At 40.1% G+C, this 144,179-nt stretch overlaps 3 protein-coding genes across 8 annotated transcripts; 1 reads left to right on the forward strand and 2 right to left on the reverse strand.

Annotated features, from left to right (window-relative positions):
• Window positions 1-3,087: 3,087 nt before the first annotated feature.
• Window positions 3,088-81,638, reverse strand: HTR7 (5-hydroxytryptamine receptor 7). Of its 3 annotated transcripts, none has more exons than XM_014785531.2 (3): window positions 80,884-81,638; window positions 12,561-13,319; window positions 3,088-4,778 (listed from the first exon to the last, which is right to left on the reverse strand). In XM_014785531.2, the coding sequence occupies exons 1-3, from the start codon at window positions 81,426-81,428 to the stop codon at window positions 4,709-4,711; spliced, it is 1,374 nt and encodes a 457-aa protein (XP_014641017.1). In that variant the 5' UTR covers window positions 81,429-81,638; the 3' UTR covers window positions 3,088-4,708. The 3 variants fall into 3 exon arrangements, with proteins under 3 accessions (XP_014641017.1, XP_004427873.1, XP_087288386.1); XM_004427816.2 differs by having other exon boundaries at window positions 12,556-13,319; XM_087432260.1 differs by lacking the exon at window positions 3,088-4,778 and having other exon boundaries at window positions 10,863-13,319.
• Window positions 81,639-94,853: 13,215 nt separating this feature from the next.
• On the forward strand, window positions 94,854-120,866 carry RPP30 (ribonuclease P/MRP subunit p30). 4 transcript variants are annotated; one of them, XM_087432262.1, is made up of 13 exons: window positions 94,867-94,965; window positions 96,441-96,496; window positions 97,145-97,201; window positions 97,614-97,688; window positions 99,440-99,511; window positions 105,259-105,348; window positions 111,052-111,087; window positions 113,886-114,002; window positions 114,878-114,907; window positions 115,301-115,338; window positions 115,952-116,031; window positions 119,411-119,506; window positions 119,725-120,866. In XM_087432262.1, exons 1-12 carry the CDS (start codon window positions 94,884-94,886, stop codon window positions 119,473-119,475), a joined length of 798 nt encoding a protein of 265 aa, XP_087288388.1. In that variant the 5' UTR covers window positions 94,867-94,883; the 3' UTR covers window positions 119,476-119,506; window positions 119,725-120,866. The 4 variants fall into 4 exon arrangements, with proteins under 4 accessions (XP_004427874.1, XP_087288388.1, XP_087288387.1 ...); XM_087432261.1 differs by lacking the exon at window positions 119,411-119,506; XM_004427817.3 differs by lacking the exons at window positions 111,052-111,087; window positions 119,411-119,506 and having other exon boundaries at window positions 94,854-94,965.
• Window positions 120,867-126,884: 6,018 nt separating this feature from the next.
• On the reverse strand, window positions 126,885-136,173 carry ANKRD1 (ankyrin repeat domain 1). The gene is made up of 9 exons (XM_004427818.3): window positions 136,122-136,173; window positions 135,301-135,480; window positions 134,210-134,347; window positions 133,975-134,082; window positions 132,828-132,926; window positions 131,194-131,292; window positions 130,747-130,845; window positions 130,510-130,608; window positions 126,885-127,746 (listed from the first exon to the last, which is right to left on the reverse strand). The coding sequence occupies exons 1-9, from the start codon at window positions 136,146-136,148 to the stop codon at window positions 127,636-127,638; spliced, it is 960 nt and encodes a 319-aa protein (XP_004427875.1). The 5' UTR covers window positions 136,149-136,173; the 3' UTR covers window positions 126,885-127,635.
• Window positions 136,174-144,179: the final 8,006 nt, after the last annotated feature.

The following is a 144,179-nucleotide window of genomic DNA, read 5'->3' on the forward strand; positions in this document are numbered from 1 at the left end:
CATCTGCCATTTTGGATTATCAGTTCTCTCCTCCACTGAGATTTAACTATTTATATCAATATACTGAAGTATGCATTTCTTTCAGAAGCTCCTTGTACTTGCCTTATCATAATACACATCACATTTATTATAATAATTTGTGTAACATTCAGCTTTCTTACTAGAGTTTTACCTTCACAACGATGGAGAACATTTCTGTCTTACCACTGAGTTCTAGTGTTTAGACAGTCTCCGACATACTAATAAATATTCATTTGAATGGATGAATGAATGAATTTCTTAGAGGAAGAATCATGGATTAGTCCACGATTTTATTTCTTTAGAGTGTCTTGAATATTTCTTGTCCATTACCTTCCTTTTGTTCCTTAATTTCTGAGCATAAATTTTATAGTTGGAATAGAATCTAAGATTTCATGTGTGTCTACCCAGGGAACCATAGCTAAAAGATGTCTTAACTTCCTTCAACTCAGCTTTTTTTAAAATGCCAAATGCCCAACATAACTGTTATCTGCAAATTTGCTTCTAAGAGTTGTCAACCTCTCTCACTCTCTACTTCAGATTAGCCAGACTAAATTTTGCTCTTACATTTTTATTGATGATTACATCGTCTCTGTTGCTTGCACTGCATAAGCAGGGTTTGTTTTGTTTGTTTGGTTGTTTTAGCCAGCAGGAGCTTAAAAAGTAAAGCATTTTAAGTTAAATTCTTTTCTTCTCCAGAGAAAGTGCAGACAAAGCAAGTTTAAAGAGAGATCCAATTAAATAAACTTCTGTCTCCGGAAACTAGATCCCCTGAGTTAGTTCTCAAGGTCTGTACGTTTCACATGGAATATCTAACAAGGGCTTCCTTTTTTGATTTACACCCTTAGAGTAAGTAAGGAATGACATCACAGTACGCATTACTCCCAGTGCTTTCAAAATGCGCTGACCCTCTAAGAGTTCCCAAATGGCTTCTTTGTGTGCTGTTGAGGACCATCTGGCTAGCTGTAGATAAACAAGTTTCAACATATGGGCCACAACACATACACGGCTCTGCTCCACTAGTGCAGAAAATTAAGAAAAGGTTGCTCTCTTGATAATGAGAAACTCACGCAAAAGAAGCAGCACCATGTGGTGGAGGGCCTGCCCTAAGCTGCACTCGGGAGAGCTTCATTCCAGCACCTTCTGTCCCCCTCACTGCGCATGTCACTTGATCACACCAAGTCTCCTTGATTTCCTCATCTGAAAATCACAAAGGGTGCCAAGTCAACTCTGGCCTTCCTCCTTCCCTTCCCCTTCTTCCTGCCCTCCCTCCTTTTTCCTTTCTTTCCCTCCCATTAAGAAATATTAATTATATGCCTACTATATATGCTCCAAGCACGGTGCTAGGTGCTGAGCATAACGGTGAGGAAAACAGACATGGTCCCTGCCCTTGAAGAATTACTAAACAATGATGAAGACATACATTAAATAAATAATTGAGAACAGGAAGAATATTCCAGAGGGGGAGAAAGCATGTGTGAAGGTCCTGAGATGCGGAAGTAGTATAGACTGTTTAAAAACTGCAGGGAGGGGCCGGCCCCATGGCTTAGTGGTTAAGTGCACGCGCTCTGCTACTGGCGGCCCGGGTTCGGATCCCGGGCGCGCACAAATGCAGCGCTTGTCCAGCCATGCTGAGGCCGCATCCCACATACAGCAACTAGAAGGATGTGAAACTATGACATACAACTATCTACTGGGGCTTTAGGGAAAAAAAAAAAAAGGAGGAGGATTGGCAATAGATGATAGCTCAGAGCCAGTCTTCCTCAGCAAAAAGAGGAGGATTAGCATGGGTGTTAGCTCAGGGCTGATCTTCCTCACCAAAAAAAAAAAAAAAAAAAATGCAGGATTTGTAAACGTTTCTATCTGTTAAATTGAGGACTCAGTTGGCAATCAAAATGTGAAAGGAAAATTCCCACCATCTCCAGATGGCAATTCAGACAATTATTATATTAGAACAAACTATTTGAAAAATTGTCTGAGTTTTCTATTCGTATTGTTGGTCTCGTGCCTGCAATCAATGAATCTAATAAAATTGCATGAAAATATGGTCATCAAAAACATCTACAAGCATCTCAAGCACATGACACCATGGTAAATGCTTTAAGAATTATGAAACAGTTTCCAGAAAACCTAGGAACTGTATGGGTGCCTCCTGTTTAATATTTACAGAATAAAACTAAACACTAAGGAAACAGTCATTAAGGTATCTTTTACAAGTACTTTACTTCCCAAAAAGCATTTCCCAATACTCAGTCTTGCCAGAGATGACAGCTGATACCCTAGAGTGAGAAGAGAAATTAGTCATAATAGTTATTCTTGCTGAACAGTCATAAAATATACATAAAATGTTTACTTCAGTGATTTTCCCAACTCTCAGTTAAAACAAAAGCTGTACCTTTGGCATACATATGTTAAATAGTATAAATTGTTTGATCTTTTTCTCATTCTCTGTCAATGTCTCCCTTTTTCTTTCATTTGGCCACCATACTTGTAAAGCACAGTGGCGGTGCCCAGCCCCTGCAGCCAGAACCGGGCAGAGAGTTCAATAATCAGGCGTTCGAGGCAGGCAGGATAAAGAGCCAATTTGAATAACTAAGGTTCTAATAAAAAAGTTAAACAAACACATTTGAAAACCTTCATCAATCTAATTAACCATAACGCCCTGTCTTATACTACAGGAAAGAAAGATGTCACAGCCCGCAAACTGCTATAGCACTTACTCTCCTCTACGGTGACAATCGGAGAAACGCCTGCCTTCTATCTGATGGCACACTCCTTAAAAGTAAGGACTTGCTTTACCCTTTTTTGTTCCCTTGATGTCCACAGTGTTGAATGTGGCAGAAGCCCAGTAAATACTCATTAATCAAATCAAGGAATGAATGGTCATTCTTAAAAAAAAAAATGTTACAAAATGGACGAATCCTCACAGTGAAATGCAATTCATCACAGAACTGTCTCAATTACCTGTTAAGATTTTAGCAAATATATAAAGCTCGCCCTTCTGCTATTCTATATATAGCAACATTTATGACATCAGACCTTCAATTAAAAATCATTACTTAAGTTGCTTTATTAGAGCTATAAATAAACTTTATTTGATGTAATGTAATAAAACACTTTCAAATTTAACAACATTTATCTGACAGAATTAATCACTTAAATTATGAATATAAGTATATACAGTCACTTCAGCAGATCCGCAGTTCGGGAATTTGTACAAGCATCATCTGCAAGGATGGTGCCCACCTCCCCTTTCAGGACAGCAGACCCTTCCCTGTGTCTGGTGAGAAGCAATGTCAGTGGAAGTTGAAGGAAATCCATAATCCACGTTGGAATTCCACATCGTCCTGTGAGAGAACAGCTACCCTTATTGTAGGAAAATAATATCCTCTTTTGCTTCTCTTTTATCAAATGAAGGTTTGCATTCTTTTTTTCCCCCTTAGAGGTATTCTTTTCTGATCTAATATCTTCTGTCATATGTATTACATAGTACCATTTCTTAAAAAAATACTGTCCACAAAGGGACCTTTTCTGTTTCATTACCTGCCCTTAATGTCTACCACTTTGGAGAGGGAGAGGGGGGAAGAACAGAATTGGCCAGGCACACATTTGATTTAAGATACAGAGAACACATAAACAAATCCTCTAGAAGGAACAGGATAGTATTCTGGAGCATTTCCCAATAGAGGCCCAGATGACCTCCAATTCACACAATTCAGTTTAATACAGTGCTGCTCAACGAGAACAAACATGTTGATGCTCTATCTCCAGAAGCCTTGCAACCTTTCATGGAAACTCCATTATTCCCATATTTCCTTCCAAAAAACACATAGTTTTGGACCAGCCCCTAGGCCCGCTGCACCCATGTGTAAATGATAGTTAAAAGTTCTGTACCAGTAACCATGTTAATATACAGTGCAGTTAGGTAGCACTCGCTCTCTACCCAGGTAAAAATCCTCACAGAAGGAATCCTCCTCACCTCTCAGGACCCCTCAGAAGAAGGGTGAGTGCAAGAAAAACGTTTATTCAGGTTTTATGATTCTCTCCATCCTGAGATCTGTTCCTGAGTTATGCCATAACAATAAGTGAGTTAACAAAGAAAGCACGTTGGTGGGGAAATCACAGGGACCCTGCAGAAAAGCCAAACTGTTTGACAGAAGCTTTAAATAGACACTACTCTGGGAAATCATTTGTACTAGCTGATGACAGGAGTCTGTTTTCTAACATGGACATGCAACATATTCAACACTATGCTTACTGCAGTTTGCTTGAAAAACACCCTTCTGTCCTACAACAAAATACATCCTGTCTCGTGAACGATTCCTGAATATTCACCACAATGCCTCCACTCTTAGAAGCACAGGAAGTGTGCACTGGAACTTTCTTCCATTTGCACGGACTCAGACATAAGCAAAGCACCAGAAACTGTTTCCTTTCTGGAACTTAGTTCTGTTGGTGCACTTATGGCTGAGCTGATCTGGCTGTTTTAAACCGAGAACTATTTTCATTTGCACACAATAGCACGGATCCACAGAAAAAAAGGAGAGGTCACCATCTCCCTCATGATATACTTTGTACAACAGATCACCCTGCTCGTCACGTTTTAGCCATCCTGAGAAAGGACAGAAGCCGCACTCCATTCCGCAGTCTCAGCAAATGATTCGTTCTGTTTCCACCTGTCTTGCCTTTTTTATTTCGTCTCCATTATTCCTCTTTTGATCATGTCATGACTTTTTTTTCTACAGTAGTCAGAGTTTTGTCTACAAAGAGAGAGAAAGGAGACAAGAAAATGATTTAGCAGAACCATAAATGTGAATTTTCTTTTTGTGGTGGGTGGATTTAATTTTTACAGCATTCAGTCATTTGAATCATTTGTGGCTTCTAAGGGGTTATGAGCACCTGTAAAGGGAAAGAAAAAGTACTGTGGCTCTTTTCGTAAATTTTACAGCTTCTATAAGTTGCCAGGGCCTTAATATATTTGCAAGCCAGCCCCGGATAATCCATGTAGAAATTCACTTTCGTAATACAGCTGTAGCCAAAAATGGTTCTACTCTCAAAAATCCTTGCAAAATACTACTGCACTTGCCCTACTCAAAAAGAATAATGATCACTACTAATGAGAAGCGTTCTCGCCCTCCAACCTAGGAGGGTGCATTATAGGGAGTCATGTGTGCAGAGACCAGGAAACCCCTCCTCCGTCACTTCCTTCCTCCCAAATTCACAGAAGTGGCGTGAGTCATGGAGAAGTCTTGGCCAATGGCTGAGGAAAAGTCTCTCTCTCCTTGGCACAGAGCCACATTCCCCCTAGATCCACACTCCCCTAACTCTGTACCTTCACAGGACTCGACTTACCAAACTACATCCGTGTGCTTGAGAGCTAGGTCTGTGAGGTTCCAGGGCCTGGCACGGCGCCCCAGCCTTTGCCTCCTCATCCTATTGAGTGCCCCTCTCACTTGGCTATCAAGACTCAATGGATGGGTTTTCCCGGTGACAGGATCAGTTTCTCCATAAGACACCATCACTCACTTTGTCCCTCCCCTCACACGAGGGCACCTAAGGAGAAGCATTGCGCTTCAATGGGCTCTGGGTATCTGGGAGCAGGCACTGGAAACAGGCTGTGTCCCGGCTTGGGCTACACACTTATTCTTAGCCTGGGGCCTCTGCCTCTTCTCAGTACAAAGGAGAGACTGCACTTCCTCTGCAATTCAGGGCTGCTCTGCTCACATCAGTTCAGGAACCATACAGAATTCCTCCAGGCCTCAAGGTGCAGCACCATCTCCACAGTCTCCCTTTCCTCACCACCCATCTGCTAGTCAACTTCCAACTTAGACATCCTTGGCCTCTTTCCTCGTCTCAACGCCGCCACCCTCCCAGCGTGGGCCATCCTGACAGGAGACCTCACTTTCACGCTGGTCTCCTAACCCATCTCCCTTCTTCCATTGTGAGCCCCTATTTATACTGCAGTCCTGGCTTCACTCCTGCTCAAAAGCCTTCACCTCTCCCACCACATTGCCCACTTGGCCCTCCATGCTGACCCCAGTCTACCCGGCTTCCAGGTACTGCTGAAGACATGCCCCGGGTTCCTTATCCACCTCCATCCCCATCTGCCTCTCTGTCCATACTGTCCCCTCTGCTTTGAATAGCCCCACCCCTGCCATCCCTTCTTGTCAAAATCCTACTCTTTGTTCAAGACCACCCAAATATCACCTCCTTCATGATTTCCACCGTGGATATTTTCTCCCTAAGACATCCTCCCAAGGCTTATTTTTCTTGTATACCCATCTGTACTGCTTAATTCTATTTTGTGCTACGTGTATTTACTATCTACTAAGAAAACAAAAAAAAAAAATTAGAAAAAGCAAGAGAGGCCAATCGCCTGCCTGTCCCACTTTAAAGAGACGTTGCAAAGTTAAAATGTAGGCAAATGCAAAGCATGAAGCAAAGCTATTATTATTACTATTCGATGATTTAATAAAAATAAAGTGCTGAATTTCAGCTAGTTAATGATGAGGAAAATACTACTGTAGGGGAAAAAAAATCCATGAATAGTAAACTTTTTGTTTATTTCCATCCTTAAGGCAACATCCCACCGTAGATACCAGGGTTTCAGGGACCTTGATGCCTCTTCCCGACTTCCACCGGGACCCAATTCGTTTTATTTCTTTTTAATCACTGGTTTCTATAAAGAAAAGGTAGAATCACCCTGAACTCCAAAGCTTCCGCAGAAACGCTGGAACAGCATATTGACAGAATTCATGGCAGGAACCCAAGGTTACTCCACTATGCCTCACCACTGTAATCGACAGAGATCCTAAGAGGCTCTTTGAAGCGAAAGACAATAGGATCACCAAAGAGAAGAAGGGAGAGGGAAAGGAAGAGCTACTCCAAAACAATTTCATGAAACTCTTTTCCATGAAAGCATTTTAGAAACTGTTTTTCAATATTGTTCACAATAATGGTGTCAAATAACAAAAGCAGTCAAAATGTGACACTTAAAAGCAATTTATGGCAACTCAAAGCAAATCCATAAACAAGGTCTTCAAATTAAAAAGAAAAAAAGATGAATTCTTATTTATATCACATTGTCACACTTGGTTTTATATTACCAGTATTCGAATACTTGTGAAAAGGTGACAAAGATTATAATTTAGCATAGTGAATTAAAATTAGCAGTGAAGTATGCATAGCCTTTTCTCTCTTTTCACTCCCTACCCCAAGGAAGATTCTGGAGTGCCTGCTGGACTCCAGAACCTCGTTATGTTGATCAAGAAAATGGGAAGAAATAAGTAAATATTTGGAAGTAGCAATACACAGTCTAGTAGACTGTTTACACAGGAATAGAAGAAAACTATTATGTAGGAGGAAAAATAGACCCAAGAAAGCAGAGGGAGGGGCAAAAATATAAAAGACTAGAACCCAAGAAGCCAGAGGGGGAGAAAAGGGCTGGAAAGATTAGTGGGAGGAGCTCTGAGTCTCTAGGCTGGCCCAAGAAGTGTGAGCGTTAGAGAGATAGTAGAGGGAACAAAGGGTTCTAAGGTTTGCTGTGAGCTATGGATTGGACACCAGGTCATTTCTCCAGCGACTCCAGGGAGTTGTGAGTTGTTTTGTGTTATCCAGCTGGTGTTTACTTAAATACAACTGTGCCAAATGAGGACTGTGTGGGGTGTTCTAATTACCAATCTTTTACTAGCCACCACCACCATGTCTACCACCTCCCCAGCCCACTGGACTGTGAGCTTCCAGAGGCAAGGATTGTCACTTATTCATCTTTCCATCTCCTGACATGCCTGGCACTGTGCCTTGTACAGAGTAGGCCCTCAAATGTTTCTGGAGAAAACAAGCCAATAAAGAGACTCCACTTTCAGCCAACATCTTCTAATTCAACCCACATGGTGCCACTGAATCAGTCTTCATCACTTGGATGATTCCATTCTCCTACTTGCAGAGACTCAGTCAATGGTTTACTACTGTCCACTCTACAGTTTCTCAACTTTAACACTATAGACATTTTAGGCTAGGTAATTCTTTGTTGTGGGGGGCTGCCTGTGTATTACAGGATGGTTAGCAGCATCCCTGGCCTCTACCCACTAGATGCCAGTAGGTCCTCCCCTCTCCCAGTTGTGACAACCAAAAATGTCTCCAAACATTGTCAAATGTCTCTTGGGAGCAAAATCACCCTTGGTTGAGAACCACTTGTCTACACTAAAATCTCAAATTCCTGGGGCTGGAATGGAAGATCCATCATAATTTAATCTCATTCTACCTTCCCATTGTTTTTACTAAATCTTCCCCCACACCAATGCTTAGTTTCAGCCAGACTGTCCTTTGCATAACATCCCACACTGGTGCCTCTACAAAAAATGTTACCTTCACCTGGAATGCCATTTCTACACTCCTTTAGTTATAAATGCTTTGACCACCTTCATAATATACTCCAGCCCATATCCTTCAGGAAGTCTTCCCAGATCAGGGTTAGGGTAAGCTCTGAGTTATTTTCCTCTCCTTTGAATCCTATAGCTTTTCCTGTCCCCATCTTTCATTTGTTCTTATTATAAAAAGGGTGAATGTGCATATGTATGTGTTTATGTATGGTCTGCCCCATAGAAATATATGCATTAGGACAGGAAAGACATCATGTATTTTCTGTATCCTCCTCAACACACGGCACATTTATAAACAAGCATTTAAAAAGGAGTCTTCCAAGCAACTAGAAGGATGTGCAGCTATGACATACAACTATCTACTGGGGCTTTGGGGGGAAAAAATAAAATAAATAAAATCTTTAAAAAGGAGTCTTCCCACATTGGAACTCACTAGAAAGCTGCCTGATACAAAATTTAATAGCAGCTATCTTAAGTCTCTCATTAGAAATTTCCTAAAGTTAATGGATATTTAGGCCAATCATCCCAAATGATTTTAATATTCCATAATTATAAATAAAATCAATAATTATAAATTCAAATAAAGAGATTTAATGAGGTAATAGTCATTTTCTTAGATGAGGGGAAAGCAAACTATGACCTGTGGGCCAAATCCAGCTGGCTGTCTGTTTTTGTAAATAAAGTTTTATTGGTACACCACCATACTCATTTGGTTACTTGTGTCTGACTGCTTTCTCAGTACAAAGGCAGAGATGAGCAGTTTCAGTAGAGACCTATGGCTAGGAAAGCCTAAAATATTACTGTCTGGCCCTTCACAGTAAAAGTTCACTGACCCTTGTCTTATAATGGACAGGAAAACAATACCCAAGCACAGAGGCAAATATCCTTGGACATTACGTTAGCTAATTTACTTTTATAAAAGACACAGTATCACGGAAGTTAAAAGCCCTTTTGAACACAGCTTTCCTGGGCTCAAATCCAGCTCTATCACTCTCCATGTGTATGACTTTGGGAAAATTATTTGACCTCCCCAAGCCCTTGTTTTGTCATCCTCAGAATGGAGATGAAGAAAACCATCCTCTCATAAAGTTTTAAGGATGAAGTGATGTAATTCACACAGAGTGCCCAGCATAGTGCTTGGGAGTGAATCTTCAAAAAATGTAGGTTATTATTATTTTAAACTGGAAAACCTGTTTGTGTGACATATGGAAAATGAGCATTTTGTGAATTACCTGAATTATGTGTGAATTATTAGCTAAAATAATCAATAAAATATTCTCCAGTTCTTTGACTGTGTAGGACCCATACAAACACAGTGGTATTTTCTAGTTCAGGACCTCATTTGTTCTTTTCTGGTTTCTGCACTGGCTGCTTAACTGGACCCCCTGCCACCAGCTTTTTATTTTATCTGCCCTTTTCACTGCTGCCAGAGAGACTGTCCTCCAACACCTCTCTCAGTGTATTACTCTGGAGAACTGAAACCAACATGCTTTCCTGTTCCTGTACTAGCCAACTCTGGGACTAGGCAAAATAACCCAGCTACTTGTTCCAGGAAATAGTTGCTTCCAAAAGATAAGACTGCACACCAACTAAAATAGCTTACTTATCAAGACTAGCAGGTTGCTCATTAATACTGGCTTCAAGGCCCCCACTTAGCTGTACCCACCAATCCAAAGCTATAATGTCAAAAACCCTGCCCAGTCCTCACTAGTTCCCCACCTTAACATCACCCAGCCCAAGCCCTAAAACTCTATCAATATCCTTTCTTTCCTCCATCTGAGAAACTACCAAGACTCTGTCAAGGAGATGTCCTCCCGTGCTGTAGTACGTCTAATAAACTTAACTTACTCCTATTAACAGGTTTTTCTAATTGTCTTCTTAGAGCGCTGATGGCTACAATCCCCGGCTCAACAACATTCAGTAGCTCTTCACTGCCTACAGAATGAAATCATCTGACAGGCAGTGTTGCACAATGGTTAAGAGCACATGCATTGGGGTGATTCACACCACATCTACCACTTAGGGGCCATATGATCTTAGGTAAGTTACTTTACGTCCCTGAGTCTCCATTATTCTTCTGAAAATTGAGGATGCTAGAAGCACCTACTTCACAGGTAGAATGGTATATAGCATGCAGTAGGTATTCAATAATTATTAGCAATTACTACTTTTATTTATCATCTATTATGTGTCAGGAACTGAATTAGATTCTGCAAATAGAAATCTGACTAAGACATAGCTCCCTCCCTGAAGGAATTTAGAATCTGGTGGGCAAACCCTAGTGGTCAATTCAATAAGAATCGTATAGTCCTGGAAAGATCCCTGGCGATACAGGTTGCTCATAGTGCATATTCTAGAACCAAAAATTGTATTCTTTTAAAAAAATTTTTCAACTTTTTTATTGTGAACAATTTCATATGTACGAAAGAGTATATATAATAAAAGTGAAAATGAATACCTGTGAAAGCTACACCCAGGTCAAGAATTAGCATATCTATAGTCTTACAACTTTGAGTTCCTAGGACAAGAAATGTTGATCTCTGGCTTCCCACATCCCTATTAGGGGATGTTTCTGCCTGCTTCCTTCTAGTGAAGTTAGAAAATAGGCTGAGTTCCTAGAGATTTCCAGAGTCATTTGGGGAGTATGCGAAGTTTGGAGCCTCTGGAGTCTACTGTAATCCATGAGGGCACTTTGTACCCTCTTTGAGCAGGGCTGTTCCCTGAGATAGCTGGGAGCACAGAGGTGTCCTTTGCCACCTTTATTGCACATAAAGGAGTCTAATATATGAAACATGTATAGAAGTAAGATTCAGATGATGTGGGATCTAGACCTGGTGATGCCACTAGCTCACTGTGGGACATCTCACCCTCCAGGTCTCGGTTGCCTCTTCTGTCAAATGAAGGGCTTGGACAAGATGACCGGGAAGGTGCTTCTCAGCTAAATTGGTCCATGTTCTCTGGTCTATTCCTTCCTGCCAGGTTCAATGAAGAGGAACCCTCCTCCTCTCTCACGTCCAGCACTAATCTGCTCTCTCTCTCACCAGCACCTTCCATCTCCTCATTTCAGTTTCTTTCCCCACAGCTTTCAAACATGAAGATGCCTCCTCTACCACAAATTTAAAGCATTGGACCTGCTGACAGCTCTCATTACCATATTGCCTCCTTCCTGCTTTATAATGCCAAATTCATTAGCACGTGGATTACATGTGAAACATCCATTTCCTTATCAGCATTGGCCCTTTGTAATCCTTTTTCAGATCCCAACACTCTCTTGCAGTTGCTTCTTGCAAAGTCACTAATGCCTCCTAAGCAAACTCACCAACTATCTATCAGTTCTCAACTTCTAAAAAAGAGGGCAGCACTTCCTGAAAGCTCCGTAGTTTTCAAGACTTCGCTTCATCCTGGCATCACCCCATACTAAGCACTCTCCTTTGTCCCAGGCTGCTTCCTTTTGGCCTGTGTGAATTTGCTTCCTTTTCCAAAGAAGAATTTATCAGTGAAGGATGAGGTCATCAAAAATGTTTTACTGGAGGGGGCCAGCCCGGTGGCACAAGCGGTTAAGTGCGCGCGCTCCGCTGCGGCGGCCCGGGGTTCGCAGGTTCCGATCCCAGGCACGCACCAACGCACCACCCATCAAGCCATGCTGTGGCGGAGTCCCATATAAAGTGGAGGAAGATGGGCACGGATGTTAGCCCAGGGCCAGTCTTCCTCAGCAAAAAGAGGAGGATTTGCAGATGTTAGCTCAGGGCCGACCTTCCTCACACACACAAAAATATATATATATAAAAAAAAAAGTTTTACTGGATGTAAGAGTAATATCATTGAAAATGATAATGTTAGAAGAATTGGAGATATAAGGACATAATTTGGATGTTATTTATGGAGAAAGGGTGGGAAACATCACCTTCTTTGTCATCAGTCACATCAACTGCAATTCATCAGCAAATCCGGCTCGGCTTCCAATCTAACTAAGCACCTATCTCTGGCTTTCAGAATTCTACTGGTTGGAGGACTGGAGTCTATAATATTCTGAATCCCAATCTGATATGCTTGGGAGACAGTAAGCTAGCTACTGATTCAGGAAGCTGTCTGTGATGCACTTCAACAAGTTCCACGACAAGGTAGGGGGGAGAAAAGGAAAATAGTGATAAACGACCTTACAGCACAAACTCGGGTCTCTCGGGCCTCTCGGCAAGCTTCAGGGCCTCGTGCATGCCTGCGGCCGAGAGCTTCCGGTTGATGTTCCGGTACTGGCACTGGAGCAGGTTGCGATAGGTGGTCCTCAGGTCCCGGTTGAAGAAGGCATATATAAAAGGGTTAATGAGCGAGTTTGCATAGCCCAGCCACAGAAATGTCCTCTCCACCCACAGCGGGATGCAGCTGCAGGCAGTGCCACAGATGAAGGGTCTGGCTGTCGAGAGGAGGAAAAACGGCAGCCAGCACACGGTGAAGGCCCCGACGATGATCCCCAAGGTGGTGGCCGCTTTCTGTTCCCTCTTAAAGATGGAGATGTTTTTCCTTTCGTGTTTGAGGAGTCTCGAAAGGTTGGCACACTCCTCCACCTCCTTCTGGAGCTTCACCATGCCGTTCAGGGAGATGATGCTGTCCGGCTCCTCCAGGCGAGGGAAGCCGGGGAACTTGTGTTTGGCGGCGCTCTTCCTGGCGGCCTTGTAAATCTGGTAGTACATGAAAAGCATGACGGACATGGGGATGTAAAACGCCACAGCGGTGGAGTAAATCGTGTAGCCAAAGTCCTGGCTGATCAAACACACTTTGTCATCGTTTACATTCTGAGCCCATCCGAAGAGCGGCGGTAAGGTGATGGAGGCGGAAAGGAGCCAGACGGAGAGAATCATCTTCGCCATGCATTTCCCATTCTGCCTCACAGGGTACGTCAGCGGCCTGGTGATGCCAAGGTACCTAGGAGAGAAACGGAAGAACATGGGACTTCTGTGATCACACTGATCAACCAGGAAGTGCCAGCAGCCAGGTGCTAGGCTTTATACCTAGTAGCTCCAGTCCTCGCGACAGCCCTCTAGGTAGGCAGCATTATTCCCATTTTGCACAAAGGTAAACTAAGGCTCTGAGATGTTACCTGTTTTATTCCAGGTCACACACACACAATCAGCTAGAGGCACTGCCAGGATTCAGCCTAAGAGCCCTCTGCCTGTAATGCTAGTCTTTTCATACCTTGTAGCTTCCATATTCTGTGTAGTCAGTGAACTAAAAATTAAACATCTGCCTTCCCCAGCTGACCACTGCCACGGAAATCAGCCAGGAACAAAATGTCAAGCCTGACGTGGGATGCTGTGACACATCCTCACAAATTAACCAAGGTCTACCACACTCTGATATTATTCACCCACTGATCTCGGTTGTCATAATTCAGGCCAGCTTTTAATTCATTTTAACTTCCTGTTTGCCCTGTAGTGAAAGCATTTCTTGAAGACTACAGAGAGTTGTGAGATATTTAGGAAATCCTGAGGTTTGGGAATGGAAAGTAGCAAGTGATGATTTTTTCACCCCCAGAATATTCCCACACAAGAGTAATGTTAGAGGAACAATTTATAAAATAAAAACAATCTACCTCATCTCTCCTATCTTGAGAAGGGTCACAAGAAAGAGCACAATTCTGAAAAATATTAAGTAAACCCATTTTTTCTGTGCTTAGTTCTACACAGAGAATAAATATTTCTCCGTCTGTGTTATCAAGGATTTATAATGCAAAAGAGACTCAGCAAACAGAGAAAACATATACAGCAAGATGTTTTGCCAAATGCTTAGTAGTTTTGAGCTTTCCAAATCTGCTTTCTCCTCTGTATTTAACAGTATTAGCTTCTATTTTGGGAAAGATGCGAAGAGCACTTAAGAAGCCAACACAGGTAAAAGCTGGTCATTTTGTTGGTTTTTTTACTTCATTTATGTATATAAAAGATACACTCTTGAAACATGAAAAGGAAAGGTACAGAGAGTCCCCAACTTAACAGGTTATTCTCTGAAAGTCTGTCGGTTGGTAGGTTGGAATTTAAAAAATAATTATTTTTGTGCTAGAAATATCTTCACGTGTTATGCTTAAGTTATCTCTCAAAAGTTGAAAATCATGCTTTCATAATGAAAGTTAGCATCACTGCAACACTTACAACAGGGCAAAATTGAAATATAGTAAAAAGGAATAAGCCAGATTTGCTTATTCATTGAGAATATTTATTCATTCCTTCAACAGATGTTAATAGAGCTCCTTCTATATGCCAGGTACTGATTAAATGTTGGGATATGGCAGTGAATAAAAGAGACAAAAATCTGGAATGCAGGCACCTGGGGATTCATGTAGGGGCTGGACGGGAGCACTGAGCCTCGAAGGGACTCCTGGTCCTGCTTGAGGATTCAGGTGTTGGTAGCACCAGTCCTTTGTTTCACAGTGTCAGCTCTGCCTTTTCCTGGATAAAGCTGACCCACGAGCACTAGCTCCAGGTTTATCAGCTGTATAATTAAGATTATGTTTTGGCTCCCAAATAGAAAGAAGGATGAGAAGGAGGGATGTTTTCCTGAGAACCCAAGAATAAGAGCTGAAAAGGAAGGGAAAAGAGAGAAGGAGGCAGGAAGAAGAGAGGGAAGGAGGGAGAAGGTGGGGGAAGAGGAAAGGGAAAAGAGAACAAGAGAAGGGAAGTGTGACTAGGCTTTGCCTTCTGTGGAATTATCTGAAACTATCTGAGTTTTAAGCTATGAGAAAAAAAATTTAAGAAAATTGAAAAAAAAAAAAGGCAGATGAGGAAACTCATGAAGAAAGGTGTTAGAACTGGCTGGAAGCCCACAACTAAGCTGATCCCTGCCTCAAGGCTGAATGCAGAAGTTCCATTTAAAAAAAAAAAAAGTCTCCCTCTCTTTGCTTTGGTTCAGGAGCTATCTCCAAGTTTTTCCTGCTGGAACTCCTCAGCAGACCTCTCCTTTTGGACCCAGTCTTTGCTCTCTCCCAACTTTGCTCTCTCCCAACTCCTGTGGATGTAGCCTTTTGGCTCCGCCTTGTTTCCCAGCTCCCCCAGGCAGCCTTTGCCAGGACCTGGACTTCCATTATCTTCTCTCTTTCCCTGTAGTCACAGGCATAAACTGCTTATTTCCAAGCCTGGATCTGGCTGCCAAAACCAACCCAGCCCGGAGGTCCTACAGGAGAGAAGTTAGTTCATACAGTTCCCCAGGTGGCCACCAGATGGCAATGTCAGACCATCTTACACCTACTTACTGGGGGGTTGGGATGGTGGGTAGTTAGAGCAATAGGTGTTTGCTGGAAGGACGAAGGAGGATTACTCACAACAAGAAAAGAAGTTATATTTTATTTGTGGGGTTATACAAATATTGGCAAGCCTGAAATTCACAACCTGGTAAACTCCTATTCTTGAAGAAGTCAGTTCCGTTTTCCCTTCCATTCCTTCACATTTTCCTTACTGAAACAGATTTATATTTTCAGGCTTAATTAAATCCAGGCTTTCTCCTGCTCACACAAATATTATAGAAGTCACAAAGATTAATCCAGAGAGATTAATCGAGTACCAAAGTTCATCTCAGAATACTAAATAATCTCATATGAACAGCATGCTTATTCATTCTAATATACTTAGTCTGGCCTATATTACATTTCAATGATGGGGATTGGCCCATATTCGGTCCTTCCTGGATCTACAAATTATATTCCATAAACTGTCCTATTTTAGGCTCCATTCTCTGATGGTCTCAAGTCATGGCCTATAGTAAGGTAGTTATATTTACTTCTTTAGTCTCCCAGGAGAACTTTGAAGGCTAAAATCAATTGAAAGATGATTCGAAAAAGATATGAGTGCTCATTTAAGTATCTGGAAGTAAAATAAAAAAACAAAAGTCAATAGCGTTTTTTAAACAACTAACAGAAAATATTATGGAAGGAAATAATTCCATTCACAGCAAAAATCAAAAAATTAAAATATCTAGAAAAATATTTTGCCATGGCCAGAGCCTAAATGAAGAAAGCATAAAATTCTACTGAGAGACCTAAGAAAATGCTTGAATCCATGGTAGGGGGAAAAAAAAAAACTTTTTTAAATAAGAAAATCAAGTGTTACAAAAGTGCCAATTTTCCTTCAATTAATCTAAAAATATTATACAGCTCCAGTTGAAAACCCTAGCAGGGCTTTTGTTAGTTTGACCAAATGATTTTTAAATTCATCAAGTAAATATGCAAAAATAGACAGAGAATCTGAAAAAGAAGAAAAATGAAGGGATACTTATCCTATAAAAAAATAGTGTAAATCCACGGAAATAAAAACTCAATAATAATTATTCAGAAATAGAGACATCAATAGAACAGATCTCACAAATAGATTCAAATATGTAAGGGAATTTAATACAAGAAAATTTGAGTCATTTTAAATCAGTAGTAAAATGTTGAATATTCATGAAGTTTGACAACTGGCTAGCAATTGGGGTGAAAATAAAACTGGCTTATCTTTCTCCTCATTCAAAAATAAATCCCAAATGGATCAAGGATTATCGTGTAAAAAAATTAAACCCTCGGACCACGATGAGGAGAGATGGGTGAGTATTTCTGCAATCCTGAAATGGCAAAGGCCGTTCTTAACCATGACACAAAAGTCTGACACTACAAAGTGCCATATTGATAAATTTTTGATGAAAATTTAAAAACAAAAACAAATTTAAAAAGGACATTCAGTTTAACTTAAAAATCATCATGTGCAAAGTTAAGAGTCAAATGACAAACTTGGAGTCCAAATAACAATATCCCAATACTTACAGACACTACAGGTTAATGAGAAAAAGACAACCAATCCCAATATAAATATGGAAGCAATCAACCAAAGAAGAAATAAGAATATCCAAAAAGCACTTGGAAATATGTACAACTTCATCAATAATCAAAGGGATGCAAATTTTTAAATAATGACAGAATTTTTGATCATTTGCCAATTTTTAAGAAAGTCAAAATCCAATATTGGGAAAGTGTGAAAAATCAGGCACTCTAACATTTTGCTAGTGGGGGTTTCAGATGAGATAACACTTTTGGAGGACAGTTTGGTAATTAATAAACATCAACATTTACCTTTTGGCTCAGCGATCAGACTTTGACAAATTTGTCCTAAGAAGATAATTGTACAGGTGCAAAATGACTAATGTGCAAGGATGTTAACTAAACACATAACAGAGGGAAAAAAGATGCAATCTAAATATCTATCAATAGGAGACGAGTTAGATAAAGTATAGTATAGTATAAAGTGTAGTAGAGTATAATATATATCATGTAACCATTAAAAATTATGATGTACATATCTATTTATTGACATGAAAACTACAGAAAAGTGGATAGAAAACAATGTCTAGCTCTCAAAGACAAGTAAAAGAGTGTCATTTAATCTATTAGTCTTTACACAGAAAACCAGCTGTTTCTGTGAGTGTGTGTGCGTGTGTGTACACTGAGACATCCAGAAGAATATCTACCAAAATATTAAAAGCAATTTTATCTGAATGGTAGAGATTTAAGTAGTTTTTAAATTTTCCTTTTACTTTTTTATTGCTTTATTTCCTACTGTGAGAATGGAAAAAAAAAATACTGCCATTTTAATTTTAATAAGAAAATGAAAGATTTAAGAGGATTCTTATTCTTAAGTCACCCAAGTGATTTTGGCAATAGAGACTATCTGGTTCATAAAATCTTTAAAAAGCTGATAATTAAATCTCAGATTGTTTTTATCTGATTAGCTTGTCAAAAGTGTTTTATTACATTCATAAATTCACACAAAGGAAACAGAACTCATTGGCATTTAAAATCCCATAATTGCCATATTGGTATTCGGGGAAGTGTTTGTCCAAATTATACATTCATTCTCCCAAATCTTGTAGAGTATAAATCTTACCTTTGAGGGAGAGAAAAGAAAAAAAGCAACCTAGATTGATTCTGAATATTCCCTAATATGCATGGTTAATATTTGTCACACTAACATTTTATGCTCCCTGTTAATTAGAAAGCGGGGTACTTAAAAAGCCTTCAGAATTTAACTTTAAAATGCGTACAAATGTTAAAATATAATAAATCTCAGAGACAAAGGCACCAAAGTACTATATAATTGAGAAATGTATGCAACTCACATTAGGGGTTCCATTAAAGTAGGGGTTTGGAGAAAAAGAGGATTAGGGAGTTACAATCTGCATAGAGAGGGATTGGAAAGCAAATTAACTCTGCTGCCTATCTTCCATTCTAACTGTATAGAAACTGTAGACAATGGTTCTTTAATTAAATGGCTTCTCCTGAGTTTTGCTGCTATAGCACAACAATTTAGAGGGTAAAGGAAACTGAGTAGAATTACTCTGAAATACAGTGGTTTTTGGAGTGTTAGCCTTAAAAAAGGTTTGCAAACTTAGAAAATCTCTTCCAGGAGACTTCCTCCCTTACAGTAGATGAAATCCACTGGAATCTCTAGCCTATGTCAGTGGTTCCCAAAGTTGTCAGATTATCAGAATCACTGAGAAGCTTTTGAAACATACGGATTCCTGGGCCACCATCTAGATTCCCTTCCGAGAAGGTCTGAAGACCCAGGGCTTCGTATTTAGAACTGACTGTTCTGGTTCTTTATCCCCTGTCCCACTGTCAGAGTAGCCTTCCCCCATTCAATTACAAGGACCTTACACTTATCTATGAAGGACTTTACTTTTACTTTATATAGTTCATTTTAATGGTTTGCTTCCAGTTTGGCCTAACAAAATCATCATGAGTCATGTTTCCATTATCTCAGCTATTAGTTCCATCTCCCAGTACTGTGCTAAATGCAAATGAGGTAAGCACGGTTTTTATGTCTTAATCAAGCTGTAGATTTTAAAAAACTGCATGATACACAACAGGGTTTTGCAATCCTTTCTGACAATAAGAAATAAGAATAAATATTTCTCACAATAAGAAATATATTTTCCCCAGTCAGTACAAACACATATATTTATGCATATAAAGAAGAAACTGAGGCATACATATGTGTGTACATACATATGTAGGTATATAGGTATAGATATGTATATATTTATATATATGAAATTGAAACAAAAGTTTCACAATATCTTATTACCATTATAACTTGCAATTAACTCTCTTCTATTGTATGTTATTCTACGTCAGATTTTTCAAATGCTAGTCTTAAAGCACTAAATTGATTTCATGACCCAATAATCGATCATGACCCAAAGTTGGAAAATTACTGGCCTTCAATAAACACATGAAAAGATGTTAAACATCATGAGTCATGAGGGAAATGCAAATTAAAAGCACAACGAGATACCACCAACCCTCATCAGAATGGTTAAAATTAAAAATAATCATGATGATAATAATAATAAAAACTATAATACCAAGTGTTTTGTGAAGATATGGAGCAACTGTAATTCTCATACACTGCTGGTGGGAGTATAAATTGATGCAGTAACTTTGAGGAACTATTTCTTAACATCTACTAAAACTGGATAGAGATAGAGATAGAGATAGAGATAGAGATAGAGATAGAGATAGAGATAGATACAGATATAGACATAGATAGATACAGATTCTATGACCCAGCAATTCTTCTAAGTATACAATGAACATTCACCAAAATACCAAACGTGTACAAAAATGTTCATAGCTGCACCAACGGTAATAGTTCCAGATGAAACCAACCCATTCTACAAGAATAAAATGAGTACAATTCTACAATAGTAGAATGGGTGCATAAATTGTGGTATATTTATACAACGGAATTCTATAAAACAAATAGAATGAACCAGCTCCTGCTTAATGCATCAACATGGATGATTCTTACAAACATAATATTAAGCTAAAGAAGCCAAAAATGAAAGAGAACATACTGTTCAAAAACAGGCAAAACTAACCTATGGTGATAGAAACCAGAAGGGTGGTTACCTTGTAGGGAAAGGAAATGTTAATGGGTAAGAGGGTATATGGGGAAAGTTTGGAGCTCTGGAAATGTTCTATTTCTTTATCTGGGTGCATTACATAGGGAGGTTCACTTTGTAGAAGTTAAATGTGCTGTGCAGTTATGATTTGTGCAGTGTTCTGAATGTACAGAAATAAGCTTGTTTGTTAAAATTACAAGTAAATTTTAGGGGCCAGCCCCGTGGCTTAGCAGTTAAGTGCGCGCGCTCTGCTACTGGCGGCCTAGGTTTGGATCCCAGGCGCGCACCCACGCACCGCTTCTCCGGCCATGCTAAGGCCAAGTCCCACATACAGCAACTAGCAGGGTGTGCAACTATGACATACAACTATCTTCTGGGGCTTTGGGGGAAAAAAAAAAGTGGGGGAGGATTGGCAATAGATGTTAGCTCAGAGCCGGTCTTCCTCAGCAAAAAGAGGAGGATTAGCATGGATGTTAGCTCAGGGCTGATCTTCCTCACACACACACAAAAAAGTAAATTTTAAAAAACACACTGGACTTATCATTTGCCATTAACCTAGATGTTGACCTGTTCTCTAAAACCATTGTAATAATGGGGTTCCACTATGCTTTTAAACCATTTTCATCAGTGTGTCCAAGCTATAATTATGGTCAGGACCAGTAAACAGTCTCAATTCCCCAATCTGACCTCATTATTGAGGAAGAGAATTCGGCTGAAGAGAGAGGGGGCAAAGAAAACAGCAACGAAATTCAACAAAATCTGGAAACAGAATAACAAAAGCCTCCTCTCTGAGAAAATAAATTATAAAACAAGAGAAGAGAGATTCCATTTAGGGAGAGAATCAGACTTAATTAAAAGAAAGAAATCACTTAAATCTAAAAGTACTTTTAAAAAATCCATATACTGTATGAGTTTACTGTTGCTACATAATTAATTACCACAATTTAGTGGCTTGAAATAACACCAATTCTCAAAGTGTCCTCACAGTTCTGTAGGTTAAAAGGCTGGACAGGTTCTTTACTCAGGGTCTCACCAGTCTGAAATCAAGGTGTTGGCCTGGGCTGAGGCGTCATATGAGGCTCAGAGTACTCTTCCAAGCACATGTGGTTGTTGGCAGAATTCATTTCTTCGTAGCTGTAGAATTCATGAAGTTTGCATCTTCAAGGCCAGCAGGAGAGCATCTGCTGCAGCTCTCAATCTCTCAGATATTTAGACCCTCTTTGAAAAGGGCTCACCTAATTAGATCAGACCCACTGACATTCAAGGAGAAGGAATTACATATGCCTTCCTTGTGTATTGAATCTCGGGGCCATCTTAGAATTCTGCATACCACAGATACTTGGTGATGATAACAGAAGCTGAGGATACAGACAATTTTCCACCAAGGGAGCTCTACTTGCTACCTGCTCAAGTTGAGACAAGCCTTCTAGTAAGACTAATCTTGTCTATACTCTATCATAAGGCACTTGTTTTCTGCTGAATTTTTCTGTCATTCAATACAAAAACATAAGGTTTCTCTTAATGTCAACTCGGTTTTTTACCCACCTAATATGTAAAATTCTTTATGTCTATCAAAAACTATCACAGGATTTTTTTAGATAATTACAGAAAGCCATGAAAATGAATAATGTAGGAGATTAATAATGACCCCTGAATTATTTTTGGTGTTAATCACTTCCATTGTACCTGAATTTACAGTAAACTCTGAATTTTCCCACCAAACAATTTTATTCCTCAGAGAAAGAGAGAAATGGAAAGGCAAAGGGTGAGCTAAAAACTTACCAACAACAATAAAACATAGGAATGGCATAAAACCTTAGCTAAAAACTTTAAAAGGTTACAGGCAGGGAAAAAAAGAATATATTTTGTTTTATGATAGCACTAAGTGGCTTCTTATCTCACCCCACTCCATAGAAGCATCACTGAAGAAAAAGGGTGAGTAAACACAATCCCTAAAATTCTAACTAGTGTCCTCTTATCTGGGGAGAAGCAAACTGAGGTGGTGAGAAGCCAGCCTAAGGAAAAGTAATGGAAAACCATCAGGAACAGAAGCCCCAAACAAAACATTTCAGCAAAGGTAAGAAGGGTCACCAGATGTTGTTATATTTCAGGACACTGGGCTGAACTGGGAGATACACCAAGGTCCAGAATGTGGGTAACCCTTAGTTTAGTGGAATGTGCTCTGGTGTAGGACATTTAATAAGAATTCAGAATAAAGAACAGTCCTCCATTAAGGGCATCACTCAGCTGCCGTGGAGTCTACTCCCTTCCCTTCCCCACACTCTACACCTTCAGGCTACAGAAAAGTGGATACAATAAATAGTAGCAGCCTAAAGGGAGAAAATTAACTGACATCAAATAAGGCAGAAGATCAAGGAGAATTCAACCACACCGTCAGAACAAACATTAAGATTTAAATAAACCACCCATGTTAAGAATGAGCAAGATGAAAAAAATGTTATAGCAACTATACTAACATGCTATAATAACAACCACAATGAAAGAAGAAAGCAACAGAACATGCGTAAGACTGTTGAAGAACAAAGTCAAGAAGAAAACACAACCCTCAGAATAGAAGCAGTTTTCTTACAAATATTTTTCACTGTAAAGGACCTTAACAAGTGTATGTAATCACTAAAGCAGAAGCTCAAAGGTGAGATGTTAAAACAGCAGAATGAGATAGAAAAAGAGACTATAGAGATAAGGAAATGAATTGAGGCCAAAACACCACCAGTGCAGAACTAACAGATAAATAAGAAGCAGCTGGAAATAGAATAGACACACCTGAAAAAGCAAGGCAATGGCATGAAGGAAAGGATTGAGGTAATAATAAACAATGCAGAGGGAACAATTTATTCAAGCAATCAGAAGATGATAGACAGGGAGGACACAACAGATAATACGACATAAGGATAATTGGTGCTTCTGAAGAAAAGAAAGAACCCAACAAATCGAACAACAACAAAAAAATGTAAATAGAGGTGCAATATGTAAAAAGTATACAGAGATATAATATAGGACATTTTCCTGAAATCAATGAAAGAGCTGAATGTTATGATCAAAGGGACACATAACATAGTTGGAAAAAATGACGTTGAATTATTATCAACAAGACCTATCCAGGTAAAGTTATTGAACTTCCAGACATGGAAAGATGTATGCAGGCATCTGGAATGAAAAAAGAAATCAAGAAATATGCAAGGAGAAAAAAAATCGGGCTGATTCTCAACAGCATCATTCCATAACAGAGCATAATACAAAAATGTCTAGAAAGATGTGAGTGTGCAATAACATTATACCTGTGACTGAAGGTTATGAAGTCAACAAGTAGACATTCTCAAACATGAAAGAATTTGGGGAATATAGTACCCATAAACCCCTTTTTTGGGGGAAAAAAACAAAATTCATTCAATCAAAAGATGAATCAAAATGAAGAATTTAGAACCAGAGAAACCATGTTTATCATTGAATCTGTTTAAATGTAGAACTAACACCTGCGGGCATTATATTAGAAAAACAGCATGCAAATTTTACAAAGTAAAAATTATAAGCCACAGAATCAGGAGCTGAGGGCAGTGGGGTAGGACACAGTGTTAGAGTACTAATCACTTCAACTTTCATAGTAGGGAACAACTGATGCTGTCTAAAATTGTAAAATGTAGTTTATATAAATCCAACTTCTTGATGGTTTTTATATTTCCCCCATAATCTTCATACAATCTTTTAAGAATTATAGCCCTAAAATTAATAGCTTTTACTTAAAAGTTTTACTTCTTTCTTTTTCATTTTATTTTTCTTCTTTTAAATTCAATTAGTTTTAATATTTTGTTAAAATAACATGTGTAGTGTGATCTCATTCTGATAATTTTTTATCTATCAATTTTCTATCTACCTGTTTGTTGAGTCAGCAAACCAGATAGCCAGCCATCCTCCCAAGTGAAAATTCGTATAAAGAGACATCTAAAATGATACTTACCAAATGTTAACACTGGCTTTTTTCCTGCATAGGGAGAGTTGAGATAATTTGTTGCTTTCTGATTTGTATTTTTTATAACTGCTTGAAATTTCTATAATGACGCATACAATTTTCACAAAAATTAAATTATTTCTCTAAAATATTGCAAGGCCTTTTTTAAAATAATGATTTGAGCTAGTAATTTCATTCACCTGCCAATTGGTCCTTCTTTACAAATCTTTCCATAAACTTGGGAGGTTTGCAATTAACTGTTGGTTTAACCATACACACATTCTCAGAAATTTTTGCAAATTATCTTTGCACTCTGTGTTCTCATTAACTTCTGGATTGTGAAGTAAATCTTGAGAGGAAGACAGTTCTATGCACCCTAATTGTATAATCTCCTAATGAACTGTGGTGGACTAAAGATGGCTATATATTCTTTGCCACCCCTCTCTTTGAGAGGTAAACTCTTCCTCTCTCCTTTATTTTGGGCTAGCCTTGGGACCTGTCTTTACCGAAAGAGAGTGGGGTAAGTGGTGCTGTGTAACTTCTGAGGCTGAGCCTTAAGCAATCTGCAGCTTCTGCCTTCACTGTTCGGAAAACTCCCTTTTGGAAGTCCACCACGCTGCGAGGAAGCCAAGCTAAACGTGTTAAGACAGAGGGCACCATGTGGAGGAGCAGGGAGGAGTCAGACGCAGGAGTGAAGCCTTCTTGGACCTTCCAGTCCAGCCCAGACCCCAGCTGAGCGCAGCCAAGTGAGTAATCCCACATGATGCCATCTGGACTCGAAGAACCACCCACACGAACTCTGCCCAAATTCTGACCCACAGAATTAGGAGCAAGAATAAATAAAAATAAAGTTACAGGATATTAACTATGCAACAATAGATAACTGAGACAGCATACCAATGCCGTATTCACTTAACTAGCACACTATCTTAGAAGTTGAATTTACCGACAAGCACCTCACCTCATTATTAGGAATGAGTCTGTCCAATCGTACTGCTTTAACCTAGGACCTGCAGCCCCTTCAGGTGAGCCACAAACACTTACTGGTGTTTGAAGCAGCTCCAAAGTTCATTCTATGCCTGCTTTCACTCTGATTCCATCTTGATTCATTTATTCATTCAAAGAATATATCCTGAGTATCTACAATACACCAGGTACTGTTTTAAGGACTGGGGACACAGTAGTGAACGAAACAGACAAAAATCCGTGAAGCTTACAGTCTGAGGTGGGGTGGAGAAACAGATCATAAATAAACAAGTAAAAATACATAGTGGGTCGGAGAATTATAATGCAGAGGAGAAAAACAGAGCAGGGGAGGGGAGTAGAGAGGTCAGGGTGGGGTTGGGGGCGGCTGCAGTACACATTTGCATTGTGATCACAACCTCGAAGCCCTTTCATCTTGACCTCCCAGGCTAGGTGTTGGAACCTCAGCTTTTCCTTCAAACCGGAGCTTGGCTGGTCCCTCTAGGTTGAAGATCCCCATTATCTCAAGCAGGAGTTCCCCAACTCAGTCTTATTCAACTGAACCCAAACCCTCCCCCTGCAAGGGCATAGTTAAAGAGCACTGACTATGGGCCTATGCTGTCTTCCCTCCTCTAGGGCCTGGCTTCTAAATTATTTCTCTCTCTCTAACTTTTCGAGGTCACAGATTTGTTCTGTTCCACTCATAGATATAAATGTCTGTGTGGCTGCATGTGTATATACCGCATGTATATAGTATACTCCACTCCATAGTGCTCACCCCCTTTCACCCCAAATTAATTGAACACATCATCCCTCAGCTGCTTGTATTTCCTACCCACCCACTCCCTTCTGATTCTCCCAGTAATCCGGCTTCCACCCCCCTCACCCAAAAGCAGTTTACTCTAGAAAGCCACCTCCATTTTAGCCAATTCTAATTGTTTTTTCTCATTTCTGATAATTCTCTATTTCTCTTCTCCCTGAAATGTGATTGCAGACTGCCCGGTCTTGCTTGAAATGCCCTCCACTCTCAACTTCTGTGCATTGCTTTCACCCGCTTCTTTATCCTAGGCTGCAGAGAGAAGTACCATCTCCACGTAGTGGCTAGACGATATTCAACATCAAGAAAAAAAGAAAACAGTTTAAACCTGGCACCAGGCAAACCTGGTTTGAATTCTGGCTCTGTCCTCTTTAACTAGCTGAAGTATTCTGAAAAAGTACTAAGCTTTCACTGCCTCACATGGAAGAAAGGAGAAAAGTATACCTATCTCCTGGGTCACTGTGATGATTACACATCACATCACTGTGATGATCAAATGGGAACATGTATGTAAGGCTTTCACTCCACCCACTACCTAACAGACACCTAAAAAATATAGCTGACCTCCTTCCCTCAGAGCCCCATTTTAAAGAAAGGAACTGGCAAATAAGGCTGCAACCTGAGTTGATCCAATAGGAGAGTAAGAGGGCTATAATACAAAGCATGTGAGAAAGGAAGCAAGAATAGAGGGTGGTTATGCCCTACAAACAACAGAGCATAGCAGCCTAGAGTAGGTGTTTGTGGAATTCCTTGGTGTGAGAGCTGGCTGGACCTGAATCGGTGAAGTGGCAGTATGAATGGAGAAAAGAAGACAGGAGCAAAAGATACTGTTGAAACAGTAGAGAGAACTTGGAAATGGTTTAGCGAGGATGTCGGAAAGGGATCAAGACAAAGGAGAAGTTGAAGAAGCTCATCAGCTTTCAAGCCAGGGTGACTGGAGGATGGTGGGGCCATTATCTGAAATAAGCTGTCCTCGATATACCATAATCCACCTTCCCCCTCAAGAGGCCTCTGAGACAGATCTCACCTAGATTACTGATGACCTCTCTAGATCCAGTGGACATTTATCCACCTTCATCAGGCCTGAGAGCTCTGCAGCCCTCAGTATGCACTCACCGCCCTCCTTCTTGAAACTCGTTCCTTGGTTCAATACTGCCACATTCTCCCAGTCTTCCCAGCCCTCTGCCACTCTTGCCCCATCTTCTTTGCTGCATTGTCCTCTTGTGGGGCCTTCATGTTTTGGAATTCCTCAAGGCTGGGTCCCGACCCCATTTTTCTTCTAACTTTATATTCCCAGTTGATCAACTCCATTGCCAGTGCTTCAAAAACCTCTATTAGCTGATAATCCCAAAATTTGAATTCCCAATACAGATTTCCCCTTGGAGCTCCAGATCCACAAATCCAACTGCCTCCTTCACATCTCTACTTTGATATCTCTGAAGCATCTTATTCACTCTTTTGTTAAACAGACTTTTCTTAAACACCTTCTATGGGCCTGGCACCATCTCAACACGTCAAAATATATCATTATCTGCACAAACTGAGCCTCCTTCTATTTCCCCAACTAGGTGAATCCATCTATGGGTATGGTCCAGAAACCTGGTAGTCATCCTTGACTCCTCCTTCTCGTTCATCATTCCCCTCCCAGTTATTAACCCAGTCCTGCCTATTTTACCTCCTCAGTATCTCTAAAACCTATCCACTTCTCTCTATCTCCATTGCCACCAATCTAGAATCATGATCTCTTCATGGATTACTGCAACGGCCTCTAAACTGGCCCTCCACAACTATTCTTGTCTTTCCTAGTCCACTCTCCTTATGCATCCAGGGTGATCTTTTCTTTTTTATTTTTTAATGTTAATTTATTTCATTGAATAAGTAATATCCTCACATACCTCAAAATTTAAAATCGAATAAGGTGTATATTGAGAAGCCTTGCTTCAAATCCTGTTTCTACCCTCCTCATCTCCCACCTCCTATATGTATCACTTTTATTAGAATCATGTGTACTCTTCCAGTTTTTCTTTGTACAAATGCAAGCAAATAGGAATATATGTTTTTATCTCCCACTTTCTTACATATAAGACAGCATACTGGAAACACTCTTTTGCACATTGCTTTTTTCACTTAACAATATATCCTCGAGATACTGTCACACTGGAGCATCAAGAGCTCCCTCATGCTTTTTTATAGCTGCACAGCATTCCGTTGTAGGGCTTTGCCATCATTTATTTATCCAGTAATAAACAAATAATAGGGTAAATAAATTCAAATGGTATCCACAACATTCTTACCCTCCCGTCCACCAATCAAGGACAAAAAGAAATCCACACTTCAGAGGCGAACACCCAGGCATATAAAGAATGAAAGAACTCCAACATCTTCCTTGGTGATGTGAACTCTAAAACTTAGTGGCTACCTGCCCCTCGGTTGGCCTTTGAAGAAAAGGAAGGATGGTGTTAGCCAAGGCTGGTGTTCAGCTACTGAAGGTGCCACTCACACACGGCCCAGAACTGATGTTTCTTCCCATTAGCCAAGAACACTCCCGTCACCTGGAGCCCAGGGTCTTATTCACAACAATCCTGCAGTTGCTGAGGGTGTGTGTTCCCGAGCACCCTTGCAGACAAGACATGAAGACAAGCTTCCTCAGTGTACCTCAAGTTGAGGTACTATTTGAATGTAAACATTATATTACTCCTACTTTAAGAATATCATTCACGGGCCGGCCCTGTGGCTTGGTGGTTAAGTGCGCACGCTGCAATGCTGGTGGCCCGGGTTCAGATCCCGGGTGCGCATCGAGGCACCACTTCTCTGTCCATCCTGAGGCCGAGTCCCACATACAGCAACTAGAAGGATGTGCAGCTATGACGTACAACTATCTACTGGGGCTTTGGGGGGAAAAAATAAAATAAATTAAAAAAAAAAATCTTTAAAAAAAAAAAAAAAAAAGAATATCATTCACAGCAGTCTAAACCCATCAATATTCAAGTTTTTAAAAAGCATATAAAATATGATACCTATAGCTTTGGGTAAGACATTTGTCTCTGTATTTAACACTTTGATAAAAACATTTCTTAAGTGAACTGTATGGAAAGTTACAAATTAAATTTACTCTATACTCTCTTTTCTATTCATTGCTGTTGATAATTGTTAATTAATTTGCCCATTTCCATTAATCTTCCCCCAAAGCAATCAACTAGCAAATGTATTTAATCTTGAAATACATATTATGTATGCATATGTATGCATAACTTCAATGTGTTTTCCTTCTGAACTAAATTGCTTATCTGATCTAGGCCTATTAAAGATGTTCATATATTTCCACTGAAATAGAGTAGAATATAAATCAGCATATACTCACCAAAATGCATTTTATGCTTTAAAGTTTTAAATATAACAAACTTTAGACCTTACAGCTAACTATAACCAAATACATACTTTAAAATAATTATGAGATCAAATGAACAAAAGAATGTTTAGAGTGAGAACATCAATGATATACTGTATTCCAACTGAGAATAGGAATTTTAAACATTAGATTCTAAGAACCAAAACAACAATAAAACAGTAACAGCAGCATCAGTTGGCAAAGTAACAAACACCAAGATTTAGTTCTTTGAAAAAAATTAATAAAATTGAAAATTCCCTTTATAGACTGTGAAATGAGAAAGAGATTAAAACAGAAAAAAAGAGAGAGAAAGAAAATATCATGTAAAAGTATCAATAACTTTCAAAGTAAATTAAAACATAAAACAGAATTAAAAGCTTTTTGTAAGAACTATAAATCGTTATATGCATAAAAAACAATATTTAGGAAGGCATCTCAGTTGAAAACTGATGAAAAAATTACCATAAAATAATTCCATAACCTCCTAAATTCAGAGAGTATTAAAACAAATTTTGAAAAACAAAGCCCCACATCATAGCAGCATAATTTTTATTCTTACCTACTTAATACTTTAAAAAAAGGAAATAGGTATCAGGTACTTGGTTGGTTGTTTATTCTCTTCTTTCATTCTAATCCTTTATTCTCATAGCCTTTTAATATTTTTCCTTAAAATGGCCTTATTCTATAGTTTGAAATAATATTCAGTAGTCGTAGCCTACATGAACCATTTGTTATACAGTCTAATAACTTAGACGTCTTCCTCTTCTTCTAGGAAACACGAAATGTAGAGTGGGAGAATTTTCTTCTCCTCTTCCTTCCCCCTTTAGCACATTAGCCATTAAAAAAACCACAGCTTCAGTCCAGAGGCTTTCTGTTCTTTTCTCCTTCCCCTTATCCCTTTTATATGACATATCTTTACACTAAAGCAAAATTTTCTAGACTAAACAACTATAGCTGATAAAATTTCTACTTGTCTGGGGAAAAAATTATATTCCTTTTAAACATGTGTCTACCCAGAAACCCAACCTGCTTTGTGTAAGTTTAATGAAATATGGCATATAGTTTTTCCTTTTACTCCAGAATGATTATTCTAAAAGAACAAGAAGAGCAAAAATAATTCTGTCTCATGTTTTCGTGGCATTTGAATAATACCAGCTAACATTTACTGAGCACACAGCATGCCAGGCTCTGTGATAAATGCTTATAAACAGCATTGGATTCAGTTCTACAACCCTATGTGGTAGGTATTAGCCCCATTTCACAAATGAGGAAATTGAGGCTCAGAGAGGTTAACTTACTCTCCCAATGTCACATAGCTAATAAATCTCAAAACTGGGCTTCAAACATGGGTTTTTCTGACACCAGAGCCTCCTCTTAACCAATGCACACTTTTCTCCTTAATCATTTACAAAGCACATCCATATACATGCTCTCGTATAATCCCTGTTTTCCATTTATGTGGGAGAATCATTGAAAGTCTAACTGGAAAGATCTTAGAAGCCCTGACTCCAACTCAATATAGAAATTCCCACTTAGAGCACCCCTAGCTTTTGGTCACACACTGACAGAGAAGTCATAGCTGCTTGAAGCAAACAGCTACACCGTTGCATAGTTGCAGGTGTTTCAAGTTCTACACTAAATTGAGGACAAATGCACCTTTTAATGGATTCCACTCCATGGATGTCATTCTTTTAGGGCAACTGAGAATAATTCTCAATCTTTTTCCATATGACAACTATTCAAATGGCAGCAGACATTTATGATCCTTTCACATCTTCTGTTCAGTCAGGTTCTTTCCATTGTAGATGACAGAACCCTGAGCTCAAACAAGAGTAGGCAAGAAGGCAAATGTAATGGATCACAAATAAAAAAAGTTGAGGTTATGATTCAGGCATGTCTTGATCCAGGAACTCAAATGATGTCAACAGAATCTAGGTTATCTCCAACTCGCATCTCATATTTTCTGGCTTCATTCTCAAGTTCAGTGTATGGCAGTATGGCTGCCAGCAGCTCCACAGTTATATTTTGCTAGGTTCAATCTGATTCAAAAGTATGTGCTCTCTCCCAGCAAAGCCAGAAAAGGTCTTATTGCATTACATTGGCTCTGATTGGTTCACACACCCATCCCTGAACCAATCATGCAGGCCATGAAAAGACAATGTCCTTCCTACCCAATACCCTAGACTGGAGTGGCATCCATCCCACCCAAAACACAGGGAGTAAGAATAGGAATAGGGAGAGTTCCCTAGATGCAAATCAAGTCACTGGGGAATCATAGGCAGCAAAAATAATAGTTATTCCAGGCATCTTCCTTGTTTTCAGTAGAATTTGTCAGTGATCTTACAACGTGACTACAGAATTGAACTCCAAATGTGTCTGAATCGGCATAGAATACATGAAAAGGAGAGTTAGTCTTTCTACTTTTCTGTGTTATATTTATAATTCAAGTTCATATAATTATATTGATAATTCAAGGTATTTCTTCTTTGGGTGAGTTGTTCTTCCCTTAAGTACTGAGCACTCATTTTGTGCTAATTGTGTCCCTAAACTATTCCCTGGGGAGATACTCTTCTACAATAGTACCTCTTATTACGACTTCTGTACGTTAGTCTGACAGGTTTATAATTTGGAGGCTGCTTCACTTGAATTTTGTTATAACACAGTATCAGTTAGATACATTTGGCTGGGAGAAAAAATTCAGAAAACCCAGCTCAAAATGGCCTAAGCAATGAGATGATTTATTATCTCCCAAAACAGGAGTCACATAGTGGGACAACTCCGAGATAGTCAATTTGTCAGCCCAACAACATCATCAGAGACCCAGTTTTCTTCCATCTTTTTACTCTGCCAACCCCAGTGTTTGGATTTAGCGGCTCCATGGACATAATATGGCTGCTGCCACTCCAAGCATCACACACAAACCACAACCAGGAGGCCACGGACAAACCATTTCCTCATAAGCATCTCTTTAAGCAATGAAATCTTTCCCAGATGGCCTTCTCAGCAGCCCTCTGCTCACAGCTCACCAGCAAGAAATACATCACACACCTATTCCTAAACCAATCACAGATAGAAATATGAGACCATCAAGAGTGGTTTTGTGGAACATGACCACATGTAGAAGAGGGAGTGCCTGAAAGAAATAAGGTTCTTTTAACAGGAAAGAAGAGGGGACGTGCTTGGGCAGGGAGCAGAAAGAAGTTAAAATCATTCATACTCTCCTCACTCAGAAATAGATCTTGTTAACATTTTGGTGTATTTCCTCCCAAACTTTTTTTTTTTCCTTTTTTGGTTGCTTCACTTAAAATTATTTCATTTATTCATTTGCTTGACAAATATTTATTGAGGACCTACTACTTTCTACCACTATTCTAGGCAATGGAAATATGGTGGTGATAAAGGCAAGGAAACAAATAATTACATATGGCTTTTTCAGGCAGTGTTAAGTGCTATGTTGATGAACTAAAAAGGGTACCGGGATAGAGAGTAGCAGGGTGCGGTGGGGTAAGATGAGATAGCGAGCTGAGAGGAGGCCTATCTGAGCAGAGTCCTGAGACTGGTGAGAGAGTGGACCACAGGAGAATCCAGACAGAGTGAATCCTACATGCAAAGGCCCTGAGAGAGGCCGGCCCCGTGGCTTAGCAGTTAAGTGCATGCGCTCCGCTGCTGGCGGCCCGGGTTCCGATCCCGGGCGCGCACCGACGCACCGCTTCTCTGGCCATGCTGAGGCGGCGTCCCACATACAGCAGCTAGAAGGATGTGCAACTATGACGTACAACTATCTACTAGGACTTTGGGGAGAAAAACAAGGGGGAAAAAAAAAAAGGAGGAGGATTGGCAATAGGTGTTAGCTCAGGGCCGGTCTTCCTCAGCAAAAAGAGGAGGATTGGCATCGATGATAGCTCAGGGCTGATTTCCTCACAGAAAGGCCCTGAGAGCAGCACATGGCCATGTCCAAAAGTGAGCAAAAGGACCAGAGTAGCTAGAGCGGAGTGAGCGACAAGGAGAGATGTAAGTGATAAATTTGCCGAGTGGTCAGGAGCCAAACATGACGGGGCCTGGCGGGCTCTTCTAAGGCCTTCGATTTTATTCTACATAAGATGAGAAGCCCCTGGAGGGCTGAGCAGGGGACACAGGGCCTAATTTATGCTTTGTAATACTCACTCGGGCTGCTCTGTGGAGATGAGACTGTGCAGACAAGATTCCAGGAAGCAGATTTTTCAAGAATCTCTGATAGCGTTTTAACTTCATTTTTTCCTCATTTACAAGAACAATGCTGTCTGTTTACTAGCTTTCTTCTATATCTCTGAGATCCTGTTTCAATTACCTGTTCTAGACCAGCACTGTCCAAGAGAAATATAATGTGAGCCACATACGTAAAGTTTCCAGTAAAAAGAAACGTGAGCTTAAATTTAACAATACATTTTATTTAATTCATGTATCCTAAATATTATTTCCACATATAACCAATATAAAAATTTTAATGAGATATTTTGCTGTCTTTTCCTTGTATAAAGTCTTTAAAATCTAATGTATATTTTACACGTACAGGACATAATTCTCACCAACCACACATCAAGTACTCAAGAGCCATGTGTGGCTATCGGCTACCATATTGGACCTGGAAGTTGAGAAAATAGTGTGCACCTGTTCTGTATTCCTTCTAATGTGTCCCTTATGCTATTTCATGCCTTTAATATTTGAGGACTTAATTTCATAAATATTTTAATTATCAAAGGTCTGGCTAACTTTAATATCCAGTATCACTCTGGATGTCCATCTGTTGGATGGACATTGTCTTATTCTATTGCTTTCTTAGATTAACTTTTTATTTTCAAATACTTTAATTCAAATGCACACTCACATATATGTATGCTTGCTAGCTCTAGTCGAGGATGTTTATTTGAAAAAGCAGTATGTTGGCAATCTTTATATTCTTTAATTAACTGGATAAATTCTATTAACCTTAGAAAAGATGTGAAGCTTAACTATTTTTTCTTTAACTTTATGACCTAAATTTGATTTTGATAAGCAGTTTTATAAACTTCACACTTCATACTTCTCATAGGTTGAAAGAACGTAATATATATTTTTTTAATTTTAAAATCAACATTTAAGCAGAGTAAAATAAAATTACCAGGTGTAAAAATGCTGATTAACCAGAATACTTAGGGAATAAGATGGTTTTGTTAATTGAATTCTAAAGTTAATGTTTGTTCCTTATTGTGAAAAATCTTCCTAAAATACATTAGGCAGATTTCCACTTAAATAAGTATAGTCTACTGACTATAACAGAATTTTCTGGATGATTCCAGAAGTTGTACAGCCTCATTGTTATCATTCTGAATAACAGCCATCCATGTACAAAGATACAAAGGAAGGAAAATCCAATTATTTAAGGTCTTAGTTTAGCTGAGGTCTGGCCAGAATTCCCTATAGCATGATGGGATGAGAACAATTATTATGTTATAGAGTAAGTGAGGGTGTACCAGTTAAGAAGGCTTTTGGCTGAATATAATAACCTCTCCAAAGTGGGGTTTGTTTTCCTCTGGAGGTCAGGAGTCCCAAACGGGTATGGTGACTCTACAATGCCATCAGGGACCTAGCCTTCTAAATTCCCATCTTTAACAGACTTATCTCGTGGCCTTAAGATAGCCGCTACAAAAAGCGGCACGGCATCCATGTTCCAGGCAAGAAGACAGGAGAAAAGCCAAAAGGCAAAAGATAAAGCCAACCAAGTCTGTCCATTTTTAAGGACTTTTCCAAGAGCCACCCGCAATAACTTTCATCTCAGTTTCATTGGCCAAGATTGTGTAACCTGACCACCATAGCACCGAGAGAGGCTGGGAGGTGAGTATTTCAACTGGAAGCATTGCCATCTTAAACAAAACCAGAGCCTCGTTAATAAAGAAAAATGAAAGTATGGATTTGGAAAAGGCAACCAGCAGTTGCACACAAAGGAATTATAATACAATTATGGGAAACAGAGTTGGCTCCTGAATTCCCTATGTGTCATGGCAGCTAAATGGGAAGTGAGAAGCAGATGTGATCAGTACAAGAGAACACAGCTTGTGTCAACAACAATGCCATCTTCCCACCCACCACCCCAAATCACACATGACTCTTCATCTCTTCCTCCTTGGTCAATGTTGGAAATTCCTCTATGAATACTTCCAAGTGTAAAATTTCCTACTGCTCTTTCCTCCTCCATTTCCCCTGAAGTTGATTCTAACTAGCTGAACCATGGGTCCCAAATGATAAAGACAATGACATGACTCTCTCCACGCCAGTCATTTTAGCTAGCAGGGTAGACCACTGGACATGCTAAGGCTTATGATTATCCTAAACAGAGACTGTAATAACTGAAAGAAAGTCTCACTGCTTTGGCTGCTCAAACATGGCTCCTTTAAATGAACTGGGGTGCCCCACAGAAACATGCACTGGATACTCGCCCTCTACCTCTGTAATTAATCCAGGCCACTTCCCACTTGCCCGCACCCACTGCCTCTCACACTGGGCTTTCCTGTTTTTTCCACTGTCCAGATGTGGCTCCATACCTGGACAGCCATTGTCCACATGGTCCTCTTCTACCTGCCTCCCTCCACTCAATTCTGAACTTGATTTTTCAGCTTTGACTGCAACATCACTCCAGACTTCAAAACATTCTCCCTCCCGCCTCAGGCACCCTGACCTTTGCATTGTTCCTGGGTGACCCCCAAGCTGGTATCGTCTCAGCTATCAGAGAGGAGATCAGGCACCCCTAACGTTCCACACGGTGTGCTGACTGGAGGAGTCACCCACTCGGAAGCGAGCGAGCTGCTGCCCTGATCCTGGCTGGGGACACTGGTGAAGTGCCAGCGGCAGGGAGGATTTTAAACAGGCCGCTTCATGGAGCTGTTTTCTTGAATAGGCCCCAAGCATAGTCCCTGAGGAAATATGTGTGCCTCTTGAAGATTTTTAAAAAGAATTCCAGCACAAGTAAGCTCTCTTCTGCCTCCTTCCCCTTTGAAGCAGAGAATGCTGGGACAGAGAAGTTAGGACAGACAGAAGAAGAGGGACCAACATCATCAGGAATGACAAAAAAAAACTTGCTCAGTTTCTAAGTCTGCTAAGAAAATCTGATGTGATTTTGGAAAGCAATCAGTGTTTTATCTCAGCTGGGAAACAGCAAGAAACAGACAAGGCCCTCTGACCCCTGCTCCAACCCCACTGCAGGCCACGCCCTCCCTCGACCTGCTTTTTGTATTGGTTCAAAGAAGCCTGGTTATATTCTGATCAAAAAACAACTTCAAGGTCACAACAATTGTTTATTTTTCACTCATGTCACATCTTCTATGAGTCCAGGCAACGCTTCAGGCCAGCTCTCCTCCTCAGTGATGGCTAAGCAGTACATCTCTCTGTCAAGGCATGCTTCCACAATCCCTGTGGCAGGGAAAGAGCGCTCTGGAGACCCCACACCCACAGATGAATGCTCCCACCCAGAAAGATATGTGCCCCTTCCACTCACATTCAATTGATTATAGCTTATTACATAGTCTTGACTAACCACAGCGGGGAAGTCAATCTGCCATGTGTCTAGCAGAGATGGAAATATTGGTGAGCAACATGAATACCTGCCACACATTCCATGTTATCTTTCACCTCCATGCTTTAACTCCTCAGAGTGGCTCCTCTCCTTAGGATGCTGCACCCCCTAACCCTTATCTTGGTTAACTTCCATTCCCATCAATTTTTCCTCACCCTCCAGCCCTGCACCTAGGCTAAGTTAGAACTATGTTGATATCATTACACTTGTCACATCATGTTATTATTTATCTATCTTACTCACAAAATTACATGCTTCTAAGGTGTATTACTTGTCTTTTTAAAATTCAAGTATGGAGTGCAGTACATAGAGTGGCACATGGTAATGGATTCATAAATGTGTGATAAATGATCAAATGAATAAATACATAGCAGCTCAGAGAGTGCCAAGGAACAGTGAGAGGCACAGTGCCACAGGGAAATGGAAAAGACTCACATTCCGTGTGAAGGTCAGCCATCATCAAGAATGACAGAATCGGGTCGGCCCCGTGGCTTAGCGGTTAAGTGCGCCCACTCCGCTACAGGCGGCCCGGATTCGGATCCCAGGCGCGCACCGACACACCACTTCTCTGGCCATGCTGAGGCCACGACCCACATACAGCAACTAGAAGGATGTGCAACTATGACATACAACTATCTACTGGGGCTTTGGCAGAAAAAAAGGAGGAGGATTGGCAATAGATGTTAGCTCAGAGCCGGTCTTCCTCAGCAAAAAGAGGAGGATTAGCATGGATCTTAGCTCAGGGCTGATCTTCCTCACAAAAAATAAATAAATAAACAAACAAACAAATAAATAAATAAAAATAAAGAATGACAAAATCAAACTCTTTAGATTTATAAATCTGCTAAGAAGCAAAATCCAATGGGATTATGGGAAGTGATCTGTTTTTTCTTTTTTTAGGCTTTTTTTTTTTTTTTTGGTCTCAGGAAAAAACAAACATACCCCAGTGCCAAGAACATTGTAGGATGCCACACATCTTAGTTTCCTATCCTTCCTAAGAGTACTGTTGGTTTGAGGAAGAAAACACAAACGAAATTCCCTTGCAAGGAATAAATATTTATATCTATGACATATGTGGCTTGAAATTTAAAATTTTGAAATCTTTTTCATTTTTTACATCAGAAAGTAGTAGGCACCTGTGTGTGATGATGGATTGTAATTATTATTTGGGTGGTGAACAGGATGTAATCTATGCAGAAATAGAAGTATAATGATGTACACCTGAAATTTATACAATGTTATAAACCAATGTTACCACAATAAAGAAAAACAAAATAAAATATGACAAAGAAAGTAATATACGACCCATGGCAAAATTTTGAATAATCCAAAATGGTATGGATTTAAAAGTGAAAGTCTATTTCTCCATCTCTACCCTAGATCTCCAATACCACTCTCAGAAGTAATCACTATTAACATACATGATGACATGTAATCTTTTCATATAAATGAGATCATACTCTGCATATTCTACAACTTGCCTTTTTCTCTTCACTGTCTATATTGCACATCTCCCCATCAGTACATATAAATATACCTCCTTCATTTTAAAGCTGAATAGTGAGAATGTGAGAATAAGGAATTTAAGCCAAACCCCTAACAAATGACCTGCCACTTTTTGGAGTTTTACTTTTAAATATATCTTTCAAGGAGGAAAAGAGTTTAAGACACTCTCCTCTGGAAACAAAGAGAAAACTGAGCTCATATTCCACAGAAAATCCAGAAGACATCAGAAGGGTAATATATAGTCAACACAATGCAACTATTCATCTTTTAACTGACGATAAGAATCTGGAGAAAGTAAATACTTTACTTTCCCTAGAAGGTATGTGTGATTCTAACAGGAAAAAAAAGAAATCTGATTTCCAATGTCCTTATTTCAAATATTTTGTCTTGTTATATAACAAGGCCTCTTTTATTTTCTCATAAGCCAAGAATCAGAATTAAAGTCCTGTCCCTATCAACTTAAAGAAATATTCATGCATCAGATTTTCTGCATCAAAATCAGGATTGCACTAGGAAAAGCCCTCTCTCTGCTGTTCTTTGCCCACTATAATCTTCCTGGCATAACTCTGCCTGTGGCCACAGTAAGGGCAGGCAGCAGTCAAGCCACAATCCAGTCTTGACTCAAGAATTACTCCCCAGCCCTGCTCCTTGCTCTGGGCATTCTCTCTTATGGCTCTAGACCTTGGCCTTCTCACTCCTCTATGTGAGCTGCATCAGGCTGGACCTCTAGGACCAAGCTCTGCTCTGGTTCCCCGTTGGGAGGCTGATTGCTGTCATTAATGGGACGTCACAAATACAGCAAGGGGTGCTTCATCCCGCATCCTGGAGAGGCTCCTGGATACCACCCCAGCTGGGTCCACGGCACCTCCAATTCCACAGTCACAGGTAAGAGACAATGCACCCAGTGCCCCAGACTCCTAAGGATACCACAATGGTTGCTCTGCTTCTCCAAGAGGGCACCGAGCAGCTTCCAGAGGCAGCACAGTTCAGGAATGTGAGCTCAGAAGTCAGGCTGACTGGGTTCACACCAACTTCCAACTTGTAAGCTTGCTTGTGTGAGCCATTTAATCCCTCTAAGACTTCACTACCTCATCTGTAACATAGGGTTAATGACAACACTTATATAACAAGGTTAAATAAAGTAAAATCTTACTTAATAAGGTTAAATAATCCATGTTATGTGCTCAGCACAATACATGAAGCACAGTATGTGTTTAATAAGTATTCATGGAGATGATGATGATGATGATGATGATGATGATGATGATGATGATGATATGATGATTATGGCAATGATTCCAAACAGTCTTTGGAATTACTGACTTCCTTGAGCAACTAACTCCCTAGATTCATCCCCTTGCACCTTTCCTATATATCAAGGAATGAGATGGCCTGGATCCTTCCAGAGGAAAAGCACTCTGAAAAAGCTATGACAGTGCCCTTAAATGGCCAACTAGACTCAACCAGGATCCTCCAAAACAAGGTAAACCCTTGCCCCATGCCACGTTCCTGAGGCTCCTCAAGAGTTCATTTGAGGCTTGTATAATTTTCTAATATCCACTCTGAAGCCTTTTTTTCTCTTTCCCACAAATCTGCCTGGTCCTTTTTGATAATTTTTGTTCCTTGCTCATACTTTTGATTTCATCTTTTATTTATTTAAACACAGTAAAACTGGGTGTCTTATGTTCGGTATTTGATAATTATATCTACAGTCTGCAGATCCAACTGGGCTGTGTGTAGTTTTTGCTAGTAGTGCCTGGTTTCCTGAGAAGTCTTATGATTTGGTGATTGTGAGCCAATGTTTACTGGAACTTTAGCTGTGGGAGATCTCTCAGGCCTATATGAAGAGTGTGTTTCTCCAGAGACCATCTGCATCCATTTCTGCCAGGCCGGGCAACATTGTCAATCCAGGATCCCTTTAAACTAAATTCTAGTTTGGGGTTTTGGGTTTGTTTTTCCTGCACCTCAGAAGTAGTATGGACTCAAACATAAACCCCATAGTGCCTGCTTATGGTTACAGATTCTGAAGAGAGACTTTGCACTCCCCAGCGCCAGGGTTAAGAAAAGCAAATTTCCCTGCCAACTCCCTTGCAATCCCCCCCAACTCAGGTCACCTTTTCAAGGGTCTTGGATTTGGGTGGCAGCTTCAATCTCACTCCCCACTTTGTAAAACCCCTGAGTTTATTTCTTGCCTCCAGAATGAAGCTTTTATATTCAAGGCTCTAGGTCACCAGAAATCAGCAGCTATCCCCAAGGGAGGCCACCAGCTTCCACACCGGTTTACCTCTCTGACTGCTTACTTTCTTTCCATTTTAGGCCTATAAGGACTCCTCTTACTTTCTTGCCAGCTCAGCCATGCAACTAAAATAACATACATTTTTAAAATTTTATCCAGCATTGTTAGTGTTTTGCCTTAGATAGGTTTCATAAAATATCTTGTTCATCCATAATCTTACCAGAAATAGCCTGGATTTTAAATTGATGTTGAAATTTACTCAGTATTTTCTTCACCCCATTATTTGAATGGTTTATGTTTGCCCTTTCTCATCAGCTGCCTCAATAATCATCATGTTTTTGCTATACTTTGACCCCCCCACTAACTCACCCCTGCCTGAGTTTTCTCTTATTTTCTCCTCTCATTTTCCATTAAGCTATAGCACTTCATCATGAATTTTTCCAAATAGGTCTGCCCATAGGAAAAAGGTTACTATATAATTATTATTTTTCTCCTGTGACTTCAAGCAAGATTTCTAGAAAATTTAGTTCCTGACAGGTACGATACAATTACACAAAGAAATATGGAGATTAATTACATTCTCAGTAAGACAAGTCCTATTAAATAGATGATGTGGAATAGTATGGCATTTTATACATTATCTGTCAGAAAATACACCACATACAAAACTCTCTAATCATGTCGCCAACCACCTCAGGAGAGATAACCATCTACCGCCTATCATCCTTTCATTATCTTAAAATTAATCACAAAGGACTTTGAAAAGATCCATTAATAGCCCCCGCAACGCACACTAACTATCTCCATGTTGTTCTTTCTCTGAAGCTCAAGCCTTGGGCTTCCGCGCCCAGCCTCGGAGACAAACAGCCTGGGTGTGAATCCCTGTCCTAATCCTGAGCAGACGAGAGGCCAAGAGCAGGTCACTTCATCTCTTGGAGCCTCTGGTCCTCACCTGCACAACAGGAACAGCAGCTCCTCCCTCACAGGACCATGTCAGGGTTTAAATAAGAACATCCGTAAGACCCTGGGTCAGTGCCTGGCACATAGGTTGTCTTCAATAAGCAGCAGCTATCAGAACGAATTCTATTAATATCTAGTTTTTTAAAAATATTCACCCAGCATTATCGTAAATGGAGTAGTGAGCACACCTGGCCCAATATCAGTAAAGCGTAAGGAAGCCAGAGGTCTGCTGAAGGAACGGGGATGAATGCGTGCTGACTTGACCACCTCTTCTGTTTGGTCCTCTGTGGAGCCAACCCACTCTCCCGGACTTTTCCAAGTCCTCCAAGATGGTCAGTCAGGAGAAAGTCGATTATTCTCACCTTGATTCAGGACATGTAATAGCTGATTGTATGATTCAGCATCATCAGCACAAGTACAGATAGTTCTATATTACCGCTCAGTTCACTCATCAGCCATGCATGCTCTTAACCACTCTGGGAAAGACTCAAGCTCCTGGTCATTGCACAGGCCGCTCCTCTGCCTGGAACACTCCGTCGTCTTCTCTGGGCTAAGTCCTACTCATTCTTCACATGTCAGCTTGGATGCCACTTCCTCCAGAAAGACTCTCCAGTCTCACTGAGCGCCCTGCTCTGAGTCCCTAGGGCATCTCATCACAGCATCAACTACCCTGGACTACGGTTACCCGCTTATTTGTTTGGATCCTCAGTAATGCAAGATGCATTAGGGCAGAAACCATGTTTTTCCTAGTTCAGCACTAAATCCAAATCCTAGTACACTAGCTGATATGACAGGCATTAAATGAATATTGGTTGGATGAACGAATGACTGAAACATGCAGAGAACTGCAGCAAAAGACTTATTTGTCCCATAGACCTCACTTAGAGGCATTCGAAATATCAAAGGTGTTTGATCACTCAGACCTAAATATCTAATTGAGATAATCAAATTGAAGAAGTGACAGAGACATCCACTTTGAACAGTCTTCTCAGTGAAAGCCAAGTAGAGTCTAGAGGATTTTTAAATACTAGATACAAATTCTTTTTTATGTATGTAATGTCCCCCATGTGTCTGTCTGTTCCTCCCTCCCTCTCCGTCACCCTCCCCCGACACATACACACACTTCTCCATATAGTACATGACTCAGTAAGTACCTGGTACTCAGGCACTAAATAAATATTATCTGAATAATGGCACCCCTGCATTTTCCCCCCATCAACCTAACACTTTGCCTGTGGCGACGGCCACTTCAGCCAAGAACCAGCATTGGACTTCCAGCAATCCACCTCCAGCCTCCATTCTGTGATATATTTTAAACAACACTATGGTTCATTCTTATTCTTTATTTAGTCTTAAAATTGTGTTGATTTTTTCCCCAACATTTCTTAGTGCTCCTCCAACCGCACCATAACACCTGCCGACAGGGATTGAGCCCAGAATGCTGCGATCCACAAAGTCCTGCAGCCCTCAGCACCGCTTCTCAGGAGAGCTAGAAAGCAGTCACCGTGCTGCCTGCTAAGCACTCCAGCACCGGAACGTACCTGCCCCTGGAGTATGCCTTCTCACCTAAATGCCTGTGACCACGGGGACGTGGCCTTTCTGCAAGGTGTTTTCACACCACCTGGCTTCGATCTTAAATACTGCTCATCCCAGGCATTTCTGGGGAGGGAACTTCCTCAGCACATTATGCCCAGGTTTATCTCTGACCAGAACCAACCTGTGTTTTCATTAAATACACATAATTTAGAAAAGCAGATGGGTTAACACCTGATCTTTGCTCAGCGTTTGCCCACACATCCCACAGGCAAGATAACCACCGTGGGGGCATTAACACCCTGTAAATTCCAAGTGGCCAAGGGCAGGCCTCTGCTAAGGATGGTTCATGCACTTCATCAGCAGGAAAATGCTCATGATACTTGCCTGCTGCTGGATATCTGCTCTTGTCTCTCTATGCATCAGAGATTTTTTTTTTTTTTTTACCACACATTCTCTTGGAAACTTTGAAGCTAGTGAGGCAGCCAGATGTGGTGCCTGGGTTAACATTTCCATGTGTGTTTGTTCCTCATATTGGAATGGGCCAAGAAATTCCCAATAGGAATGGGCTAAGAAATGCTTAAACAGCTGGAAAAGCGACGAGACAAGGAAAGAGTGAGAAAACCTGACAGAGTTTAACTTCCCTTATTCTCGTTTATTACCTGAACCTTTATTTTTAAACACAAAGCCTTGAAATTCATGAATAATACAGGAAATCTGTAAAATGCCACTTTTCTGGAATAAGCAGGACATTAAAATGCAAAGTGCCGTTCCACACACAGCTGTACTCGATGTGACAAATTAAGCTCCTCTTATTCCCAGTCTTGACACTTGCCTTCAAGATGTCTGTTTAACGTAGAGAGAAGGAGCAAAGGAGAAGCAGACAAGAGCAACCCCTCGGAGGTCAGCACCCCATAGGATGGCCCCGGGGGGGGAAAGGTCACCCTGGGAGCTCTCCTTCCCCTCTGGCAGAGTACATGGGAAAAACCATCTTCTGCATTATTGCACTTTATCAGGAAGACCTTCTTAAATAAATGGCATTCTTTAATGATAAAGATACCTCTTTAGAATGAGCAGGACAGGAATCTAGAAGAAACTGAGTAAACTAGAAAGCTTATGAGTCCCTATTAGATCCATAGTTCCACACTTTACTCACTCAGCTACACTCGCAAAGCCCATCCTCGAACCCTCCCTTATTATTCAACATATTTATTCAGGAGGAATATGTGCCTGGCACGCTGAGGATCCGTTAGTAAATAATGTAGACAAAGCTCACTGCCTTCATGGGGCTTACATGGGGGCAGCTGGGGTGGGGGATGAATGGCCAGCAATTATATCAGCTGCAGGGCTAAGTGCTTTACATATCTAGCTCACATAAACCCTTTAGCAGCCTATGTAATTATAGTACCTACGAGGGAGGTACCATCATTCTTCATGTTTTACAGATGAGGAAACTGAGGCACAGAGAGGTTAAGTAATTTAGCTAGCAAACTAGTAAGTGGACCGACTGGGATACGAACCTGGCACTCTGGCTCCAGAGTCGGCATGCTTAACCACTTCGTTAGATTGCCTCTCTCTTATGGCTCTTCCACTTGCTACCTTACTATCTGTGTACAACAATGAGGGCACCCTCCCAAGGACGGGCTCCGCACCCTAGTTATCTTCGGAACCCACCACTCAAACCCCTGTAGAGTTTGGTTCATAAGAACTCCATAAATATTTACTGAATAAGCGATTCACCTTTTATTACTAAATTACCCAGGGCTGGAACAGCAAATATTAGCACCATCTAGTGGAGAGCAGCCTGGCACAGGAAAGACTACCGTTATTGAGTGGCTGACAGCACAGTCAAAGGCAGCCAAAGGTTATAGCAATTATCCGGATAATTCAGGTAAATGTATTCACGTAGGTGCTTTGCCATCATTCCACAGATCTCTGACACTTGATCTGATAACCAAAGCTAGTCACCTAGCTTTGGAAAGTTAACAATCCAAACCCAAAACATATCAAGACTTGGTATTGTTAAAGGATCAACAAAGCAGAACATTTTATTTTATTATTTTTTTCTTGAGATAATATCATTATTTTTTTTATTTCAGTAACATTGGTTTATAACATTATATAAATTTCAGGTGTACATCATTATACTTCAATTTCTGCATAGATTACATCATGTTCACCCACAGACTAATTACAATCCATCACCACACACATGTGCCTAACCATTCCTTTCGCCCTCCTCCCTCCTCCCTTCCCCTCTGGTAACTACCAATCCAATCTGTCTCTGTGTGTTTGTTTGTTGTTGTTTTTATCTTCTTCTTATGAGTGAGATCATATGGTATTTGACCTTCTCCCTCTGACTTACTTCACTTAGCTTAATACCCTCAATGTCCATCCATGTTGTCACAAATGGCTGGATTTCATCATTTCTTATGGCTGAGTAGTATTCCATTGTGTAAATATACCACCTCTTCTTTATCCATTCATCTCTTGATGGGCACTTAGGTTGCTTCCAAGTCTTGGCTATTGTGAATAATACTGCAATGAACACAGTGGTGCATGTATCTTTACGCATGCATGTTTTCATGTTCTTTGGATTAAACACCCAGCAGTGGAATAGCTGGATCATATGGTAGTTCTATTCTTAATTTTTTGAGGAATCTCCATACTGTTTTCCATAGTGGCTGCACCAGTTTGCACTCCCACCAGCAGTGTATGAGAGTTCCCTTCTCTCCACATCCTCTCCAGCACTTGTTGTTTCCTGTCCGGTTAATTATACCCACTCTGATGGGAGTGAGGTGATATCTCATTGTAGTTTTGATTTGCATAAAGCAGAACATTTTAAACAGAGCTCTTCCGGAAAATCCATGATCATGGTCACAATATAATAAGGAAGATCTCAAATTCTTACAGGAAAGACCTATAAATATGTATCTACAAATAACCACACTAATCTTGCTAAAGCAGATAAAACCAATCATTCAGAGACAAAGAATTAGATTGGGTCCAGATATAAAGCCTAAAAGAAGATGATTACTCCTGATCTCTACCTGTGCAGGAATTCAACTCTCTTTGCACATTCTTTTACTAAATATTAGCTGTGATGTCAATATATTACCATGAGATAAGAATAAACACTCTATCTATACTTTGTTTAAAGTAAAACAAACCAAATTGAATTTACTTCTTTTTTTAAGACCTCTTATCAAAAATAACATAAAAAATAGAATATTTTATTTTAGTTAGTCATTTTCAGTTGCTTTTCCCCTTTGACATAAAGTGAAGAGAAAGAAAGAGAAGAAGTAGATGAAAAATGCAGGGAAACACAGTAAGAGACCAAAGTGGAAAAGTCAGGAAGAGTCTGCACTTCTAGGCCCTACTTCCTAACCTGACCAACTCCTATTCATCCTTCAAGACCTTGTTCAAGTGTCACCTCCACTGTGAAGTTCTTCCTATCTGTGCCCCCACCCCTACTCACATTATTGAGACCCTACAGTACTTGATACATAACACTATGATATAATATAATATCATATTATAATTGTGCACTGACTTGTCCTTCTCCCAAAGAGACTATGGGCCTTTCTTATGAAGTTTCTCAGCACATCTGCCAGCTAAATGAGTACTGAAACCAGAAGTAAATAACAATCACTTGAAACAAATATCATTTCCTTCTTCCTAAGCTATGCTTTGTATTGTTACACAACAAAAAGCTCTTGAAAGTACCATGAAGACCCAGCAAGTCTCAAGGCCTTTGTTTTGACTCTTCTTTTGTGATTTTTTTTTTTCTATATGGTCTTCAAAACTAGTCCTCCCAAGCTACAAAATCAACAATAATTGAAATGCAAAGTAGAAAAAATAACCAAGGGCTTTGGTTTTTAATGCTATTTTCGTCTGTTCTGCCCACGATAAAACTGTGTCAGGAGGGACGCCCCACACAGATCAGTGCATCTGCCTGAACTGAAAAGAAGGTGGAAAGGCTCCCTGGAACATCAAACCCACTTTATAAATCCAAGTGCCCAGACGTGAACTGCTTCTTCAACTGCCACTGGCAGATGTACTGCTGAAGGTTAACAGACAATTCAGAATCACTGTAGTTCCATGAAAATGATAAATAAAACAGAAAGATCAGCCCTGCATGGTTCCATAAGATCAGCTACAATTAAACAAAAATAAATCACTAGGGAAAGCACTGTACTTGCTAAATGCATCTGTGGGTATAGTGCAGTGGTTAAACATGTGGGCTTGGGGAGATCACAGAGCCAGAATTCAAAGCCATGCTCTACTGTATATAAACTGGGCAACCTTGAATGTGTTATTTAATCTCTTTATGCCTCAGTTTTATCTGCAAAATGAGAACGATAATAGAATAATCCCGGGTTTATTACGAGCACTTAGAGCGTCTGGCATACGGTAAACACTCAATAAATATTAACAGCTATCATTCTCCTTTTTCATTTACTTGTTACTTCAAGAAAATAAATATTTAGTGCACACACTCAATATTGCACTGGAGACTTTCACACACATCATCACAGTTCCCATCTGGAAAAATGAAAGGGTTAGATACAATGGACCTTTCTGACAGCAACATCCTTTTACCCTAGTCATGTGGTAGCCAAACTGGGCTTCCAGGGTTCTGCGAACATTTGATTCAAATTTCATTCTTAAAATATATTAATCATTTTTAAAACTGTAATATCAAGCATCATCCACACTCATGAGTGTTTTCTATCAAATTGAACACAAAGGAGACCCAAAACGACTTAATTTGTCCTGCCTGGTTAACTCTGCTTTTTTCTGGAGCCCTTACAACAATAAAGCTTCTTTGTGGATACATTTGAAGTTCTTGGGAATGTGACGCTGATTAAGAAGATTGCAGGGTTTTGTTTTGTTTTAAATTCAGACTTGCACAAGTCTACTCACATAAATTCTACAAGCAAATACAATCCTACAACATATGTGTGTACCACTCAATTAAATGAGAAGATACATTCATATGGCATTTTCTGCCAAATGGTGACAAATTAAAATGGCTGAGGAACCCATTAATTGACTCTTTAAACTGAACACTTAACAATTAATAACTGTATGTACTTGTTACTTGCTGTGATGTTAATTTGAAACAAGTATTTCCTACTCTTTTGAGCTACTGTATCAGTTAAAATGAGGAGCAAGCCATTATAAAATACTGCCATTTGCAACTACTCATCTGTGTGAGAACCATGCAGAGAGAGAGAGAGTGTGCGTGTGTGTGTATAAGAGAGGGAGAGATACAGAGTGAAAAAGAGAGAAAATTAAATTGGATGCTTAGATTGATGTGACTGGAAGTGTCTTCCATAAACACAAATTTCATTGGAAGTTTATTAAATCAGCCTCATTGCTCTCTTGGATGACTTTAAAATAATCAAATGTCACAAATTTGAACTAACAAATTTATACTAATAAAATAACCCCCTTAATCTCTTCTACATATTTGAATGCTACATGGTATTTCATTTAAACAGCTAGGGGGCAGTTCAGAAAACTTTATGCAAAGCCATTCTCTTTAGTGAGCAATTACCATAGGCCAGTAACTATTACGGTGCCTAGTTGGGACACAATAAACAGTTTCATCAAGTACTTGCCTACAAGAAAGTTTAAGTCTAGAGAAGACAATAAGACAATATGTGGGAAGTGCCATCATAGTAAATGACGTTTATATTTTCCTACAGATGTCATTTTCAGTTACATTTTCTGGTACAACTCTGAACTGAGCGTTCTGATTTTGGTTTCTTTCCCTTCAATCTATTTTGCCTATTTCCATCCTGTTGATTTTTCCCAAAACACTACTTTGATTATTCATTTCCCTGTTGAAAGTGTCACACAAGTTCATCACTCAAGCTCTCAGTGCTAGGAACATAACCATGATATCACGATTCAAACTTTCAAGTTTCTTGAATTCCAATCCAATCTTATCTTCATGCAGGGTACAGTGGGGGATTAAAAACAAAACACCACCAAGTCCCTGGTTCTAAGACTTGAATGTCTAATTGGGGAGATAAAAAATAAAGTCTGTACATAGAAGACTCTTTTTTTGGGGGGGGGCTACAGCCATACCAGATGGAAATAATCATAATTCTTAGTTTATAACACATTATCAACATTGCTCCATGCATGGCCCTCTTTTTACTTATTTTATTTATCTTTAAAAATAATACAGTGAACACCACTAGTGCACTATCCACCACAAGAACCAGAATGCAGACAATCACATCTACCCACTGGTGCCTTCCTTGTCCCTTTCTCTGCCTTCCCTCCCACAGGAAGAAAAGCCCACTTCCTGCTGTGATAATAAGGAAGACTTGATGGAGTTGGTGAGATTTGAGCCAAGGATGATCAGTAGCATTTGGATAGATGGAAAAGAACACCCAAATGTGAATAAAAGCTGGAAGAAAGTTCAAACATAAAAAACTACAAGGCAGGTTTGGGGAGGGAGTAGCGAGAATACAAAGACCCGTTCAGCTGGAATAATAATTTGTGTAAGGGCTTGATGAGAGACAACAGAAGATGCACCTATGGGTACAGAGCCACATAAGGCGTCTTAAATTTATTCTGAAGACAATAGGGAGACTTTCAACAGGGAAATGAATAATCAAAGTAGTGTTTTGGGAAAAATCTACAGGATGGAAATAGGCAAAATAGATTGAAGGGAAAGAAACCAAAATCAGAACGCTCAGTTCAGAGTTGTACCAGAAAATGTAACTGAAAATGACATCTGGCCAACATTCCAGCAGCAGCCACTCTTTGCTTCCCACAAAAGTACCCACCCTCATGAAAAAACAAAGACAAAAAACTTATAAAATCACTTATATGAATAATCTAATTATTTACTTATAATCTAAGGACTCTCAGATTATTTTTAAAAATATTTAACAACATATGGCTTACAATAAACACATCTATTAAAATCACAGAGAGTTGAAGGATAAACAGATTCATTGGGAAAAAACTAATTTTAAAACAGCACAGATGGCGGGGCCAGCCCAACGGAGTAGTGCTTAAGTTCATGTGCTCTGCTTCAGTGGCCCAGGGTTCACAGGTTCAAATCCCGGGCACGGACTGATGCACTGCTCATCAAGCCATGCTGTGGCAGCACCCCACGTACAAAATAGAAGAAGATGGGCACAGGTGTTAGCTCAGAGCCACTCTTCCCCAGCAAAAAGAGGAAGATTGGCAACAGATGTTAGCTCAGGGCCAATCTCCCTCACCAAAAAAAAAAAAAAAAAAAAACCACAGATGGCCACATTAATTTCAGGTAAAGTAGAGTATATTATTCAGCTGACTTAAAACATCTGTAGGAAAATATAAACTCCCCAAACTGACCCCAAAAGAAGTAGTCAACATAAATGGACCAATAATAATGAAGGAGACTGAAAGATTAAAAAAAAAAAGGCTGCAGAATCAGATGTTCTAATGTAGACAAAATGATGCAAATCCACTCAATTCATTTTATGAATCTAATACAATTCTAAATCTGAAAAAACTAGATCCAGATAAGGACAAACTGCCAAAATCAACTATAGACCATTCTTACGTCTTTAATTCTAATAGGTATTATATAGGGCTTGTTATCTACTGGCACTATGCTAAAAACACAAGAGAAAAATAGGGTCTCTGGCTTCCTGGAACTTATAGCCCAGCCATAAAACAAGTAATTATAAGTGTGATAGGGTAGATGTGACATGTGAAAATCACAACAAAATACTGAAAAAACAAGAATTTTAAAATAAATTAAAAGAGGGCCCAGCCTGGTGGTATAGTGGTTAGGTTCAGCACACTCCACCTCAGTGGCCCCAGCTTCACGGCCCAGATCCCAGGTGCAGACCCACACCACTCATCAGCCATGCTGAGGCCACGACCCACATACAAAATAGAGGGAGACTGGCACAGATGTTAGCCCAGGGCGAACCCTCCTCAAGCAAAAAAAGAGGAGGATTGGCAGCGGATGTTAGCTTAGGGTGAATCTTCCTCAGCAGAAATAAAATAAAAGAATCATTCAGGGGCCGGCCCGGTGGCGCAAGCGGTTAAGTGCTCACGCTCTGCTCTGGCAGCCCGGGGTTTGCCGGTTCGGACCCCGGGTACTCACAGACACACCACTTGTCAAGCCATGCTGTGGCAGCATCCCATAAAAAATGGAGGAAGATAGGCGTGGATGTTAGCCCAGGGCCAGTCTTCCTCAGCAAAAAGAGGAGGATTGGCAGATGTTAGCTCAGGGCCGATCTTCCTCAAAAAAAAAAAAAAAAAGAATCATTCATAATGACCACAAAGGAAGTTAGTCCCAGAAATGCAAACAATTTAATGTTAGGAAATTTATTTATATAATATAGTAGTCTCTCATCAATCTAAAAACATATATATATTCACTAATGTATAAATAGTGAAAAGAAATTTAATTATATTAAAAACCAATTTTTTAAAAACTCTTGAAAAAACAAAAAATAAGATCAGCTCAGAATTACAGACCAGTATATACTGTAGCCTTAGCCCATATATACCAAGTCCTTGATGTGTGAAGTGAGTTTTTAAAAAATCCATAACAGTATTAGAAAGCAAGAAGGGTTGACTTCAATGCACCAAAAATCATATGGAATCCCTTAAAGACAGAAGGCAGACTGGATCAGATTAAAAGAGAACCCACGGTCCAAAATGCTCAGAGAAAATGACTGCTGAAACACGTGGCAGAGCGTCTGGGGGCGCCCTAAGCCAGGAAGTGGTGGATGTAGGAGGGGCCTCGAGGGCAATCAATAGTGTGATCTAGGTGGGGATGGTTATCACAGTAGGAACAGACAAACAAACCTGTCACTCTCCACTCTCCCCCATGACTAACACACTAACTAGCAGAACACCCAACCTGGAAATGCACCCGTCTCTCCCTCACAGTTACTGGGGCTGCTGCAGTGAAAGAGACAGGCAAGACCAGCCCATGACCAAGAATCAAAACATTTGGTGACAACCCAAATCACCAAAGTGAAGCACCAAACTCAACAACAAGAACTAACACCAGAGGAAGAAGAATCATTGGAGCAAACAGGGAGAAACTTTAAAATAATTTTTAATAGTAAAATTAACATCCTCAGAAGGATCAGACAAGATATTAAATCCATTAAGAAGTAAAAATTAATATAGAAAATTGTATCTTAGAAATACAATAGGATATTTGTTTTCTTAAAATGAGTCAAGTGATTCTAAAGCTCATCTAGAAGAATATTTAGATGACATCAGTCAAGAAAGTTTGAAAAGGAAATGAATGGTCCTATTAAATAACAAAAAATTAAAACAGCCAGATATTGGTATAAGAATTGATGATTAATCAGACAGGACAATAGCCCGGAAACAGACCCTAGTATGTATTAAACCTTATTTCAACAATGAAAATAACTAAAGAGCTAAAGGTAAAAAAGTCCATGAAAAATCTAAAATAAATTACAAATATTTAAATTGTCAAAGGATAAATAAAGACATCATAAGCAAAAAAGCAATCCAAGAAATAAAAGGAGATAGACTTGACTATATTAAAAATATCTTACAAATTAAAAAGCAAATGATAAACCAGAAAAATATATCTGCAACATATATAAAACGGGAGATTACCTTTCAAATGTAAAGAGTTCTTACAAGTTAATTTTTAATTAATATAGCTATTTATATACAAAGAAGAAAATATTATTAGAATCTTCACCATTTCAATAGTATTTATCTCCAAATGGTAAAATAAGACTTTTATTTCTTTTATACATTTCGTACATCCCAAATTTTCTACAGTAAACATAGTATTTTTATAATCATAAATAAAAGTTATTTCTAAATCAGTAAAATGAAGATGAACACACAAAGACAATTCACAAAGAAATACAAGGCCAGTCAAAATAAAGTTGGACATCTCTAATCAAACATACAAACTAAAATGAAATGTTATTTTTGTTTCTTAAATTGTCAAAATTTAAAAAAAAAATGTTTTCTGATACTATCCAGTGTTGGCAAGAATGCAGTGAAACAGATACTCTCCCACACACTTGGTGGAGGAACATAAATTCATATCACCTTTCTGAAGATCATGGCAATATGTGCCATAAATATGAAAAATACACAAACTCTTATAATTTCCACTTATAAGAAATTATCCTGAGAAAATACAGCAGCAAACAAGTACATTCATCATACTCTTAATAATAGTCAAAAACTAGAGTCAACCTAAATATCAAAATCTAGAGAAATTACTAAATAAATCATGGTAGACCATTAGTCATAATTTTGAAAAATGAGTTAATGGTGTGGCAATTGTTCCCCACATCATTTTAAGTGAAAAACAGCAAGATATAAAATTCTATCTACAGTGGGAATGTAAAATGGTGCAGCTGCTGTGGAAAACAGTATGGTGGTTCCTCAAAAAATTAAAAATAGAATTAGCATATGACCCAGTAATTCTACTTCTGGATATATACCCAAAAGAATAAAAAGCAGGATCTCAAAGACATATTTGCACACCCATGTTCATTGCAGTATTACTCACAATAGACAAAGGTAGAAGCAACCAAGCGTCCATCAACAGAGGAATGGAAAGGCAAGATGTGGTATCTCTATACAATGGAGTATTATTCAGACTTAAAAAGGAAGGAAATTCTGACACATTCTACAACATGGTTGAACCTTAAGGACATTATGCTAAATGAAAAAAGACAAAAATGTTGTATGATTTCCACTCATACGAGGTACCTCGAGTAGTCAAATTCATACAGACAGAAAACAGAATGGTGGTTGCCAGGAGCTGAGGGGAGTGGGGAATGGGGAGTTGTTTAACCGGTACAGAGTTTCAGTTTTGCAAGATGAAAAGAGTTCTGGAGATTGGATGCACAACAATGTGAATGTACTTAACACTAATGAACTATACCTAAAAATGGTTAAGATTGTAAATTTTATGTCATGTATATTTTACCACACATTAAAAAATGGAAAAAAAACTAGGTATGAACCCACTTTGAAAAACATGTATATGTAATGGAAAAAAATTATCACCTCCCTCTACCACTTCGACTGCCACTACCTTCTAGGGAGAACAATGATATGAGCACAAAGGTTTAAATGTTCTCTGAATAATAAATGACAAAGCCATAAGATATTAGAAGTCTAGAAAAGAACTAGGAAGAAGAAGACAGGAGCTAGCAAGGTGGGAGTCCACAAAAGGAAGAGGAAGATTCCAAGAGAAACCCAAAACTCTATTGCCAAAGAAAATATACAGTATGTTATAAATTGCTTCTAAATACTTTTATGCAAGTGGATTCTTCTAGGGAAGCTCAGAGAGGGGGCTGGGTGGCAGCTGACATCTGGGTTATATAAGAAAGGTCTAAAAAAAGACAGGGGGGACCTGCCCCCGTGGTGTAGTGGTTAAGTCCAGAGCACTCTACCTCAGCAGCCCAGGTTCATGGGTTCGGATCTGGGGTGCGGACCTACACCACTCGTCAAGCCATGCTGTGGCAGTGTGCCACATACAAAATAAAGGAAGATTGGCACAGATGTTAGCTCAGGGCTAATCTTCCTTAGGCAGAAAAAAAAAAAAAGAGGAATATTAGCAATGGACTTAGCTCAGAGCATATCTTCCTCACCAAAATAAAAAGACTGGGGGCTGGCCCCATGGCCTAGTGGTTAAGTTTGCCATGCTCTGCTTTGGCGGCCCAGGTTTGGTTCCCAGGCGCAGACCTATGCCACTTGTTAGCAGCTATGTTGTGGTAGCGACCCACATACCAAATAGAGTAAGATTGGTGACAGATGTTAGCTCTGGGCGAATCTTCCTCAGCAAAAAAAGAAAAGAAAAAAGACTGGAAGGATATACCCTAACATGTTAGCAATGGTTATCTCTGGATAGTGGAACTTTTGGTTATCTTTTTTTTCCTTTCCTTTTTTGTAAATTTTCTACAACCAGCACGTGGGGATTTATTTTTCAGTGGTGGTTTTGGAGTGCAGTGAAAAAACAGGGTAGTGGTGATGGGAATGGAAAGAAAGGTAAGCAAGGGGCACTGCCTGTGAAAGACAAATCTACAGGAGTTAGAGACAGGACCACCGAGGAACTTTATTCTTTTGCCGTTCATTCATTCACTGATTCACTGATGAAACACACATGTATGGAGACTCAAAGGACACCAAAATGAAGACGACCCGGTCCTTGCCCTCAAGAAGCCATCAGTCTAACAGACTCATTATCAGCTAACCATAAAACCATGTGAGAAGCAGCAGAAGGCTGTGTACTAAGGATACACGATAAGAAGAACTAGAAATCTTTTAAAGTACTAACTGGAAACCAGGATGGAAAAATGCTTTGAATTAGTATAAAGCAATATACGGATGCAAGATAGTGTCACAACTATCTGAATTATTCCATCAAGGAACAAAACCCCCATAAAACAATGAAGAATGTATCAGGGAAAATGTCCTACTAAGTAAGTTTTCCAAACAGTAGGTGTTTAAGCAGCATATAATTTAATAAGCATTTTTGAATGAAATCTTTCAAAAATAATTTGTATGCTTTTTTGCATTCTGAACCAGCGTCTACAGGACAAAATCTAACGTTTTCCTGACGACTCAGTGTCATCACCAAAAGCATCAAGAATTGCACTGTCTATGATACCGTTAACGCCCTCAGGAGCTACCGAATTCTTTAGGATTATCTCTCCCATGCCAGGTCCAGATTTCTAGGTTTTTTCATTCTTGGTTGTTTTTCTGTGGCTTTTCATAGCTTTTATCTTAAACATATTGAATTTTAGAGCTGGAAGGGACCTCAGAGATTCACCAGTTCAACCCACTCATCTCACTACTTTCCTCCTCCCCTGCGGGGCTCTGGCTCCAACTTTTTGCCGTTTTCATGCCCCTATCCTGAGCAACTCTTCTCCCTTTTCTAATGTTCTGCTTCTTTTTTTTTTTTTTTAATAATTTTATTTATTTATTTATTTTTCCCCCAAAGCCCCAGTAGATAGTTGTATGTCATAGTTGCACATTCTTCTAGTTGCTGTATGTGGGACGCGGCCTCAGCATGGCCGGAGAAGCAGTGCGTCTGTGCGCGCCCGGGATCCGAACCCCGGCTGCCTGCATCGGAGCTCACGCACTTAACCGCTAAGCCACGGGGCTGGCCCATCTGATGTTCCGCTTCTAATCTGACAACTGGGAAACCAGATAAGCAACCTTGTTAGAATTATACCAAAAATAACCATACTCTATATGAAAAACTATTCTAAGAACACAAAGTACGAGTTTTAATGTGGTTCTCCTGGGCCACATATTGTGGTAACTAGGAGGCCTCTTTTTCATTCTCCAGGTTTGGAGGATGTGTCCATAATATAATACTAAACGTTTCCAGGACTGTCACATAAAGAACACAAATCCTCTGAGAAGGAGGAACTCTTCCCCTTATGAACGGCGTCATTTTGAGTAAACTAATCATTCTGAGCCTCAGTGTGCTCACGTGTAAAAAGGGAATGAGGTCTAGCTGGGACAATAATTGAGGGATTAAATAAGGTAATGCGCTTTGAAGAGTGCTCAAAAAATGGGAGTTGATATTGCTGTTTCTCTCCACTTTTCCTCAAGCAGCACAAGAAGGCAGGCTTGCAAAAGCTAACCTAGTACCTTCATATTATGTAGCTCCCTCAGGACTGGGGACAACCCTGCTCAAACCAATGGTGGGTTCTCAAATGTAGATATCATTAGAATCACCAGGAGGCTTTTAAAACTCCAGCTGCCTAAGCCCCACCTGCAGATATTCGGATTTAATCGGCCTAGGTTGGGGCCAAGGTACAGATATTTTTTGAGAGATCCCCAAGTGACTTTCATAGGAACCCAGGTTGCGAGCTAATGCTCTACAGAAATACCTTGAGCCTTGCTGAGCATCCACACCTGTCTGCATCATATCAGGACCCCTAATAGCCCACCGTCCCCTGGTGAGAATCTAGGTTGGTTTCTTCTTGGTGTTTCCACACTGCTACTGCTCTAAATAGGATCCTCCCCTGACTGAACTCCTATTTCCCTCAAACTGCTTGGCAATATCTGGTGAAAGTCTGATCTCACACCAGGTATATACACTGGTGTGACTGTATCAGATGTTACAGTATTATAATACTTCCATACTAGCTGGCAAACAGCTGCTCCCCTAAGCTGCCTGAGTGGCCCCCACTTCTCCATCATCCAGCCCCATGACCCACATCCACTATAATTGGTCAGTGGCAGTATGTTGTTAAATATTTTGAATATCATCCCTAGTCTTCATGACCTAGGGCTTTGTCCCGGAGCACTGAAATTTAGAGGGTGAAACACTTTAAGTAATGATTTTTAAAGATTACGGACGGGGCCCTTTGCGTAGACAGTCACACAGCTGGCATCCTGACTCTATTCAGGTCTTTGTTCAAATGTCCTCATACCAGAGAGAATGTCCCAGACCACTCCATCTAAAGCAGCAGTTCTCTGCCTCACCTTCCAATGTTTTATTTTGCTGCATAGCACAAATTATTTCCTATTACATTTTTTTTTAATTTATGTGTTGTTTTTCCCTCCACTAGATCCAAGGTTCTGTGAGAGCAAGGATTTGATCTGGTTTGTTTGCTCTCTATTCCCAATGTGTTAAACAGTATCCATTCCATAGTAAGTGCTAATAAATATTTATCAACAATAAATAAATAAAATAATTCACACAATGCTATAAAAAAGATCATGGATGGGAGAAAATATCTGTAAATCATGTATCTGATAAAGAACTTGTATCTAGAATACATAAAGAACTCCTACAATTCAATAATAAAACCACAAGCTAATTCAATAGTTAGGGGAAACTTTGAATAGACATCGTACCGAAGAAGATATACAACTGGCTAACAAGATGCTCAACATCATTAGTCAGTAGGCAAACTTAAATGACAGTGAAATTCCACTACATACCCACTAGAGTAGCTATAATCAAAAAGACTGGCAACACCAAGTGCTGTTGTGAATGGGAAGAAACTCCCATACATTGCTTTTGGGAACGTACAAACCACGTTGGAAATCAGTTTGGCAGAATCTTAGAAAGTTAAACATATACTTACTAGCAATACCACTCGCAGTTATCTACCCAAGAAAAATAAAAACAATGTCCACACAAAGACTTGGATACAAATGTACATAACAGAACTTTCATAATAGCCAAAAAAGTGGAAATATTCCAGATGTCCTTCAACTATTAAAAAAATGTGGTATGTTCATACAATAGAATACCATTCACCAAAAAAACAAAAAATAAAAAAAGAATAAGCTACTGATACATACTATAATATGAATGAACCTCAAAAGCATATGCCAAGTAAAAGAAGTGAGACACGAAAAACTACATATTGTATGATTCTTTCTATACGAAATTTCCAAAAAAGGGAAATCTATAGAGACAGAAAGCAGACGAGTGGTTCCTTGGGACTGGGGGATGAAAACAGCTATAGACTAAAGGGCACAGGGAATTTGGGGCGGTATTGGAAATTTCCAGAACTGGACTGTGGTGATAGATACACAACTCTATAATTCACTCAAAATCACTTATCTGTGTATTATAGTGGGTGAATTTTATGGTATGTAAATTATACCTCACTAAAGATGTTAAACAACAAGATAAAGATGAAGTAAAAACCACTGCGGAAATGTAAGTGTTCATTTTCACCCCTTCCCAGAAAATCTCTCCTACTCCCTTTTCACTAACACTGCCTCTTTATCCACAATGGCAAGCAGGGATGCCTAGGGCTGGGGACCCAAAGTCAAGAGGAATCTACTAGGTTTGGGATCTTGTGTTTGAACAACATACCCCATCCCTGCTTAAATTCTCACAAATATCCATTGATTTGTGGATAATTTAGAGTTACAACCCTAAATTGCCCGATGAAGGCTTAACCTGATGCCTGATTTCTACTTCTGGTCCACCCACTCCCAACTGTCCTCTTGGTTCCCAAGCTCACTTTTGTCCTGGACACTGGCTTTAGTTCAGCCTTATTCCTCAATGCATAAATCTGAAACAAAAACCCTAAATACCATCCCAGACCCTGGGTTAAGAACCTCATTTACACTGGCACCAGCTAGCTTCCCACTAGGTCTGGAGAAGCATGGAGTTCAGGCAGTATCTCAAAAGCTAAAAGGTTATTTCCCAGGGATTCACATCCTTCTTGAAAAATGAGGATCCCTTTTAAATGTCAAACATTTTCAAACCCACACTTAGTAGTAATTGTACTTTTAGTATCAGTTGATTGAAAAAACACAGAATGACAAAAAGCTACTTACTATGAAAGCTTAAATACTCTTAAGTACGTTTGCATTTACTAATCATAACCACATCTACATTTATCAGGAAGGAAAATCTGCTATTTTTAAAAAGGGAGAAAAACTTACTCCAGCTGCTCTGCATTCTAGGAGAGTGCAGAATTCACCTCAGGCAGAAAGTCATTCTTTTGCTCAGGATGACACAGCCCTTAGGTTGTGAAAGGGAAGGCTGTTGGCTAATGTGATGAGATAGAGGCTGAAGGGAAAGAAACTGTTCTGCATAATAAAATAATAAAGATCTTTCAAATTGTTCCCAGGCAGCTTAAGAGAGTGATGGCTTTTAGGTTTTGCTTTGTTGCTGTGGGGGAAGAGGGAGTAGGCAAAGAGGGGCAGAAGGACCCCAACACCTTCAAAGACGTGTTGGGGGAGTGGGTCGGGAGTTTTAATGGAGAGAGGAGTTGAACGTGAATTCAGACCATTACTGCTTGGGGCAAGGACCTGGAGGCTGTCAGAACGTCCCAGCCCACAAGATGGGGATATCCGCTATAGGAAATGTGGTTTCTGATCATTTTCTTGAGTTATCTCTTTAGAATCATAAGAACTACAAGTTAGTTTTATAGATCCTGGGAGAAGATCCCAAGCATCTGAACGAGTAGAGCACACGGATCAAAATGTCAACATAGGCCCCACAGTCCTGCCAAGTCTGTCGTTTCAAAGGACAGTTGTAACACCCTAACACTATAGTAAAAGCAATAACCTCCACAACTTACATAAATGCACTCTTGCACACACATTTTTATTTTTACCACCAAGATACCCTATGAGAAAGGTATTATCAATCCAACTTTACAATGTGGAAATCGAGGATTAAAGAGCGTGAAATGATGTTTTACAGTTCATAAGGAAGGCACAGAATAAGAACTAAAAGCAGGGCCTTTAGACTCCAATGCAGTGCTCTTTCTACATCATCACAGGTATGAAAAATCAACAAAAAAAAGAAAGCCAGGGCATCAACAAAATTCTAATTAATTTCATCAGGTTTCAATAGCCAACGGAGAACCCCTCAGAAGTCAAAGAATTAAGCACTGCTCTGGACAGATTAGGTGCTACTGCTAACATTAAACTACTATTTCCCACTCATCGACAATATGAACATTCATTCATTCAATCATTCAAAAATATTTATTGACTGTTTATCTTGTGCCAGTGCATCGGCAAAAGCCAAGTTTCAGTAATTTCAACTTCAATACCATTCAATAACTTATCAATAAACAGTATGACAATATTCTTCTCTTGGTGGTAAGACCCTGATTCACTGCCATTTTGGTTTGTGGGAGTTGTTAAGCTGATGAAAACTCCACATTTCCTAAAGAACAAAAACCATTTACCCTGAAAAATATTCACACACAAACCATCTGCCTGCACTGATTTTCAGTTTGTAACCAGATAAACACAGAATAACATGGCATTTGTTATTCTGGAGCACCCAAGATAAGGCAAAAGTCATAGCTGAGAAGTTGCCTAAGTACAGCTGAGCAATGACGTGGGCCAAAGTCGTTACAGGAAGATGTGACTCAGTGAAGTTGCTCCACAAAAAAGGAAATAAAATAAACAACTGCCCCAACTAATGTTGTCCATTCACTGGTTTTTCCTCACTGAGGTATGTGGGAGAATCATTGGATGAGAAGTCCATCCAGTGGGCCTTCCAAGTTCCGGTCCTGCCACTCAGCAGTCAGTTGCTTCAAGCAGGCGCATACTTTCTCTGTGCTGCAGTTTTCTCTTTATAGAATGTAAAGGTTGCACTACATAATCTCTAGAATTCTATATCAATCAGGGTCTCAGCAGGAAATAGATTGCACACTCAAATTAGGATAATTCAAGGAGACTATTTACAGAGGTCTGGGCAGGAGGTAGGGAAACTACAAAGGACAGTGCGGCACCAGGAGAACAATCACCAGCCCAGGCCCTAAGGGAGGAGGGAGGGAGACAGTTACAGGACCCAGAAGGAAGGAGTCAGGTAGCAAGGGCCACCTTGAGAGGAGCAATGACTTTCGGTCAAGGAGCACAGTCAGTGCAAAGTGACCCTACAGCAAAGGTAGGCTCTCCCTTTGATATCCTTCCCTGGACTTGCCTTTGGCTGAACCCAACCAGGAGCCAGAGAGCATATCAGTTTCCAGGGAAGAGAACAGAATGGAGAAGGGTAGAGAGTAATCCTGTAGATACAAACTGGTGCAGGTCTCTTCCAGTTTTAACATCCTCTGATTCTGTTTGTCTGGCAATCTGCGGGGACAACTTGACCTCACTTGACCTCTAGCATGTCAAACCTGGAACTGCTGGGCAGTTAGGAATGGGTATGGACCAACATCCACACCAAGGTCTGCCCATATCCTATCACTGTACAGAATATTTCAAGGTGCTGATATCATGCCGCTAGGTGAATCTCCAAGGTATGGTATGCTATTTGATTTTCATCTTTAAAAGAGGATACATGATCTACCCAGAATAGACGATATTTTCCATTCTCTTCTCCATGAAGCATAAGAGCGAAGACACCAGCTCTGAAATCAGACACACCCAAGTCTGATTCCAGGTTCTGACCCCGGTAACCTGATTAAATTCTTTAAGCCTTTTCTCATTTGTAAAATGCGGATAATAGAACCTACCCAATGGGGCTGTTGGGAAGATTCAATGAGACGGTCAGAATGTAGCACAGGGTCTGACTGACACAGGGTAACATTTAATCCTTCACTGGGCATTCATTGAACAAAAATTTCTCTGGGAGTTGTTAATGACTTTCACCTGAGTTACCTTCCTTTTCTTTCATTCTGACTCTGAAGGGCTCCTTCACACGACTTTCTAGGGTTCCCAAAATGCCAACAATCAATCAGGGATTTTTATTGAAGCTGCACATTAAATGCACTGGTTTGAAGAATCATCACCTTAGACAAGACGAAATTAATAGCTTTCAGTGGAAAAATTGTTCATTTTGAAAATATGAATCTTATACATGGAAAATGAAATCAAATCTAAGTAAAATAAAAATCAATCATCACATAATGCCATTCGAAAAATATAATTTAGAAAAAGGAAACTTGGATTCTTATCAAAAGGCTTTATTTTGGCTAATGTCTTTTATGACTACGTAATCCTATTTTTAAAAAACTTGGGGGACTTTGCTATTATCTATAGATACACTAAGAAATTATAAGGATGAATAAAAGACCACCATAACTGTAGAAGAGAATGTGAAAATACAAAATGACAAGAGTATAGGAAACATCAGGTTTTGGATACCTTGCTGGGGGGTGGGGAAAAATAAGTAAAAAGGCTGTTGGTGACACAGAAGCCAAGATTCAAAGACATCACAATAGAGCCAGATACATTCATCTGGCCTGTCCACATTTCCAGAGCACATTCTTGGTCCCTGCCACTGAGATATGCCTTAGGCGGCAAATCCTATTAGTCCTCCAGACAGTGCTTCTGCCCTTAGAGCATGCAAGGGCTACTGGGGAGGTGGGCTCACAAACAACCATCCGGGGAACATGATGGATATTGTGCTATAACATGAACAAATTAATATGGGAACATAAATTCAGGGGAGAAGAAGGTCAAATCACTAAAGGCTTATTATCAGTTAGCTTTTGCTGTGTAACAAACTACTCTAAAACCTTGTGGTTTAAACACCAGCCATTTATTCAGTTTGCTATTCTGTGGGTCAGCTAGGCTGTTCTGGTCCAGGCAGGTTCAGTTCATCTCCAGTGGGTTTTCTTATGTCTGTGGTTAGATGATAGATCTGCTGGTGCCTGAGTAATTTATGATAACCTCATTCAACTGACTGGCAACTGGCAGCCACAGAAATAGGAAGACTAAGCCATGGGTCTCTCATCATCCAGCCTGGGTTTCTTCACATGGTAGCAGTCACAGGGTTCCCAAAAGCAGCAAAAGAAGGCAAATTCCAATGCACATGCCCTTTTCAAGCCTCTGCCTATATCGTGTTTGCTAATATCCCATTGGCCAAAGCAAGTTATAAGGCCAAGCCTAGAGTCAACATGGGAAGGGCTGTAAAGTCACACTTGAAAGATGTGTGCATATAGGAATGGGAAGAATTTGGGGCCATTTTTATAATCTATCACAAGGCTACACATAAGTGGTATTTCAGGGGAATGTAACAGTTTTCTAGGAATTTACCAGGGTGGGGGTTATTCCCCAGAAGAAGAATCAAGACAGGAACCAGTGGAAATGTAAAAATGTCTCTGACTCACACAAGATGTAGCAATGAGAGGTTCTGGAGGCAAGGTCAGATTTCATCACATGATTTCCCATTGTGTGCAGGTATATTTGAAATATCTGTGGCTGTAGTGGATCCCATCATAATATTTCCAGTGTCTAGTCTTGCCCCTGGGGCTTGGAAGCTAACCCAATAAGGCTGCTGGGGATGCTCATGTAATGAGCTATGCAAGTAAAAACACTGTTACACTGATCGCCCTTACAGGGAGACCTTAATGACAGAACACCCTGGAAATGAGATCAGTAGTTCATGCGAAGCAGGACTGTGCCTTCAAAGTCACAGAAAAAATGCTCCTGGCAGCTATGATGAGGTTCCCACTCAGGGGAGAAGGAAACAAGGCCCACCAAAGCAGAGCTGGATCATAAATGGTATGGCTTCCATGTGCCTCTCTCATTTTCCCTGCCTACCTGTTTCATACCAAAGACCCAATTAAACAGTCAATTGTTGCTTGCTTCACTCAATCATTCATTCATTCACTTATCCAACAAATATTTATTAAGCACCTTCCACATGCCAATAGAAGCTGAGAGCAAACAGAGATGAATAAGATGCACCTGACCCTAAGGACCTCAGCATTTGGTGTATGGGGGACATAGAAATATAAATAATTACATTTCACCATGTTGGTAATATAGAAGGAAGCTCAGGGTGCTAGGGGAGAGCCGGGGAGGGGCACCTAACCCAGACTGAGGTGTCAGGGACAGCTTCCTGGAGATTGTGAGATGTTAGATGAATCTTGAAAAATGTTTAGGAAATAGGCAGAAAAGGGGAGGGCATTCCAGGCAGAGGAAACAGTATGTACTGGGACATGGAAGTAGGAGAGGACATAGTATATTTGGGAAAACGGAAGCAGCCCCTATACTTCCTGTGACACACAGGAAGTACACAGAGAAAGGGCAAGAGCAGGAGACAGCTAGGATGTTATCTGAGGAGTGACGATGCAGCACAAACCCTTCGCTTCCCATTACCTAAAGCATTCTGGAAGATACCAATTATTTATCCTTCCTCACTGACCCACTGAGCACACCTCAGCATGAAGGAATTCAAGACCCTGGCTGGCCTCAAGCCGCATCTGAATTTAATCACGGAATAGACTTTGGCCCCATATTTCTGGCATCAATGGACAGTTAGGGTAGTTTGGGGCAGGCTGGCATTCCCTGAAGCCTCATCAAGACCCCATATAGACTTTTCCTAAAGGCAAACTTGATTTACTTATTCCTTTTAGGATGAAAGAAAAACAGAAACTCAGAAAGGGCATCAGTGAGCCCTCCCATTCAAACAACTCTCTAATCCCAGAGAGCTGCCGTGACAGGCTGGTAGAACTCAAGTCCCTGGTGCAGCTCAGAGTTGAACAATATTAATAATAGTAATAATAACAATGCTCTCAATCAGTGGGTGTTTTGTATGAGTCAGGCCCTTGGCTAAACTCCTCATGGATGTAATCTTATTTATTCCTCATATTAATTCCACGGAGACATTTCTATCATTATGAGGAATGAGGTTTAGAGACAAGGTAGTGACCTATGAAAGGTCACAGTTAGGAATCACAGAGAGAGAATCTGTATCCTATGCCCTGGCTTCTGCCTCAGCAGAGCTCTCTGTGCCCTTCCCCCATCCTATGGGAAGCCTGGTCTAAATAGCCCCCATCTCTGACCTTTCCTAACCCTAGCTCCCCACTCTACTCCCAGGTTTACCAGACTCATTTATTCATTGAGGAATATTTTTGCATCCTGACTAGTGTACGTGAATCTGCAGAAGGCGAATCAAACACAGTCTCAAGCCTAAAGTGTTTCTACTCTAGTAGGATATTCATTAATCATATTAGTTGAATGAATGGATGGATGAATTAAGTACCTACTGTGTGCCAGAAACTTTGTAAGTGCTAGGAAGTAGAAGGGAAAAATGAAGTCAAAGTCCTTGCCCATTCTAATGGAATTTAAGACATGTACACAAATAATTATCATTTGGGTACAATGCAGCAGATATAGGGCTGGAATCCAGGCTTCCTGACATCCAGGTGAGCAGACATCAGTAAAACTTCTTGAAAGAGCCATTTCTAGTCACTATCTCTATTTCTTTCCTCTCATTCTCTCTTCACCTCATTCCACATGGGCTTCCATTGCACTGCTTCACTGAAACTGTCCTTCTCAAGATCACCAGTGACTTCAAGGTCACCAAATTGACTGGTCATTTTTCTAGCCTTATCTTACAACAGCATTTGACATAGTTGATAATCTATCTTTATCAAAACACGTTTCCTTTAATTTCCATGATAGCATACTTTCCAGGTATTCCTCATATTTCAATGACCATTCCATTTTAAACTTTGCCAGCTCCTCCACTTCTCTTAACCTCTCAATATTTTATCTCCCTAAGGCTTGGTATCCAGACACCTTTTCCTATCTATTCTCTCCCACTCTATGGCTTTAAATATCGTTTACAATGACACCCAAATTTGTATTTCTAGTCCTGACTTCTCTCTGGAATTCTAGACTCTTATATCCAGAGGTCTATTGCTATCAAACTTACCTTTCAAAATAGAACTCTTGATTTTTACCACCAGTTCTACTACTCTCCCATTTGGTAAACAGCATCACTGTCTACTGAGTTGCTTGAGCCAAAAGCACAAGGGTCATCCTTTAGTCTTCTCTGTCCCTCACTTCCCACACCCAATCCATTAACTAGCCCTTCCAATGTACCTCCAAGACATATCTGGAATCCCTCCACTTTTCCCCATCTTCACTACCCCCAACCCAGTCCAAGCTGCAAGTATCTCTTAGTTAACTACTGCAGAAGCATTTCAGTTGGTCTCCCAGCTTTCACTCTCACCTCTCCATTTCATTCTCCACAAAGTAACCAAAATAAACTTTAAAATTATAAATCAGATCACATAACCCTAGACCTCAAATTCTCCAATGGCTCCATTGCACTTAGAATAAAATCCAAACTCTTTACCTGGCCCAAATCCCAATAGGATTTGTGACCACTGCTCTACTCTCATCTCCTTCCAGGCTTTCCTTTCATCCTCTACTCCAATCATATCGGCCCAGGGCCTTTGCACCAGCTGCTGCCTTTGCCTGGAATGTTCTTCCTCCTGATCTTCACATAGCCAGCTGTATCATGTTATTTACATCTCAATGCATATGTCATCTCCTCAGAAAGGCCTTCCATGATCACCTACTCTAACACATCACTCTGTTTTCATTTTCCATGTAGCACTTGTTCCCAATGAATTAGTGTATTTTTTTTTTAATTTATCTGTTTCTTGCGTATTCTTACTAGAATATAAGATTCAAGAGAGCAAAGTCTTTATTTGCCTTGTTTAGGATATGGAAGAGTAACCAATGAAGATTAAGTAATCAACAAATGTTGAAGAAGTGAATAGATGAACCCCTATGACTCCCATAATAAGAAAAGGCGATTTTCATATGTTAAGAAGTTGCTAATAAAGGACTATCACCTTTGTGACCCAGAAAGAAAGCCAGAGGGTTAGGGGCGTGCAGTACCCAGAAAACTATCAAGTCTGAAACTGCAAAGCAATCTGTTCATCAGAACGGAAGAATTTTCAAAGACTTTTATTGAGACTATCAATCAAATAGACTTTTTCAAACCAAACATACAGAATATACATTTACCCAAATAAAATTCTGAAATATTCAGGCAGCTGGACCAGATTGATTATAGACGGTTTAGAGCATGCCATTTAAGACTCCCTATCTTTAACCATAAATATTGATAGCCCCCTTGAGGCGGATGGTTCTGCCTGATGTTCCAGATGAAAGGAACTTTGGAAGGAAGAAAGCTATCTAGCTGCCTCTATTTGAAAAGTGGAAAATATTATCAGAATGCCCAGAAATGTAGGATGCTTAGGAATTTGAATCAGAACAGAGGCCGTGATGAAAGTGAGAACGCAAACTGACTAAATGGACAAAAATAAAGCTCCCCAAATAGATGCACTAGAGATGTTCCCCTAAAGGCTCACAGCTGCTCAGCTCCCAATGGTTGGCATCCTGTACTCAACATACAACATCAGAAGAGTGAGCACTTAGATTTGACCGAGGAGCCTTCATTTTACAGCAGTCCTTAACAAGAATTCTTCAGGCACAGAAAGCCTCTTCAAAACCAGACCACAGAGTACCTAGGTTTTTATTGATGGAAATGCTCAAACAATCCAATTGCTCGCCACCAGAACTAAATGACTCATAAACTCCTTCAAGAAAGGTCATATCACACAGGGATTGACTGCAAAGCAACAGGTATATCCTAACTTTATAATGCTCCAAATTTTCTGATATGTGAATAAAATAATCTTAATTTATGCTCAACTAGATAACCTCTTGATGACAGAGCTGTGTCTTTATTCACCTTTGTATCTCCACAGAACTTAAATATCTAGCAGGCCAACAATAAGCATTTGCTTATTAAATAAATCTCACCTCCACGATCTCCTCCTGCTTGCTCATGCATGCATCCTCTCTCTCCCTCTCTCCTCCCGTCCTCTCTTCCTGTCTCTCTCCATCCATTTCTTCCTCCCTCTCTCTCTCTCTCTCTCACACACACAGACACACACACCCCTGGCCTCTCTGTTAGAGCCTGCTGCTCAGATTCTATCTTAAAGCTGTGAAGGAATGGATCTTGATGTTCCATAATGACCTCACCTTAACCCTAATCCAAAAGTTAACAGATGGACTGGAGTGGGGGGTGCCCTGGATCAACACTGGAGAAGTGGAGAAGATGTGCAGAAACACATCTGGCCTCAAAGATATTAGATAAGAGACAATGGACTTATACTAATATTATACAAATAATAATTATTAATATTATATTAACATCATCGTCATCCTCTCTGAAAGGCAGGAGAAAACACCTATTGGTTGACATGGTTCATAGACGATATTCACGAAGCCAGCACCCCTCTGAGCCTCAAAAGACCAGGAGTCGGACCTCCCCAGCCAAATGTGATTCCACTGCTTTCTTCCTGTGTGCTCTTGGGCAAGTTACTTAACCTCCATCAGCCTCCCTTTCCTCATCACACAGGGGTGGCGGGGATGAGAGTACCCACAGAGTGGTCATGGAGATTAAATGAGATGAATCACAGAAAGCCCTTGGCACTGGGCTTGGCACACAGTACACACTCAGTAAATGATATCACGACTGCCAGTTATTATGCTCCCCTAAGTGGGTATTGCCTTCATGCCTGACACCTATGGCTTTCCTTCTCGGATGCACAAGCTTGGTCGAAAATATGCTTCTTCACTGAAAGAAAAAGTTTCTGGGATTTTCATTTAATTTTGTCTGCATTTTCACCCTGCTCCATGGCACAGCAATGACGATAATAAAGAGCTGATTCCTGGCTCTAAGCTGCTAAGGCTTCTGTATCACTGGGGCTTTGTTAATGTCAGTGTTCTGCACATGCATGGAGAGCAGAAAGCAACTCACTAGCCTACTACACCTTGATGGGACAATCCCTTGGGACTGTCTCACTGCCTCCAGCTGCTTCTGTTTCATCAGACAATCTCCTGATCCTAATTTGGTTTCCCAAGGAAACTTCTACACTGTCACCAAGAGGAATGTTTTATAGGAGGCTGGAGAATAAGAAGTCCAGGCCAGACATTTGGGAATCAGAGGCACTCACCCTCCCTCTCTTCCTTCCTTCCTCAGTCAATCCACAAAGATTAACTGAATACCTACTATGTACCTATTACTAGGCTGGAGAGGTAGTCTCCAACAAGACAGACCCAGGTCCTGCCATGCAGAATGTATGGATGATCTCACAAATCATGAATATGCTACACTTAATTTCACAAACCATTGATTAAAAATTGAAGTGAGTACTAGGAAGAAAGAATGCATCGAGTTATAAGACTGTTTAAGGATAGTCTGGGGACTCGAGGAGTGCTTTCATGAGACAATAACATCTAATCAAGGACCTGTCTGAAGCGTGATGAAAATTAACTAGACAAGAAGGTAGAAAAGTGCGTTGGGGGAGTGGGAGGGCTCGAGCAATAAAAAGACTTGTCTCCCTGAACATCAAAATGTCAAGGAATTGAAAGAAAACCAGAGCTGCCAGAATGGGGTGGTGGGGAGGAGACAAGGGGAGGGAGATAGATGATTGGTAGATAGATAGATAGGGAATTGAATTGAATTGAATTGCATCGAATTTGGGGCAGAAGTCAGCAAACTCCAGTAGGGTCAAATCTGGCCCCTGCCTGTTTTTGTACAGCTAAGAGTGGTTTTTACATTTTAAAATAGTTGAAAAAATCAAAAACAATAATAATATTTAACGACACGTGAAAATTATATGAAATTTAAATTTCAGTATCCATAAATAAAGGTTCACTGGAACACAGCCAGGCCCATACATTTACATACTGTCTAGGCTGCTTTCATGTTACAATGGCAGAGCTGAGCAGTCGCAAAGGAGACCATCTGGCGCACAAGCCTGAAAGATTTACTATCTAGCCCTTCACAGAAAAAAGTTTGCCAACCCCTGATCTGGTGAGATAGGTGAGGTCAGATTATATAATCTTTTAGGTCAATTAAAGATTTAGGATCTTATCCCAAGAGCAAGGAAACTTATTAACCTATTAAAGAGTTTGAAGCAGAACAGCAAAATCCAGGACTAACCTAAGGAGCTTCCAAAATACGGATGCATTAGCCCCACCCCCAGAGATTCTGAATTAGTTGGGCTTGTGTATGGCCTGGGTATGGGCTTTGGAATTTTTTGAAGATTCCTAGGTGATTCTAATGTGCAGATAAGTTTGGGAACCACGGATAAAATCACATTTGCATTTTTAAAAGATCACTCTAACTCTGGGGTTCTCCCTCTGGCTACAGATTAGAATCACCTGGGGGATATTTTCAAACATACTGATGCCCAGGCCCACCCAGACCAATTAAATCAGGATCTTTAGAGGTGGGTTCCAAGCATTTGCATTTTTTTAATTGGCCAGATGATTCTAATGTGCATCTAGGGTTACACACTCTGCATTAACACGGGGCAAGGGTAGATACAGGGAGAACACTGGGAGGCTACTCTGAATGGTCCGAATGAAAGATGATAGGGGCTTGGCTTGAGTTGCTGGTGCTAGAAAGGGGGAAGAAGGAAAGTGGAGGGACAATCAGCAGAACCTGGTGATTGGCAGGTGAGAGTAGGGGGGTTGGGTGGGACGTTTCAAAGATGATATGCAAATGGCAAGCAAAGCAACTGGGTGCAGACTGATGCCACTTATTGGAGTGGGACCCTTGGAAGAGGAACAAGTTTGGGGGGTAAGAGCATTAGTTCTGTTTGACATATTGTTAAAAAGGAGGGTGCCTATGATGGAGTTAGTCAGATTGAGGCTACTAGGGAGGCTGGAGTCAAATTATAAAAGGCTTTGAATGCTCTCCTAACAACGCTCTCCTCATGTAGCAGGCGATGGCTACAATGACGTAGGGGACATATATGGGCTTTTGATTCAGATGCTGTTCCTGCCACATACAATGTGTGTGTTTCCTCAGCTTCCTCATCTACAGAATGGGATTAAAAATATTCATACTCTGTCTTGTTCTCCTTTGGCCAACAGAGATACTCGATGATAGACATTCAATAAACACCCTTATGAGGGTTTGATGAAGATTAAATGAGATATCATGTGTAAAGTCTCTAGGAATTTATATAGCACAGAAAGCCCTCAAAAATGGTAGCTGTTATTCCTGAAGGGTTTCCAAAAGAGAATGACACAGTGATACTTTTGCAATGATGTTTTAGAAAGTGTATGTGGACACCAGTGGCAAGGATGAGGGAGTGGGGTAGGAAACTGGCACTTAGGTTCAGCAGTTGGAATTGAATTCAGCTGCACGTGACAGACAACATAATGGTATCTGTTCATCAGTCAGTAAGAAGTGAGGGTTCCAGCAATCCTGTGGAGTCCACAATCCTCCAGGATCCAGGCTACCCTTCCAGAGCACCGCCCTTCCTTCCCAACCACGGCCCCACTTGTCTATGTAGACCAAGACGATGGACAGAGCTTTAGCCACCATATTCACATTCCAGGTGACAAGATGGAAGACAGGACAAAAAAGAAGAAGAAGAGGGCACACACCAATTGTCCTGAAGGAAATTTCCAAGAAACCAAAACAATACTTCTACTAACATCTCTTGGATCAAAATTTAGTAACATGGACACACAACTGCAGGGGAGCTAAGGAAATGTAGTCTTTATTCTCAGCAGCCATATTCCCAGGTAGAAACAGGAAGTCCTGTAACTAAAAAGGAAGGGGAGGATGGGGGCTGGAATAGGCAACCAGCAGCATCTGCCACAAGGGGTGAAGTCTGATGGGTTGGGCGATTCCTATGCCCTTCTCTCACATGGAATGCCTTCCTGCTCCCTCTCTGTAAGTTCACTCACAGACTGATTCACTGCCTCCATGCTCTTGGCATCTGCTGTTCCCCTTGCCTGGAAATTCTCCTGCCTTTTCATCACCGGTCTAATTCAACATTTCTTTTAAGATCCAAGTCAGAATTTATCTCCTTCATCATGACCCATGTCTAAACTTTTATTGTTTTCCTTAAATATGTATACATACATACATAAATACATGGCACTTGAATAGGCTTTGAACACAGTTTCCACTCATACAAACTGTATGTCCTTGAACAAGTCACTTTTGTCCTCCAACATCAAGTAGGGATAATAATGCCCACTTCACAATGTTGTAGAGAGGATCTAAGGAGATTTCTGTATATGGAAAGCGATCTGTGACCAATAAAACACTAAACATCTATTAGCTGTAAGCATTTCTACCCTGAGGTATTACTTCCTGTTAGTTAACATAAGAAGAAACAAAAGTAGTTTGTGAGAAGTGATACTTAACAAAAGAACAGAGCAGATCTGTTTCTTCTCCTCCCTTTCTCCTTCCCATAGCAAAGCAAGAAGAGGATTCTATCAACTCTTAAAGTGAAATTCTACAAGCTGAAAATCAATTTTAGAGATGAGCAAGGATGGCTTCCTTCAAAGAGAAAGGCAATCCAAAGAAGCCAGAATGCACCCTGCACTGCTGATCACAGCAGAATTAAAGCCAAGAGCAGAACTCAGATCATCGAAGCGAATGAGTCATAGTACCTGGCGAGGAAGCAAGGCTTCAGCCAGACACCAGTCAGAACTAAAGATTATGGCTCTTGCAAATAAGCCAGATGAGTTCCTGTAACTACAAACAACCCAAAGATGACCACTGCCCTCACACACGAAGCTAAAAACTAATGGTTGCTGATAGCATTAAAATAATAATTGCATCTGCTCTGATTAATCATAGACCTGATGAATACACAAATGCACCACACAAGATGTCATCAAATAAATACTTTTGTCCCTTTTATTATAAAACAAGATACCCATGCAGAGAAGTACCTAAAACATACATGGTTACTTTAACAGGAATTTTAAAAGTGAACCCTCATGTAACTACCATTACAGTCAAGAGACAGAACGTGACACTACCTCAAAAGCACGCCTCTCTGATCGTAACCCCCTCTTCCCACCTAGAAGTAATAACTATTCTTGTTCCTATTACATATATTTCCTTCCTTTTCTTTATAATATTTCCATATATGTATGTCTCTAAACAATGTTGTTTGTCTGTTTTAAATTTTTTTATGAATGGAATCACATTGTGTGTGTTCTTTTGTACTCTGCTTCTTCTGTTCAGCATTGTGCTTGTGATCCCAGAGTACTTATAGGTAAAATGACAGGATGTCTGAAATTTGATTTAAAATAGTGGGAGGAGGGAGCAGTTGCAAAGTATACATTGAATAAATTGGCCATCAATTGATCACTGTTGAAGCTAGGCAATGGATACAATTAGGCTCTTTAGACTATACTCTTGACTTTTAAATATGTTTCAAAATATTTAAGTTGCTTAAATTCCTTTGTTAGATTCATTTTAGCTGGTTTGTTCATTTTCATTGCTATATAGTAACAGTTTTCTAAGTAAGGTCCCAAAACCAGGAGCATCAGAATCATCTGGAAATTTATTTGAAATACAGATTCTTGGGCTCCACCCCAGATTTACTGAATCAGAAACTCCTGGGGTGGGGCCCAGCAATCTGTTTTTAATAAGCTCTCCAGATAGTTCTGATGTACACTAAGTTTGATAACCACCACTGAATAGTATTCTACTGTATGAATATACCACAATTTATCCATTCTACTATTGATACACACATGTATTATTTCAAGTTTGGGGGTTTCAAGTTTTTGGATGTTATAAATAGTCTTGTACAAGATTTTTGGTGACAAGAGTCTCTCTGATATATAACTAGTGGTAAAATAACAAGGTCATAGGGTGTATTTGTCTTCAACATTCTATGATAATTCCAAACTATTTTCAAAGCAGTTCACCAACTCACAATCCTACTAGTAATATATGAAAGTTCCCTTTGCTCTACATCCTTGCCAATACCTGGTATTTTTCAGACATTTTAATTGTTGCGACTCTAGAGGGTTAAGCACTTTTAAGCTTTCCAACTTGGGATCAAAAAACATATATTAGAGAATAAAACTTCAGACATGAAATCATAGTTTCACAAATATATCAGTTAGTGTGTTTGCATGGAATAGGCCTGATGCAGGAAAGAATTTGGCATGATGGAGAAACTGGAAAAGGTCAATACAAGTAGACTATGAAAAGCAAGATGAAATATTGTACAAAACGTTGTTGGGTAGTAAGGCAAGAACAAACCAGGGACCTTGCAGACATGCTAGAGTGTGAATTTTATTCTAAGTTAAATGAAAAGCCAAGCAAGAGTTTTAAGCAGGAAATTTACAAAATTATATTTCTATATTTGTATATATTTAAAATATTTTAGGCACACATCCACTTCTAGCTATGATGGGGTTGCTTGATGCTTCAGACCAATGCTTCTGCTGAAAACCACTAGAAAAGCTGAATAAAGCACAAATACACACACACACACACACACACACACACACACACCCCTGCTTGAAGGCATCACAGAGCTGTTGAGACAACCAGGAGCTGAGGGGACAAAATCCTGAAGAAGAGAAAACCACAGAGAGGCGAGCCAAAATTCTGCAGCTATTCTTTCCTTTGGCACATTTGCCATAACTAAGTGAGGGATAAGGTGCTAAGGATCCAGGCAAAGAGCCTCAGCAGAGTTGCTAATAAGAGGCAATAATACCAGAAGAACTTTTGGTAGGCTATTGAGGATAGAAAGACAAAAATTAGAGACTTGAGAGGTCAAAGATCCCAGTAAGATGAGAGGAGCAAAAAACCAAGCCAAACACTTGGCTGGTACTCCCCTCAAGACATTTGCTGAATTCTGAAGCTGTATAGGGCAGAAGGCTCCTAAGATGCCAAGGAGAAAGCTCCCAAAATGCTTCACAGTACTGAGGAGAGAAAAATTAGAGTTCTGAACTAGCCAGGGCGAGATGTCATTGAGAACACCCCACGCTCTTAGCTGAAATATCAAGAAGGCTACACCTAGAAAGAGGTATTAGTCAGTGGCAGACAGAGCTTTATTAAAACATAGCCTACAATCAGCTCAGCCCCTAACTGGATTACAATAATCAATTCCCCAATACGCTTGCCTAGCAGCTATTTTCTCTGGAGTAAAATATCATTATTGACAACATCTACAATTTTTCATACAAAATGTTGAGTATATAATTAAAATTTACTAGGCATGCCCAGACACACAGAAAACAGAATGGAAAAAAAAACAGATCACACAAAAAACCGACAAGTGATTCAAATATTGGAGTTAGTAGAAAAAGAGTCTGACTATGATTAATATACTCAAAAATATAATAACAAGATGGAGAAATAAGATGAAAAGGTAGAGAATTTCACCAGAGATTAGAATCAATAAAAAGGATCAAATGGAATTTCTAGGACTGTGAAATTAAGAACTCAATAGATATTAAGACTGAACAAGAGATTAGACATAGTAGAAGAGATGACATAAATTGGAAGGCAGGTCAAAAATTTTTCAAAACTGAAGCACAGAGAAAAAAGTAAAATGGAAAATATAGAAAAGAGTGCAAGAGACATTAGAGCAAAAAGGTCTAATTTACATAAATTTGAAGACATAGAAGAAGAGAAAAAAATGGGACCAGAAAAGTATTTGAAGAGATAATAGCAAACTGATTAGAGATATCAAGGCACAAATACAAAAATAACTAAGAACTCCAGCAGAGTTGAAAGCAAATAAACAACAAAAGATAATCAATAATTCCAGACCTATGGTCATCATAGAAAAATTGATACAATCTAAAGACAAAGAGAAAATCCTAAAAGCAGCCACAGGAAAAATGGCACATTATCTTCAAAGGAGTAATAATAATGTTGGTTAATGGCTGATTTTTCAAAAGAAATTATGGAAACCTGAAGACAATGGAATAAAGTTGTAAAGTAGTGAAAAAATCTCAAATATAGAATTCCATACTAAGAAAATATCATTCAGAAATGATAATAAAATTAAGACATTTGCAGACAAGTGAAAACTGAGAGGATTTGTCACCAGCCAACCTTCACTTAAAAAAAAAGTCAACAAATCCTAATTGGGCAGAATAAAATGATCCCAGAGGAAAACATAATAATACAGAAAAAATAAAGAGCAATGGAAAAGGTAAACACATGCATAAATACAACTCATCAAATTGTACATTTCATATCTGCAAATATTGATTGTTTAAAACAACAATAAAAATACCATGTGATGGGTTTTAAAAATATGTAGATTAAAATGCATGACAACAATAATACAAAAGGCGTGAGGGGGTAAATAGAATTAAAATGCCAAAAGGTACCTCGTCACCCAGTATCGTATTTACCCAAAAGAAACAAAAACATGTCCGCAAAATGACTTGTACACAAATGTTTATAGAAGCATTGTTAGTAATAGCCAGAAAATGGAAACAATTCAAATGTCCATCTATAGGTGAAATGTAGACAACATAAATGTAAACAAATTTTAAAGAAATGTATGGTATATTTATACAATGGATTACTATTCAGCAATAAAAATGAATGAACTACTGATAATCTAAAAACTATAGATGAATCACACAGACATTTTGTTGAGCAAAAGAAGCCAGATTTAAAAGTACATACTATTATTCCATTTATATGAAGTTTTGACAAAGCAAAACTAATTTATGATGCTAAAAGTCAGGACAATGGTTATCTTTGGGAATATTAGAAATTGGGAAGAGGCAGGAGGGGACCTCTGGGAGGTTAGTAATGTTTGATTTCTTGTTTTACTTGGAGATTACATCGATGTGTTCACTTTGTGGAAATTTATCAAGCTCTACACTTAGGACTCTTCACTTTTCTATAGTATGTATTTCCAAAAAAAGGTAAAAAATATATTGCAGACATACAGAAGATTATACAAAGAATACCAAGACTGTATCCACTACCAAGTTTAAGAAACAAAACATTACCAATACAGTTGATCTGTGAACTACTCCCTGATTACTCCTCCCCCCACCCCGCCAGAGAAAAGCACTCTCGTGAACTTGGTCTTCATCATTCCTCTGCACTATTTTATGCTTTCGCTCCTTATATAGGCTTCCCTAATCAATATATAGAACTGTTTTGCATGTTTCTAAAACTGTGTATAAAAGCTAATTTGATTTCTATTTTTAAAAGATCATTCTAAAAGGGGCACAAGGGAACTTTCTGGGATGACAAAAATATTCTATATCTTGATTGGAGTATTGGTTACATGGGTATATACATTTGTCAAAACTCATCAAATTATACATTTAATATCTGCATTTCACTATAGGAAAATTTTATCTCACTTAAAAAAATTTTGTTTTACACTAGATCATTCTAGCTTCTTCATAGGTAACGGATGAGGGTGGACAGAAGTGGAACCAGGAAGGCCAGTTAGACATTGCAGTAGACCTGGTGAGCGTCAAATGCATCTATCTGAGGGGTAAGGAAAGAAAGACAGGTTGTGGGCACAGTTCTTTGAGGAGCTTAACTGTGAAGTGGATCAGGAACTGGAGGAAAAGTGAGGCCAAAGAAGGAGTTCTTAGAGACAGAAGATCAATGGGGGCCGGCCCGGTGTGTAGTGGTTAAGTTTGTGCCCTCAGCTTCTGCAGCCTGAGGTTCTCAGGTTCAGATCCCTGGTGCAGACCTACATACTGCTCATCAAGCCATACTGTGGCAGGCCTTCCATATACAAAAAAAAAATGGAGGAAGACAGGCACAGATGTTAGCTCACGGCTAATCTTCCTCAGCAAAAAGAGGAAGACTGGCAACGGATGTTAGCTCAGGGCCAATCTTCCTCACAAAAAAAAAAAAAAAAGACAGAAGATCAAGCTTGACCTGGTAGAGAAAAAAAGCTGGAGACAAAGAAGAGATGAGGGATCAAGGAAGGAACAAAGTCTTCGAGAAGGTGAGAGGGGCTGGGATATGAAGTACAGGTGGTTTGGTCTTTGCTGGGACACAATGTCTTCTTGCTTTTTAAATGGAGAGAAATAAAAAGAACAGTACAGATCGAGGAAAAATTGTTTGTTTGGTGGTGGAAAGTGAGGTAAGGAAGTGCCCATCCAACGGCTGCTACATTTTCAGTGAACATGAGTCACTATCTAGAAAGGGTGGGCATGGGAGTGTTGAAGCCTCCCTTTCAGACAGATTAAATGCCCAACAGATATCCCAACTCTCACAATATGATATGGGTTCAAAAGCAGGAATATTGTCATTCACCTTTGATTATGCTGCACAAAGCACAGCATAACCTGTATTAGGCACTCAAGAGGGAATGGATAAATGAATGAATGAAGATTAAATTTTTTTTCATATTTTCTTAGCACATTTTTATATCACCAGTCATGGTCTACAGTGAAACTGCAGAAAACATTCTTTTCAGGAATAATTCACCTTAGATATCAAATACATTTTCCTTTTTCTCATTTTTAGTTCTGTGTGTTCTTGGAAGAAAAGCAACCTGTGTTTTCCAAGGTTATCAATTCTTCATTTTATCTAAAGAAATGATATGTTCATCTTCTAAAATGATTTTTAAGCAGAATTCACCAATGGGGCAATTCTCACAGGAAATGAAGAAATAGAACATATATCCCTATATTACTACAATTTGTGACAAGCATAAGGATATAGTTGACCGAAAAATTAGAAGCTCTTGCCAAAAAGGATTAACCTCTTCTTTGTATTCGAACGTTCCTGCTGCTGGTAAGTCACACGTGCACACTGAGTGAAGAAAGCCTTTAGCACTCATGTACAAGAATCTCAGGGTGGTCTCGGCCAAACCTAAATGTGCCCAGAAGAATGAAAGCAATGGCTGCCTTTGGAGACAAGTTAGCACACTGTACTGTTTATCACTTATCAATTATGAAATGAAAAATATTATAAATGTATTACTTGCAGCATCAATTGTTATTTGCTTTATTACACTAAGTTCAAGTTCCATTTAAAGGCCTCCATTCACGCAAGAAGCACCATCCTGGTTGGCTGAGCAGTTGAGTTTCTGTGCTTATAGTTCATCTACACACTTACTATGCATATTGAGTGTGCTCTCCTAGCTCCTGCTGCCACAGCCAGGCTATAAAGGAATATGTTTTTGTCATTCTTAACTATGGTAATTCCAAACTTCAGCTGTCAAGTTTGGAGCTAATATTCCCATATACGTAGTTCATGCTCTACTCAAAAACGATTCCTTGTTTGCTCTCAGAAGATCCTAACATAATATATAAAATGGCAGGATCAATTTTTTAAAAATAATCTAGATCTTTAAATGCAGCTATGATGTATTTTTTCCTTGAAAATATCCCCTTTCCTATCATTCCCTTTATTCAGTAATTATAAACCCTGGCCAAGCAGTAAAATAGCAGAACTTGTTAAATATCAACAAACCATTAACAGTAGTGTTTACAGGGAGGAAAAGGATGGAAAATTTCCATCCTCCGAGACACTGTCATTTTAAATGTGGAGGCATCAATTATTTCTCCTATGCTGAAAGGTCTACACGTTTAAAGGTTCTGTAGATCCACTAAGGAAATAAGCAACCGTTTCTCTGTATCACTAAACACAACAGGATACCAGTCTTGTGCTGGTTTTAAAACACCAGCAGAATTCTGCGTGTGAATATTAAGGTCTAGTATTTCAGTTTCAAGAGAAGCAGAGTTATTCTGTGGCCAAAGAGCACTGGGACCATACTTCAAGTTGTCAATTGCACAGTATTTCCAGAGCCAAAGACTAGCTCCAATGCAGAATCCTGTAATCCTAGAGTCTAAAGAAACCCTCTGTCTCCTGGTCCAATCTGACATCCAAGGCAGAAATTTTTTTCCCCAGCATCCCTGACAGATGGTCAGCCTCTGTTTCAATTACTCCAGTGGGGGAGTTCTCAAGAGAAGATTCCCAAGGGATATGATGAAAGGCTAGAAGCAACCATTCAGACAGGGAGTAAGGCTCCAGTCAGTAAGCCTGTGCCATACAGACAACGTTGCCAAACTCTAAAACCCGACTTCCAAAAGAATAAGTTTCAGAATTAGCAATCACAGGGGTGCAAGGTAAGACATGTAGACCTCCAATTCTGGAACCATCCTAGGTCTTTTCATTGGCCGGGGGAGTAGCTCCTACAATCAGGGAAGCGAGGTGGCTTTTCTCTCACTGATTTCTTAAAGTAAGAACTGACTCTTCCAGGCTCACAGCAAGGGTTTGTCAAGCTCAGAGAGGATCAAAGCCCTTCCTTCTGAAAACCAAGCCAAGGGACCCCCTGGTGGAACTGCTAATGCTTAAAATACTCTTAACTTTGGTCTTAACATCTTCACTATAGTAAACCAGAACAATTCGGGCTCTTCATTTAAAGGTGTGTATCGGCTTTGCCGTAACTGAAGTTGTTTGGTTGGTGTAGGGTGGATGTGTGGGGGTTGATGTCTTAAGCGCAGCCCTTCATCCCGCCGTGAAGTCTGGCTTATCCTTCCCGGAAAAGCGAGAGCGCGGGGCTGAGCAGCCAGCACATCCCCAGCCGGACCCCGGGACGGGGCGCCCCGGCCCTTACCTGTCGATGCTGATCACGCACAGGGTCATGATCGAAGCTGTGCAGCACATGACGTCCATGGCGATGAAGACGTTGCAGAAGAAGTGGCCAAAGATCCACTTGCCTCCGATGAGGTCGGTGACGCTGACGAAGGGCATGACCGCCACGGCCACCGAGAGGTCGGCCAGTGCCAGGGACACAATCAGGTAGTTGGAGGGCTGGCGGAGCTTCTTGACGAAGCACACCGAGATCACCACCAGGCAGTTGCCGGCGATCGTCAGCAGCGTGATGAGCGTCAGGATGGAGCCGATCACAACTTTCTCGGCTCTGCCATAGTTGATCTGCTCCCAGCAGCCGGAGGCATTGTCCGGGGGCGCGTCCCAAGTGGGCACGGGGCTGGCCGTCACCTCGGGGACCCCGCGCAGCAGGTGCGGCGCCCAGGAGCCCGCAACCGGGCCGGCGCCGTCGGGGCTCAGGTCGGGCAGCCCGCGCCCCACCTCGGGCAGCAGGAAAGAGCGGAGGTGCCCGTAGAGGTCCGGGCGGCCGCTGCTGTTAACGTCCATCATCGTGCCGCTGTGCGCTGCTGCCCATGGAGCCGGCGCCGCCGCCACGAGCTCCGGCTGCCGGCCCGGGGGCTTCACCTCGCCTGCTCCGCTCCGCGCGGGCCAGACATGGGGCCCGCGCCGGCCGCTGGGGGGCGTCCCGGCTCGGCCTCGCGGTCCCGCACGTCCCGGGCCCCCAGCCGCTGCGGCCAACGCGCGAGCGCGGCCGCGCAGGGACTCCCCGCCCGAGGCGCGTCAGGCACCCGACGGACGCGCGGGCTCGCGGGCCTGCGGGCCGGGGTCGGCCGGCCGCACCGCCGCCCACAGCCCGCAGCAGCCGCGCGCTCGGCCGAGAGCGCCCGGGAGGCAGCGGCAGAAGTTGCGGGGTGCGCCCCGCCCCTCGCGCCCGCCGCCGCCGCCGCCGCTCCCCTGCGGCAGCCGCGCCGCGTCCCCGCCGCCACCGCCGCCGCCGGCCGCCGCTCGCGCCCCTTGGGCTCCCGGGACGGGCTTCCCCGGCTGGGCAGGGGCCGGCGCCTCTCCCGCGCCGCCCGCTGGGCAGGGGCCGCCGCCTCTCCCGCGCCGCCCGCTGGGCCGGGGGCGGCGCTCCTCGCGCCTCCCGGGATCCCGAGCTTCGCGCCGGGACCTGTCTTGGCGGCGGGAGGCTCAGACCCCTCGGACAGAGCCGAACCTCCTCACAGTAGTAAACGAAATTGTGGTAGGGGAGGACCAGGGAGCCGGCGGACGTTCCGAGTCATTGCAAAATGAAGAACCTGGAGAGGGATTTTTTTTCTTAATTAAAAAAACGTTTTCAGGCACTACTACACCAAGCAACAAATAGATACTTCCGTTTCCTTTTTTGACCACTTATGGGAAAAGGAGAAGCAGCCCAGTGGGGTGGGGGTGGGAGCTTAGAAGAAGAAGGAGAAAGAAAAATGGGAACGAGAGGGATGCTTTCAGGTCTGGGTACCAAGGAGGAGCTGGGGGCTCTGGGGAGGAGACCCTCCAGGGAGCTTAAGCCCATTCTGACTCACCCTCCAGGCGTCTGGAAACTGGCTGCTTTTATATTCAGACTTCAAAGCCTAATATATTGAAATGAGGGTTAATTTTCCCGTGGCATTCTGGAAACCTTGCACATGAGCGAAGAAATGACCGGTTACAATGTTCTGCAGAAGAATCCTGGAGGTGTATGTTGATTTAATGCGTATTGCCTAAAATCCCCTTGGTATTCAAACCCTGTCAGAGTGGCTGATTTGTCTTATTTGTGAGACTTACTTCACTCCATTTTGTTTAAAGGTTTTACTGGAAGCCAGCAGTGATTTCTTTAGTTTAAGACTCTAAAAATAATTAAATCTCTTTTCTTTTCTAGTTAGGCCCTAGTGGATTATAAATAAGAAGAAAACGAACAGAAACCTCTAAATGTATTAATCTCAGTGCTGAATAACACTCTCATTCTTCAAGGTGGGTGTTAGTCCTATCTTTCCAGATAAGGAAACACAGTTGCTATTGCAATCAGTTGGTAAGTAATAATTAGGTTTCGAACCCAAGTTTATCTGATTACTATGTCCATATTCTTCCCTCTACACATTAAAAAAAATTTTTTTTAGGTAGGAAAAAAATCCCTAAGTGGTGGGTCAATGTTCACAACTCTTTCATTGTAATGAACATGTCAGGGGCTCTTCTCTGCCTGGGATAAGCAGATCAATACATTGTCAGAGGAAGAGTGGAAGATAATAGGCAGGCCACAAAGCAGTACTATTTAATAGCTAAGACGATAGATGAGGAAATTTCTCCAATCTTAGGTTAGTTAAATAACTTTTGTCTGAAATTATTATCAAACATAATTTCAGACAAAAGAAAACTAGTTTGTATCTGGAAGGCATCTAAGAAACCATTTCTTTACCCTTCAATACAGAGAGGGAAATAGAGGCTGGGAGAAGCTTAATGACTTATCCAAGATCATACATAACTATATTGAAATGTCTCAGTTTTTGGTTTTGAGGTTTAGAATTGTCTCAAGACCTCTTAAAAATTCCTTAAGGTAGTAAATTTCACAAAATATTTTTTACTTTTCTCATTTTAACTTTTTAATTCATTTTAACTTATTTGACTTTTCTCATTTTTTTTCCTCGAGTAATCAAGTCAGCTTACATTCTGTCTTGGCTCTTTAAAATAATATTCTACATTAATTAAGTATACAAAGAATTTGAAAAGCAGTCATTTTATTTTTATTTGAATCTACAGGCAATATAATTTGGCACCTACACTCTTACCAGCCCTTAGCTAGCCCATCTATACTTCCTAGCAGCTTCTGATGTTTTTTGCTTTTGTTTTTTAATTATAGGACATATAAATCCATCAAATAATCAGTAACATACTACTTTCTAATTTACTTCCTCTTCCATTTTCAGTATAGCATCAGGTCTAAACTCCCCTTTCTATCAAGCAGTCACCTCTATTACATTATCCATGGTGATGGCTGAGTGTATTTCATAAGAGTTGGTAGGTTTTTAATTTATAAGCTGTCACAATGTATAAACACAGTTATTGAAAATCTCAGCTTCTGCAGCATTACCTTGCTTATGTTGAGTTTAAATTTCATCCATCATTGTATTATTCCAAAATCCTGATGGAAGAGTCTGGAATTCTTTCAGTTTCCCTCTAACCTTGACTAACAAATGGTCCTATCTTCATAAAAATGCTGAAATCTCGTGTATACTTTTCCATAATTTTCTCACAAAGAAAAGCTAAAGATACAGCTTCACAAAATAGTCATAAAATACCCAAACATTCATCTAAATTTGTTATTTGTTTTGCCCTTGGTTTCTTGGTGTTTTAAAATCCATATCAAAGTGTTGCTTCCTTCACCCTCCCCCTGCCCGCCCGCTCTTTGGCAGTTATACTAGAGATAATAAGAGAAGTGTTGGCATCTAAATTAAATCGTGTCTTTAGTTTTTATCCCTTTTATTTCTTTCATTTAAAAAATCACTCTGCTGCCTTAAAAAGTACCAAACTTGGTCTAGACTCTCATTGCCTATAACAGCATTCTCATAAGATCAGCAATGAGAGCACTTGACACTACAGCTTTCTGATGTTTCCAACTGGCAATCTCCCACTCTCAAAACTGCTCTACGGGGTGCCAGCCCACGGCTAGCAGTTAAATGCGCACGCTCCACTGCTAGTGGCCCGGGTTCGCATCCCAGGCGCACACCGACACACCGTTTGTCAGGCCATACTGTGGCGGCGTCCCATATAAAGTGGAGGCAGATAGGCACAGATGTTAGCCCAGGGCCAGTATTCCTCAGCAAAAAGAGGAGGATGGGCATGGATGTTAGCTCAGGGCTGATCTTCCTCACACACACACACACAGAAAAAAAACCTGCTCTGGGAAGTACAGAAGAGCAGCCAAGTCCTACAACAGGACTTATCGTCTTTTAATAAGCTCTTCTTCCCTCTAGGTATTCCTCTAGTCATCTAAATGCATGTGCTTTAATCATATCTACGCAGACCCACACATGCCCATCCACAGGACATCAGCTTAGGAGAGTTTGTTTTCCCATAAACAAGCATACTCTGACAATCTATTTACTTTAAGAAACACAAGTAAAGTAAAGATTTCTATGCCATAGGATTTATTGGCAACTCACTAGTCAGCTAAGCATACTGATGTCATGCTGACTGGGGTTCCAGTAACGTCCAATGCTCGCAGCAACTGACTTCCCACAAGGCTGCTCTTCTACTTCTCCAGAGTTTTTCAGCTGCTCAGTTTTATAGCCTGTTGCCTCACTCAACTCAACTAATTGTCTGGGTGTCCCTCGACCCCAGAATTGGATGAGAAAACACGAGGAAAACCAGAATGCTTAGACAGGTGTAGTGCTAAGATTATTGTATATAAATACTCAAATACTACCCTGTGGCTACCAGTCAGGCCATAAAGCGGTAGCACAGAGACAGAACACACATCCTAGTGACAATGATTGAAATCTGTCAACACAGACATTGGGGAGGCCCAGTTGGGGAAAAGCAGTTAGTCTGGGACACAGGATTGTCCCCTTCTCTGTGACAGTCCTCCTCACCATAGCTAGTCTCATCCTTTCTAGGCACTTAAAGCACTTTGTTCTTATCTTATACTTAACTGATGCCTTATGCTTTATATTTACATGACTGTGTTCCCCATTAGACTGTGGACTCCCCAAAGGCATGGATGTTTTCTTATTCCTGCCCCACGCTTGGTGTTCAATAAATGTTTGTCGAATGAATAGAGTATAGAATAACGCCTATAACCAAGAGTCATTTATGATTTAAAATAATTCCTCAGCTTAAAAGTGAATCATGGGACCGGCCCAATTGCATAGTGGTTAAGTTTCTGCGCTCCACTTAGGGAAGCCGGGGTTTGCAGGTTCAGATCCTGGGTACAGACCTAAACGCCACTCATCAGGCCATGCTGTGGCAGCATCCCACAATCAAAAAATAAAGGAAGACTGGCACAGGTCTAAGCTCAGTGACAATCTTCCTCAAACAAAAAGAGGAAGATTGGCAACAGACATTAGCTCAGGGCCCATCTTCCTCACCAAAAAAAAAGTGAATCATGGGGCCTGGCCCTGTGGCATAGTGGTTACATTCAGCACGGTCTGCTTCAGGTGCCCAGGTTCACAGGTTCGGATTCTGGGTGCAGATCTACACCATTTGTCAGCCATGCTGTGGCAGTGACCCACATACAAAATAGAGAAAGATTGGCACAGATGTTAGCTCAGGGTGAATCTATCTCAACAACAACAAAAAAAAGTGAATCGTGGGTTTTGTTTTAACTTAGATATATACATCCTTTAATTACGCTTCTTTCATTTGCATTATCCTTTAATGCTGTCTACAAAATATAGACATGTTATTTTTCTTTGGTTCCTTCCATTTAGAAATTTTCATTCTCTTTACAAAATAAGTGTAACCTTTAAAAAATTTCATCAAAAAAAAGATGAATAGAAAATCAGAGAAAAGATAGATCCAAGAACACTTGTGTATCTTTTAGTCAATTTTTTAAGACCAGGACCATTTTGAAATATAAGTGGTACATGCACACCCCCTAGTGGGGAATCTGTTCCTCAATACAAATTCCACGAAAAGGAAACTTCTTTACTTTTTTCAAGGAACAAATTGGACAATGTCGGCTTCCATAGTCAGTAGCTGAAGGACTAATTAAAAGAAAAGTTAAGTTCTTCAATTAAAGAAAAACAGATAAAAGCAGCATTCATTCCTTGATTGAGTCAACATTTATTGTCTAATACATACTAGGTATTGTTTTAGGAGCTCTTTTTTAAAAGGACACATTAAGTTTGAGAACCTATTGGATATCTAAATGGAGATGTCAGCTAGTCAGATACAAGTTCAGGAGAAGATCCCTCAAGAGGAAGAGTAGATAGAGAAGAGACCCGAGGAATTACCCCAGGATGCTCCAACATCCTGAGGTCAGGGAGAGGAAGAGAAACCAACAAGACTGAGAAGGAGAGGCCACTGAGTTAGGAGGAGAACCAAGAGACATTGGGTGCTTAAAGTCAAGAAAAGACAATGTTTCAAGAAAAAGAGATTGATGAACTGAGTCAAATGCCATGTAAGACAAGAACCATTTCAGTGGAGCGGTAGGGATAAAAGTAGACTAGAATGGGTTCAAGAGATCAGGAGAAGAGAGGAAATGGCAACTGGGAGGGTAGACAACCTTTGGAGTAGTTTTATTCAAAAGGGTAGCAGGGAATTGGAGCAGAAGCTAGAGGGACATGGTATTTAAAGAGAATCAAAATAGAAAGAAGTAAGAAAGGCTTTTACTGAAGAATTGATAGGATGCATCTTATTCTGCTTTTTCTAATGCTCTGTAGAATTCCAGAAATCCTTCTATATTCTTCAAAATAGTATCTGAAATGAAAATTTCCATCACGTCCCGTGTTCACGTCCCATTTCCAGGCAAGACTATACGTGATTCATTATTTCAGTCATTCAATAAACATGTACCAGCTACATATTAATAGGCACTGTCCTAAGTGCTAGGGATGAATAAAGAAGGTAAGTTCTGCAGATGTTCACTGCCTGTTAGAAGAGACAGTGCAGTGTGAAAAGCCTAATAATATAGGTATGAACCAAAGATACTGGGGCCCAGAGGAAATAGGCGCTGGCCCTGCCTGGGGAAACCGAGGAATTCACAGAGCTAACATTTCAGCTCAAGTAGAAATTTCATTAGTAGACTGGAGGAAAGGGGAGTGCAATGCCAACAGGATCCCATAAATATGTGGAATACTTGCCAAACCTGTGTCAGGTAAAATGCATTGGAAGTAGTAAATGTAGACTTGTTGGGGGCAGATCATAAGGAAACATGTGTGCCATGCAAGGTAGGTATCAATTTTACTCTGCGTAAGAGGTGTCACATTATTTTTCTAAAATTAAATTAAATATGACGCTGAGCCCCCGTTCTACTCATCTGATGGGAAATTCAACTCCAATCATTATTGTGACCTCCTCGACCCCTGCCCCACCTCCAGGTTGCATGATGGACATGGAGTCTTGCACCCAAAGCAGAACATTCCAGAAGGCTGCTCTGGTTCTCACTGTTGTCCAAGCCCACGTAATCCCATGAAGCAGCACTGTGCCTCCTTTGTCCTTCAGGAGGATGGGAACATTGGCTAAGCCTGGACACCTAGGGTCTAAGGCCCAGCCTCTCTGGGTACCTGGAGCATCCATTCCTCCGACAGTTTTGCCCACTTCCCTGAAGATTCCTACTACATGAGGAAAAGCAAACCATGTCTTCCCTATAGTTAGGAAATTTGTTCCTTTCCTTTTCCCTCTGGCTTTCTGAAACCTCCTTCAAAAAAAAAAAAAAAATCGCCAATACTCTGTCCCTACTATTACCTGGCATGAACGCTTAAATGTTACTGGCCTGGAATTTTGCCCTCCAGGGTACATTTGGCAATGTCTGGAGATATGTTGTCACAGCTGAAGGGCTGCTACTAGCATCTGGCAGGTAGAGGCACAGGACAACCTCCCACAACAAAGGATTATCTGGCCCAAAATGTCAATAGTGCTAAGGTTGAGAAACTGTGTTATAGACTACATTTTAAATTGAAAATGCACAACTTGAGAAATAAAAATATTTAACTGATTTTTAATAATTCAATATTCCTTTGATTTAGACTAGAAATTTGATGCATTTCTTTTTTCTGAACCAAAATAAAGGGCTGAGTTGTTTTTTGGGTTTTTATTATTATTATTTTGCACTGTTGTATGTAGTGCAGAATTTAGCCTTGATTCCTCCAACTGAAAGCAATATTTAGTTTTATTCACTTTTTCATAACCAAAGACTATTATGCAGAAATATTAATACTTCTGAACATGGATAAATTCTTTGCACAATGGATTTTATATTCAAGGCAATAATTCTCAACTTATAAGATCCAAAACCCCCGGTTTTGGTTTTAGTTCAGGCTGCTATGACACACTACCAAAGACTGGGTGGCTTAAACAACAGAAATTTATTTCTCACAGATCTGGAGGCTGGGAAGTCAAGATCAGGGTGCCAGGGTGGGTTCTGGTGAGGACCCTCTTCCTGGTCTGCAGACGTCCGTCTTCTTGCTGTGTGCTCACATGGCAGAGATCAGAGAGAGAGGAAGCAAGCTCTCTCATGTCTCTTCTTCTAAAGGCACTGATCCCATCATGAGGGCACCGCTCTCATGACCTAATTGTCTCCCAAAGACCCCATCTCCAAATGCCATCACATTTGGGATTAGAGTTTCAACATACGAATTTTACGGGTACACAAACATTCAGTCCATAGCATCCCCTTTTAAATAAAATATTTTGTACTGATAGAGGAAAGAATAAGTAAATATGTATTTAAGTATGCGAATGTCAGGGCACCACTGTATCAAAAGTGTAGTAGTTAGATGCCAGTATCTACTTCTAATAAATATGTTTAGATTTTAATATGTTTAAATTTACACTTAAGATAACTAACTGAATATTGTCAATACTTCTAATTTACATGTATTATTTTGAAGTAAGGGCTAAATACGTATACAAATTTACTTATGTATATATGATTACATAGATTATATATAAAACGATGATATACATATATGTGTGTATATATATTTGTATGTATGGGTATGTGTGGTAATGTGTTTATATATGAATCACCATAAATGTGACTGCTATAAATGCAGTGATACAGGTGTGCTGCATTGAAAACCCAAATAACAAAAGCAGTGTTGCTGCAATGACATGATTTTTTGAAATGGGGAACAACTCTTATAGTTCTCGTGTAGTTCCAACAAACTCTTATAGTTCCAAGCAAAGCAAAGTACAGTCTTCCCTCTATTTACTCAATAGTTAACATTCCTGGAAAATTCAATGCGTATAAAAATTGTGAAAAAATTGCTGTGCATTTATATATAAAACCTTTGTAGGTTCTAGGCTCAGATAATGATAAACAAGCTTTACCTCATGTGAATATCTGGCAGGATATTCAAAAGTCATGCAAGACGAGGGACAAGTGTTCATTGTCTAAGACTTTCTCATACACTGTGGGATAGTTAGGATCCCTGGCCTCTTCCTACTAAAAGCTAGAAGCTAAGAGCAACCACCTCACTTCTCAATTATTTTGACAACAATAAATTTAAAACAATAAACTATCGTGACAAGCAAAAAAATACCCACACAAATTTTCAAATGCCCCCCTGGGTTGGCTGGGAGGTCGAATAGAGGGTATCAACACTGTTGTGGAACACTGATTTAAAGAAGGGTTCAGCAAACATTTTCTGTAAAGTTATATACATATATCCAGATAGTAAATATTTTAGGTTTTATGGGACGAGGTGCAAAATTGAGGCTATTATGTAAGTGCTTAAATAGCAAAGCTTCTTTTGTAATTTTCATTCACATTAATGATATTAATTGAAAAGGGCAAATTAAGCAGTATTATCATAAAGTTTATGATAAAGTTTAAATCAGAGTACCTTTTTTGGATTATAGTCTTCAAGTCCACAATTTGGTGCTGCAATTTGAAGTTAGACCATAATTTTCATATCTGGAAACCAGTTTCTGTGCAGCGAATGAACTGGATTATTCCTAGCCGGATGAATTTTCCAAAGACACAATTTTTCTATATATGAACAAATTAGTTTGTATGCTTTTTTAAAGGGCAGGGGAGGGATTCAGAGTATTTAAATGGCTTATATCATCAACTGAAAGAACCAAAATTGTTAGTCTTCACTGACGAAGTGAGGTGGAGATTTTTTTCCTTGCTAACATTAATAGGTAAATTTCTTTCAGCAGTTCAAAATTTTCTCAGCATCCAGTACAGCTATTTGGAGCATGAACCATGTGTGTGTGTGTGGGGGGGGGGGGGTGCAGGGTTAATTACCATGGCTGTTATTTGTATAGTTTTTAAGTTTAGAGCTCAAAGTGGTTTCTGGTCAATAGTACAATAAATTGGCTAAAATTCTGTGTCTTGACAAAATCTTGTCAGATTGTGCTTATGTTTCATAAGTCTGGTGTTAACAATGACCTCTGCAGGAGTCCCATCTGTAGTCATGGTTACTTATTCTACCAAGTCTACTTTAAAATTCTCAAAATTCTTCTCCATACACAAAAATAAGCCACTTCCTCAAGATGTGCCTTTTTGGGCACCATTTCCAAAAGATATTTAGTCATGTCAAAATTCTCAACAACACAAATAGCTTTTATATATCTACTTGCCTATCAGCTGCAATAGAAAATGCCAGAAATAACTTAGTTTCTTCATGTATTTTATTCTGCAAGTTCTAAGCTATATTTCCAACGTACTGAGCATAGTTATTACGTTTGCAAACGCTAGCTTCTGTTTAGGACCTGTTCTTTCTTTTGCCTGCAATAGACATTCTTTGTAAACTTGCCTTTGGTAAAAAGTTTTAGGTGCCTGAGCAATTTTTTTTTTCCCCCTTAATATGAAACAATTTCAAGGCAGCATCATTGTGATGGTTAGTTTTATCTATCAGCTTGATTGGGCCATGGGGGCCCAGATATTTGGTCAAACATTATTCTGGGTGTGTGTATGAAGTTTTTTCTGAGTGAGATTAGCATTAGAATCAGTAGACTGAGTAAAGCAGATTAACCTCCCTAACATGGGTGGGCTTCATCCAATCAGTTGAAGGCCTGGATAGAACAAAAGGGCTGACCCTTCTTCAAATAGGGGAGGATTTCTCCTTCCTTACTGCCTTCAAGCTGGGACAAGGGCTTTTTCCTGTCATTGCATTCAAACTGAAATATCTTCCTGTTCTTAAGCCTCCCTCCCTTCAGACTGGAACTACACCATCAGCTCTCCTGGGTCTCCAGCTTGCCAACTGCAGATCTTGGGACTTGTCAGCCTCCATAATCACATGAGCCAATTCCTTTCTAAAAATCTCTTTCTGTCTCTCTCTCTCTCCATATATATATACATATATTATTTATATATAGATATATATTTTATACTATGTATCTATATATATATACTCTATACTCTCTATATATGTGCTTTATACTGTCTCTATATATACTGTATACTAATATATATACTCTATATGCTGTATCTGTATATATACACTCTATGCTCTATACTCCATCTATCTCTCTATATATACTCTACAGTCTCTCTATGTATACTCTTTATGTATATACCCTATATCTATATATATACATATACTCTATTCCCTCTCTCTCTATATATATATAATATACATATATTCTCTCTCCCTCTCTCTCTCTCTACATATATATAAATATATATATTAAATCTGCAACTTGGACTGAGTACCACCCACTTTGTGCCAGTTCTGGATACACTCCAGACTTCTGCATCTTGTTACTCCTCAATTCCATGCATCAAAATTTAATTCAAGCATTACCTCTTCCAGGAAACCATCTTTTATCCTCTCCAAATCTCCCAAATTTCCCCCTCAATCTGGGAGAGAAGACTCTGCCAGATTCTCCTGACAGCCCTGTGCAAATCATCCAACACTGCTTTCTTGCCTTGCCCCACCTCAGCCTTAAGCTGCCAGAGGACAGGGGCCTGGTGGAGTGTTTCTCGGTTCCCCCGGGAAGTTACGGTAAACCAAATGAAAAGAGGATAAGGACAAAGACTAACCGAGCACAGACTGACTTTTAGGGGCCAGCCCAACAAACAGAGGTCTTTCGGGAGACTGAGAAGGGTTTGAAGGTTCTTTGGATCCCATAACCCACTCTCTCTTTCTAAGCATCCCAAGGAAGAGGAAATGACTCAGGAGCTCTCCCCTCTGAGCGCAGGACTCCTCCTTGATCTAACAGGAATAACAATCTCTCTCTCATTGGCTGGCTGTGAGGATTAAGTCAGATAATGGATACAAAGTACTTAGAATCGTACAGTAATATTAATTTCCAGTCAGAAATTTCCAGGGTCTTCTTCAAACTCCAGGTCCTTGCTGCCTCAGCTACTCTTCCAGGCCTACTTCTGACCCTTCTTCCCTCTTCCTGTCCCCTATCACATCCTGTCTCTTCCCACTCCTCCCTCCCCTCTTCCACCTCCTTCCTCTCCTTCCTCTCCCTCCCTACTTCCTCTTTCCTCTTCCCACCAGCTCTCTATTCTCTTCTTCCTTTCCCTCATCTTCTCTCCCTCCTCCTTTCACATCCTCCAACCCTCCTCTCTGCTTGCTTTACCCAGGAGACAGTACACAAAGTGAGAACTAAACCAAACCGCCTGGAGCCACGTGTAGTTCTACCAACATTACCTAAGCCTTAGATTTCTCAGATGTCAAACGCAGATGTTGCTAAAAGATAGTACTTAATTTTGCTTTGAAAATTAAATAAGATATGTAGGTAAGTACTTAGCAAATTGGCTGGCCCTCATTAAAGTGCTCAGTGACTGTTACCTATTCATTTTCTTTGTCACCCTTTCTCTTCCTCTTCACCTAGGCCCAGGGTGAAGATGAGCAAAGAACTCTAAAGGCTACAGTTCACAGCAACAGCATCATGACTTTCAGAGAAGGCTTCTTTAGTCTAATGCTGACATCGAATAATTACGTATCTCATTCACCTTCACCACACATCAGTCATATTTCTGACCAATCTAGATTTTGTGGTCATAGATGAAGATGCCTCTATGATCCTGCAAAATTAACTAGATTTTCTGATGATAAGCAATGGGTTTGCTTTGTATGACCTTGTTCTATTTGCAGAACTCAAAATTTCTTCTATTTTTACATAGGAAATAACAAGTATTGGAAAAAGCAAAATATTTCTTCTTTATAAAAGTCAACCAAGAGGAGAATTGCATGCTACTACATGGAACAGATCCCTCTTAAAATTCCCTTCTAAGACCAAGAAAGAAATCATGTAAAGGGGTACTAATTAATGTGTGGTCCACAGACCAGAGACTATCTGTCTACTGTTTGTGATAAGTAAGTACAGAAATTGAAAATGTTTAGAAATTTTCACAGCACTTTGGCCTTGTCCAGATATCCAAGCCCCCAGTCAGTGGACTCTTCCTATTCAGCTCAACATAGAGCAGTCCAGAAGTTGTCAAATGAGTCTTCTGAGGCCAGAGGTGCCTACTGGTAGTGCACAAGGGACCACATACTGGTCTGTGAAGAATTGGGGGCGGAGGGAAACTGGACCTTCATCAAAGATAGTTGAGAAGCACCGACGTAAACTATAGTTCCACAATTTTATGTTGTCGGATAATTGATTTATCAATCTTTAAGAGTTCATTTATGCGAAGTCCAAAATGTGGAAACATCAAACGCGTGGGATATACACCACCTTGTACATTTCTCAGATGGAAAACTGTAAAACATTTCAATTTTGCACTTCCTTTATCAAACCTGTCTTGGGCTAAACCAGTGATGGAGTTAACAGCTCATCCTAGAGAGAGCCCTGCCATCTTGTGGTTGAAGATGTTGACTGTGACAGAGAGCAGCGTGCTGCGACACCGTCAGTTCTGACTGGGCAAAAAGACCCTTTTCTCGGGCAGTCCTCTTTGGAGGTCTTCAGGTCGGTTTCCTCCTCTTCCCGATAAATCCATTTTAAACATCAGAATAGACTATAGGGGAACTAAGGAAAAACAGGTTCCCTATGACTTTTTAAAAGCGTTTCCATCCCCTAACAAAAGTGTCTGGTTCATGGTAGGCGCTCAATAAATCCTGTACACGTGCATTTCGAAAGACTCACTTTCTACATTATTTTATAGGAGGAATGCTGGGAGATTTAAACCCCTTCGGGGGAAACCAAACATTCTCATTCAGAAGAAGACAAAGAAGGATTAAAGCGAAGCTACTGATTTCAACACACTAATTTTGGTAGTACTTGAAGGCGAGGCAAACTCCTGCCAACCTCAAACTAAATAGTCCACTGGACGGAGGCACCGACCACGCAGGTAAACTACAATTCCCAGAGTGCCTGAGGGGGCGGGCCCTGCGGCTGCGCAGACGGGCGCGGGCGTCATGTGACTTCAGCATGGCGGTGTTTGCCGACTTGGATCTGCGTGCGGGTTCGGACCTGAAGGCGCTGCGCGGGCTCGTGGAGAACGCCGCTCATCGTGAGTCGCCCATCCTCGCTGCCCCCTAGACAGTCGGGCCGGGCTCGGGAAGGACCCGGCAAGGCCGGGACTCTTTCAGGTCTCCTGGGGTCTCTCGGATGTCCCTGGAAGCTGATGCCCGCTGCGGTGTTGCTTTTCCTGGGCGCGGGAAACTCGAAGGCACTGAGGAGCTGTTACCCACTCCAGCTCCTTCTTTCCTATAAATTGAGGAAACTGAGGCCCTGAGAGGGTGGAGGATTTGCATAGGGCCCCACAGCTGATGGGCGGCAGAAGCCAGGGATTCTGAGTGTACAGTCTCCTACACCAGTGCTTATAATATCACCCCTTCCTGCCTCTCATGACAGTGTCAGCACAGACGAGGAGTGCTGTGGGGGCTCAGAGAAGAGGAGGAGGGACATGGGGGTGCGAGTGTTGGAATAATATTATTTAGAGGGTGGGTAGGTGAGGGCGGGGGACATAGCAGGCGGGTGGGAGGGGAGCAGCATGGCCAAAATGCTAGGATATTACTCATGTTTGAATCCAAGGGAAGCGAAAGCCGTGAGAGGTAAGACCCCGTTTTAATTATTGGAGTTAATCGTGACTGCTTTCTTCTTTCTCATATTGTGAAGTGTGGGGATAGAGAGGTTTAAAAATAAAGAGGTTTCTGCAGGGCCAGTCAAGTAGTGGGGGCCCAATAAATATCTGAGGGAGGAAGGAAGTTGGACAAACTGATGAGAGGGAGGATCACTATTTTGGCATTAATATTCATTATCTTTTAATATTAATATCTTGTCGTCCCCATTGGTGTTTAATAACTTAAAGATAGGAGTCAAGATTTAGACATATTTTTGGTAGTACAAATGTCCAGAACAGTGCTGTGTTGCTGATAAAACAAGACCCTGGCCTCAAAGAGTTCCCAATCTATTGATGGTGGGCAGCTCAAAAGGGGCAGTGGGCAGTGGTGTGAGGAGTCATTACTCCATTTTTCCTTAGGAAAGGGGCCTCTGAAGGAAGTAGAAAGGGTAAAAAGCAAAAGAAATGAGCGAGAATAAAGGTGACAGTGAAAAGGTATAAACGTGATGGGATGAAAATGAAAAGAGAGATGTGAAAGAGAATGATGGTTGAAAGAAGCGCAAAGTTAAGGGTTTTTAGTATCATGCTAATAGTACATCACAGAGGTCACATAAAGCCCTGACTACGTGCCAGGCACTGTTGTAAAACATCGTACCTGTGTTATTTCATTTAATTCTTGTGACAGACATATGGGGTAAGTTCTGTTATTATCACCATTTGACAGATGAAGAACCTGAAACTTAAGGTTAAGTAACATGTAAGGCGTGATGCTAGATTTGAAAGCAGGCAGTGTGACACCAGAGCCCAGACCCATAACCATTCTGCTGACTGCCTTCTAGTCTTGACACGAATTGGGATGACCCTATGTGTACAGGAAAGATAGGTGGTTATATTTAACAAGAATGTTCAATTTTTCTTTTCAGTGGGCTATTCAGTTGTTGCCATCAATCATGTTGTTGAATTTAAGGAAAAGAAACAGGTAAAATACAATTTCTGAAGTTAATAACCAGAATTTATAATTATTTGTGTTTATATTGGTAATAAGAAGTTACAGATGAGCATATTTCTTAAATGTACTCTGTGCACTGTCTTATTTTGTATGTTAACATTCGAGCTGATGCATATTTGTGCTAGTGATAAAGTTTTTTGTGAAGTACTAAGGTGTGGGGTAAGGATTTTTAAAGTTGATTTGATGTTACTTAAGTAACTTTCAATAACTTATAAAAAGTGCATTGTTATTGACTGAACTGTAATCACAATATTTAGTCCTTTTTATTTTACTGTTATGGACTCATTACTCGTTGGTTTCCCCCTGAAACATACTGATAAATATGTATATTTCTCTTTTGGCCAACAACTGTACCTTATAGATTATTTCAGTTTAAACACTAGTTTTCATCTCTCCTGTCCATTGATATGCTCAGCTACTTCTCTGCTCTTCAGCTTTCTTCCTTTAAAAAATAAACAGAAAAAACAAAAAAACTTTAGTGTTTCTGAATACCAGAAATTAGCTTTCTCATTTTTTTTTAATTATCTTTCCTGAAAACCTCTTGTAAGTTTTCCATTTCCATAGGCTCTGTCCCATTAACATGTACAATCTGGGGTGACTTTTGATTCTTTGTTGTAGGAAATTGAAAAACCAATAGCTGTTTCTGAACTCTTTACAACTTTGCCAATTGTACAGGTAGGTGTTTTGTTGTTTAAGAAGCATAATATCTATTCATTCATTCAAACATGCCCATTTATATGTACAGTTCTCTAACCTGCACTGCCCCTTCCTCTGTCGACCAGTCTTACCTTTCCATCAAGACTCAGCTCTTCTCTGAAACATTCTCTTACTATCAATTCAGTACTTTGATGATCCTCTTTTCCTGAAGTCCTACAACCTTTAAATTATTTCATTATGTAGTTTAATGTATGTACATCTTTTTTTTTCCTCTCGCTGTATCATAAACTCGTTGAGAATGAAGACTAGGTTTTACTAATCTTCACAATCCCTTATTGCTGGGACCTTTTAATGAGTACTTTCCACTGATAAAGAGGGAAATCAATAGTTTGTATTTTGTGCTTTTTCGATAGCATGTTTTTGATTATAGGGAAAATCAAGACCAATTAAAATTTTAACTCGACTGACGATTATCGTTTCGGATCCATCTCACTGCAATGTTTTGGTAAGTTAATTATTTTTCTTCTCTCTTTTTGGCCTTTTAAGTTGTATTGACTAATGTTGAACGGTGTTGTTTTTCAACTCACCCTCGTCTTACATTGCCCCACCGCCTCCCATGTGTGACACATGCCTGCTCTCCCTATCCTCAGAATTCATATAGTATAACAGAGTCTCTTCTCCTCGTGGCACATGTGTAGGGATACCACAGTTAAAGATTCCTTTGGCCACTGTTATTGAACTCATATGAACCAGATATAAGGTGGGTGCTGGAGATATTGCTGTGAAGAATACAGACACAAATCTTGAACTTATAAAGTTTATAGTCTAATTGGCAAGACAAACACTATACAAATAGTAATTAAAAACATGAGGAAGATTTAAAAAGTCGGAGATAGTAAATAAAGGATGCTCTGGGAGCATGTAACAGGGCAGCCAACGTGAGGAGGTTGATGTTCAAACTGGGGCCAGAAGAATCAGTAAGTGTTATATACGTGGAGAGAGTGTTCCCACAGGCAGGATGGATTATGCAAGGGTCTTGAGGCCAAAGAAACATAGTGTGTTCTTGGAAATGAAACACCACCAATAGAGCTGAGCCTAGTGAGCTGGCTAACCTGGGATGAGGTTAGAGAGGTAGGTCTGGGTGAGCAGTTGAAAGCCCCTGAAAGTTTTAACCAAGGGAATAAAATTATCAGGTTTGCATTATAGAGAATGGGTCAGAAGGGGTTAAGGAGGGGCTTTGAGGCATCCAGGGGGAGGATTGACAGGATTTGATGGTGGGTTGGATGTAGAATGATGACTCCCTGGCGTAGCCTGAGCAACCTGGAAGGTAGATAAGGGAACCATTTCCCGAAGGGAAAGCAAAGAGAAGCAGGTTTGAGGGCATCGTTTTTGGGACACAATAGATTATTATGAGAGTTCCAGTGGAGTTTGTTAAATGGGCATTTGGGGGAAAAAAGGTGTAGCCCTCAGAAAAGTGATCCCAGTTAAAGATACTGATTTGGAAGGGGTCGCCCTGTAGAGAGTAATTGAAATCATGGGAACGGATGAGACTCCCTGATTAAAGTGTGATGTGGGAAGAGAAGGTCTGGGACAGAGTCCTGAGGAACTTCAGCATTTAATGGTGGAGTACAGGAGGAAGAGCTAGGGACTGAGGAGGGACTCTGAGAAGGAGAAGGACAGCGTGGAAAGTGAGAAAGGAAAAGTGAGGAAGGGTCAGCAGCATCAATGTGCCTGAGTAGAGAAGCAGGAGAAGGGCTAAAAAATGTCTTGGATTTATTGATGGGGAAGTCATTGGTTGCCTCAGCAAAAACCATTTCCATGGAAATCGTAGGGATGTGAGAAAATGGATACAGTGTGATGGTGACTTTGCTTGAGAAATTTGACTCCATAGGGGAATGGAAGGCATAGAGAGGTTGGTGGATGAGACCTGCTGTCTAGATTTTGTTCACGAGATGGGAGAGACTTGAGTGTGCCTGCTGGTGGGAAGGATCTAGTTGGGGAGAGAGAATACAATGTTTAGTACACAAAGTGTAACAGTGTAGGAAGGAAGGGGGATGATTAGTGGAATGGATGTTGGTATCTGAATTCTCATGGGCTTCAAAGGTCTTTTCTGCCAACATACAAAACAAAGCAGAAATGTCCTTGGCATATGAGAAGTGTTACATGATTGAAATTTAAGTACAGCCGGGCCACTAGTCAGAATTCCATGTGTATACTTGTTGTTACTCCATGATAACATTCTTTTTGTGTTCCCAGAGAGCAACTTCTTCAAGGGTCCGGCTGTATGATATCGTTGCAGTTTTTCCAAAGACAGAAAAACTTTTTCATGTAAGTAACAGATAGTAAAAGAAAATAGTATTTATTATTTTATGTAAGAAGTCTGATGTTATGCCTTTGTAGGTGACTTGTTTTGCCCCATCTGGAAACTTTCAGGATTTTTCATTTATACTTGGAGCTCTGGAATTCCACCAGGGTATTTAGGTGGCATGTGTTTGTTTTGTTTTGTTGTATTCATACTGCTAGATGTTTGATGAGCTCAGATTGAAAAAGTCCATCAAGTTTTTCTTCTATTTCTTTATGTCTGCTTCATTCGTTCATTCATTTGAAACTTCTCTTAGGTAAATGTTGGTCCATCTCTTTGTAGCTCTAAAATCACTTCAGTTTCTGCCCTTCTTATTGTTTGCTGCTGCCTATGAGGGAAGAAAGGTACAAGGTTCTGCTGTGACATAAAAGGTCCCATCTCTCTTTCAGCTTTCTCCTTTGCATGCTCTGAGGTCTGGTCCACATGCCAGCATGATGATGTCAACCTTCAGTCTTCCAGAAATTCCTCAAAATCAACCTTCTGCTGATACTGTTTCCCATTGTGTTCTGAGAGCCTTTTCAAATTTAATTCCTTTTATACTTTTAAAATTGCCATTTCTGTGACTTTTCAGGAGAGAAAGTTGTTTAACATGTACGCTCATTTTGTCAACTTGAGAAGACCACCTGGGCATTTTAAATGATTACAGAAAAAAAAAATCAACTCTAATAGTTTTTCAGGAGTATGTTTTACTGTGTAAAATGAAGTATAGCTACTTTAGGAAGTTCTGAATGTTGGCTTTATCTAGGTTCAAAAAATAGCCATCTGCCAAAAGAATATCTGCAAAAGGGATATTGTAGGAAAAAAAAATGTACTGGTCTTTGATGTTTTAATTTTACACCATAGTTCTTTTTTAAGCAAAACCTGTTCTAAAATTATAGAAAGATTTTCTCTAAGTTTATCCAGTAGATGGAGCTGTTAACTAAGGAGGCTGATGTGTCGTAAATTTAGTTTTCAAGGCATGCTATCAATTCTTAATTGTTTATATTAATGCAAGAAAACAGCACAAATTATCCATGAATGCCCTTTTTTTTGGTGACTCTCTTTATAAAATGTTCAATTATAGTAATTCCCAAAAATTTCATTTCAGGAAAAGAGGTGAGTAGGATAGAGTGGTTCTTACTCATCAGAGACCCCTGTGGAACTGTTTAAAATCAGGCAGGTTCATATCTCCACTACTGGAGATTCTGATCCAGTAGCTTTGGGGTTGAGTCTGGGTATCTGTTTTCTCAAGTTCCACAGAGGATTTTGATTCATTGTGGAAACCTTGAGGTGGACCATGGACATTTTCAAATTTGTTAAACAGCAACCTAGTTTTGTTGTTAAATAATAACTCAGTTATAATGTAGACTAAAAGTTGGCAATGTGCCCAATTTTTTGTTGTACATTTATTTTTTGAATTGATTTTGAAGAGCATGCAACTTACATTTCCATAGCCATTTACTGGTAATTAGAGAAACAAAACATTTAACAAGTCACACAGCTGGGAGGCATACATTTATATATTCTTCCAAAGGCTTTTACGTATTTATTACTTCTAACACAACAATCCTGGGGGTAGTCGGGACAAATATTTATTACTATCCCCGTTTTGTAGAAGAGAAAATTGAGACTTAGGTTAAATGATTTGCTGCAAGTCTCGGGTTGTATGTAGTAGAGTTAGGATTTTTGGGTTTTAGAATACATTATAATTTCATCTAGTGATTTTGTCTTATTTACTTTTAGTACTTGTTTTTCTCAGATTATTTGAAACTTTGAATTCAAAAGCATGAACACATGCTTGATGATGGGGTGGAAATATTTTGGAAGATGGAAGAAAGCTATAAATAATTCACAAAGTATTTGTTTGCAATTGACTGTACAGATATACTCAAAAAGTTACATAAAAACAGTTTTTAAAATTGGAACATCATCTTATCTGTCCCAATCTTACCCATTCTTTAAGACTCAGCTGAAGTTATCACTCTCTCTTGTCTATAGAAAATCAATTTAAAAAGACGTCTTTCTTTTAATCATAAAGCTTTTGTAAGTATATCATGTTTGGAATTGGATCAAATGCAAGCAGTTTGTTGCTTAACAGGTTTCATTCTATAAATGATTTTATTTGTTTAGTTTGTAAGTGGATTATCTAGAATTTAAACAAGTGTCCCTGTAGATATGATACTCTAAAGCTAAGTTAGGTCTCTAAGATGAGTCATAAAAGCATACACACACATATGTTAACAATTAGTAGTATAAAATCTAACCACCTTAAATAGCATTGTTTCCATGGAAAATAACATAACTATTTTCCACTCAGAGTATCTGGAAGATGTCTCATAAATAAACCCTTCTTCTCCATAGTTACTCCAGGGGATAAGGCAAAGATGAAAGATTGTAAGGGGAATCCATCGGTCAGGCGTTCTTGGTTTGGGGGGCGGCAGTGGAATGTGGCAGAGAGAGTTACTTAGAAGCTTCAGGAGCTTCTGAGTTAGTTATTCCCATTTAGGGTTTAAAGCGACTAGAAAGGGTGAGGAGAATTCAGGTTATTTAGTCCAGTGGTCTCCAAACTACTTTGATTGTGTATCCTATCAATTTAAAAAAATATTCAGCCTGCATCCCTGGTATGTGTATGTTTATTTTCTTATAAATTATTTGCATGTTCCGTTATACCACTATGCTTTATGAAATAATATACACACACAAAACAAACGAATTTTAAGAGTGAATTAAAAAATAAATGGAAATGGAAGTTCTGTTTTCTTCCAGCTTCTAAAATCCATGCCTTACCCTCTGAAGAGCAGTATTGTGGAGTATGCAATGAACACCTGAGGCTCTTGAGGAGAGGGAAGATCTTTCAAGACAGTGCTTCTCACGGTGTAGTCTGGCTCCACTGGCTTCAGAATTGCTGGGGATTTTTTGTTAAAATGCAGGTTATTAGGCCCTACTTACTAAACTTATTACTGGTAGTCAGGCCTGGTAATCTCCATTTTGAAGAAATTCTTCAAGGGAATTTGTTTTTTTCACACTTTAGGTTGAGAGGCCCTGTTTATGGGCAATCTCTCTTTTCCCTGGGTGAGCCTGACTCTCCCTTGCATACTATTTTATCATAAAATGCCAAGATGTATTAACCTGACATCCATTAAGGGAATTTGGGGGAGAATGAACCCCTACCCATCTGTTCTCCTTGTTCCATAAGATCAAAGATAAATGTGTGTGTATGTGCAGTTTTGGGAATACACCTTACTTAAATCCTCATAGGAGTCTTTGGACGAAAAAAAAGATAAGAACAATTGCTATGAATTCATATACAACCTGCCAAAACCACTATGATAAGATTCTTAACCGCAAATATTATTTGGACAGAAGTTAATCTTTTTTAATGATTGAGAAAGTATTTCTTTATAATGTGAACGTTATCTCTTATTTTATAATTATCTAAATATATCAGTTGAACATTTGGATTAATAGAAAGCTAGATAATGAAAGAGTTCGGTTTGAGACATTGTAAGTTTGAGGTGTCAGAGGGAGCCAAGTAGAGCTGTCCTTTGTAACTGAAAGTTTGTTATAATGTACTTAAACCAACACAAGGGATATTTTTAAATTAGTTACTATTATATAGGAGAGGGAAATAAGCAATACATAAGTAAGAAAATAACCTAATTTAGCTTTACTCTGGGGAAGAATGCTTAACGGCCTTTTAAAAAATGAATCAGGTTTTTTTAATGAAAAATTTATGTTCATGGTAATAAATCCAAACAGTACCAAGGGGTCTGCGTTGAAAAGTAGGTCTTCCTCCCACCTAACGCTCCCTCTCCCTTTTCTCCAAAGGCAGCCGCTGCTAGCAGTTATCGTATATCTTTTCAGAAACAGTATTTACCTAGTCCTTCTTTCCTTCATTCTCCTCTTCCTTCCTCTTTCCTTCCTTCCTACCTAACACCATGCTTTTTTCAGCTGACAGTTTATCCTGGAGGTGGTTCCATAATACCAGTTAGAGATGTACCTTGTTCCCTTTAAGGATTCATCATTTTCTGTTGTATAAAGGAACCATAATTTATTTGAGTAAAACTGAGGGATGTTTAATTGTGTCTAGTCTTTTGTTATTGGTGTTGCATTGACTATCCTCGCACTAGTATTTTTGAGCATTTGTAGGGTATATAGCTACTGAAGATATTTCTAGAGTCTCTCTATAGGATACCTTCCCGTAGGTGAAATTGCTGATGTGTGCATTTAAAATTTTGCTACCTATTGCTAAAATGCTCTTCAAGCCCCTGTACTGATTTAAAGACCCCGTGAGTGCCTGTTTATTCACTCTCATGTCAGCAGCGTGTTACTGAACTTTCTGATCTTTGCCATTCTGTTAGTTTAAAAATAGCAAACAGAAGCAGAACTTGTTTTTATCTACTATTCAGAGCTTTTCTTCATCTATTCTTATCAAATTTTCGATGACTCTTATGATTTGGACAGCTGTAGCAGTTGGAATGGGGCAGATTCTTTATGAGCCAAGTATTTCTGCCAAAACAGCGTCACTTCCTGGGCTTATTGAGTTACTATGACTGTCTTAAGCCAGGCAGCCCTTGATCACTACCTGCTTCCTAAAGCCGTGGGGTGGGGTAGGACTCAAGTGGGGATTCTGAAGAAAAACAGCAAGATGTGACATTCCTGTCACTGCTAAAGGTCGAGCTGATCCTGCAGGGCATTATTAGCCCTCTCTACCCCTCTTCCTTTCTCCGCCCTTTCCCTGGGTCCATGCCACTGATGTTAGTTTGCCCGCACAGCCACCTGGCAGTTTGAATTTGTTCATCAAGTTTGTGTACACCTGCATTGTCAGTTAGCCTTGTTTTAAGTACAGCACAAAACAGCCAGTTCTTTTTATCACTGTAAATCAAATAATGGCAAAATCAGAGCCAGATCTGCCTCTTCCAACAGCCTCTTTGGCCTGTACTCGTAGGCTCGGAACCTTTCCACCGCTGTATTTTGTTTTCCTTCCCTGATTTTCTGTTTATCCTGATTTCCTTATCTGTTTATTTTATCTTGGATGTATTTTTTTGTAAGTAGTTTCAAATCTCTTGGAAGTAAATGCAGAGTATTGATCAACAAGTAGTAGCAAAACTTAGAACAAAGGAAAGGGAAATTACAAGTTGAAAAAATGCATTCAGTATCATTTGATTTGTCACGGCTCTGCTTTGACCATTTCTGTAGACTGTTTTTGTTTCTATTAGTATTTGAACAAAGTGCCGTTGGTAGTGCCATGTTAGTATTTCTTCAGACACTCCGTAGACTGATAGGAGCCACAGGCCTGGCACAAAAATAAATAATTTGTGGACTAAATGGACCACACATACATTCCTTTTGGCTTATTTTTTTCTTGGGTTTCAGAATAATTTCCTCTTTCTGGAACAATCTGAAGTAACCTTCCAGAAACTGAGTCTCTCTTAGCAACCCATCCTTATTTAGCAGACCATGAGTTAGAGGGTCTCTGGGCCTTGTCCGTTGAGACAATCTTTGGACATACTCTACTTCAGCTAGATTACAGTTGAACCGTTCAAACCAAACGAGAAGGAATGGCTAACCATTGACTTTGTAAAGGGACAGATGTACTTCAATACAACCATCATAATGCCTATGGAGTAACCGTATCTATTTATATTTCTGTATGTCAGGTTTGATCCTATCTCCCATTCTTAATGTGTGCCAGTTTTCCTTTTGGCTTTACCTCGTTTTTTCTTCTTGACAGGTTGCTTGTACACATTTAGATGTGGATTTAGTCTGCATAACTGTAACAGAGAAACTACCATTTTACTTCAAAAGACCCCCTATTAATGTGGTAAGTGTTGCACTTTCCATTCTTTATGTGAATCTGTAGAAACTTGCATTAACAAACTGGAAAAGGGGCAGAAGAAACCAGTGTTCTTACAGGGAAAAAACAAAGCCTAGGAAATAAATAGGAGGCAGTTTAGAAAGAGGACTTTTTCTTGTAAGCTGAGTAAAGGTAGAAAGAAAGCTTCAAATCAAAAATATCCAGTAAATTATCAAGATGTTTTTGAAAGGCCTTAGGAGCCAAAATTTATGAAGGATGCTTCTTAAGAGAGTAGCTAATAGTGATGGACACTTACAGTCTGAATTTGAACATTAAGGGGACAGAGCAGTCAGGAAGGGGTAGGGAAAAAAATATGTGGAGGGTTCCTGAGACACCAGCAAGCTGGGGCGGGAGGGGTGCAGCAGGGAGCAGGGCATGGAAAGCACAGTGGTGTGGTCCATGCAAAATTAAAATCTGCATTGAAGATGCTGACTCACCCAAAAGCCCAGGGTTATTTTTATAATAACCTGGAAGGGTGGCCAAGTATTCAGGGAATTTTTTGTTCCTTCCTCTGCTGTAGCATTTTTCTCATTACCTTTCTACATCATTTCTCTTGTTTTCTCCTACCCTTTATCTTCCATCTGTCATGCCTTCTTGCAAGTCTTATTCCATCATAAAGGTGGTATTATTTCACATCACTAGCTGTACGGGTAGCACACCTGTCAACTGTTTGATTTGCCAGCCAGATCCTAGGAAGGGTTAGGGTACTGTTTTAGAATAGTGGCTTCCAAAACTGTCTCCCATTCTCAAAAACTACTATTAAAGGAGAAAAAGCATTTAACAGACAGCTCAGATTACAAATCCAGTGCTGTCAGAATTAGAAAATTAAAAATTTATGTATTTTTTCCAGATAGATAACTCCTCTATTCTTTTGTCTCTGTAGAACTACAACTTCCTCAATTTTTGTTTCCCTGTCTCTGCTGCTAAGGAATTGGCTTGATACTGAAAATTGGGGGAGAGAATGAGAGGAGAAAATTGATCTATGTGGTGTGGAAAAATGGAATCCAGTGTGGAAAAATTTAAGTTGGTTTATGTCTGCCCCCTAAAAATATGCTACTGAAACTGTACTTGAAAACTACTCAGAACTTTCAAGTCATATATTTAAAGGGAAGACTGTAAAACAGGTCTTTTCTGATAAATATTGAGAGTACTCAGAACATGTAATAATATTGGTTAAGCTCAAATCGTTTACCCATGGTCTTGCCAGTACTTACAAATTTATAAGTAAACACTTTAAAAAACCCCGAATCATCACATTTTAGAGTTGGAGATGTATGTTGTTTAACAGCCCACTTATCAAATGTGGTAAAATGAAGGCTAGCAAGGAGAAGCCGTTCGGCTCTTCAGTCACCAGCTTGGGACAGTTCTGGTTGATTCCCTATCAAGTGAGGTCTCTGATATGCCCCAGTCACCTGTGATAAAAGGCACAAACTAATACAGTCCCGAAGGTGATGGCAGTCTTGTTGGCCTCACATATTGTTCCTCTCCAGAGGTGGTAGTCTCTGTCTCTAGAAGTTTGCCAGGCTTTTTAGCAGCCTCAAACTGCCAATCCAGTTTCTATGTAAATGGCACCTCCTGGAGTTATGCAGTGCAGCCACTCTGTAAATTGCTATTAAACTTACAGCTTTTTTACCTTTCTCTTCACTTTAATGAACTAGGAAGGCCATTTTCTAGATGATTTTGCCTGAGTAAACCCACATACGATACTGTGTCCTTGGTTGGGAGGAGATAGTAGCATGTGATGCTAAGGCCAAGTCCATGGAATGGACAGCAGTGCACAGCACATAAGCTTCCCAATGGCTGTTTTGGTGAGGGTTTTCAGTTGGTTTCTTATGAAGGTGCCTGACTATTCAACCCAGTTCGTGAGCTTCTAGAGAGTACCAACTGTGTCATGGTCCTTTTAGTGGGTCCTCCCTAAAATTTGTCAGTTGAATGAGTACATGTCTAACTTGACATATCAAGGTCCAGCTTGGGGCACATGGCCAGATGCTGCTTCTGGTTCATCATTAGCTTGTTGTCAACATTAGGCAGGAAGCATGCACGTGAGGGAAGTGGGACGCTGGGGTAGCATGAGGAGAAGGATGGCACTGGAGACAGCAGTGCTAGGACATCCCACCCTCCGATTCCATCTGTAAGGTCAGGAAAGCTGCTGCTGTTTGGTGGATATTTTTGGCTTAATTCCCACATTTTTCAATTTAAGAAATCTGAAAAGTAAAAATTTGACAAGTGAGAGGGATATGCAGTATTTAACACAGCGTCTGCTTTTTTTAAAATCTGGTGTGAACATTTTACATATGTTGTTTAATAAAAACTAGATGATGGAATGGAGGGAAAGGCTGTGCAAGATTATTTTTAGTCTTCATCTAGTGTAGAAGTAGGCTGCGGTGTGAATTGGTCAGGAGCAGAAAAGTCCCTATTAATTTATGCTTCTAATTTTCACTTGAGAGAAAGCTGTAAACATACAATAAAAGGTATCCAGCTTGTTGTTCAGGGTAAATTATAGTAGTTATATAAGTATGTATGTATTATTTTTATCTGATAATATCTATTCTGGATATGGAGCTGTATGTTTACATTAAAATATGGAAATATAGTCACTGTGAAAGTATAGAACATGTAATAAATGTGCATAAGAGTTCAGTGTTAAGTCTTGGTCCTTGCGTGTTCCTTTGGCCTTGACAATAAACTTATCTTTGGCTATGAAAAGTTGGTAGGTTGGCCTTATAAGGATCACTTTATTGTGCACAGATCTTAATTTGGATTTGGATACCCTTTTCTTTTGTGGTGGTGAAAAGCAAGAGCATTGAGATATTTAATTCATTAGTCTTTTACCTAGAGGCCATAAGCCATGTGAGAATTATCAGATCAGAAGGTTCGGATTAAAGGATACAAATTTTTAGTTACAAGAAGAATAAGTTCTGCAGATCTGATGTACAGCATGGGTTACTATAGTTCGTAATACAGTATTATAAACTTGAACGTTGTTGAGAGTAGATCTTAAGCTTCTTATCAAACAAACAGAAAAAAAGAGTTAACTATGTGAAGTGATAGATGTGTGGATGTGTTAATTATCTTGATCTTGGGAATCATTTTACAATGTATATGTATATCAAATCATCACGTTGTACACTTTAAATATATACAGTTTATTTGTCCATTATTCCTCAATAAGGTTAAAAAAAAGAGGTTGGGATTATGAAGGAGGGCCCAAAAGCTAGGGCATACCAGAACACTCCATTTGTATAACTTAGAGCTCTTGTCCTTTTTGTATTCTTTACCACATGCTTAGGACACCCTAATTTCAGTTACGTAATTCCCTCCAGAATCTCCTACAGATCTCTTCTGGAGTCTAAGTAACTTGTGGAATCACAGCTTTATCATGTGCTAATTAGGTTTCAAAAAAATTGAATTCAGCTTCTCTTGGATAATCGAATGACTTCTAATTATTTTGTGTTTTATAGTTAAAGCACTTTCACACCTGCTTTAGCACAACAGCCTTAGGATGGGGTAGATGTGAATTATCTCCATTATGTAGGTAACAGAATTGAGACTCAGGTAGTTTGTGGCTCACACAGATAGACTTCTCTCCCAGGGGTTGATTTGGGATTTGTACTCAAGCTTTGATTCTAAATTTGCTGTCATTTCCTGCTGGAAAATGCTATTTAAAGTTACTTTACAGCAGAACTGTGTTAAGCACAGAATAATTTCATGTTTTAAAACGTGATCTTTAGGAATTGAGGTTTTGAGAAGAAGAAATTTTGTAAGCAGTACGTATCTTTACCTTCCCTTTGATGTTTTCAATGTTATTGTCATTGAACAATGACTTCAAGTTTATTGAGTCATTTTCAGTGATGCTCTGTTTTCTGCTCTTTCTGATATTTCCCCTCACCACTTTCTTTAACCTTAATCCATTTCTATCTTCATGGTCCAGTTAGTCCCCACTGAGAGATGTCCAGTAAATAGTATCTGAAGCAGTGAGGTTATTCCAGGAATCATGCCATATATACTTGAGTTGGGTATGAGTGCTCTATAAACATGATTTTTCATCACACATATTATGAACCTAAATGTGTTGAGTACTTTATTGACCCAGTGCTTGGACCAGTGCCAGCAAAGTTGCCAGTATCAAAAATGTCTGTGTGGCAAAAGAACATCAGAAACAAAGTTAAAAGACTAATGACAGACTGGTAGAAATATATTCACTCATCTCATAGACAAAAGGCTAATCTCCTTAATATATAAAGAGCTCCTAGAAATTGAGAAGTTAAAGAAAGCTGAACAATCCCCAAAAATAGATTAAGAATATGAAAAAGACATTTCACAGGAGAGGAAGTACAAATGGCTCTTAAACATGAAAGATACTTAAATTCATCATAATAAGAAATTTACATTAAAATCACCTGTCTGATTGGCACAAACCCGGAAGTTTGATGATACCCTCTGTTGTAAGGCTGTGGGAAAGCAGGCATTCTCATACGTTGCTTGTAGCAGTGTAAATTGGAACAGTCCATATGGGGGAGTGGGTAATTGGCAACAACTATCAAAATTACAAGTGCTTTACCCTCTGACCTAGTGAATGAGTTTCCTAGGGCTGCCATAACAAAGTACCACAAACTGTGTGGCTTAAAACAACAGAAATTTATTGTCTCACATTTCTGGAGGCTAGAAGTCTGAAATCAAGATGTCATCAGTATCATGCTTCCTCTGAAATCTGTAGGGGAATGCTTTTTTGCCTCTTAGCTTTTGATGGTTTGCCGGCAATCTTTGGCTGTCCTTGGCTTGCACTTGCCTAACTCAAGTCTCAGCCTTTGTCTTCACAATGTGTTCTCCCTGATGTCTCTCTGTCTTCACATGCCTGATATCTTATAAAGACCATATTGGATTAGGAGCCCGCCCTATTCCAGTATGACCTCATCTTAACTAATTACATCTACAATGACCCTATTTCCAAATAAGGTCACGTTCTGAGGTACTAAAGGTTAGGACTTCAGCATACCTTTTATGAGGGGACATAATTCAACCCATAATACCCAGCAATCTCGCTTTAGTGTTTATTCTACAAATATATTGAAACAACCCAAAGTCTATCAGTAGAGACTTGGTTAAACACATGCCATACCTCTACAATGGAATACTATGCAGCTATGAAACAGAATGTGGAAGTTATGAGCTGACATGGAAAATCCTTCAAGTCAGAACAAGAATGTGGCAGGCTACCTTTTGAGTAAGAAAGAAGAAAAATAGTGTATATTCATATTTGCTTATATTTGTGTGAAGAAACTCTGGAAGAAGACAGAAATTGAGTGATTATGGGAGGTGGGGATGGGGCAAATGGGAGCAGAGATACAAGTAAGACTTTGTATTGCTTTCTTATGTTACTTTGATTTGTGACTCATATGAACAGGTTACCTATCTTAAAGAATGGTACACCGCAGGGGTATCATCCTTTTGAATTCAGTAAAGACCTAATTTTCCTGAAATTAACAGGGAATCTGTATATTGTCCCAGTAATGAACTCCCTGTTTTCTTTCTCTTAAGTTTTGCTTAGTTCTTGGAATTTTACCACCAATATCTCTTGATTGAAGTGTCACACAGCTGCCCTTGGTTTGTAGCATCATTATGACTGTTATTTCTCATTAGTAAAGAAATCTAATCATCTGTCTGTTCCAGAGCCTTTGGTCAGAGATGCGAACAAAAGCCAATCAGGCAGGTACTGCCCTTCTTGATGAAAAGGTTGTTATGAACAAGCATTTGATGAGCTTAAGGCAATTTACATTAAAATGTTCTTAGAAGCAGGAGCCTAGGTAATGAATCTGTATTTTATCTATCTAAAAATTTCAAATAATGTGTTATGAAAGAAATCCTCACAACCTTCAATAGCACATTATCTTTAATTTCTCTCAGAGTTTTCTTAGCTATTTAAATATGAACTTGATTAATGTGCTAAGATCAAAATCAGAACTTTTTTCTTAAAAAATAAACTGATAATTATGTCATTTTTTCTCCCCACCCTACCCCCCCAAAACAAGTTTTTATTTTGATCTGGTCCCCAGAGGGGGCTAAAATTTTAGATTTCGATTAGGAATACTTTGGGACCTGGTTGCCCAGTTCTGGGTATCATCCACATCTTTGATTTCCCCTCTTCTCCATCCTACTGCCTTGTGTTTTAGTTCAGCAACAAGAGGGATGAAGAAAAGAAATATGTCAGCCTCTTTGGCTAATTAGTAGTTCTGGTAAGAGAAAGAGCCAGAAGGGTAGTTGAGAATATGGCTGAAGGAGGTGTTTTGGTTTATCTGTAAGTTTCAGTTAGCCAAGTTCATTCTGGTTCTTTTTATGATGGATAATCCGTAATGAACAGCGTTATCAATGACCTCTTTTCCATAAGATACTGTTTATTCACTCAGAATATAAACATAGTAAACACTTTTTGTAGAAAAGGCAGTTGTGTGCTACAAAGAAGTATCAGGATGCCAGCTCACAAGAAGTGTACAAGCTGGGCAGGGAGAATGAGGTGCACGCTTAACTATGGCACAAAGAATATCATAACAGACGTCATTCCCAGAAATAATCAGCACAGGAGTTAGAGGTAGGAAAAAGTTGTCAGGAAAGGGGAGAGGGGAAGGTTGCAGTATGGAAATTAGTATGTAAATTCTAACTAAACTAATATCAGATATGTAGGAAAATCTAAAATAAAACCTGGGAGCCTCAAGGCAGGAGGAAGAGTTAAGGAAAGAGAAGATTGGGGGATGGAAAAAAGGAAATCTGTGTTCAGGAAGGAAAAGTAGAAGGAGCCTGTGAGGTACACCTGAATTAAATCAAGGTAGGCTACCAATTCTGGAAGAAGACAGGTTTTTTCATTCCCTGTAAAGATTCTGGAGTAGATCTCCAGCAGTCACAGCTGGATCAGTCCCAACTCATCCTCTGGGTAGTAGAAACTCATTTGCCAAGCACAGACTTGGACCATACCTCCTGGTCTGTGCCTGCTTTCCTTCCTTTCATTCAAAAGACCACTGCAGGGGCCGGCCCAGTGGCGTAGTCGTTAAGTTTGTGCACGCCGCTTTGGCGGCCCAGAAGCCATGCTGTGGCGGCATCCCACATATAAAATAGAGGAAGATTGGCACAGATTTTAGCTCAGGAACAATCTTCCTCACCAAAAAAAAAAAGACCACTGCAACCAATGGCTTTGCCATTGCCAGTCTGATTATCACCTTCATCCTAAAATCCTTCAGATGCTTCCCATTGCTGTTAAGATTCATCCTGTCTCCAGTCATCCTGTCTCCAGTTCTAGATGTGCACTGTTGGCCCATCCCATCCTCTTTAGCCTGCATTCCCACCACAGGGCCCCCTCATTCTCTCTTCCCCAGCCTATGACCTCTGCACACTACCATGCCTCCTTCTAACCCCAGGGCCTTTCCACATACTCCTCCCTCTACTGTTAAATTCCTTCCTCACCCACTCTTAAACTTCTCCTTGATAGCACTTATCACAATTGAAGCTTTGTATTTTTGTGTAATTATTTGATAGTCTCCCCTCCTAAACTGGAAGCTCTTAAAAGGGAGGAACCCTGTCAGCTTTTGCTCACCCTTCCCATGCATACTTGGCTTAACACATATCTGTTGTGAATGGATAAAGATACTGAGGTGCTCATCAGGGAAACTATAGTGTAGTGGTGGATTTCAATCCCATTTTCACCCCTTTCAGGCTGTTTTCTTACCTGTGGATGCCTACCTAGTAAGAATGCCTTAAATAAGAAAGTTTCTTTTTCTCATGTAAAAGACCAAGCTTGTCTGGTGAGCTGCGCAAAATCATCAAGAGCCCAGGCCTCTTCTGTCTTTTTTGCTGGGCATCTATGAATCCAGCTAAAAATCAGGGTCTCTGTTAGTAAAGAAAAAGGGGAGAACAGATATGGGGGCAATTAGCAGTCTCTCCCACAGTGCCTTATAAAGGTATTGTAAGGGTTAAATATGTACATAAGACTCTCAGCACAGTGCCTGGTGGCACTCAACATGGCTGTTAGTATTCTTTCATTTAACATGTACATAACAAATGATTTCCCCGGGAGGCCTTCCTACCCCTGTCTTTGGACATTTTTCAGCTTTTCATTTCTTTGTCTCTTCATTCTTGGGTCAAATTACTTGGTTTACTGTTTGCAAACAGTTTACTCTAAGTGTAGGGAGCACATCTCCAGTTTCCTTTTGATAGTTCATGGAATAACAGCCCTCTGCCACCACTCTGGGACTTGTTCTCCTTAACCTTTCCATGATTTCTGTTTATACAAAGTCAGCTTCCCCACAGCTAAGATAAACTCTGTTGATCAAATAGAGCCACAGATCTGTTTTCTTCTCCTGTGGGTGGTGCCGTTCGGGTGTAAATCTGCTTTTGTTTAAGGCTGTACCTTGACACGCAGGAGGTGGGTGGTGGGAGGTGAGGAGGGAGGTAAGGGGGAACTGTAGGACAGTGTGTGTTTATCCTTGACATTTTCACTTTCTTTATTTCCTGTGAAGGCAATTGACCGAGGTGTGGGCTTTGAACTTGTCTATAGCCCCGCTATCAAAGACTCCACAATGAGAAGGTACACAATTTCCAATGCCCTCAATTTGATGCAGGTCTGCAAAGGAAAGGTATGTTCCATAAACTGAGGATATTTTTCAAATCTAGCAGTATATTATTAATACACTCGAATTATCAAACTGAGTCATTTTCCTTAAAGCAGAAAGGCACAAGAATAAATTCTCCCCTGTCGATGAGCTGTGCAGGTTGTTGTTTTTTTTTTTTGGTGAGGAAGATCAGCCCTGAGCTAACATCCGTGCTAATCCTCCTCTTTTTGCTGAGGAAGACCGGCTCTGAGCTAACATCTATTGCCAATCCTCCTCCTTTTTTTTCCCCCAAAGCCCCAGTAGATAGTTGTACGTCATAGTTGCACATCCTTCTAGTTGCTGTATGTGGGACGCGGCCTCAGCATGGCCGGAGAAGTGGTGCATCGGTGTGCGCCCGGGATCCGACCCCGGGCCGCCAGTAGCGGAGCGCGCGCACTTAACCGCTAAGCCACGGGGCCGGACCCAGCTCTGCAGGTTTTAAGGGAAAGAAAAATATCAAGGGAAGAATAATGCCAGGTGGGAGAAGATGTATTGAAAGCCTTTATCCTTCAGTAAGGAATCTGCAGTTTACCCACTGTGAAAAGAATAGTCTAGATAACAGTTGCTTGTCATCAGTGAGTTGAATTAAGGTTGTATGACCTTTTCAACTAGTTTTTAAAACTTATTCATCTTTTCTAAGATCTGTTGGGAAGGCCTGTTCTACCTCTTACTATAGGCTGCCTTTAGTTTGATAGGAGGTCTTTCATTCTTTCACTTTAATTATTTACCTTATTTTTACAGGAAGTTGGTATTTATAGAACCTTGAATATTAAAATGTTATTACTGGTTATTGTATTATAAGACTCTTCAATTTTTTTATATTTATCTAAGATTAATATTGATCACTTTCTATTTTCTAGAATGTAATTATATCTAGTGCTGCAGAAAGGGTAAGTCTGGCATTAAGTACTTTGTTAAAACTTGGAAAAGTTTCTAGGGGAGAGATTAAAATAGTAATATAATGAACATTTATTGCATGTTTTCATTTTTAACTGCATTTGCTTATTGTAATTGCTGAAGAGTAAAATATATCCCCATTCCTTTTGGGCTTCAAGTTTTATTTATATAAATAGTTTTTCCTTTATATTGTTACAGAATGATTTTCAAGGATCTTTTATATTTTCAAAAACTTAAACCCATCAAAATTATAAGGACTTAAATTTATGCGATTGACTTCCTTATTTTTGGATACTTAAGCATCTTATTAATTTACTACAGATGAAGTCATTGAAATGTTATGAATAACTTCTCTCGTGTCTATATTTTGTTCGTTTTATTTTTAGCCTTTAGAAATAAGAGGCCCATATGACGTGGCAAACTTGTATCCTTTCGTGAGTAAGAAGTTACTGAAATTTTTTTTAGGAAATTTGGAATTTGATATGATATTACACTTTAACAAGATATTTTTCTTAACCTTTTACTGTAAGTTTTCCAACTAATAGCTTCAAAAACAAATTATATCAGGTTGTAGAGAGCTTCCTCCTTTGTTTTCTTGATTAAGGGTGAGATGGGAAAAGGAGAAGGAGGGACTCTGTATTCTAAAAGCCTAGAGTTAGGGACCGGCCCCGTGGCTTAGCGGTTAAGTGCTCGCACTTTCGCTGCTGGCGGCTTGGGTTCAGATCCCGGGCGCGCACTGAAGCACCGCTTTTCCAGCCGTGGGTGAGGCCGCATCCCACATACAGCAACTAGAAGGATGTGCAGCTATGACATATAACTATCTACTGGGGCTTTAGGGGAAAAATAAATAAATAAAATTATAAAAGCCTAGAGTTAGATGAGCCTCTTTGCAGATGCATGTTCCCTTTGGGCTAAGACCTCCTGTAGAAGTAAAGCCTCTCTCTCTGTATGACGGTGAGCTGGCCTTTCCGGTTATGTTTGTGTTAGTCTCGTGTCCTTGGCTGACTCTGGGTTGAAATCCTTAATGATCCCACCAGAGGGTTGCTCTTTGGGCTGTCTGAAAGTGATGCCAAAGCTGCAGTGTCCACCAACTGCCGAGCAGCACTTCTCCATGGAGGTAAGCAAGTTCTTCCAATAAAAACACTGAATGGTCATGTTAGAAGCCAATCATTGTTATCAAACTGTTGAGCCATATCTACTCTTATTATCCTGCCTTGCAGAGTTCCTTTCAGGTCATCTTTTCTCAGCCTGTTTTAACCATACCCATCAATGCCTTCTCACCCTTTAGTTTGTGGAATGAGTATAGTTTGCATTACAGAAATGAGTATTGAATGTGTTCTTTCAAGCTCTGCATATGTCTCCCAGCCTACATTTTGATAGGCTTCTAATTTCCCTTTCTCCTCCCTCCTCTCCAGAGGGGCCTGCTTTCCCTGCTGAAAATCACTGCTTTAGAGAACTGAAACGTTAAAAATATACGTTAAGCCATTTATTAGGAACACAAAAACAGCAAATACATTTTTTAAAACCAGCTAATAAACCCAAAATGTAACTTTTCACATTTATTACAACTTATATGATTCTTTGCTCCTTTTTTGTTTACACGTTCAAGTATGTGCAGACTATACATTTTTACTCAACATTTTGTTTACGCGTATCTACCTCCTCACCTTAATTCCACTACTGGAAGCCACTGAATTTTTTATTCATCAGATGATAAAAATTGAACTAGAAGTATTTGATGTGCCAAGACTTTGGAGAATAAAAGTGAGATTTTACTAAAAGGAAAATCTGCTGTTTTATCTTCATTCTCTGTAATTTTTAGCACTAGTGGTAGTGGTCAAGAAGCAGTTTACTTGATCACCCTGACGGATTTTACACTTCAGAGTAGGTTGCTACATGTAGATTAGGTTATTTGGCATGCAAATAGTTAGGTTATTGAAGGCTTGTGTGCTGTGTCTGGATTTTAACGATCTGATTTCCACTTGGGAGAACCAGTTACTGTATTGACTTACCATGAATTAGATGATTTTGCTTTTGTTTTCAGTATTCTTCGTTTGAGATTGTTGTATTATATAGCCCAGACCCCATCACGTAAGCTCTAGGAATGACCTAATTAGGACTTTATCAAATAGATTTTCTTGAACTTAGGGAAGAGTGGATTTTTTGTCTATTTTAAGTGAATATAAGGAATCATCAAGATTTTGGATGACAAGTAGTGTTCCAAAATAGACCAAAACATAAAAGGAAAACTTAAAAAAAATGTTAATAGGGAAAACTATGAAGTTCTGAATTTGACTTCAAAAAACTCAACTATTCAATAAAGGGTATATATAAAGCTAGGCTGTTATAGAAGCTAAACTAAAAGAAAAACTTGAGGACATTAGTAGCATTACCATTCTCCCTAGTGTGGCCAGGGCAGTCCTAGTTTATGCCTGCTGTCCTATAGAATTAACACATCTAGAGGGTAAATTATAGTCACCCTGGTTTTAGTTGACATTGGGATGAGACATTAGTGTGGTATGTTCCTAAGATTGCTAATTCAGGCTTAGGTTACATTAGAAGAAATAAAGGATTCTGAGGCAAGGGGATTCAGTCTTGTTACTACCCTCTGCACTGATGAAGTCCCAGCAGGCATCTGTATCATCCTGAATGCCACATTTAAGAAGGACACACGTGCACTGGAGCACTACCTGAAGACGGTTAATAGGTTCTTAGAGGGTCCAGAAACCTTATCATGAGAGGAATTGTTGAAAGCAGTACAGGAATGGATACCTGGAAAACAGAAGACTTGGGACATGTTGTAGCTGGCATTCAACATTGGAAGGCTTGCCAAGGGAATCAGAATTAGATGGATCCTGTGGGGTTCCGGAAACCAGTGAATAGCACTTCTAAGGAGGTTGTGGGGAAGGGACAGAGGAAAGAGGTTCAAGGCCAGAGGCTTCCCTGTGATTGATGAGGTTGGTGTCCAGTCAGCCATTTGACCAAGATGGACATGTTGGGGACACCTGCCCTAATTCTTCATGAACAAAATAGTGCACTTGTAAGTAATTCCTGTAGAGGTAGTTGTAGATTTTCTTTGGCAGGATGATTAAAGGCAATACTAATGGGAAAACACTTTGTGAACTAAAGCCCTGTACAAATTGTAGCTTCTTGCTATTAATTATTTCTAAAAGACTCACACTAAATGGGTTACTGTATCTGATAACTATAAAAGTCTTATTTTTCAGTTGTTTGTAGTGTGTCAGTTTACATTAAGAAGTTCAAGTGATAAAAAAGAGAACATTTCTGAGATGGAACTAAAATAATTTTGAAACTAATGCATTTTGTTTTGTTACGAAGTGTTGGTTTTCACAATTTAATTTTTATATATTTTTATTCATTCAACTGATTTCTAGAATTTTACTCAGAATCATGGGGTTATAAATCAACATCTCTAAATGCAACATTTTTCATTTGGTGAAGTGGAAATCATTGGTAATTTCTATTTATTTTGAGGTTCTTTGCTTATTTTGTCAGTTTAATGACTTTGAGAACAGTTTTGTCTTTTATAAATTAAAATACTTTTAAATGGCAAACATTTAGTAGACTTGGTAAGTTAATCCTAATAAATGGGAAGGTAATGCTTAGCTCTTTAGAATTGACTTTACTTTTACTACTTGAAGTAGGAATAATTCTTAACTACATTTATGTTCATCAGGTTCTTTTGATTCTACCTCCTTCATAGCTAACAAATCTCTCTCTCCTCCCTAGTCCTTCCTCAGGACTAATCTGCCTCTCTTTTATGGCAGTGTGGTCCTTCACAAAATACCCTTCCAGCCTTATTTCTTTCTAATTTTTTCTTCATTCCTCCTTCACACCAGCCATATCATCCCCTACACATACGAGGATCTTCTTATCTCTCTCTCCATGCCTTTGCAAAGGAATACTTTCTTCTCCATTTTTTTCTTCTTTCTTATTCCTGTGTCACCTCTTTATGATACCTTTCTTGATTCATCCAGGCAGAGTTCCTTCTTGTGGGTGCCTCCATTCCTATTGTATTTGCCCTTAATGCTCTCAGCTCCTAGTGTGTGCTAGCAAGCAGTGCTGTGTTAGGCATCTTTATACCCTCCAGAGATGACACAGTACCTGGCCCATTGTCATTATTTAGTTGGCTAAATGTAAGTTGAACTCTGCTGCCAACCTGACCTAAACATCCAATAATTCCCATTCTTTTTTGTCCATTGTCACCAATAATATATGAGATCAATAAACCTGTGAGTTTGGTTTTCTTCCTTCACTCAACAAGTATTTATTGAACACCTGTTACATAACCAGGCATTTCTGGGTTTGGCAATACAGTACAATTGATTCTTCAGAGGGACGTTGATGATCTAGTGAAGGACACAGATAAGGTACGTGCTGTAAAATGAAGTTAGCACACGCGCCATCATGGGAGCACCTCAGTTGACTGTTGTCCTTGCTGTCTTGATTCATCCCTCTTTCCACCATCCATAAAGCATCTGCTGCACCAGTGTCTGTGACGTGGGTCTGGCTCCATAAGATGCCGTGGATAGACCCCTAGACATAACCTGCCCTGCAATTTTACCTATGAGGTAATCCTTTTGGAATGTAGATATTAGTAATGTACTGTTATTTGTATATGTTGGGGGAAAAAAGGTAATAACAGTAAATGGCATCAGCGTTAGTAGCAGTTCATTATGGTTTTACCATTTACTAATGCTGGAAGTCAAAGTAATATGGTGAAACTTGTTAAACCACCTCTTTTTAAATCATGTCTTCAAGCACTGTGGTTTCCCTGTTTGTTTTATAGAAACAAGAAAAACTGCATTTGGAATTATTTCCACAGTGAAGAAACCTCGGTCATCAGAAGCAGATGATGATTCTCTTCCAGCTTGCAAAAAAGCCAAGTGTGAGGACTGACAAGAATCCCCCAGTCTCTGTCAACACTCCCTTCTTCCCTTTGGTAGTTCATCAGCAACCACAGAAATAAGACCTTTGTATGATTTACTGTTGTCACTTGGAGCTAGAAATTAGTAGTCTATAAAAACGATTTTATAGTCAAACCATTAAAATAACAAAACCTAGTGAAGCATAAAAAAAAAGACTGCCAGCTTAATGAATTTAGATATACTACAAGAGAAAAACAGACTAGTTTATCCTTTGTTTTAAGTGATCAAACGACAGGTATAATTGAATAAGAAGATGTTTCAATATTTCAAGAGACTCTTTAAAATGTTTCTTATTCATTTAAAAACTCAGTGCTTTTTTGCTTACTTGATGTACATGGCTTATTATTTTTAATCTTACTACTCAAAAAGTGGTTATTTTTGAGGACTATCTATATATGTTATATATGTATAAAGCACTTTTGACTGACTTCCACTCGAGCAATTTGATGGGTTAGCCTCCTCCATTCCCTCCGTAAAACTGTTGGCCGCTGCTGCTGAGCCCACTCACTGCAAGTCTGCCACTGCCTTGAGTGCCAGCTTGCCTCTGCCTTCACCCACTTGGATTCACCAGAAGTTTTAGGTGTGTGTTTATTCACAAGTCTGTTTATGCCATTGTATTTAGCATTGTAAAATCATGTAAGTTAATTAAAAATTATGAGAACTGATCAACTATGAGGGGCAAAAAAAGAATTCCCAGGAGAACTAAGTTGATGCTTTCAAAAGGTTGGAAAAAGATGACTCATTAAAAAGAACTGCTGTCAAAATAGGTGTGAGCAGGACAACTAAGATTTGGGGGAGATCCAGGAAAAATTCTGCACTGGGATTGCTTCACTGGAGTCTTAAGTTCTCTTTCTTCTTTAAAGAGACTGGAACTCGAGAAAGACAACTAGATCTCCCATCAGTGGATCCATTCTCCCAAGAACGGGCTTTGACCTTTCTTTAAAAGATTGGCACATGAGTATACATTTATATATTTTAAACTCAAATAAAATGTTTAAGGGGATGTATGTTCAACTTTTTTTGATGCTCCACCTTAGTCTGCTTTTCAACTAACTGACTATGTATTAGCCCCAGTTGCATCAGGTAGTATATTGAGGACTTTCATGTTAGATTAGGAAGGTCGAGTTATTGCAGATGTGACTGTCTTCTTGAAAGACTCAAGAGAAGCAGCTGGGAAAAGATTAGAAACACGGGGGCTTCTTAATTTACGCACATTTGTTATGTATTTGCAAGTGTGCCTGCTTTCTCTTTATGCATACGTGCTTACCCTGTTGTTCAGAAGAGGGGGGCACACTGGCTGGTCACCAGTGAAGAGCAGCAAGTGAGGTTCCTTCTCAGGTTCACTTTTGTTAGAACATGAACCACTGCTGGTTTAGTTGCCACAGGTGACAGGACCATTAATAAACGTTCAGCAGAGTGTTCAGTTATAAAATAAATACACAAAAGCCAATAGTTTTAATTAACAATAACTTGTCATGAAATATCATTTTAAAAGCTGACCCTCTTTACAGACATAAATTACCAAGAAATGTATGTAGGACCTCTATGAAGAAAACTTAGATGAAGATAAGGGAGAAATTAAGACTGGAATACATGGAGGGAAACATTCTGTTTGCTTGGATGAGGAGACATTGCACATCCAGTTCTCCCCCAAATTAATCTATGAATTTAACAAAATCTAAAAATGTCTGTATATAATTTTGCTTGCTTATGTATGTGTTTGGTTTTTAGACTTGGTATTTTGAAAGAATAAGTTTGAGAATAGCTAGGAAATGTCATAGAAAAACACTGGGAGGGACTCGTACTGCTCAGTATTATAGAGTGCAACAGAACTCTAATAATTTGAACAGTATGTAATTGGAACAGAAATACATATAAATCAATGAAAGAGTTGGGAGTCCAGAAACTCTCTAGTTATCAGAAGAAATGATGGATTGTTCTGTAAGTGATGTTGGAACACCTGGTTCCGTATGTGAGAGGGGCAGTGCAGCCTACCAGTTAAGTGCAAAGACTGAAGACACGCTACCTGTGTTACAATCCCAACTGGCTAGTGCTTACTCCCTGTGATCTTGGGCAAATTACATAACCACTCTGTGCCTCGCGTCCTTCATCTGTTCTCCCTACCTATGGCGTCATTGCAGGGGTTAAGTAGATTAATATTTGTAGAAGGCTCAGAGCAGGACCTGTCGTAGAGAATGTACCTACTGAGTATCAGCTACTGTTCTATCATTTAGGAATAAAACAAGTCTAATCCCTATCAGATACACAGTACACACTCATAGTAAGTTCAAGTGGATTAAATTTAAATTTAAAAAAACTTATAAAATATTAGAGAAAAATCTAGGTAAATTTTTTTAAAAAAATAAGCTTGGATTAGAAAAGACCTAAACCATGGTCATCAAAGTCAGAAAACTTTATTTAAGCTAGATCAAGTTGTCTCTATAAAAATCTTCTGTTAGAAAAGTACAAAGAACTAGGAAAATACATTTACGAGGCATATTCCAGAGAGGTTTAGCATCCTTAGCTTTTAAGAAATTGTTTTAAAAAAACAAATACCCGAGCCAGCCCTGATGGTCTAGTGGTTAAAGTTCAGTGGGCTCCACTTAAGTGGCCTGGGCTCGTTTCTTGGGTGTGGAATCGCACCATTCAACTGTCAGTAGCCATGCTGTGGTGGTGGCTCACATAGAAGAACTAGAAGGACTTACAACTAGAATATACAACTATGCACTGGGGTTTTGGGGAGAAAGAAAAAGAAGGGGGCTGGCCCAGTGGCATGATTAAGTTCAGCGTGCTCTGCTTTGGTGGCCCACTTTTGTGGGTTCAGATCCTGGGTGTGGACCTTTGCCACTCATCAAGCCATGATGTGGTGGCAACCCACGTACAAAAACAGATGTTTGGGGCTGGCCCAGTGGCACAAGCCCTTAAGTGCATGTGCTCCGCTGCAGCTGCCCAGGGTTCGCTGGTTCGGATCGCAGGCACGCACCGACGCACCACTTGTCAAGCCGTGCTGTGGTGGCGTCCCACATAAAGTGGAGGAAGATGGGCATGGATGTTAGCCCAGGGCCAGTCTTCCTCAGCAAAAAAAAAAAGAGGATTGGCAGATGTTAGCTCAGGGCTGATCTTCCTCACAAAAGAAAAAAAAAAACAGATGTTAGCTCAGGGCCAGACTTACTCAAGCAAAAAGAGGAGGATTGTCAACAGATGTCAGCTCAGGGCCAATCTTCCTCACCATAAAAAAAAAAAAAAGGAAAATTGACAACAGATGTTAGCTCAAAGTGAATCTTTCCCAGCAAAAAAAAGAAAAAAAAAAACACCCGGATTCCTTTTACTAGGCTGGTATACCCATCTCCCAGCTGCTTCACTAGCGGTTGCTCTTCACCATCTTCTGGAGGCTTGTCCTGGGCTGACAGAATCGCCTTACCTGGAGATGCCTGGGAAGTTTTACCCCGCCCCTCAAGGTCAGCCCATGGCCAATGCCTGATGCAGGGCAATACAGCCTGGCCTTCTGCCCTCTGTGGTGCGATTTATGCTTCTGAGCTCCACATGGGATTAGGCTGAAGAGAGACTTCTGAAACCACATCTTTGCCTCTTCTTCCCTGTCCTGTTCCCCTCATTCTCATATAGAGCACTCGCAATAAGTCACTTACACAAGAATCCCCATTTCAAGTGCTGCTTCCAGGGAACCTGACTTGATAGAAAATTGGGCAAAGAAGGTTGACTCAGAAAAATACTCAGTAAACATGAAGATGCTGAACTGTTTTAGTAATCAAGGAAAAATAAAACATCTTTTGCTGATCAGGTTGAAAAGATAAAAGATTTATAAAATGAGTATTTTCATGATTGTGGGGAAAGGCAATAACATTGTGAAAGGGGTATAATTTGATACCAACCTTATAGATACTTCTGTAAATGTATTTCTTCAGAAATAACTGATTAGGTATAAAAGGTGCATGGGTAAGAATATTCGTTGCAAGTGTCTAAAATAATGGGAAAATGGAAACAACCAAAATGCCCAATAATAATAGGGTTACATAAATGGTCCATTGTACGTTGAAACATAAGAATACCATTTATAAAGATGTCTAGATTAAGTTGTTCACTTGAAAAAGTTATAAAACTAAATTTACAGTGCCCATATGTAATGTGCACGGAAATAATCAGAGTGCCATGAAATTAGGATTATTGGTGATGTTTGCTTTCTTCGTTATCATTTCTACAATTGGCTCAATACTTAATGAGTATGTATTACTTGTTCACTGGGAGAGGGAAAGTTTTTTCATTTGGGGGGTAAGACAGTATGATAGATGTGATGACATGGAGAAAAGATAAAGGACAGCGGGGTGCATGTACCTTTACAAATTGGTGTTTTCAAGTTCTTTGGATAAACACCCAGCAGTAGAATAGCTGGATCATATGGTAGTTCTATCCTTGATTTTTTGAGGAATCTCCATACTGTTTTCCATAGTGGCTGCACCAGTTTGCACTCCCACCAGCAGTGTATGAGAGTTCCTTTCTCTCCACATCCTGACATGATGTAATCTATGCAGAAATAGAAGTGTAATGATGTACACCTGAAATTTTTACAATGTTATAAACAAATGTTACTGCAATAAACAAAAAATTTTAAAAATTAAAAAAAATTAAAAGAAAAAGGACAGCGGGAACACACTGGGGGGACTAACACAGTCTAAGGGTCAAGGATGGCTTCCTGGATGGAATTCGGCGACCAGAAGGGGAGGGTAAGGAGAAATTATGCAGTGCAGTGGGTTGGGGTGGGAAGAAGAGCCTCCCAAGGAGCTGGCACACGCAGTATGTGAAAACAGAAAAACAAGTGCCTAGATTTTTTAAGAAACTGAAAATTTAGTGGAGTTGAAATTTAGAGTTTAGCTAGGAAAGTAGTGAGAAATAGATGAGACTAAAGAGGTAACGGTAGTCAGATTTTAAGGATTTTAGAAAACATTAAGGAGTTTTCATTTCATTCTGAGGGAAATGGGAAGCCATTGAAAAATTTAAAGAGGAGAAGGACTTGACCAGATTTGCATTTTAGAAAAATCACTCTGGCTGCAACTTGAAGAACAGACTGGAAGGAAGGAAGCAGGAGGCCGGGAGCCCAGCAAGGGCCATTTGAGTAATCCAGGGAGATGCCATGGTGATCTGAGTGGCCTAGGGAAGTGGCCCCTGGGATGGGAGGAGGTGGACAGATTACAGAGCAGTGTGCTTGGTGAGGAGACTTGGTGGTTGACTGCAAGAGAGAGAGGTGAGGGAAGAGGATGTTAAGAACAACTCCAGGAGTCTCTGTTGGCCAATGGAAGGTTCTCTTCACTGAGAAAATGCAAGAAAAGGGACAGGTTGTGGACAAAGAGCTGCCTCAGGTGAGAAGACAACTTAAAAAGTTGACCACCTGTGACAGAAACTTGAAAGTTTTACCTGAAGTGTTTTTATATTTTCCATTAGCAGAGGTGACTGAGTTGCCTTGTTCTAATGGGACTTATTCCATGTTGTCTCTCCTGTCCTCTACCTGTGGACTAGTGCGAATCTTTATGTGGTGACACGAAAGTGTTTTAACCCCTTACTCTCTTCCCTCTACCCTCCCAGCTCTCACAGGGAAGGGGACTTGAGGAAGACATCATAAAGGGAGAACTTGATCAGGTAGTAATACACCCAGGTTATGCCGTGGGAGACATCAGTACTAGCAAGAAAAATGTTGCCTGTGTTGTAGGTGCTTTCTTGGAAGAGAAGGAAGGACACTGAGCCTTAAGGATCTGACAGGTCAGAGCCAGGACCCTCAAGGGAGGGCAGAGGGGTGGCAAAAGGGGATTGGGAGAGAGAGAGATAACAGAGAGAATGAAGCTGCAAATGCCCCTAGGAGGTGAACTCTGGATTGTTAGGAGACTAGATAGAAAAAGTTCAAAAATATTTCAGACCATCCTCACAACTCCAGATGTATCCGTGACCAGTTAACTGGGAAACCTGGTTATATGGACTGTGACTATACGACCTCTCCAAGTGTTAGAGGCATCGTGAAGAGATTATGTGTATGATCCTATCTGGAGTGAGTATTGGGCTGGGGCGGGGTGGGCAGGAGGGGATACCAGTGCTAGTGGTTCACATTGGCCTTCATATATTTCCTAAAGTGCCAAACTCTTCCCATAACCTCGCCCCTTCCTGTGTTCTCTCTGCTGCCTGGAACACTGTGCTTGAATACCTCCAGTTTCTCCTTCAGACTCCCCTGAAAGGTCACCACCCCAAAGAAGTCTTTGTGGAAATCTCTGCCCCCATCAAATGATGTAGCTCCACATCGTAGACTCTCACAGCGCTCTGTATTTTTTACGTCATTGTGCTTGCCACGGATTGTTACTCTATATTTATTCCTGTGATGACTTCTTTAATATTCCTCTTTTCCAGGAAGATGGGGCAGGGGACAATCTGGTTTTCTCATCACAGGTCTTAACACCTGGCCCAGCACCTGACAACAAAGTAGCTCCCCTTGGAGGTCAAAAATCATTGACCAGGTGTGTTTTCTCGTGGCGGGGTGTGTGTGGGGGGGGGTGTCGTTGACACTGCCAGCCGGGGTCCACAGTAGTTGTGGAACCTCAGATTAGTCCAGCCCTGATGGGAACCTCTTAAGGAGCACTTGTATAACTTGCAGTAATCATTCTTCCCACCAGGGGTCTCTTTCTCCCCATCGTTGGGGCCAGAAGAACTCGCCCTCCTCTGTACCTTGTGCTGCCTTGATCTTGCCTTGCTGCTGGATGTGTGGTTGTGGCATCCACCACCTCTGCATCACCTGGGACCTCGTCAGAAATGCAGAATCTCAGGCCCCACGTGAGACAGGCAGTATCAGAATCTGCATTTTAACAAGATCCTCAGGTGATCTGTATACGCATTAGATAGCAGTGCTGTTCTACAGGACATTCCTAACCTGGAATATTTGGAAGACAAGAAAAACCCCATCTAAATAGCCTTTTTCACAGGGTTGTTTCCTATTACACTTACAGAAGTACTTAGAAAGAGATTTAGTTTGTTGCTTTTATTATGAATATAAAGTATACATACAACATAATGTACATTTACACATTTACAATTTGCAGTTACTTTCGTAGTCTTTGAGCAGATGCAGTTCTGCATGGCCCAGGTGCCTGCTCCTTCCACTGCGCCCCGCGCACATTCCTGACATTCTAGTCGCCTTGGTACAGTGCTTGACTTGGTAAGAAATACCAGGCCCAGGCTCGCTCTACTGTCTTCCCCACAGAATCACTCTCGTTCTACTGTTTCCTCCCCTGTCACCACATGCCTTCCATTGCCTCAAACTTCAGCATTAAAAATTCAAGAGAAAAGAGGACTGCATAATCACCTTTGTCTTTTAAAAAAACACCTTAAAATACATGAGCAAGGTGACGCGTAGGTAGGCACTGAGAGCATTGCTCATTAACATGGTTTAAGGATTGTCTACAAGAAGGCTCCAAAGTGTTATATACAAATTAAGTTTTCTCACCAAATGGATGATTATGAAGGAGCTGAATATCAGTGGTATCGAAGTAAATTTTTTTTAAAATAAATAAACAGGAATAAATAAAAATAAATAAAGTGAGTTTCAGTAAGAAAAATTTCAATACCTCTATCCCTGTGCTTTCACAAAACTTCATTAGGTGCAGCTTTACAACAGGCTGGTGAAGAGAAGCTGGATTTCACAACTAGTTGCTCTTCTTTGGGGCGGTGCCTTCAAAATAGTGATGATGAGCAGCTGAGGAAAGAGTCTGTCGTCATTTCTCTTAAAACGTAGCTATGCGAGAGGTTTTGTAGGAGTTCTCTTTGAGGCTGTCAAATATTGCTTTGGTTCCATTCTGCCAATGTAGCACCAGATCCATTGGGGTCTTCCCAGCCTAATCAAAACAGATGAGGAAATTTGACTTCCATACGGGAGGCATCTCTAAATTCACAGCCTCTCTCTGTGTGTGTTTAATGAGGTAATGGATAGGTGGACGTTATTGAAGTGTTGTATGCTTTCCATTAGGAGTGATCTGCAGTTTGTATTCAAACCAGTCCTTCACTGTTTCTCAGGGAACGCTTCTGGCATTTCAGATTAGCAATGCTTTTTTTCCTATGGAATTATTTCAGGTATTGGTAAAAATCCCTAGTCCCTGGACAGTGAATGGCAAGAGCACACCAAACATTTTGAAATTCACAACATGCCTCCATATGTCTCCAGTATCCTGCAGAATGGGCGCAGGGTGGTAATCTTGGCCTCTTGGTCAAAAACCAGTTCCTATCGATTTGGAAGAAGATTCCTTGATTGATAAAAAACTGGTGATAAATGAGCTACTTCAACACCTTTGCTTAAGTACTCAGGTACTGCTCAATACTATTGCTGCTCCAGGGGGCAGATTTTTCACAACTGCTCAGAGGTTACATTGGACTCTCCCAGGAAATTTATTTTTCTTGGAAGTGATATCAAGGACATCTATGAATAAATTTTTAAGACCAAAATTGTTTCCCTTATGCATAGGTCTCAAAATATTTACAAAAATTAAAACCATGTCACCTCTCAATTCTTGTCTTTAAATGTGAGAAGTACTTAAATTTTTCCATTTCTATTCATTCAGAAGTCTCTTTTTAACCCAAAGATTGCAAACTGGCAGCTTTGAGATGCAAATCAGTCTAGAGACCTGTTTTGTTTGGGCCCAAACAGAGCTTAGATTTTTTTTCTAAATTGGAATTAATTGGTGACAGTTGGAAATGAAGAGATTTCCCAACTGAATTTGTGATCTCTCTGAAAAAAATCAGAAGAGTTGGCAGCATGATACCCGTGGTTCCACAGAGCAGCAACGGACTGGGTTGGGGAAGAGCCACCACCTTCAAAAGTTATGTGTGCAGACTCCCGCAGCCACCCATTTAAGTCATTTATGTGATCTGCCTGGCCCCTATGCATATCTGAGTTAGTGGCCCTGTAACCTTCATTTTAGAACTTCTCACCTCAGTAGTGTCTTCCTTGAGAAACACTTATGAGCAGACATGAAGACAGAGTTTTGGACAATGATAGAAGACTGTATCGAGTGGTGTTTCGAATTCCCTTCAACATGGTGTCCAATAGCTTATTGGTCTTTTTTAGGAACATTGATCCATTGGGTCAATGACATTAATAGTTCCAGAACCCTTATGCCTGGATCTAACTGATAATTCAGAGCCATGAGCCCTATTTGTATATTTTGGGCTATTCTTCCATAAATTCCTTCCACTCCTCTCTATTGAAACTTATCTCCTGGGCCGGCCCCGTGGCTTAGCGGTTAAGTGCGCGTGCTCCACTGCTGACGGCCCGGGTTCGGATCCCGGGCGCACACCGACGCACCGCTTCTCCGGCCACGCTGAGGCCGCATCCCACATACGGCAGCTAGAAGGATGTGCAGCTATGACATACAACTATCTACTGGGGCTTTGGGGGGGAAATAAATAAATAAAATTAAAAAAAAAAAAAGAAAGAAACTCATCTCCTGATTTTCTGGCTGCTTACACAGTGTCCCCAAATCTGTATGCTCTCCCTCTCTGCTGATAATGTCTCACTGCCTGAAAAAAAATTATCATATTTTCTGCAGCTTTGGAGAGTTCATTGAATCTACTCTTTTTCTGATAGTTTATTTAATTAGATCAGACCAGTCCCAATATCAAGGATGGGGGAACCCTACTGTTAACGCTTTCCTACCCCAAGCAGTTGCTATTTGTTGCACTTATTCTTTGTTCCTGTCACCAAACCAGTATTCTTTTTTTTTTTTAGTGATAAAATATTTCTCTTAGTCTCATAGTAACACAATAAGGGGAAGAAATTATTCACATTACAAGATGACTAGGGTTTTCTTTTCCTTCTTTGTAAAGTGATTCTCCAAAAGCTTCTTTCAAGTTATTTCTTCAGTAATTTACACCCATTCCTCTGGGTGATATTTTTAAAGCTTATATTAGATGACGTGTGTCTGGGAATTGGGACCAAGAGGAAAAGTTGGTTACGTTCCCTGCTTACAGATGAAGCTAAATTAATATGTACTTGTAGAAAGGACTTATACAAGCATTTTCAGGGCCTAAATATAGGAAATTATTTTGAGGGATGTGCAGATAAACCAAAGTGGAGAATGAATGGAAATTATCTCAAGAATATAGGCAAAAAGTATGCTACCCTGGGAAGAAAGTGGCAGCGTGTCATGCTGTTGTAAGGAGAGGAGGACTGATCTGGATTACTGGGACTAGGTATTGATTAATTTGAGTTCATTGGCCCTTGGCTGCATTGACCACTGTGGAATTTTAGACCACTTCAGGAATGGTGGGTGTCTTGCTCAGCCAGGGACGGCCAAGGCAGACTGCGCTTGTGTCTGTGAAGATGAGCAATTTGACCATCTTTTATTTTCAAGACCAAATTTTAAAAAATTACTAGACATCATATTAGGCACTGAAGTCAAAGCAGTCACTATGGCTTCCGTCATCTCTGACCAGGTGACCCGAGTTCTTGCAAATTAGCAATGTCCTTATGGCACGAACAGGGGCATTTAAACCATCAGAAGACCGCTGAAATACTACCCCTGTAGGAATATTTTCAAGTTTGTAAGTCAGGCTTTTGTAAATTAGAAAGCCTGCGAGTGGGGCCCCGTGTTTGGAGCACTTACACAGTTCTTGATGTTGAGGTCAGCGCCATACATAATCAGGAGTCTGATCATCTTGTAACGATTCAGTCTCACAGCGTCATGCAGGGGGGTGTCTCCTTCCTAGAAAGGCAGAGTGAACAGGCTAAAGGTGGGCCTGAGGTCAGGAAGTGGGCCCTGAAATGATACCCGGCTTGGGGAGTGATTCCAAATAAATGAGGAATGAAGCTTTAGGAAGCCTGTCTTTGCCCAGCTACTCACTCGGTCTTTGGCGTTGAGATCAGCCTCGCAGGCGATGAGATGCTCCGCGCACTCGTAGTGGCCGGTCCTCACTGCCACGTGCAGCGCTGTGCTGAGCAACTGGGAAATTGAAGAACGCTGCTGATTCACTGGGCGTGAGGACAGAGGCTGTGCCAGACCCCGAGGCATGTGCGAGGGGTGGGGGAGTGGCCACTCTGGTGCCCACTCACATTAGCTTGCAGCTAACAGCAATGGTGAGGTGGGTTTGGTAGTGGAAGGGAAGGAGGAGGAGGGGGAGAGGGAGGGGCGAGAGGACGGAGAGAAGGAGGAAGAAGAGGAGAAAGAGGAGAGGGAGGGGGAGGAAGAAGAAGAGAAGGAGAGGGAGGAAGAGGAAGAAGGGGGGAATGAGAAGAGAAAGGAGGAGAGCGGGGGTAGGGGACCAAGTGGGGGTCGGAGGAGGAGAAATACCTTATCCCGGGCACTGATTTTTGCTCCTTTATTCAGCAACAGTTTTAAGACATCAAGGTTTCCGCCACGGCTTGCCCAGTGGAGAGCTGTGGATTCAAGCTATACCAGGAAAATAAAAGGACATGACTTAATGTAAAGAAGAACCTGGACTGAGGAAGTAGTACTTGGTTTCTAAGGCCCAAGAACACCAGGTTTGCAAGGGCATTCGTGGTAATGGTTGTCCTCGTCTAGACTGCCAATTCTAACTATTGTGGTTGAAGGCTCTTGCCAAATGTTTTAGCTAAACTCTGTGTGTGAATGTGAGTGTATGCACTCGTATGTGTGTATCTGTGTGCATAAGTGTGCATCATTAGAAGACTCAATAAAGCTAATAGATCTTTTTTAAAAAAAGAATAAGAACTACGATTTATTGAGAATTTTCTCACGCCAACATGGCGCTGCACACTCTAGATGCCTTGACCCACCCAGCGACATTATGAGGTGTTACTGTACTCATTTACAGATGAGAAGAACAAGGCTCCAAAATACTCAAGTTTCTTGCCCAAGGAAACACAGCTAATAAGTGGCAGAATAAATATTCAAACCCACATCTGCCTGGAACTTTTAACCACTTTTGCCAAATATACTCAAAAGTTCTAGACAAATGTATTTTAAAATTCTGGCAGAATAAGAGTTGTCCCTTCCGGAAGACTTTATTTTGGATCTGACACTTCTTGTGTCCCTGTTGTTTTCTCCTCATCCCTTGCTGGTTCTCTGCTGTCATTTGTGCTACCACAGCCTCTGTACCCCCAGTGTTATCCCGTGTGCTCACTGTGTCCTGCACTTACTCAGAGGAAAGTCCCTCCTCGCTGCACTGTTTGGTACATCCCCAACCTTCCAAATGACACACTTATGAATTTTAGTGTCTTTCTATGGAAACTTTTTTGTTGTTTCTTTAAGTGTTTTTCTTTTGGGTTTAATTTTGGCCAATTTCTCTGGACTTTTGATATCCCCTTTCCACTTTGCTATAAAGTCAAATTGAACTACAGTTAAATAAAGAGAGCATTCTCCCAGCTTTAATCTTCAGTTCATAAAATATACTGCATACTGGTCTTTGTAGAAATTATAGTGGTTGAATTATGGAGGTCTGAATAACAGCTACTTTCCATACATGCAGTACATTTAGTATGCAGTCTGGCCCCAAATCTCATCGATGGCAGTTGGCATCTATCACATAAGGTGTGCAGCTAGAGAATTCTGATGCATTGCTGGCAGCCAGGAGGCCACCAGCACACTGCCGGGTATAATGGAAGGACAGGGATGTTGAAAGGCAAGTGTTGACGGTATTACTTCTCAGTAATGCTACTGACTTGATAATGACCCAACTGTCTGATGAGGATATTGAATTCTGTTCAACAGCTTTCACTTCCTTCCTTTCCCTGGAATACTCCTCTCCTTTTCAGTATGTATGGAAAATACTTTCCACATGACATAGTCGTATCTCCCAACTTTCCTTTGTATGAAGAAATGAGCTTTTGCCTAGTTCTCTCAGATCAATTTTCAATCCAATCAGCCCAGTATTTCATTGTAGGTTTTCTCAAGCTTCATATAGTCTACTTATTTTGGCTTCTTTCCAAGCAAAGAAATATATTTACCATATCACGGAATTCGATCTGGGCTCCAGCTTCCATTAACTTCTCCACAATTGCCAAATGTCCCTCCAAGCACGCTCTATGAAGAGCTGTCCGTTTATACTGTCAAATAGAGATTTAAAGAAAAGAGAGAGAGATAACAATGCATATAAAAATGTGCATAAATCCTTTCTAAGAGGAGTGAAGCTGGGGACTCTGATGTCCTAACTGATAGGAACTTGAGTGCTTCTTTATGAATTAGAAATGTCAAGTTTACTATAATTTCCAGAACTAGAACAATTATCCTGCAACTGACATTTGAGCTTCCTGCAAAGTGCTCAGAGGTCTACATGGAGGGATGTGAACTTAAAGGTTCAAAACTACCAAAATGCTGACATTTTCCTTTCTTGTATTTTGCACCTTCATTGTTTGTGTAGTATTTCCATGCAAATCAGATAGTTTTCTTCCAACTGGGACTGTTGCTAGGTTGAATATCAGAAAGTATTCAATTCATTTTTAAGAGAACGGGAGACTCATTTTTAGTTCAACTTCAGAAATGATTCCCCATTTCAGTTCATGGGGGAAAGAATACAAAAAGGATTAGTGATTTCTGATAAATCGGCTTCATATGAATGGATGAATAGCCTATGAGAGCTGGAACAACTTTTGGCATGATTTCACTCCAGTGCCCTCTATTTACAGATAAGGAAACTGAGGTTCAGGAAATGCAAATTAGCTGCTAAAAATCAAATAGCCAAGTAGTAATAGAGCTGGCACTTGAACTCCAGTCTCCAGATTCCCTGTCTAGACATATGTGTTTGAGTCCAATCAAAGTCAATGCTAATAATGTATTTCTCCAAAGGTGACTTGTTGGTCCTGCCTTATTAAAAGTCTATCCCAAGGATCTAAAAAGTTAAAGACAAACTGAAAAATCAGCCAGAAGTACATGAGAGTGCAAAAAAAGATGCAATCTGTAACACTAATCCAGCATTTTTTTTTTTTTTTTTTGGACCACTGCATGCTCCTATTATGCTACTGGCATATGTGGCAACAGCTGGGGAAACTGTTTCAGGTGGATTGATTTTTGGCACCATGTTAGCACGGCTGCAGTAAAGCATAAGAAACACGAAATTAATGAGCTGGATTTTGCAGTGCTTCGTATAAGCCTTACCTCATCACAGACATCTGGATTGTTCTTGTCTGACAAGAATTTTTCTACTACTGGCAGTTTATTCTCCAGGGCAGCCTTCAGAAACCTAGGCACATCCACAGGTTCTGTCTAAAGCCAAAAAATAGTGTGTGAGTTACCACGAGCTTTCCAGCATTCAATCAAACCCTCCACAGATATTCATTCCCCTGTAGCGCAAGGCCGGACGTGTGATACTACAAAGCCAAACGGTCCTTACAATGATTTCAGGTTCAGGCTCCTTCACAACTGGAACTTTAGTTTTCCTGTACTTTTTCCTTTTCTTGAGTTGAATGATTATTTCAAGGTCTTCTAAATTTTCAAGCTTTGATCTTTGTTCTAGTTTTTTCTTCTTGAGCTAAAAAAGAAATCCGTATTTCAAAATATGGTGAGTTCTACTGACAAGCATTCTGGTTGTGTCTAAACAAAATCTGCAAGGTCTGAGATAAGTATGTGAAGAGTTTGAGCAAAAAAAATAAAAAAAAATTTTTAAATAAATCTTTGGCTCTGATTTAGTGAATTCTTATTTAATTCAATTAATTCAATTCAATTCAGTTCTTATTCAAGTATTTGGGGGTCGAATTTTTCAGCTAATTGCCTTCAGCTTCACTTCTCTTGCTTGTAGCGTCAGCTTTTGACTAGAGATAGGATCTAGTATCTGAGTGATGATTTTGTATTTACTTCCATAAACAAACCCCAGATTTCTGTAGGATTGTTTTCATCATGCTCAAGATTTTTTTTTTTTTTAACCCAAAAGAATCCATTAATAAGCATCAAGCTCTGAAATGTCAATGCCAGTCTTTTTCAGGTGGCCCACTAAGCAGGGTCCACGAGACAGACTGTCCTGGGACGACAGCTAACTCATGTGCCTTTTATCTGTGGTTAGTAAGTAATGAAAATTCACCCGGCAACTCAGATCTTGTCAACACAGATAGCAGACACAGTCCAACAATGATCCGTGGACCACAAACCACATTATGGAGAAAAAGACGTCTCCTTTGCTTGGGATTAACTAGATGGTGTTTGACATCAGAAATTCACTGGACATGTTTCTCTTTCAAGTCTTTCAATCAACATGGTCACAGAACATTCAATCATTGATTCAGAACCCAAAGATCATAATCTTGCCAAAGAATTATTTCCCACAACCTGACCCATGGAAGTTGCCTCTTTGTGGGCTCGAATTTGGTAAAGAAACATCTTTGGAATGGTTATGGTTATTTTGTTTCTCTCTTTTCTCCTTCCTGCTTGGCACCTCTATCCCTACTCCATGCCCAACCTCCCACTGTGGATTCTATGGAAGGTTCTTACCTCTGCCTCTCGTTGCTTCTCAGTTTTCCACTGTTGCTCCCCCAGGCTCATGGAGTGGGCTGGAAGTGTTTTCAGGTCCTCTTGCTTCTCTAGAGTGACAGCAGCTTCATACTCTCCATCTCTGAAATCCTCAGGAAGGAACTCTCCTGTATCCCCGCTGCCGTTCTTCTTCCCTGTGACCTGAGAGGGAAGAAGATGGTAGGGTCAGAAGTAGTGGGGTCCTGGGGTCAATTTCCACAGAGGATGCTAACTGGTCGTCCCTCCCTGGTGACGGCCACCTCTGTGCAGTGAACTCTCAGGTCTTGAGCTGTGATGTATTGCTGCAGTAGTCTAGGATTACCTTCAGGTGCTTGTCCTACTCCATTAAATCAAAGCATAGGTTAGCTTGATATGTTTAAATCTATTTTAAATCTGCTTAATCACATCTCTCCTAGGAAAATCCCAAACCCCCTCTGATTATTTAAAATTCTTCCATTTTAGTCACTTTTGATGACTCTTGATCTTGAGTTGTAAAGTTTCCAGATATATATTCTTGCAATAGAACTTCTTCCCTAAGGCATTTTGATAACTGCATGTGATTCCACACTTTAGTAATAAAACCAAAGGAGAAGATAATAAATAGGAAATATGTAGAGAATCCATCACCGCTAGCTCCATTTTTCCAATTTCACTTATTTCATCACCTAAACCAACCGTTTTCCATACGTGACATTTTCAGAGTACCTATGCATAATGCCTGAAAGAAAAGGGCATTTCAATTTTCCAATAAAAATCAAGACTGAACCACTTTTCATTGGGTAAAAATAATATGTCTTACATACCAGCTCTTCTACTTTCAGCATCTTCATGTCTGTATGTTTTCCTCCTGTGGAATGAATCCCTTGTGAGCCCCTCCACACTGGTCAGCTTATATAGACAGGGCTGGGTGAGATAATCTTCCAACCTGGGAACCCAAGTAACACCCCTGCCCCCACCAGTGGCCAACTCAGAGGCAGGTGAATTTTCATTCCAGACGCAGTGTCTGGGAAGCAGAAGAGGGAGGGGATGACAAGTAACCACACCGAATATGTGAATCAGGAAGAAATGTGAGAGGGCCATGCCTTTGGCAGTGACCACACCGCTCAGCAATGCAAGTCATCCTATTTATCGAGAAGCCAGGGGACAGCTGTCTGTTGATATTGCACCACAGCGCTGCTCTTTTTCCTTCTTTGTCAGCTTTCATATGACTAACCCTATCAAGAAAATGTAAATGCTCTGCATATCACACTCCCAATAATATCTTTCTGATAACCAGACTTATCAACACTTCACTGGGGGGAAGTGTTGCTTTGGGACATCCTATTCCCATGGGTAAATGACCTGAGAGGAAAGGATCCGGGTCCTAATGGCCCTTGCTATATCTGTTTGGAATTCCCTGAAGTGATGTCTGGGGCTAAAAAGGCCCCATGACATGCCACCTTACCCTCATTATAAGAAATTGAAAGCATTCAGTAATGCTTTTTATTTTATGGCGTCACTGCCATAATTAGCACATGACATGCTTACTGTCTTCTAAAACAGCATGCTTACTGGAACATGTTTTATTCAAAAAGAATCCGAATGGTCCCGAGATAGATTATATGAGACCAGTTATTAGCAATGATTGATTAGGTCATAGAGCCAAAGTTGTCAGATGCTGTGGGTAAAAGACTCACCTGTGGAAGCTTGTCAAAAATGCAGATCCCTGGGCCCCACTCCAGGGCATTCTGAGTCAATTTATGGTGACTCCCATGAATCTGTGTTTTTCAAAGAACCCAGATAATTCTGATGCATCAAGGTTTGAGACACGTTGCCAGAGGGGCTGTGAGCTTTGCTTTGGGGAGGGGTGAAAAAGACCTCTGTTTCTGGCTTCTCATCTCTAAGGTGTTAAATTATGTAAAAATATTTAGATCTTTTTACAGTTCAAGGAGAAACTGGGGTTACAATCTTCAAAGCCATTTAAAATCTTATTTTTTTGAATAAGAGAAAGGAGGGAAGAGTGAGAGAGAGAGAGTATTAATGGAGGGGAGTGTTAATTAGGATGGTAGGTTGACCTTTCTGTGTCTCTCACTCCCTTAAACTTACCCACCCAACAAATGGGGCTGCCATTCTCTTCTTCCGGCTTGAAATGATCAGCCAGTGGATGATTTTTCTGGCACTTTCAGAATGAGACACTGACCCCCACCAAAACCAAAACACTGGCAAAGAGGAACCCTTCCAATAACTCCTGTATCTGTTCTGGTCTCCTAATGTTCTATCCTAAAAGGAGTTTTACTTAAAGGAAATTTCCTGGTATTTTCTTTAAGATGGAGACGGCTACTGCTATTTTCACTGATCTCTTCGTCTAAGTAAGAAGTGTCCATTTAAGCTTTTCCTACCATTTCTTATGCCTTTTTGTTCCAGGCTGACGTAAACTGAGAGGACCATTAGGAGATGTCTTTGGGGAAAGGTCCTGGGTTGTTTAAGGGTCTTGAATATGGCATCCCAGAGCTGTGAGTACCCTCAAAGTTCGAGCAAGACCAATGCTTTCATTTTACAGAGAGGATACTGAGGCACAGAAACATTAAGAATTTGCTACAGATACACAGCTAGTTGGTGGATTTTCTGTTGAAGAGTTTTGATTCCATCCAACAGAAGCAGAGAATCATTGAACCCAGAGCAGATTTTCTAAAGCAATTCATACCTAGACCCACTCAGGGCCCAACCAAAACTGGTTAAAATGTTCTTCAGTGTTCAAATCACCTTAAATAATGCAAATAAAAGTGGGTCAGATGGCTCACCAAGCCCATTCCTTCCTCTAGTCATTTAATTATCCCCTCAAACCTGGCTAGTTCTGTACAGGAGGCTCTAGGAAGTCTTGAAGAAAAATTTGCAAAGGATGACAGTTGAGGAAGGGGTGAGGGAATGGGCTGAATTTAAAGAAAGGAGCAAGCTGATGAAGGGGAGGAAGACTATCTTCTACCCACTCTGGGTCCTTTCTGGCTGGGCTACCAATTAAATTGACATGAGATCGAATAGCAGGAGAAAATCAAACAAAGCTTTATAACATGTATACATGGGAGAAACCAGGGAAACTGAATTTCTCAACAAATGGTGGAGGTTTTCACCTTAAATAGCATATTCAGATAGATAAAGGAGAATGTTGGGGGTGGGGGAGTCAGCTATGGGAGATTACCAGAAAGCGCAGTAATCAAGAGTAAGGTTACTATGCAGATTTAAGTCCTTGCCTTCCACACTGATAAGAATTTCGAGAGATAAGTTCATCCCCCCTTCTTCCTGGTACAGAGAGGGATATACCTTTACAAATGGAGATTTCCCTTATAAATGTAAGTGTTTGGTCTTAGCAAGGACCCTCCCAATCTATTGATAAAATAACCTAGGTAAAAAGACATATTTTGAGGTGACCAATTTAGATCTCCCTCACTGGGCAGATCCTGGGGTATCTTCAGACCAGCAAAATCACTGCAGGGCCTCTCCACTCCCTCTCTTTCCACGTTGGTCCAGTTTGTCATCATAAAACATGAGAGAATTTGCTTTTCAAAAAGAGATTCTAGATACAATTAGCTCCTTAGCAATACATAAGAGAAAATTCTCTTTTCAAATCATTCTTAGTCATCAAAATTGAGAACAAAACTCAGCTAGAGGAGAGTTCTCTGTCAGTTGTTTTTAAAGAGCTTCATTCCCATAAAAGTCCACCTAATAGAGTAAGTTCTGAAATTTGTAGGCTTTATCATAGCCTCGAACTAGGCATAACCTTTCCTTATCAAGATGAATTAAGACAACAGAACTCCAAGTTGGTTCTACCATTCTTTAGCAACCCAGTGTCAGCCATCTGTGGCCAGAATGAGCAGGGGAAGTGTCCCTGAGCTTTGCCAGTGTTACCGCATGAGCCTTTTCTCCCTCCCCACAAGATTTATACATTTCAGAGGGACCAGAATTATATCTGTGTTTACAGATGGAGAAGGTGAGAGGCAGAGGAGCAGGTGTAAATGACTTATTGCTGTCACTCAGAGTATGAAAGACCTGTCCAGACACCACCTGGGTTCATGTGCCATAGCTCAGCTCCAAGACAATTTCGTCTTTCCAAATTTTAGGACGTTGTACTTCTACTCAGACTTTTTATTTTTCTTATTATATTTTCTGAACTATGTAAGCAATATATAAATATGACATTGTTAAAACTGAAAACAACACAGAAAGAATGTTGCTTAATTGCAATCTTACTGAGTTTTGATTTCATACTTGATTTTTTTCACTTGATAATGTGTCTTAGAGATCATCTTCTACCAGCACAAACAAATCTATCTCATTATTTTGAACAACTGCATGGATTTCCATGTGTAGACATACCATTGCTTATTTAACCACTCTCTTATTTACAGACCTTTAGGCTGTTTTTCATAGTGATCACTTTCATTTGCTACAAATGCATTTTATAGCACATAAAATTTTATTTCGACACTTTTTGTCCTTAGGACCCGCCTTGATACTAAAGGAAGGACTCCAAGGACTGTAGCCAGATTCTGACTTGGAAGACACCCTGTTCTGCTGTTGCACTTATAATTGCTCATTTTGCCATCTCTCTTAATAGCCTTCCCAGTCTCAGCTGCTACTCACCTTCCTTGGCTCAGAGAAGTGGCTGACTTTGCCTGATAAGAAATCCAAGTATCCTTACGGCCAAGCCGTGGCTCAGTTACACACTCGAAAATGCCAAAGGGAGGTCATAAAAGTGAAGCAAACAAGGTTCAAAGTTGTTTCCCCTCCCCCACCAATCAGAAACAGAATCACCTATATTTGACAAGCTGAACGTACTGGGGACATTTTGAGCAAGATTGTGGCATCTGCCTTTATCGCCTCTCAAAGGAGAAAGTCAAGGCTAAAGTCCTCTTCTACCCAGGGCAATGGACAGAAAGTGTGCACAAACTGCCCTAAGCAACGCAGTCAAAGCTCCCCCTCTGTGGATATCGGCGGCCTCCAATGGTGGAGGTAGATGAAGACTGTAGGTCTCGCCCCCACACCTTACAGCAGGTGCCTTGTCACAGTAAATTATGTGTCTCTATCCAAATTCTGCCACACGTATGAATCCATGTCAGCCCACAGGCACATACAGCCACACGGACTGTTCTATAAACTGAATGAAGCCAGCCCTCTGTCCATCTAGGGCCTTGGACAGTATCCAGCTAAAATGTTCACTTGAGGCAAATGAAACCACATTCTAGCAGCAGATTTCAGTTAATTTTCTAGTTTAATCAGATGACAGAACCTCCATATATGGCCCAACACAAGATCCACAAGTACTAGGACCAAGTCCTAGTACTCACTATAGGCCTAGGACACCAAAGGGCATGGCAAAGTGCCTGACACATAATGGGGCTAAATACTTAGCTGACAGCTGATAGAAGTCTTATATTCTTTTCTAGCCAAACCACGTATCTAGAATCCTCCTCTCAATGACAAATAATTTGTCACATTTCTAATGCTAATTAACAAATAATCCTTTAGTACCACTTAGAGGTAAAGATAGTTAAAAGTGCTTATGGTAGCCTCCTCTGGAGCATGAGCAGCTCATAGCATCTTTCAAATGCTAACTAACCACTACAAGTGTAATCTCCCAGTTAGGGCACCTCAGAAGTGAACTAACATTTCCTAGGGCAGTGGTTCTCAAGGCTGGGTGCACCTTAGAATCATCTCTGAAGCTTTTAAATGATGTTGATGCCTCGGTCTCAACCCAGGTAAATGAAATCTGAATCTTTGCTCTAAAGTCCAGATATTGATTTAAAAAAAATTCTCCAGTTGGTTCTAATTTCCACCCAGCATTGATAATGCCACTCCAGGGTATAGATTTAAATGAATATCTATATAAATATACATACATATATCCTTGTAGTTGTAGTAGGCAGTCAAGCCATCCTTATCCTGGTCTCAGAATTTTGATTGTTAAAGACTCTGCCTTTACTAAGACTATGGAAACACACACACACATAAAATTTACTCATTCAATATTTATGTGGTCCTACTATGTATGTGTCAGGCATTTTTCTAGAGCTGAGGTATGCCAATGCTCACAGGAGACAAAGTCCCCTGCCCTTGTGGAATTTTCATGATTTTACTGAAGTATTTAAGGAAAATTGGAGACAATATGACACACTTATGCCACAAAGCTAAGGAGGGTCAGGGAAGGCAGCAGTTGTGTATGTATGAAGTTGTGGAATTAGGGAACCTGGCTTTTAATCCTGGCTCTGCTCTGTGTCTAGTTGAGCAAGTCCCCCACCTCTTAGAATCTTAAATCCTCAAGTTACCAAAAGAGAGCTTTGAACTAAATGATTTCTGGGGCCCTAAAGTTTGATTGAGGTCTCAAAACCACTGAATCAAAAGGTGGAAATAAACATTCATGACTGCAGCATCACATCCAGACAGCAGAGTTGATTCTCCAAAGCCTCTAAAATAGGAAATGGCCCATAAAGCCTTCACTAGCCCAGTGTATTTCAACCATTTTTAAGACATGCCCCCATTTGATAAACATGAAATCTTACACCTTCTGTTGAATAGCAAAGTCAAGATCAACTTGGGGCCAAACCAAATCAAAGCGTCTATAATTTTGAATATGCTTTCCAAACTTTCCAGACCTTAGAGATTTTGATAAGGCTGTTTTCCTCTTCCTTCCCCCTCTGAGAATCTCTGCCCAAATTCTTGCCTTTGCTGGAGTCCATTTAGAAGAGGTAGTGATAAACTGTCAGGAAGGGCTGTCAGCAACTTTATATTAAAATTCTTATTTCCCCAAACAATGAGGTTTTTTTTTAAGCACCTGCACTAATTCCCATAGTCTTAGTAAGCAGAGACTTTAGCAATCAACATTCTGAGACCTTGATAAGGGTGAGTGGACTGTCTATTACAGCTTGGAGAAGAATGGGCATGTGGGTGATTGAGCTAATGTGAATGCATAATGATTCCCCCTACTGCCCCTAAACTTTCTGAAAAGCTAAACTTACTTCATGATATGAAATTTCACTGAATGGACAGTAGGATGATGGAGAGTTTGCATTGAAGTGGTTTTTTAAAAAGTCCGATTGTCATAGTAACGCTCTGAAAAGATTTTGATGCAACTTTGGAATTACTCCACATCCAATTACGTAGGACATCCACTTGGGGTGAGAGATAAGTGCTTCTGTGACTGCAAACATAGAAAGAAAATCCATTTAGCCTTTTTAGCCAATTTATTAAAGCAGGGGAGAATTATTTTTAAAATGCAATTTCTGACTTCAAATAAGGAGTATTGGAAAAAAATTTTCTTGGTATAGTTTGGAGTTTCCTAATAAAAGAGAAAATGTTCAAGACATCCGAAGTGTGGGTTCTTTGGGAAGCAGAAAAATTTAGGGCCAGGGAAAACACTAAGTGGTCAGTGAGTCCATTCCCTGACCATCACAAAGGGCCAGATTCAAGCAGGTAGGTTTTCTGTTACTCTAAAGACTAAAACCCCCCTTTGTAAACATCCCAGTGCTTAAAATCTCACTGCAGCATAGTTTTTTATAGTTTACCTAAATCTTGGCAGTTTAATCTCATTCTAGCTTCAGGAAAGATCATCACCATCAAAACATTTATTTCTTTAATAAAAATTGTAAAAAGAGCACTTTTTACAATGAGTTTTGCTAGATCAAGGAGAGAAAAAGCTGAAAAGTGAAGTTCCTGCCATTGAAATCTTATAGGAACCACCTCCTCCACTGGCTCAGAATCCTTCTTATAACTAGATCTTGTTAAGCTCTTCAGAACATCGAATTTTAGAATGTAGAAAGGGCTTCAATATTGTCTACTCCAGATCCCCAATTAAACAGATTGGAGCAAGCGACACCTGAAGTGGCTAAGTGGCTCATCCCAGATCACATGCCAAGTCAGGATCCAAATCCAGGTCTCCCTACTTCCAGGCCATTGCTCCATTCCAGATTAAAAGCATCTCAGCATTTTTCTTCACAAAGATATGCTAGCTGATATCTAGCACTCCATTCCCTTCAAAGTAAATGCCCACATATGTATTATTTCATGTTTTCTGTCTCTTCCCATACCTTTGTCACTTTTAAAAATATTTATAGGCTCCCATTCCTTGGAGAAATAGCTGATGCCAGGTCTGGGATAGGGAAGGTATGAGATGAGCTTAGACCATCCTGTGCCAGAAAGCAAGGAAGGAGGTCCTCATGGACTAATGGCGACTTGCCCGAAGGAGCAGCTGTAGAGGGCTCCTGCTATCCAGAGAGGAAAATGCTCAGTGTCCAAAAGAATGATGATGGTAACTTATGAATGAAACAAACCATCTGTTGAGTCTATAGTGATACTCAATAAATAAATAAATAACATAAATATATAAACAAGTAAATATATAGAGAAAGGAAGGGAAAAGGGAAAGCTCTTCTTTACAGAAGAATACCAGCTAATTAATGAGATAGAAGGATATAATTTAAAAGTTCACTATTTTACAACCCCCAATGAAATAATTGATTCAAGCAAAGATCATCAATGAGTGCTAAAACCATTTTATGAAGGGTCTTGGAGTGTTAGGATATTCTTATAGTAAAGGGTCACACAGAGATGACATAGTAAATACTAAGGGGCAAAAAGCACCTTCACAATGGAGAGACCCAGCAGGCACCACCTTCACAAGTGACCAAACTTATTACAAGAGAAGTGCTAGGGCCCAGACATCAGTATTTTTTAAAACTTTCCGACTGATTCTAATTTCCATCCAGAATTGAGAATACCATCCTAAGGCTTAGATTTACACGAATACGTATGTAAATGTACATGTATATTCTTGAAGTTGTAGTAAACAATTAAGCCATCCTTAACACAGTCTCAGAATATTGATTGTTAAA

This window comes from Ceratotherium simum, chromosome 6, assembly GCF_057802395.1.
Source record: "Ceratotherium simum simum isolate JZ-2026a chromosome 6, ASM5780239v1, whole genome shotgun sequence".
NCBI classification, from domain to species: domain Eukaryota; kingdom Metazoa; phylum Chordata; class Mammalia; order Perissodactyla; family Rhinocerotidae; genus Ceratotherium; species Ceratotherium simum.

Coding starts and splice junctions, on each gene's coding strand:
- ANKRD1 (XM_004427818.3), bottom strand. CDS start 136,148: ATGAAGATGCTGAAAGTAGAAGAGCTG. Junction 135,481..136,121: donor TGCTGAAAGTAGAAGAGCTG/GTATGTAAGACA, acceptor CTTCCCTCTCAG/GTCACAGGGAAGAAGAACGG. Junction 127,747..130,509: donor ACCTCAACATCAAGAACTGT/GTAAGTGCTCCA, acceptor TGTTTTGATTAG/GCTGGGAAGACCCCAATGGA.
- RPP30 (XM_087432261.1), top strand. CDS start 94,884: ATGGCGGTGTTTGCCGACTTGGATCTGCGTGCGGGTTCGGACCTGAAG. Junction 94,966..96,440: donor CGTGGAGAACGCCGCTCATC/GTGAGTCGCCCA, acceptor TTTTCTTTTCAG/TGGGCTATTCAGTTGTTGCC. Junction 105,349..111,051: donor AAAGACCCCCTATTAATGTG/GTAAGTGTTGCA, acceptor TGTCTGTTCCAG/AGCCTTTGGTCAGAGATGCG.
- HTR7 (XM_014785531.2), bottom strand. CDS start 81,428: ATGATGGACGTTAACAGCAGCGGCCGCCCGGACCTCTACGGGCACCTC. Junction 13,320..80,883: donor TGCGTGATCAGCATCGACAG/GTAAGGGCCGGG, acceptor TTTCTCTCCTAG/GTACCTTGGCATCACCAGGC. Junction 4,779..12,560: donor GAGAGACCCGAGTTTGTGCT/GTAAGGTCGTTT, acceptor CTCTCTTTGTAG/ACAAAACTCTGACTACTGTA.